The sequence below is a fragment of the Abramis brama genome (assembly GCF_963993115.1).
Source record: "Abramis brama genome assembly, chromosome: 21".
NCBI lineage: Eukaryota > Metazoa > Chordata > Actinopteri > Cypriniformes > Leuciscidae > Abramis > Abramis brama.
In genome coordinates, this window is record NC_139983.1 from 13,134,598 (window position 1) to 13,278,776 (window position 144,179).

A 144,179-nucleotide genomic window follows, 5' to 3' on the forward strand; every position below is an offset into this window, starting at 1 on the left:
CAAGGCATATTCGCCCACAGGACTGCCGCATACTGGATGTTTTTCCCTTTTCACACCATTCTTTGTAAACCCTAGAAATGGTTGTGCGTGAAAATCCCAGTAACTGAGCAGATTGTGAAATACTCGGCCCGTCTGGCACCAACAACCATGCCACGCTCAAAATTGCTTAAATCACCTTTCTTTCCCATTCTGACATTCAGTTCGGAGTTCAGGAGATTGTCTTGACCAGGACCACACCCCTAAATACATTAAAGCAACTGCCATGTGATTGGTTGATTAGATAATTGCATTAATGAGAAATTGAACAGGTGTTCCTAATAATCCTTTAGGTGAGTGTATATTTGTGGTATAGTTTTCCTGGTGTTTCTTTCTCTCTCTTGTTTACTCTCTAACTGTAATGAGTCACAGGTGGAGCTGCTAAAGAGTGACCTGATTAGTGACGGGAGTGATTGCCGCTGTACTTAAGCCTTCAGAACCATGGATCTACAGCTCCCTGCTCTCGTGGCTTCCTTGATGGACAGATGTGTTCATTGTTTACGCTGTACATAGTGATTGTTAAACAGATTTACACAGCAAGAAAATAGCTGTCTATGAAAGAGGACAACTAAAAGAAAAAGTCTTGCTATATCAGTGCAAGTAAAAGTTGTGAAGTTAGTTTATACAGTTGATAAAGGTATAGAGAGAATTGAACATTTAAGCTCACATGTAGTAATTTTTTAGCTTTATCTATTGATTCTAAAGCGTATTTATATTAACCTTTATATATTTTTTTCATTTAAACTGTGCATAATAATAATTGATAAACTAAAATTGTACATGTGTGATCGATTAACGGTATAATAATTACTTAATATCTAAATCATACAAAATTATTGTTCTAAATAAGTATTACTAAAAGCCAGACGATTTTGTCCTTAAAAATCATTTGCTATGTAGTGACCTTTAATGTGGAGTAGAAACATGTGGAGTGACTTCATCGCATCAGACGGTTTGCAACCTCTTACCTGGAACATGACCTGCCCCGGACCAGGTTAGTCGTGGAGCGTAAGTTACTATGGCGATGAACACTGCTAAAAGCCAAACCACTTTCATGGTACCTAAAACCCAGGGTTGGCACAAACTAAACTGAAACACACCTGGCTAGCCATCTAAACCGGCTTCATGGTATAGGCCCCAGAGATCTTGTTGATCGGATCCCTGTTAATTGTTATGGATGGTTTCATCCTCTTTGAGTAGAGATTTTACTTAATTTGTAACAGATGAATGAATGGATAGACTGAATAATGGATGGATTAATTGATTGATTGATTGATTGATTGATTGATTGATTGATTGATGAACAGCTGAACTGTCAGCATTAAGAAATAAACTTTTCATGATTGAAAACAATTCGGGAGTTCATGAGCATTCAACTCATAAATACAATATTTCTGACATAACTTGAACGTACCAATAGTCAATGTTTTTACTATGTACTGATACAGGAAATGGACACAAGAACATTTTACGGGCGGAAGGAACATGATCGAGCAGTTAGGGTCATTCCTTCTGACAGTTTGGACAGTGAGATTGAGGAGAGTGACAATGAGGACAGTGAGGTTGAAGAGAGTCAGGAAGACTGGATCCCTGAGAGGCAGTTTGGAGGTCAGGGGTCAGTCAGCAAAGTAACGTGTGTGCGTGCATGTGTATGTGTGATGTGTGCGTGTTTGTTTGCATGCATGTCATTGTATGATGAAGGGTATATGACACACACGCTTCCTGTTGTCTTTTTTAGGAGAATGCCTGTCTGTTGACAATGAGACGGAGTCTGAGGATGAAGATGAAGATGTAGAAGAGGTTGATGTTCCACGCTTACCCTGGTGGAGAACACCCCACAATGCACACTTCAATGCTTGAATGGCAGGACCTGCTTCCAACATCTGATGATAGCATTTTCCCCCTCCAGTACTTCAAGCTGTTTTTTTTTTAGGACATTCTGGAAGTTATTGTAGAGCAGTCAAATCTATATCCGATACAATGTGATGCAAACAAGTCGCTTTACCTCACCATAAAATAATTGGAGCAGTTCCTGGGGATTGTGGTGTACATGTCAGTGTTTGGTTTACCAGGCACCCGCATGTTTTGGAACAAAGTCTGCAGAGTGTCCCAAGTAGCTGACACCATGACACTGAATAGATGGGAGGCCATCAAAAAACACCTGCACTTCAATGACAATGAAGAGAGACAGGAGGATAATAATGATCCACTCCACAAGATCCGACCACTGGTTACTCATTTAACCTCAAAACTGACATCAATCCCAATGAGTGAGAAGCTGGCTGTTGATGAGCAGATGGTCCCATTCAAGGGAAGAAACAGACTGAAGCATCAAAACCAAAGAAATGGGGCTACAAGATTCTCGTCTTGGCTGGCTCTGATGGTGTCCCGTACAACTTGGAAATCTACACAGGCAGAGTTGTACAACCCCCTGAGCTAGCAGATGTGGGAGCAAGTGGCAATGTTGTCCTCCACCTGGCCCAGCCTATACCCAAGCAAAATAACTACAAGCTTTTCTTCGACAACTGGTTTATGAGTGTCCCTCTTGTGCTTACACTGGCTCAGCAGGGAATTCACTGCACTGGTACTGTTCATGGCAACAGACTACCAGGCGTCAACTTGATGTGCGATGCTGAGCTGAAAAGAGCGGGACGTGTATCTTTTGAACAGAAGATGGCCATGGTTGGAGAAACCACCTTGCATGCTGTAAAGTGGTACGATAATCGCTCAGTGACCCTTCTCAGTGATTACACTGGAGCCCACCCAGTCACAGAGGCTGACAGGTGGGATCGCAAGCAAAAGATGATCACCAAAGTCCCCTGCCCTGCTGTGGTGAAAGAATACAACAAGAATATGGGTGGGGTGGATCTGCTTGACTCGCTGCTTGCACTGTATCGGAATAAAATCTGATCAGATAAGTGGTACCACCGGCTGGTTCCCTTTCAAGGGAACTCGCGCTGCGTCAAGCGCTGCGGGAACGCCCTGCGTGATTGCGTCGTGAAGCACGTTTAATCAGTCCAATGGAAAGACGAGACGTCATAGGCGGGTGACATCATCGACTAGGAAACTATAAGGCAGCCCCGCTGACACAGATCGTGTTAGCTTCTGTGCCTTCAGCAAGCGATCTGTGTATTTGTCCTTGTCATATTTATTGTTGTCTGTCAAAGTTACAATATATATATATATATTATGGCAAAAGAGAGCAAGCAAGCGTTATGTTGTTCCCTGCCCACGTTATATCACGGGTGGGGACATACACTTCAGCTTTGTGTTGCTTGTTTGGGAGTGGAGCATGCCAACAGTCAGTTCTCGAGGGGGCTGACTGTGAGTATTGCGAGAAGCTGTCCGTGAGGACGCTCCGCTCCCGCCCGCCGTTCTTCGAGGAGGACGGTTCGGTGCGCGCGCCCGAGGCGCGGGTCCCGCTGCTGCCGAGGCACGGCGTCGACGCGCATCTTGGGGATCGCAAATGGTTTTAGCAAACACCTGTTAGATCCAGTGCTTTATCTCGGGGAGAAGCACGCTCTGCGGTTTCTCCTCCCCGGGATGAGGCACTCATGCTGTGATTTCCAGTTCCGAGGAATTGGTATTAGTGTTTGTTGTTTAAAAATAAATAAGGCAGATGTTTATGAGTTTTCAATAAATAAATAAGTCAGCTCATAACTCTGTTGAATAAAGAGGAGCTTATAAAAGGAGGTTTTATCTAGTGCTGTTGCTAAGTTAAATATTACTGGCCAGCCGAACATATGAGAGTGAAAATATAAGGAAAACTCTATATCTCAGCCTCCTCGTCGGGGAGTGCCGTGTTTTCCCTATCTCCACACTGAGGTGTCGAGATCGTGGAATAAACCGGTTTTCTATTTATGTGTTCTATCCCTAAACCTCTACTATAGTAATGTTATGGGTATTAAGTATCATGGTATGACAGTGCCTCGGGTTAAAGAGACGCTTGTGAGCTATCTCTCTCCTGGGTCGGCGTCATCATAACCCCGACGTTACCCACCAGCCATCATAAATAATAGATAAATATTATTAGGCAGCACTGGTAGGTAAAGTATATAAGGACATGGATGGATGTGAGGATGTAACAGCACTGACGCTATTCGAGAATTGCGTCGCGCAACAGATAAACTATACTGGGGAGGGACGGAAAACGAAATCGTTTCTCCTCGGCGTCTTCTGGGTGGCGACTCTCTGAGGAGGGTCGCAGCGCTGCCAGTTCGGTTGTTTCCTGCTGGTGGCCACGGAGTGATATATATATTTATATATATATATATATATCGTTTTTCTGATGTAAAGAAAAATTAAGATAAAATATGTCTGTTCTTCTGGACGCTCCGCTTTCAAAAAAACGAAGAAAAATAAACTCGTCAGCGGCGTTCCAGAGGTTTCTTCCTCACCGATCTAATGTTCCTGAGACTGCTGGGCGGGAGCAGTCTCAGCCTACTAAAGCTCCTCGCAGCATAAATAAAATGCAGCAATACAGAGCGTCGCCATTCGGGCTCATCCACAATCGAGGGGGACCTGGGTGGCGGTCGCAGTCTAGCCAGTTAGAGATATGCAAGATTTGAGGACTGTTTTTCTCTAAAATCGCTGGAAGAAGAAGCCCTGACGCCGAGGCTGCAGGCTTCTGAGGGCGGTCCCCTCCGGGGTAGGGACAGTTTTGAGTCGTTATCTCTAATAAAACTTAGACAAGAAGTCGTGACACTGATGCTATCAGGCTTCTGAAGGTTCCAGGGACGGTTTTGAGGAATCGTTTCTCCTCGGCACCCTCTGGGGTGCGACTCTCTGAGGAGGGTTGCATCGCTGCCAGTTAGGTTGTTCCCTGCCGGTTCTCCGTTCAGGGCACCGAGGTGTCAGCGTCCCCATACGATCCTCCGAGGAGGGGCGTAGAACGGTCAGTTTGGTTGTTCCCTGCCGGTTCGCCGTTTCAGGGCACCAAAGTGACTGTTCAACCAAATCCAGAGGCCAGTCTCGAGAGACTGGTTCCCCTAGTAGAATTTCTGGCAGCGTGGATACTACTGCCACATATTTCTCAGTGGGTCCTGCACACTATAGAAAAGGGTTTCAGAATTCAGTTCGGTTCTCATCCGCCCAGATTTCTAGGGGTCCTCCCCACAGTGGTGGACCCCGAGCAGGCTCTGATTATGGAGCAGGAAGTACTGACACTTCTGCAAAAGGAGGGAAGAGGGAACGAGACGCTGCGTCGCCTTGCCATACTCCCTGCATGCCTGTGATCGACTTGCTTCGGCTTTTCAGAAGCTAACGCGATCTGTGTCAGCGGGGCTGCCTTATAGTTTCCTAGTCGATGATGTCACCCGCCTATGACGTCTCGTCTTTCCATTGGACTGATTACACATGTGCTTCATGACGCAATCACGCAGGGCGTTCCCGCAGTGCTTGACGCAGCGTCTCGTTCCCTCTCAGGGAACCATGGTTACATATGTAACCTGAGACGTTTTCCACTTTCTGGATATGATCATCGTGACCACATGGCTGCTCTGCCGAAGAGATTGTGAAGGAACTGGCATGAGAAAGAATGAACATATGAAGCTGTATACCTTCAAATCCTACATTGCTGAAGCCCTATGCAAAAGTAGAAAGAGCCTGGAGCGCAAGAAAGGTCGCCCCTGTTCCACAATTGCATGAGGAAAAGAGGAGAAAGGGACCCGCTGCTCCAATTCCAGTCCCTGATGTGTGCCTGCATGCCACAGTCCACTGGATGATTATGGCTGAAAAGAAGGGGAGATGCAGGGTGCGCACCCAAGGTACCAGGGTGCGCAGGTACAGCAAAAGCCAAGTGCGGAAATGTGATGTTCACCTATATTTTACATCCACCAGAAACTGATTTCTGAGGCTTCACACAGAATAGGAAATCAGAGTATGCTTTGTCAAAAAGAGAAGCACTGATTCAAACAATAACCAATAAACCACACATGCACACACACACATACACACACAGTCATTCAGATGTTGGTTAATAAGTTTATATGAAATGTAAGTAGTTTTTACTTTTTGTTACATTTGGAAAGATTTGTAATTAGTAGTAGATTGTTTTGTTTTTTATTGGTTGGAACCATTTGTTATTGATGTTTGTCAAAATGAAACGTGTTCTAATGAATATATTACTTGTTTTCCTTATTCCACTTAAATAGAAAACATTGGTGTTTTAGTACCCTCATAGCACATTGTTGCCCTGAGGCAACAAACCAATATTTTGTTCAGGGGTGGAGTGGGGGAACACATTTTATGATGGATATATTATCAGGGATCCCCAAGCTCCCAAAAAATGGGGTAACATTTTTTCCTCCCCAAAATAAAAAGTCATGCCATAGAGGGATAAGGAGAATAAAGTGCATAAATAGAGTTCTTGACTCCTTATTTTCACATGGAGATGAAACCGGTATAAATGTCTGGTTTATGAACCATGGGAGGATGTTTGCAAAAACAGGAAAAAAGAAAATCAACAAGGGAAAAAAAAAGAAAGAAAGATGTTGACTGAACTCATTAGAAGATATGCTTTTTCTAAGGTGAAAGCTAATAGTTGGCGGTTTGGTCCTATTTGCGTTTGAGGATAAGTTTGTGCGTGTCTGAGCTTATGTGTGTGTTTATTTACTGGCATTGTGCTGGAATCTGGAGCTGATCACTGGATTAATCAGGCATTTATTCCAAGGAGAATAGCAAACGGATCTGTTCTGTAAACACTTTAGGCAAGTGTCAAAGAGGCAGGCTAAGCCATGCCTGACAGATTGGGCATGTCAAGGCCCCATCACACACATTCTTTACTAGCCTTGGCCTAATAATGAATGTGCCCATCACATTTCCTTTCCTGCCCATCCTTTCCACCGTGCCGAATTATCAGATGGTCTCCTTCTGCTATATGTTGGCTCAGCCATTTAAATAATCAACATGATCTCATTAATATTCATAGGTATTCGCACATAAAGTGTGGCTCTAGCACACATAAAAAAAAATAAAAATAAATTCACAACTAGATAGACACCGATTGGATTGGTGTACTAGATACATGTAGATAGCTGGATGGATGGATCGATGATTTTATTATAATAAATTAGTTTAATTCAATTTATTTAAACATTTTAGAGCTTTGATAACTGAATTAAAAAACAAAGAATGAAAATGTCTTTGATTTTAATAATCCCATTTGTATCAAGTAAATTTGCCATTATTTTGCCCTTCTCAGACAGTTTATCCATTTTATTGCCATGAGAGTCCATGTTACATGCCATGTTATTTTCAAAGGTGAAGGTTCCAGATCTGACCAGATTCAGATTAATAAACATTTGTACATCTCAACAGTTGTACATAGGGTTTACTTTTAATGTGCCCATACTGTACATTTTAGTGCCTTTCAGTGTGTGTGTGTACACATTATGTGCAAATACCTACAAATCAGGATGACACTACCCTGAAATACTGCTGCTACCTTTGAATGAGTCATTGCCAGTGTGCTTTAATGCTCATGATTTCCCTGTGTTTGGTATCTAAACGCTGCTACAAAGCTGAACTGACCTGCTGTGCTAGCTTATCCATGATATCGTTGCATCACAAAACCTCTTTACTATTACGCCCCCTACTAATGCTTTATTCCCCACTCCAGACCTCATACAGCACCAAGCCACAATCCCTCATCAGATCCGCCTCATGGAGATTCAGGAAGGTTACCTTCACAATTTAATCCTTGACTCCATTCTTCACAAAGGGGGGGGTTAGATGTTTAGCAAAGGGGAGAAAGGCCACACTTTGAGCTACTCTTCTCAGACCCCATCCGATTCAATGCGATAATGTCATTTTTCACTGAGGAAACTAAATGTTCTCTTTTCTGTTCCTATTTCCAGAGTGTAGCTGCAAGATCTGCTCCATAAGCTCTTAGAAACATTATCCTCCATTATCCATCGCAGAAGGATTACTAACCACTGAGGTCTATATAATACCTGGAGAAAGCTATTCGCTAGTATAGTATAATCTTAGCTGGCATGGAAGGTATGCGGTTTGACATTTGCCATTTTATGTTCCAGACTATTCGAAACTTGGAATTCTTCTACTTAATCACTGGAATGGCGGACATCCAACTTGACTGACATCAAATGACACTTCTCACTGAAGTTGGTGTTTTTTCCCCCCAATATACTGGCAATTAAAGTGACGTTTTGTTGTTTCTTTTCAATTGGATGTGGAAGAATTCAAAGTTCTGAGTTTAGCATGCAGCAGTAATTTTTTGAAGTCAGAAATGTGCAATTTCAACTAGTTGAAATGATCCTGGCGTTTGCCATTTACCAGCTATTTCTGAGTGAATCACTTGAGTTGTACATGACTGTAAAATTTTAGCCATAGTAGTAACCAAGCCAAACCTACTAACCATCAGCACTGTGTTTGAAACATGCATGGTGCGCTAGTCAAAGTAATTATTCTTTTTCGCTGGATGAACTGGGGCATTGGCTGGGGCTCTTGAAACAGCAATAAAACCGGTGTGGCTTTTTATAGTGAATGTGACAGGTTGATATATTGTTTTTGTTTATTCATATAAACAGAACAGCAGAAAGATGCAGTCGTGACCTTAAAAACCACCACAGATGCATCCTCTCCTGCAATGCTGTGCATCAATAGATTGCTGCCTGACTTATCTAGCGGCCTCAGTATACACGCTCATTGCCTTTGTTATATGGATGGTTTTAGAACCGAGGCTTACGTTTCTTAACCAAATGCCTATACATGCATTCTGTGATTCGAATCCAATATAAGATTTAGTTCTTAATAAGCTTTTGCAGGACAGTGACGCTAAAGGGAATTGGAAGTTTCTACAAAACTGTGTCAGCGTCAGTTATGATCAATCAGACACGCACTATGGGGCTGTAAAATTCTGTGCAACTGTACTCTCTTTAGAATTAAATCTGGGACTTTTGAAAATGTCATTATGTATTGAAACTCATGTTCATCTAGAATAAGGTCTAGTCTGCAATGCAGCTTATACTGTACATACAGTACACAGGAAGATACCATGTGACTGCCTAAGGGTATTTTTACACAAAACCATTTTCTACTAAATACAGAAAACTTTTTTATGCTCGTTATTGGGACTCGTTATTGTGACATATGGATTTTGGCCGTTCATTTACACAGTAACAGTGTTCTGGGGGCTTGAAAACACAAGCTTTTGACAACGGTTTCAAAGTACAAGGTTTTGAAAATGGTACCTTTACCGTCTCCATGTAAACAACAAAAACGTGAATTTGTGAAAATGGTGACATCATGCGCTGCATTCTAACGGCCTCGTCCTGCTTGAAACACATACTCTCAGTTTGGTCTTTTTGTAAGTGGTGTTTAGGGTGTGATTATCTGAAATAGATTCAGAATTGAATTGAAAATGCCCTTTAAATTCCAATTCGGTTCGGAATTTGAATTAGATTTGAATTGAGGTAGAAAATGGAAATTCCCATTGCAGTTTGAATGTAAGGAATTGAATTGAAGTTCACATAAATTAAACTGTAATTGTTAAAAAGTAAAGTTTGTCTAGACAAAATGTAAATGCTGGCATGATAAAACTTGTTTGAAATGCCATAGAAATGTGTATTTAGTTTATATATTTTACCATAGAAAAACAAAACAAAAAAAAACAAACAGGAAAAACCCTTTTACACCAGGATGGAAGAACACTTCCTTTCCCAGAATTCATTACATGTGTTAAATTTCTTTGAATTATAGTTCAGTAAATTTAAAGTAATTAGAAACTGAGTTAATTTCTCTTCTTGACAATCCAGTTCAACTTCATATTATACTTCCTGCCAATTCTGTATTTTTTTAACTAGAAAATGTTATTTATTTGATATATATTGATATATACATCTTTAATAAAATACCTTTTGTAGATTAGGATGGGGAAACACTTAATTTCCCAGACTGATTTTCTTGAATTACAATTCAGCAAAGTTCTCTTCCTGTGATTAAAATTCTGGTTCAACTTCCTGGCCTTCAATTTAAATATCATTGTATCAATCGGAAGGCTTGTGAATGTGTTTTGTTTCCAAACAGACTGATAAAAAAGCACTGTGCTGTTCCCTCAAATTGTGTAAAGCCAACCAATCAGATTAGAGCTTACTAAATTGAGAAATCGATTGCCAGATTTGTGAGCAGCATGTATCATACGGTTGTCGTGCTTGTCTGAGGCTGAGACTAATGTCCACCTATACCTCAAACAACATAAACAGTCCCAGAAGAACCTGTCCAGACAGTAGAGACACTATGTAAGTACATGATCCTTAAAACCCCAAGGGAATCATTCTACCACAACCAGATGTATGTCTCTTTATTTCTTAAGAACTACTGAGCTTGCTCTCTTTCCACAAATCCCTCCAGTATACCCCGCAAGGGAAGACCCGAGAAATACGAGTGCGAAAGAACATCTCATTTTTCTTTCCAAGCAGTAAATTCTTTTACATTTTTTCACAAAGCTCCTACAAAATAATGGTTGCAGGGGGAGAAAGTTACAGAGCAAGATCCAATTATAAAGGGGCGGTGAAAAACCCCAGACATGACACGCGGTGAACAGCAGATAGGGAGGAGAAGCAGGAATCTCAAGCAGGTGTTGAGACTCCGCTTTGACTGAGGGCGAACAGATTGCTGCCAGCACTTATCTGCATGGTAATTTCAGCTGCCCCCTGCTAACCAGACAAAATGATAAGACCTTCTGCCACAAGCAGTCCTGAGAAGTGTGTGAAGAAATGCAACACATGGTTCTGATGGTTGCTTATGGAAATACAGCGCTTATCGCTCAACAGGCATCTTAGTAACAACCCTGTGCAGCTTCTGATCTCCCGAATTGTTTGACAAGATTGTGCTGTTCCTATTAATGTGCATGTAAGTTCTAGAACAAACACACTTTCTAAAAAAAGGGATTGGCTGTTTTAACTTCAAGGCCCTGAATGAACTGGTGAGACGTAATTTTGAACAAAAACAGGCCCAAACGAAGTTTGTCAGGAGCTTGCCAAATGTTCACTCCGGCTGGTAAACACCTTCAAACTCCCATTGGTCCGTGACGATTATGTTATAGGTAGGTGTGCTCTGAGGCGTCACCTTATTTGGCATATAAATCTTCTCCAGTTCTTTTCTTCTGTTCAATTTGCAGAGGTCAGTACGCTAGTAAAGTATGAAGTACTATATAAATAAAAGTTACATTGCTTGATACGTTGAACATACAACCATTTAAACATCCAACTTTTTTACCCCTATGTGAAGAGTGAAAATAACTTTGTTGAGAATATTTTGGGGCCTTAAATGTTGTACTTCCATTCTTAAAGCTATACTGAGTGTTATGATTCGTGTGGGCCGTTCCCCTTACGTCTTTCATGTAGCATGTTTGCATCAACCCTGCAAACATGGACCTTGGTCAATGTGAACACAAAAGAAGCTGTGAGGGATAGAAGTACAGTTTGTTCAGTGAGTTATATTACTGTGGATTAGGTTGTCGATAAATTAGCTATTATTAAGTACATCTTGCTATTACCGGGTTGGACACCCTTTTACCTTCAGAAATGCTATAATTATTCATGGCTTAGATTCAGCAAGGTGCTGGAAACATTACTCAGAGATTTTGGTCCATATTGACATGATAACATCACGCAGTTACTGCATATTTGTCAGCTACATATCCATGATGTGAATCTCCCGTTCCACCACAACTAAAAAGGTGTTCTATTGGATTGAGATCTGGTGACTGTGGAGGCCATTTGAGCAAAGATAACTCATTGTCTACTTCAAGAAACTAGTTTGAGATGATTTCAGCTTTGTGACATGGTGCATTATCCTGCTGGAAGTAGCTATCAGAAGATGGGTACACTGTGGTCATCAAGGGGTGGACATGGTCAGCAACAATTATTATACTCAGGTATACTATGACATTTAAATGATTCTCAGTTGGTACCAAGGGGCACAAAATGTTCCAAGAAAATATCACTGACACCCTTACACCACCAGCAGCAGCCTGATCTTTTGATACAAGGCATGATGGATCTATGCTTTCATGTTGCTTATGCCAAATTCTGATCCTACCATCTGAATGTTGCAGCAGAAATCAAGACTCTTTAGACAAGGCAACATTTTTCCAATCTTCTATTGTCCAATTTTGGTAAGCCTGTGCCAATTGTAGCCTCAGTTTATTGTTCTTAGCTGACAGGATTGATACCCGGTGTGGGGACAATTTTCCTTTTATTTGCTGTTCATTCTTGAAGTGAAAGAATGTGTAATAGACTACTTTAACAAAATCACTTCACAGTCTGCTCCTTTTCCAATTAGTAATATTGCTCAAATGTGTGTGCATGTGTCATATTTGCTTACTCATCAGTATGCAAACACCTGCCATACTTTACCATTTGTGGCTACTATTAGGCTGAAGATGTTTTGGTCTACAGTATACAATCAACAAGATTAAGCGCTAAGTATAAATGAGACCGCTGCCAAAAAAATCAATCCTCAGGTTCTTACTCGTTTTATCTGTAATGTTTTTTTTTTTCTGCTTGTCTTGGACAGTGGCTGTGCCGGAGGGTTGAGGGGGAGATGATGTGACTCAGGGAGATTTCTGCCTGGTTGCTCTCTGCAGGCTGCGTGAAGGGAAAGGTAACCTGCAGGTGGGCTGAGGCTTGGAGGAATTTTCCTGCACATGGAGGAAATAGAACAAAATGGGTTCTGTGTCACAGTGAGCAAATAGCACCCTCAATCAGAAAGCACATGACCTGTCACACACGCTGAACTTGAACACACACATACACACGCCCAATGTGTCTGTACTTATGACATAAAACCCTTCTTAGCCCTGCGGCTGAAGCTACAATGATACCCTTGACATTTCATGCCCAGCAATGCCCTCACCCTTCCATAGCTTCCATAATTGCTCTCTGCCCACCAACCACCCCCCACCCCCCACCCCCACCCCCCACTTCTGTGTTTGAAATAACATGAGGTTGAAAAAGAAAATGACACAGGAAACCTTTAAATCATAGAGCAATATATCTACAGGACGAGCATCCGTAACACATAAAGAAAACCTCATCTCAGACTGTGTACCTTTCTGTTCTATTCATATCTGCATAAAATTACAGCTAGTTACACTCCATCAGAGTCATTAGCATCCTCTCTCTGTCTTTCTAAAAACAGAAGATTGTACTGTGCAGACTCATAGCATGATTACAAGAGAGGCGGTCTCAGGAGAACAGAATCTCAAATCAGCAGCATGAAAGTGTCCCTTAGGAGCTACACCAAAGGTGTTTCATTCCCTCTGATGATGTGACAAGGTATGGCACAATAGAGGGCAGGTCACGCATGTGTGAGCACAAGCACATGGGTATTGCGTATAGGGGATATCTCACATCTGTTTTTGTTTGAAGGGGGTAGAAAAAAAAGTTTTTTAATTAACATATTAGTCATTAAAAAGGAGACATGATCTCAAGGGGAATCAAAACAGTTACAAATTATTTCCCTTCTAGTAAAGGCAGCGTTCCACAACCTTTTTCTGCCCACTAGGACTATCTGCTGTCTAATTTGTATGTTACGTCAATTACTGTTGGTTGGGTCCTGACAACTGACAGATTTCCATCAGAAGACACCTGATAGATAGTATATGTGTCCTCTCCAGAGAGCTGATAATTAAATGAGAATAGTGCTTTCACCATTCTTGCAAAGGTGTTAGTAATTGACAGCATAGTAACCTACTACTACCATTTTAATCAGTCAGTAGCCTACTTGAGTGTTATTAAAGCTAAAACATTAGTCCATATCTGTATAGAAATTCATATATATTTAATGTCATGTTTAAAATGATTTGAAATTAAGTTTAACTTGCTCTTTTCTTATAATTTCAGGATTATACATTCTGTAAACATGGCCTTGCATTGGCAAACCAAAATCCTCATTATGACTTTTCAGAGTGAATTAAAGTAAGTGCTAATTCAGCTAAACAAGAGCTTGATTATGAGATGATCAGCAGGGGGGCTTTTTATTTTGCAGGGCAGATACTGATGGGCTGTTTAATGCTGAGTGGAAGTGTTTTCTTTGGAAGGAGAACACCCAAAATGAGAGGTAATAAAATAGTACAAATAAGGAGATTTCATGGCCATTTTGTAATTCACCCTTTAGAGAAAGCATATACTGTAACATGTTTTGCCGTGCAAATAAATGACTCTGCAGGAAGTCCTGGACTGAATAATCCATAGCAATATAGTGCTCAGTGCAACAGCTCCCCCATCTTAACAGACCTCTTGCATGCATGCTGTGCTTCGAAATAAATTGATCCAGCACATAAAACCATTTTAATGCTATGTTCTACTCGCATGTAGTTATACTGAGTGCAGCGAAACAACCGGTCGTGTCTTTATAGTCAAAGAATAGTGAATTGCCCAGACAATCAACCGAGTGAAAAAGTCAAATACCTGTCAAACATTTTTCAAGCATGTACAAATGGTTTTAATGAACACATAATTTACTGTGAATCATTTACGATTCACAGACCATTCCACAAGGACCTCAGTGTGAGATTACTTTTAACTGTGGCGTCAAAGGAAAAGTTCAAACACAACTGCAGACAACTCTTTGAGGGTGAAAGGGGGCAAACCTGAATTTACATCAGTGTCTAACACTTGGTATACCAGGACTCAAAAACTGATTTATTATACTGAAAATAATATTGGTCTAGAAAGGTATGTGTGTGTGTGTTCTTGTTTAACCTACATTGAGACGACCAAATGTCACCACAAAGATAGTAAAATGTGAGAATTTTGACATTGTTTGGCATAAGGAAAACAACTTATAAATAATGAAAATGCAGAAAGTTTTCTGTGAGGGTAGGTTTAGAGTTAGGGTTAGTAGGATGATATAATATACAGTTTATACAGAATACAGTTAACCATTACATCTATGGAAATTCAACGTAAAGATATACAGACAACTTTGTGTGTGTGTGGTTAAGGTATACCCTACATTATGTCCCCACTAAGATGGCAATATCCAAAATTATTGTCCTTGTGAGGATTTTTTGTGTGAAAAACGCCTAATAAATCATACTAAGTAATGTTTTTTGAAAATGTTGTTTTTCCTTTGATGGGTAGGTTTAGGGCTAGTTAGGGGGTATAATATACAGTTTGGACATTATAAAAATAATTATGTCTATGGAATGACCCCATAAAACATGAAAACCCAACGTGCATGTGTATGTGTGTGTGTGGTCTTAAAGATATTAACAAAAAAACCCGCAAAACTGCTGAAATCGCTGTCTGTGTCTGAATCACCATTCAGCAACCTTAAGTGGTTTGTGGGGAGTATTTATGTTTGTAGCAGCAGTTAGGCCTGTATACACAAATGTGCCCTTATGGAAACTGTTAATAGACATCTTTGTGAGTGTTTTAAATTACAGCATAGAACACAAGAGTTGCATCGATATTGACAGCTGAAATGTCAAGCTATATGTAGTGAGCAAACTCTTGACGCAGAGGTAAATGCAGCATTGACGCTTTTATTAGTATGATCGTAAGTAATCGATCTCCTGTTCCACACAACACGAGTGTGGAAGCGGTATTACAGCGGCAGCAACTCAAACCTTTATGGCTTAATCAACTGTTGCTCCATTCACTGATGTCAGTGCATTCACTGCATGAAACATTCCAGCACTCGGACCACGTAAGGCTCGTTCTTAATCCCGACCATCTGCTGGATTTCCGTGGACAGGGCTGAGGGTTTTACGTGGAACGGAAGTTAGATACAGACAGTATTATGTGCATTTATGGCAAGCTGTATTAGCATTTGTTCCTTTTCTAGTACTATTTAATTAGAAAACAGAAGGTAACTTTCTCATTCGTTTAGACTACTTGTTCCTTTGCTACTGGTCTATCCTAATAGTTACAACACTGTAATTTCATATTTTCTTCAAAATACTGTCAATATGTGACCGCATATCTGCTTTTTGCGGATGATGTTGTCGTGCTGGCCCCATCAGACCAGGACCTTCAGCATGCACTGGGACGGTTTGCGGCAGAGTGTGAAGCGGCTGGGATGAGAATCAGCACCTCCAAATCCGAGATGGCCATGATTCTCAGTCGGAAAAGGGTGGCTTGCCCACTTCAAGTTGGTGGAGAGTTCCTGCCTCAAGTGGAGGAGTAGTTGTTCTTTAGGCACTTTAAGTAACTGTCCCAACTCTTACTAGAATGTATTCTAGCTTTATTAGTGTGTATTCTACTACTGTAGTCACTATCCCAATAATTTAAGATTTTTGGTTGCACTTTATTCTACACTACTTGCACTTACGTATATTAGTGTACTTACCTTAGAATGTACTGGGTAGTATAAGGTAACTACGTGAGTTAAGCTTAGTTTTAGGGGTATGTTCAGGGTTAGTACCTAGTTATTATCCAGTTATTGCAATTATTCTAATATGTATATTACGTACATGGGGAAAAGTAGTAGCCTTTCTGATTAATCATTACAAATGTCAAGTAAAAAGCAATTTTTTACTAGTGAGATTACAATTACAATTGGAAAACACACTAGTGTCTCATTTTTTAACTGTTAGATTTCTTAATCACTTTGTTTTGATATTAAAGATGAAATCGACCAATCATGATTCTGAAAAATAACGTGCAGGAAGCTTACTGTTGCTAAAGTAATAAACACAAATTTCACATGCATCTCAGTAGCAGGTAAACAGTGTGCTCTTATTTAATTGTTGGAGTTGAATTTGTGGATATTTCAGCAACAAACAGTTTGCTATCTTCAAAATTCCTACATCTTGTTTTGACATCTTTCAGGGGGATCCAATTCGCACCCTGCCTAATAGTATCTAAAGAAAAGTTGGTTTTGAAATTGAAATGAATACGTCCAATTCATAACTTCTGAATGATTGTTAATATTTTCTTATTACTTGGGCTTCACTTTTGACATCTGTATATGACTTTCTTCTTTCAGCCAAACACAATCAGAGCCTATAGGCCTATTAAAACAAATATCCTGGCTCTTCGAAGCTTTATAATGGGATTGAATAGTAACTTCATCCACCCATCAGAAAATTAATCCATACGGCTCCAGGGGGTTAATAAAGGCCTTCTGAAGCGAAGCCCTATTTGTCTAAACTGCATATCTAGGATGGCTTGAGGGTGAGTAAATATAGATAATAGCAGATAATTTTAATTTTTGGGTGAACTTACCCATTAATAAACATGAGAATGTTTTGGTAGGCTACTACACTGTCTCTAGTCTGCTTGATCATTCTCCCAAAATCTCGCGCTGCTGCTGCCACACAGGGGTTTAGGCTCCTGTTTCCAACTGATGACTGCTAGCTTTGAGGCTGCAGACATAGTCAACCTTGACTTACTACAGTAGTTAAAAACAAACTTTAAGTAAGAACGAAGTTAATACCACTCTGTTCTAATGAATAAACGATAAAACAGCTTGCCATAGTACGTGATCTTCTTTACCTTTTCTGTCATCTTCGAACCCTAAATCAACAGCACTTCTCACTGAGGGGCGCAGAGTGTCACACGTATCAAGTATTGCGAACGTCAGTCTGAGCCAATCCGCGATGACGTCCTGCGTTCTCTCTCCCAATCCAAACAGCAGGGTAGAGAGAACAGCCGTTATACGGATGATCCCAAGCAGTGGCTGGTGCAAAACTAGTTTGTTTAAACAGCTCGACCGTTATTATGAGGAATTTGCTCCGTCTTCCCGCTTCATGTGCAATTAATTAGACCTCTCTTTACATTTTTTTTTTTTAGCATCCTATGTGTGTTATATCGACTTATCGGAGAAATTTCGAGTTATTAATCCATCTTTAGTCGCGTGTGGAGAGCGTACGCAGCCTGAGGAGAAGACACTTTTGATACCTTTTGGATGGAGGGCTGGCGCGAAAGGCAGTCGGTCAGTGACTGTGTGGATTAAGCTGGGGGGGAAGTACTTGTAAAGGTGCGGTGGTGTGAAGGTCTCCCTGCTGAGATTTGAGTTGACTTCCCGGGTTTAATGCGGACGAAAGCTCGCGCTCGAGCGAGGTGCGTCGACGGGCGGGAGGAGAATGGCACGAGCTTCCGCGCTTCTGAGGGGAAAACAAGTACTTAGCTTCCTTGAGGGGCGTTGGGCACGTTGCGCAGGAATTTGACTGTCCCTCAGTACGTTATTTGGTGATATCAATCCATTACTTCGAAAGGAAAAAAAAAATATCCCATTGGATTTTAGTGGTTTTGGATATGGGCTTTGGGGTGTTGGATGCCTTCATATCACGCGCACCTTTGAATTTAGTGTGAATCCAGTGGAGCACAACATGGGAAAATATGACAAGTGAGAAGATTCGGTTCCTCTGACCCTCGGTGCTTCAAGCAGGACTGGTGTTCCTTCTGGTAGGTAAACTTTTCAGTCTGAATATTGAATGGTTTGTCACATTGAACTGTCCCTTCTCGACCTTAAAGAATTGGTGCCGAGAGTCCGAATCTCTTTTCAGAGTGTCTAGATGTCTTTGGCAGATCGGGCTTTGGTTTTTAGACAAGGTCAATATATATCTTCAGGTATAATATTTTATTTTGCTCTCAAAAATGAGAAATAGCTACATTGAGATGGTTTATTATAGCATATTGTATCTGGTTCATGCATTAAATATATAGCCATGATTTGGTCTCTGAGTGCTTGTATAGTTCAGATAATGGGATGGATGGGTTTGTGTAGCTATGTGTGTGTGTGTGTGTGTGCGTGTGTTGGGCGGTGGAGGGGGTTATGTTGAAAGACTAGATCAAAATCAATTATTTTATATGCACCCACATCCGTAATCTGCTCTATTCTAAGTAGTGATGACATTAAGAGTGACATTCTCTGTCATTTTTATTTTATTTTATTATTATTTATTTATACATTTATTTATTTATTTATTTATTTTGTGAAATATTGACTATCAGAAGCAATGAAGTAATGTTCTTCAACATTGGCACAGATTCTGTCGATGATACTATAAAGGCGTATCCAGTCATGTGAACTTGGCTTAAAAGTGGTATTAAAAAAAAGTGTTTATAAAATATTGTAATTTTTGCAAAATATTGTAAATTTATAGATTGGAGTTGTCTTCCTAGTTCCATCTTTTAGCATATATATATATATATATATATATATATATATATATATATATATATATATATGAGAGGTAATATGAAGTGCTGTAAGAGAGATGAAATGAAGGAGCATTTCACAGTGGTATTTGGATATATTCAGATGTTTGAGTTGTATGCAGCTTTTTGATTATCCTAAACAAAAAAATAATGTTCTCACAAGAAAACAATTATCCTCACATGCTTCATTTGTGAAACTCTTTTCTTTTTTTTACTATTATTTAAATACTTTATATAAAGTTTCAATTATATATAATTTATGTTCTAAACAATATTTTAGATCTAAATGCAGAGTAATATGCAATCTATCTATCTATATTTTATTTTAAATTAAGTAAAATTCCATCAGTTACCTTGACATAAATGTGTAATTTTGTCTTGAATTACTTGAAAAGAAATGCAATTGCTAATATATATATTGTTGTTCCTAAGTTCACAAAATGCCAATATACCAGATACGTTGTTTGATATGAAGCTGCTGTATATTTTTTCACACAGAGTAGATGGGTAACTGAACTGCAGCACCTCTTCCACTGGCTGGTGGTGCTATAATTCAATTTATGGCTCACACAGCAGCTCTGAGGGCCGAGCGCACTGTCTTCCTGGATGGGGTGTGGGAAACTATGGTTATGTCATGCTGACAAGACTGTATATGAGGAAAGAGGGTTATATACTTTATATTAGCATATTCATATTACAGTACAGTAACAAACTGCATATTTAATGTGTTATTGTTTTATGGAGCTGCTTGCATATTGGCCTTGTGGTTGACAGTAACCAGACATTTTAACATTTACTATATAGCATTGATTTCCATTCATTGCGTAACATTGAAATTAGCACGTTTTCCAGAACCATGGACAGCTCCTAAATCTCCTGCGCTGTGTTGTTGAATGTGGTGCCAGAATGCCAGAAAGTCCTTCAGACTTGTTTAATTACTCTTGCTGAGCTTAGACCCATGATATGATGAGATGGAGCCAAGAAGCCAGCAAGAGCGCAATGATTCCCACAGCTTGCGTGATTGTTTGAGTAAGGAATTGGAAAAAATGTTAATGCTCTAAGATTATCACACTCATTGAGTTATTTTGCAGTGCAGAGTAAAACTGAGCTTTCGTTGAAATTAGGCAAGTTTTAGTTGATTTATAGTCATATGCATGTAAGCTGCTTGTTTGAGATAGGCGTTACATGTGTGACTTTGCACGTGAGGAATTAGGAGACATGTTAGCTGTGCTGAGATGGTGAAACCTAATATGCCTCTGTTTACAGCTGTCTGGAGAAGCAGCCATGTCTCTGGTTTGCTCCTGTGCAGTTTTTATTTTATTTATTTTTTTATTCAAATATAGAGATGAGAGGAACCTGAAATCTATGTATGTGTATGGTTGAGTAAAGGGTAATCCTATGGTTATTCTTTTAGTTTGTATGGCTTTGTTTGATGTCATGGACTAAAAGGTTACATCTCTCAGTCCATGTTGTTTTCTGTGGGAGATTTGTATAGTATATCTGCTCTGACTGGTATAGAGTATTTTCAGGCTTGGGTGGCCATCTGTTGCCTGACCTGTCTCTGAATTCAGTCAGCTAAAACAGATGAATTAAACACAATAGATCTGTGACTCAACTAGATTAATGTAAACATGTCAGTAAAGATTAGACACTGGATATGAGGTCAAATCCCAACCTTTAGTGCACGTGACCTCATATCTAACTTTTGAGACATGCCGCTCAAGATGTATGCCAATATTTTCCCTGTGCATGTTTTTTTTTTTTTTGTTATTGCAGGTCTGCACAGGTTAAAACAACCCAGCAGTGTTTCTGCAGATGCTGTGAGGAACCACCTGAATCTTCTGGAAGCTATTTTGAGTCGCAGAGGGCAGAGTCACTGGGATGTAAAAAGCTTTTGGGCAGGCATTCAGGAAATGTTTGGCGAGAGAAGTAAACTGAAACAATTCCAGTCAAAACAGCCAGATTTTGAAGCAGCATAAAATCACAACATAGCCACAGTGAGGTCATGATCAGCACTAAGCGTTCTGAATGGCGGATTCGGGAGTGCTGGCGTTCGGAGATGGGGAGAGTGTGCTTGTTGTCAGAGTGACGGGAGAAGGCGGTGAAGTAAAATGGCAGAGGTTTGAGTGGGAGTCACTTTAGGGGGTGTTTGTCTGTGATAATGAGCTGTCACTGAGGCACTGGTGCCTTGTTTTGATCTTGCCACCCTGCTGCTTTAAGCAAGAGAAAAGTGACAGCTGTGAATAGAAATAGAGTCTGTGTACAAAGGCCAATGAGGCTATAATGCCATTAGTTATGTGTATGTGTTGGAGAGTGGAGAATTTATTCTGTGTTCAGAGGAAATGCTCTGTGTGTGTGTGTGTGTGTGTGTGTGTGTGTGTGTGTGTGTCTTGTACTGGACAGTGGTAGATGTGGTCTACTGAGACTTGAACAGAGAAAAATGATCATGAATTAGAAGCCAGAAGGAAGAGGAAGTGACAAAAAAGAATGAATTATCTAATCTAATAATAGCATAATAGCATTATCAATACTCTAGTGGATTCCCTACCATTTGTAAGTGCTGCAGCTCAAATGAGACATATGGACTTTATCAAAGCATAATTTTAATGATGTTCAAGATGTCCCAATGTTTTTTTCTTGTTTTTTTCTTTTTGGTTATATATTTAATATTAATTAATTTACCATCTACCACATCTACATGTGTGAGGAAACTAGGTCATAGAACGATAGATAGATAGACAGACAGACTGAAATAAAAAAAAAATGTCATCATGTACTTATCACTTTACAAATGACTTTCTTCTGCATTTTGAAGAATGCTGGGCATTGACTTTAATTGTATGTAAAACCCCCCCCCCCCCCCCCCCCCCCCCCCCAAAAAAAACAAACATTGAGACATTTCTCAGACTTATCTATTCCACAGAAGAAAGCCATACAGGTTTGTAACTATATGAGGTTATTATGACAGAATTAACATTTTTAAAAACTAAAATTAAAACTATCCCTTTAAGATGTATTACACTGTGACATTTTTATTAACAGTTAGCATATTTTTCTTCAAATTTCTTTACTGTAACAAAAAATACAAAGCATCATTCTAAAAATAATGTTTAAATTTAGTTTTAAATCATTTTATTTAAACCACAATGAATTAAATTCATTACAAAGATACTATAACTTATTATTTTTTCACATTACATTAGTATTGTCACAAAACTGGAATGTCTAACTTCGATACGATACCTTGAAAAATATAGATATTCGATACCATTTTTGATACCACGGGGAAAAAACTGTTTACATGAATACTTGCCAGGACGGGCATTTTGACATAATTATGTGTGTATTTGACCATTTAAGCGCCATAAGCCAATTCGATACTCACGACTCTCAAGCTGTTTGAGAGACAGCTTTATGTGCATGCATTCTGGGTGAGCACGAAACTTGCGAGGATGAGTAACATTATGCCGAGTGAGTGAGAGGAGCCGGTTGTGTGTCAACTCGCTGTCGGAGAGAAGAGTGTGAGAAAGTGCAGCAGGTATCGGTCGATTCGATACTGTGGGAAATGAGTATGGGAATTGTTTCAGATATTTCAGTATCAATACATATTGAAAAATCTATATTTTTGACAACACTACATTACATTAATGATGAGTATGGTGCTTGGGTTTAGTTGATGTATCATATCATGTCAATGCAAATGGTCATAAAAAATCTCTAATGCAAAATAAAGTTAGTATTGTTTTTGTTTTATATATAGGTGAAATATAATCGTTGTGCATATTCTTGACAGATTTCATGATTTTCACCCGCATGTGTACTGAATTAACACTGAGTTCCAATAAATGTAGTGGAGTAGACTATAAAATGAGCTTTGTGATCCAAAGCACTAATGGAGTCAAAAGATTATAGAAGTGTTGATATGCAGTGTTTGTGCAGTTGTTTGTTGTTGTAGTGCCAATGAAAGCCTTTGGTGACTGAAGATTCATCAGGCCTCTCTGATCTAGAAATAAATCATCAGCGTGCATTAGCTGTCAACTGCATTAGCATATCGTCGCTACCTTCTGCTTTCCTCTGTATGAAGCAAAGCCTGTGTCATCCATAACAAGATTAATAGTTCTTAGCTTACCAAAGCTAGGCCTATCTCTTTAAAGTAGCCCATGCATCCACACTGCACTTATTTAAGCCTCATCATCCGAACAGAACTGGCTTGGAATATTTGTTTCTCTGATCTCTGTTATAGGGATTTTCTGCAATGCCAATCTCATGTCTAATCTAATCAAATATTAGTCTTGTATTCACAAGGTGAAAATGGGATAAATATTTGTGTTGTGTTCTGAGAAAGGAAGTGTTTTATTTTTGTGAGTGCATTTGAGCATTAGACCTGGGGTGCGTCTCATTCAGCTCCCTAGTTCAGTATTCAGGGCACTGATCAGGGAGTCGGCCATTTTAAGGGCTGTCTCAATCGCAGAATCCTTCCAGGGCACTGAAACGTTCGCTCCCTAAAAAACTCCCACAGTGCATCATGGAAATGAGGGAGCATCGATGCTCACTATGTTCCCTCAACGGAAGTTCAGAAGCACAAAATTTAAATCAAGTGAGCCAACTCACCACACAGAATGACATGCGATAGATGTTTTTAAAAATACAAATAATTATTTTATTATATTTAAGCATAAACATACATCGCTAGATGGGTAATGAACATACTCTAGCTAACATTTATAATTAGATGAAATGTTGCACGTATATGTAACAAGCAAAGTATTTATCATAATATACTTTAACATTGCAAGTAATGTCAGAAAGACATGCTCTGCTGTTGTTCATAATTACCAGTAGTGATGTTGCACTGAGTAGTGAGCCAGCGTCCTTTACTGTCCTTACCAGTGCCCGAATTCTTGAATACAATATACTGATTCACAAGCTAAGGAGTAGATTGAGACACACCCTGGTCTTTTCTGATGTGTTCAGATTACAGACATAGAGGAAGAGCCATTAACAGCATGGATGACCTTAATCTGATCCAGGTGTCACAATTAATCACACGTGTGTGTAAGTTCGCATGACTAGCAGCAGCATTAGCTCTACTGTCACATCCAAGATGTTTACTTTCTATGTTCTGCATACACTAAAACTAAATATATAAAGGTTATTTATTGGCATTACAATAAGAACCTTAAACATCCATGGAACCTTTGCACAAAAAGGTTCTTTATAGTGGAAAAGGGTTCTTAGATTATTAAATGTAAATTATTAAATTATTAAACTAAGAAAAAAAAAAAAAAGTTGATCTCCGAATGCATCGTAACAGGGAGGAGAGTAAAGATGGAAAGCTCCTAAAGTTTCCTTATAAATTCACAGATAATTTGTTGTTTTGTCGTTAGTGAAAATCAATATTGACCTTGTATTTGAAAAAGGCTCATATTAGAAGCAATACAAAAATTCAGAGTCAATTCATTCACATTCGGAGATCGACTATTTTTGACTGTCAAAATGCCGGCGGACACAGCTACAGTGGGTTGTTCAAAATCTTTATTTTTAGTAAACTCTAGTAAACAGTGTTCATGTGTAGAGCCCCTGGTGATACTTCGAGCAAAGTTTCATGTTGTGTCGAGCCTTCTTAGCGTTTTAAAAATAGCAATTTTTGATGCTATCATAGAAGTGCCCCTAGCACTTCCATTCAAAAGGCAATTAGACCGAAAACGGAAATACGGTCAAACTTAAAAGTGGCGTTTCCATTCTAATTATGCTTTTAAAACGAAAGTTTGCCTCGGGTAGATTAACAAAAAGACCCTAGCTTGCATTTTGGCGAGAGTTACCCTTTCAAGAAGAACCTTTCTGTTGTACAAAAGGTTCTCTATCAGGGGAGACTTACGTCCTACCGCTCTGGTTATTGTGCGGGACTTATATTTTGATGACACGTTTATTTCGACAGCGCTTGGAACACCAGCGTCTGAGCACACAACGCTCCCATTCTCCTGATCATTAGATTATGTTCTGTTTAACAGTCCTATCTAATACAAAGAACTGTTATACAAAGAAAGTAAGCGGTATACGAAAAAAAGTATTATAGAGTTTGCCGTGTGGTTGATGCCCAATGTCGCTAGCTAAGCAGAAATACATAATCATGTAATCATGTTTTGATCCCTTCAAATTCGTGTTGGATTTCCTCCTTAGCATAAAGGTTGAGAAGTGCCTGGACTTCGGCGTCAGGTCCATCTTTTGTTGTTTTCCATGTTCGTGGAGGTGTTCCTAACTTCCTATAACTGAAATCGTTCACAGTTCCTGCGGTGCGAACATGCCAAAAAGCGCATGTGGAACTATGAAACTATACAAAAGCACCTATAGAGGGAAAAGTTTTTTTAGGGACTGTTTACACGACTACGTTTTCAACTAAACACGTAAAACACGTTTTTTGAAGACGATGATGTCATGCACATGCGTATTACGTGTTCAATCTATAGTGTTTCATCGCCATCTAATGGCCTGGTAGCAGAATACACAGTTTTTAGACGTTATCGCGGATCCATGTGAATAGGGATCATTTTGACAATGGTGTCATCTATGCGCCGCGGAAAACTCAGAGGAAAAACATCTCCGTTTTAAGCATATCATTGTCATGTAAACGTACCCTTAGATTATTAAAATGTTCTTCACATTAAAAATAAATAAATTTTAGTACTAATCACTGAAGGAAACTTTTGAAACCTTTATTTTTAAGAGTGTAAGGTAAAGTGCAGAGGAGTGACTTTGTTGAGCTGATCTGAGTGAGTAAAGCACTGTAACACTGTCTGATACAGAGGGTGGCATCTGATACAGCTCCCCTGCTGCAAACATGGCTGGCCAGGTTTGGCTTGCAGTAAGTGGATCTTACTAAAGTAAGCAGATATAGTCATAAAAGAGGTCTGCTGCTACTTTAAAAGGAGACGGTATCACCTGGCATGCCTGATATACTCACTTAAGTGGTAAAGAGTACATTAAAGCTCTTTCTGTATTCTTGCACCATTTTCTGGTAATGAAAATGGCTGCTTATCTACAGGCGTACACAAGCACAAACTATATAGCTAGGCGATGTGTCCTACGCCAAGATACCCTAATTGCACTTCACTTGGCCCAGCTGATGAAGATAGAGATTCGGTAGGTGCGTTTATTGCATATATGATTACCTCCTCTGGCCTCTGTCTCCTGCGCATATTGACACTAAATGATGGACTATAATGGATGTATGCACATCTGTATTCAGGGTGAATGTCAGACTATAATGGCTTAATGCAGTCTCTCTCCCTCTCACTACGGCCATGAGAGGCTCAAAGCAGATATAAGTCTGCCAACAGCTGGGCGGAATACAAATGCACCACCACACCACTCTCTCATTAGCCTGTGATTTATCACACACCACAAACTATTTCTGGTCTGTGTTTATAGGGGCTTGTTGTGACCTATGGGGATCGGTTGTTTTTCATTTACTTATCTAAAAGAATACAAAAAGTACTTGCTGGGAAGCGCAAGTAACTCAGGGATGACATGAGATAACAACTAAATTACATATGCCACATATTCCAAATTACATGTTCCGCTAAATGTCTGGGGATAACCTATTAAAAAAAAAAAAAAAAACCTATACCAAAATCTATTTAAAATACATTTATTTCATACATACTTCAAATCCATTAACATATTTATTGACATATCACTTAAGACTTGCTGATAAAAAAATATAATTAAACTTTATTTGGAGTATTTCTTTATTGCACAATGCACATTTCTTAATATTAAGCCTAAAATGTGTTTTAATATCATTATTAATAAGGATTGTATGATCTCTGTATAATATCATTCTTTAAATGCAAGATATTTAAAGTGTACCTTAAGTATACTTGCAATAGTTCCACTTTAGCACAATCAGGTATACTCAAGTATATATTTAGTTGAACTTCAGTGCTACAAAAATTTAATATGTTAAAGTTTAATATGACAAAAGTACAATTGCAGGGTATTTCAGCCTTGGTGATTTTAAAGGATCCTTTACAAGAAAAAAAATCTTCTGAGGTGAGATGAATAAAAAATTTGATTAGTTATTTTCTCTGTCAAACTAAATGAATGTTAATTACTGCAAGGTAAAACTTTTTCATTGATAACTGGATGTAATTAAAGTCAGGTCATGTTCCATCTCTTGAGAGGAAAATGCATTTTCAAAACAAAGTTTTTTTGGTGATGTAATGGGTGATAAAATCAGCTAGAATCATAACTAGGAATGACATGATAGAATTTTTAGCGAATGCTACGACTTTTTTAGCGAAGAACTGACATTTCTGTTCATCTCATAAAGATACACTTTTTCAAACTTCCCATTCATTCAAGAAATGTATCCTTTTGCATTCCACAGAAGATAACCATTCTGGTTTGGAGCACAAGGGCGAGTAAATGATGACAGAACATAAATGTTTAAATATAAGAATATAAGTTTTCCCTTTCCACTTACAGAAAACAAAATTCGAGATGGGCATTTTTGACAATTTCTCATTTCAAGTACTGATAGGTCTCAAAAACAAGTACTCTGGGCGGGTCGTGTCCGGCATGGCGATAATTAATTTTTTTAAATGAAAACACTGTTATGAAAATTAATGTTGACAAATAAAAATATGTCATTATGTCAGAAAAATGTTGCTTGAGTATTAATAACGCATCAATGCTCTCAAAAAAAGAATCTAACATCTAAAAGGAATAGCTGCATGAGGTGAATCAGTGATTCTCAAACTTTTTACACCAAGTACCACCTCAGAAAATATGTGGCTCTCCGAGTACCACCATAATGACCAATATTAACCAGTAGTGTAGTAGGCCTAACTATTCAACTACATCTATGCACAGCTCAAAAACGAAGCAGTTTCATTTATACATTGATTTATATTTAACCTTTTCACACGTAAGTTTAAAATATTCTGGCTGACCCCCAAGCGTGAGTTTTTCAAGACAATCGTTATTTAGAACGTATCACTTTATTGTTTCCATGGTGACGTGTCATTGATTGTCACGTGATACACTGCAGTCACAATAGTGCTGAATGACTGATGATCTGCTTTTATTTCCTTTTTTATTCAAAATATTCCGAAATTTGTTAGCTATAGCATATAGCTATAGAAATATCTGATATTCAGATTGTCAAATATGTGCAAGTGGATGTTTTTTGTTGTTTAAACACCTTTATAATGATTGCGTTAGTTGAGCTATATGTGCGATGGGCGCCGCCATGTTAGTTTGTGCCGCAGTTTAGAGAACTGAATTCATCCACTTCTCCTGAAACACTTGAAAGTAAGTGGCCACTGACCTGGGAGTAAAGTAGTGTCAAATGTAAAGTTACTTACACAATGTGTATCTGGTATGAATAAAACGTGTCATCTAATTATAATGGAAAGGATTGTTATTGCTGCTTCCATAGATATCAGTGTGTATTTTACAAACTCTAAATGCATTGTTTTTTTAGTACTTATGTGAATTTAAATGTCTGAAACTGGCTCAGCGCCAGCCATAGACTGTAAAAAAATGAGGGGGTTGAATGCATCAACAAATGCTTGATAAATGCATTCACATCCTTGCAACTATGTTATTGAACTTTAATACATAGAGAAATACATCCATTCCATTCAACTTTTGGCCCGCAACAATAGAATAATGACACATAAAAAAAAATAGTTTAGCTTTTAACACCTTTTACATGACACTGTTTCTTTTCATGACCATTGGTTAAAATAAAATAAAAAAATCTGTTGCCATAAGAAACCCCACTATTTCAGTAAGAAAATAATTTCAGTCCTCCAGATGTTCTCTTGTATACTTTCCTTATCTGGGCTTTGAGGTCGCTAGCACCTTTATGACACGTTCGTGCCAGCTTTGCAGGTCATGCATTCTGCTTCACACGGATCCCGACCGAGACGAAAACACAGGAATTTTCTCTGTAAATCATCAGGAGCCATGTGCCACTGTTGACAAGCAAGCGCTGCTGTGTGTCTCTTGGCTGTTGCCGAGGTGCGGAGGGTAATGATTGAGATGCAGTTTGACCAATGTTTGCGTTACGTACATGACTGACCAACCAATGGTACTGTGCGAGAAGGCGGGACCTAAAGCAATGCAATAACGCACATAAACCCGATCACTTGTTTATCGTTCATGTAAACAGTACATTCAGATTCATCAATCTGAATGAATTCAGTCCGATTGAAACAAAAGGTGTGCATGTAAACATAATGAATGGTGACTGCTGAAAGCAAAAGCCGAATCCCGGACATTTTGTGCGATCTAATCCCGGCCGGACGCAGTTTTTAGGTCCAAAAAAAGGACATGTCCGGGAAAAAGAGGACGTATGGTCACCCTACTTTAAGGCTTAATATGATTTAAATGGATGAGTTATAAAATAATTCACCCCCCTCACAGTTGTCATAAAGGGCAAAATGAGCTATATAGACCAAAACCACTTTTTGCATCAGGCTGTGAACATATTTTATTCTGCTGTAAAGTTGAGCATTTTAACATGGGGGAGATACAGTTCTGCAGTTGAATTGCAGTTTAATTCACTTCCGTGTTGGTTTCAAGAGAGAGACAGGGAGGTTGCCGCTTGGCGCCAGCACATTTGAATTTAGCAGTTGATCACGTGATGCACTGACCATTCTAATCACACCTGTGTGATCGTACATCCGAAATTAAGTGATTCCTCTGCGTACCACTAGAGCGAGCCGTACCACACTTTGAGAATCAGTGTCCTAGATACACAACATAAACATAACATTACAACTTGTATCTGCACAAAAGGATGCAAATGTAACTAAACTTGAACAGTTACCTGCTAGCCAGAAAGTGTTACTCCCATTGGGATGCGCACTTCCAGTAGCAATTCGCTGAAACACAAAATTCACAACGGTGAGACATCCCTGTGTTTTCAAAGCATAAACATAGGCCTACTGTTGAAAAAATAAGATGAATAAATATAACTGCTGGATTATTAATATGGAATATGAGTGTCTCAAATAGCCCAATCATAGTCACACGTCCAAGTACATCCCTACTAAAAACGCTATATTATGCATGCTAGGCCAGTTGTTGGCGATGTCACTACACGCCTATAGACTGAACGCTTAATACGGATGCGCATGATGTTACCGTTTTCACAAATTCACTCTTTTATGTTTTTGTTGTAGTGTAGGCTAAACAAAAATACCTCATAGTGCTACCTAGCTTCCAACCAGTGTATACCGCAGCAGTGTGAAAATTACAACATTGTGTCTAATAATGCGTTGTTTGAAAAAGTATTTAGGTAAAGTTTTGCATGACATACTGCAGGACACTTGAAATATCATGTCAACTACTAATACAATAAAAATAAGTGTATAGTTTCCATTGTTTGACATTCTTTCTGCCTGTGCTGCAAAAAGAGAGATCCATTTAGTGAAAGACAGGAAACAGGAGTTTAGAAAGGCTTTGATGCTTTGTTGATTCTCATTAAGGAGCTGAAAGGTTGAATAGCTGTTTTAGAGGAGACACCTGGGAGGCCTGAATGGAGGCTGTCACCGTGAGTTTATGTCCCAGCGCAGGCAGACTCATGAGCTGAGCAAAGGCCGTCTGTCACTCCAGAGGTGCCGCTCACCGTCTCTAGAGATGCCACCGAGAACAATGAGCACCTGGGAGGATTTAGAGATCCTAAAATGTCTGTCAAAGCACCATGAGAGGTTAGACAAGTTCTGTTCGAGGATAAAATAACTATCACATGCTAACAAGCAGTGCTTCATTTGTAAACTAGGAGGTTGTGAAACAAAGACTGGTGATGTATCTGCCATTAAATCTAATTGACCTAGCAAGCGAGTGGCAGGAGACAAAACTACATCTCTTCTATTAAAATCAACACTTTCTACACTGCCACTATATTCACTCATGCATAAATAACAATATTTTTTTGGTTGTTGTTATTATTATTAAGTGCAACATATTACTCTTACTATTATTATTTATTTATTTAGACTATTGTTGAATCACGGAAGCTACACCAGTTACTTTGTCAAGAGATCTCTTATTTATTATTTGTATACATGTTTCAGACAGAGAGAAACAGGCATAGCAGAATAAGGATATAGGTGAGGAGGTCTTCATTCTAGATTTCACTGTTCCCCATTTCTCTATCCTCTCACCCCATCATGCCTTTATGTTTCTCTGGGGTGGTACAGTAAGGATTGAGCTTATATACACCACTCTAGGACTTACAACTTCCTTGTAAGGTAGAAAAACATGTTGCTTATGTTTAAAAATGGAACGTATACCTTGTGCTTACACATGGTACAATCCACTTTTCATATTAAGAAACTATCCTATGTGTATTCATTAGTGGTACATTTGCATCAGTTGAGACATGTCTTTCCTTGTAAAGAACATGCCAACTGAAGTATCATCATTAGTGGACCATCTCTCCTCAGTGAATGTTGCATTGCACACATACCTCTAAGCAAAATATAGCTCATCCCAGATCTCTGCTCAGCACACATGGACAACATACTCTGACTTCACAAAACGGCGCTCACATTATCCGTTTCACAGTTTAATGTCCTCTTCCTCACCCGAGTCTTCCTCGCTCCTGTCTCCCCCAAGAAGAATATCCTCATTCGCCTGGCGGTCATCGCCGACCAGTGGCGGTTCTACATTGAATTACACCCTGGGCGAGACCCCCTTCGAGCAGTTTTGTTGCAAAGCACAATATTATGGTGAAATTAGATCTCGTGTTTGAGTTAAAACCGAATTATTGTTAAGCATAGCAAGAATCATAGCAAAAAGGCTAACAAATAAGAGTTATACCCACCAATAATATTGCCCCTTCATTCATGACATGGATACCGTAATCATACAGAGAAAACATAGTTGCATACCTTTATCTTTCGCTCGTTTCTAAATTGGGCACCTGATGGCTTTGACCTTTCTCTTATTTGGCACTCGACATCGACAATCAACAGATTTCCCCTGATCCCCCCCACACCAACTGTCACTCACGACGAGTCAGTCACGACCAGAAGTCAAGACTAAACCAATTCACCTTGGTGGTGGTGACCAAGTAATCGTTTTGTATTACCTATTTTTATTAGCCATTCAGACAATTCAGAAAAACGAAAATGTGCAGGAAATATAGAGGCCTGTATTTATAATATTCTGAATGAAATGTGCGTTATTTGGAAGAAAGTCGAGGTATGACTGACTTAGATAACTATATGGATCCCCCGTCCCCCCTTGTTCCATTTGGGAGAGACCCAGAGGTGAACTGTCATTCGCGCCCACGCCTCCGCGCCCCCTCCCCTTTCCCCTTCTCAAACAAACAGCTTCTGTGCACGGCATCTTCTCAGCAAGCAGGGGCGCCTGCAGCTGAATACTGGGGGCGCACATTTGCCAATTCCCCACACAGTGAAATGATAGATAATAGAAAACTGCGATTGCCCGGTTCGCCCGTGCCAAAAACCGCTACTGTCGCCGACGCCTAGTAGGCTAACATTAACAGTAACGGTGCGTGTCCACTACAGCGGCAAAAATCCGCTCAGTGCACTGGCAACATTGTAACATCTCCGCTTTGGTTGCGAGTGTGTTTAATCAAAGTTTTTTTCAACACACACATCATCAGCGATGCACGCGATTACATTTAGAAATATACAAGATTTGTTTACAAATGCACCAAGCAAAGATCATTTCAATTTTATAAACTTTTATAAACCCAGCCAATATAATCACAATGAACACATCCCAAATAAAATCTTTAACACATATATAACAACTGCAAAACCACTCAACTGACATCTGTCCATTTTGGATTTAGATTCATTTTCTGTAGCCGTAAAAAAAAAAAAAAAAAAAATGACACATTTGCGTACTTGTTGTGGACCAACTCAACTCTGACAGATTGGGGAGGGAGGGGGGGAGTGATAGTGGTCATGTAATCTTTATTTATTTATAATTTATTATTATTATTATTATTGTTAAATTAGTGTTCATAAACGAGTTATGTATGGTCTTTCAAGAATTTCAAGTTAATAATATAACAATTTACGAAAAATATTTTTAAAGCTTGTGTCATGTGGTGCCCCCCTAGTGGTTGTGAATGGTTGGTGCCCCTGGGCACTGGCCCAAGTGCCCTTATGGATAATCCGGCTCTGCACACATCTATATCAGAAAAACAAATCTCTGAATATTTAATAAATGTTTTCGTGAGCTTCCGAGAGCCTCTCCTCTCGGAAGCTATAGACCTTTATAGACCTTTAAGTCACTGTTTGTTTTTATGTGACAGTTAGAAGCAAAAAAGTGGCTCGTTCAAATAATGACTCCACAAATGGTTGTACAATTGTCAAAAAGTTTAACTTTGTGGTTAGAACAGTAATAAGTATTTCTTTAAAAAAATATATTTTATCGACCTGGTACCTAAATTGCATAAAGCCAGCTAATTAGATCAGATATTGCTATTGTTTACACATCTTGCCATTTTTTGTGTGTGTGTGCAATATGCATTAGACGCAATGTAGGCAGTCCTGAAGCTGAGACTTAGTGATTAATCTTGGTCCAGTAACTGTGAAATAACAATTAAAAAGAAGTGAAAGGAATTCAAATCATCGTAATTACTTTCACGCATGAAGATCTGCAGTTTATTATGCACAAATCATACTAGAAACCATTGAGGTGTAGAGTTGTGAGTGGCAAATGTGTGTTGAGGTTTACTTCTCTCTCCCCCCAGAGCAGAAAACATTTCATTTGAAAAAAAAAATATATATATATATATATTTAGATGTCAAGACATTTCCAAATGTTTAGCTAAGCACATATGAAATGTGCAGTGTGGCAACCAGGTACTAACGTGTTTATTTTTGATGGCTATGTTTTCTGGCGGTATGTGACAGAGATCGCATGTGGCGGTTGCATCACTCCGAGCTGTTTATGAGCATTAGCATAGCTTTGATGTCGCGCTTCCCGTTGGAGGTGTGCCATAATGTATGCATTGTTTTAAGGCTCCAGGTTATTTTCTCGTCTTCTCTCTGGCTTTCCCTCTCTCTTATAATTTTACTCCCTCTGCATTTTCATTGTCTCTCTTTGATCCACTTTATCTTTAATGATTTCCACATTGCTCAGCTGATTAACTTATTTCTTGATTGCTTTATAACAGTGCTTGTATTGCTTCGTAACCTTATACAACTTTTTCTTTGTCTTCAGCTTCAGACATTTTGCATTCAGAGTCGCCACTTGGTTTTATAGCTAATTTAGTTAATATAGAGATAAAGATAGTAGACTGCAGTGTGAGAATAACATATTTTGTGAATAAAATCAAGGTGAGAATGATGCTGTCAAGCAGGGGCAAAAACAACTTTCATCTGTGCATTAGCAGTGTTAAGTTTAATTGAAATCCACTCAAGGCTTTGCTCTTCATGGCTACTGCCTTGGTTACTGTGGTAACTGTCTTGAAAATCTTGGAATGTCTGCCCACTTCAGATATTTCAGTAAAACACATGTACAATCACACATGCCTGTTTATATATAGACTTGTGTTGTTCTTAAATGTCCACAACTATTTGGACACCTATATGTCACCCTTAAATATGTCTGAAACTCATTCCGTTACATGGATTAAATGCTTTTGAACTCTAAATCTTTCGTTTTATCTTCAAATTATTATTATTTTTTTAATTCAGATTGAAAAGTATACTACTTTTCTTTAAACAAATAGCACTTTTTATTTTTTATATGCCAGTTTGACATTTTGTTATTCAGTTATTAAATATTATTTGATTACATTTTAAAGTGTCCAAATACATTTTGTCTATATTTTGAACATCTTCATTGTTTTATATTTAAAGATCTAACAAGCTATCTTTTGTAAAAAAATATATATTTTTCTTTAAAATAAATGCCACATTTTTCATATTTAGCTCCGTCACAATAATTACTTTTTGTTCGGCGATATATTGTCCCAGTAATAATTGCGATACATGATATTGCCATTTTTTAAGACCATTTTTCACTGATTATATAATGGTAATATAACAGCATAAGCATATAACATGCTTTCAAATAACAAAGAACATTTAAATTTTAAGAATATTTAGATACTGGAATTGAAATGTCTATATCCTAAATAAAATACAACTTGAATAAAAAACATTTGTTAACAAAAAGTTCTAAGTAACAACAAGCAGAACAATCAAACATGTTAATATAAAGTCAGTTTTTATCGCTGTACAATAGAACATTTTTTATATAGCAATCTTGTCCCCAAAAGTGTTCGTAGGTTAGAGATGTGTCATCTCTCCTTGCCCCAGGTGTTTTGTGCCGCACGAGTACGGACACAATCATCAGTATCATTAAATCCTAATGACCCCATAATTATCCCCTGCATTTATTGGATAAACCTAGAGTGCATTCATCTCCATTCACTCTCCATATTGTGCTTTCTTGGCTCGATCACCCCTAATTTGCTGCTTGTTGCCTTGACCTTCAGAGGAAGCAAATCATTAGGATGCTGCAGTGTATTGATGATTAAGGGTTTTCTTTGTGCTGTGCCCTCTGAAACCCTCCTTGTCCCGCATGTGTATGTATATATGCGTGATGATTCGAAACTATAGCGCTTGTGGCATATTCTGATGGAAAACATCACAGTGGGAGCGAATGCTTTTAGCTCTGTCTGACTGTTATGCACGACTTACCAGAGTGACAGAGCTTTTCTTCACATGGGACACCCACACAACACACACACACCTACACAGATACATATAATTACTGAGATGTTTCTGTGAGCCGTCAGCTATTACACAGAAAACACGAAGACTGTGATAATCAGGAGCCACAATGCACAAAACAAAAGGAGGAAGTCCCTTAAGGGGTGGTTATTTTGTCTTCTTGATAACACACCTCTGTGATTTGTTCCCTGTCTAATGGTTTCCACGTTGTCAGCATTTCCACACAGAGTGGCTGAAACCCACGTGAGCCAATTCTGCATGAAATACAGCACCAATACTGTCCACATGTAATAAGCATGCATAGTTTAATCCATGTTTTATAGGATTTACAAAGGGCAGATTGTTGTATTTCCTCGGACAGACATCCCAGTGTGTACTGCGTTTGGGAAAGGTAAAGCATCATTAAATTTTATGACTTTTCATACATATTCAGGGATGGTAAGCGAGCTGAACGTGGATCCTACATCATCATCTCAGACCAGGGGCTATTTAATACAATAAAAGTTTCAATATTTATCACAGGCAGCACTTCATAGCAGAGTGGCCTATTCAGAGTCAAAAATATGACCATAGAAAGGTTGAGAACAGTGCTTGGATAAATGCTCTACGTAAGATCAATACTGTGTTGTTTTTTCCCCCTGTGGTCACCATTTGAGATGGGTTTTGAGATGCTAGGATTAGTATTCATTGAAGCAACACATGAATGTAACAAATCTTCATTCGCATAGCAATGTAATAATATACTGTGTTTTCACTACAGTGTTCTAACTCTTCACTGGATGCATCCAGACCAGGGGTTTGCAAGGAGGTGGAGTGTTGGTGGAACATTTTAGAAAAGAAAAATGGACATATTTGCATTATTACTGTTTCATTCTGTTTTCAAAAACTAGTTGGAGGTTAACCCTTTCACACGTAAGTTTAAAATATTCTGGCTGACCCCCCAGCGTGAGTTTTTCAAGGCGACCGTTATTTAGAACGTGTCACTTTATGGTTTCCATGGTGACGCGTCATTGCTTGTCACTTGACACAACAGCGCTAAATGAATGATGATCTGCTTTTATGTCATGTTTCCTTTTTTTATTCAAAATATTCACAAATTTGTTAGCTATGGCATGAAATATCTGATATTCCGATTGTCAAATATATGCAAGTGGAAGTGTTTTGTTGTTTAAACACCTTTATAACGATCGCGTTATAAAGTTAGTTAGTTTGTGCCACAGTTCAGAGAATCGGATCTGTTGGATTTACAACACATGAATTTATCCACTTCTCCCGAAATACATGAACCGGTGGCCGGTGAACTGGGAGAAGAATTGAGTAAACTTTAAAGTTACATACACGATGTGTATCTGATATGAATAAAACGTGTCTAATTATAATGGAAAGGATTATTATTGCCTCTTCCATAGACATCATTGTGTATTTTACAAACTCTAAATGTATTGCTTTTTTAGTACTTATGTGAATTTATATGTCTGAAACCTAAAATAAACATTATGTGGTTGAAAACACTGAAAAGTTGTGATATACGACAGCGCTGAGTGCGCCTGTCTCTGGCTCAGCGCCAGCCAACGCCCGAAAGCACATTTGAATTTAGCAGTTGATCACGTGATGCACTGACCATTCTAATCACACCTGTGATCGTATGCTCCAGCCTAGACTGATCACACCGGTGTGATTGTACGTGCGAAAGGGTTAATAGTTGATTTAGAAACAAAAAACAACAAAACATTTTTAATTCTGCCTTCTAAAGACTTGTTGGATGTCATAAGATTAATTGTGATTATATATATATATATATATATATATATATATATATATATATATATATATATATATATATATATATATATAATTTTTTATAGGAGTAAGAATAATGCATACATAATATGAGTGTGTGTGAGTTTATATATGCATGTAATGTGCATTATATAATGGGTCTTTTACTATAAAAATGTAAATATGCATATATATATTGTAGACGATATAGGGGTAGACACGATTAACCGGTAGAAATTTGTCAACCGGTAGAGATCGCGGTTACGCTTATGTGACGTTGCTGTGCTACGTAGTCACGGAAGCTTATCGTTCGCATGAGTTTTTAAGCATTGTGGTTTAAAAACTGGTTATTTTAAACCATTGAAGCGCAGTAAGCAGCGAAAGACAACTCATTTCAGTATATCCACGCGCTCTCTAAGACTGTTTCTCAGCGCTCTCTGAGGGACGTGCGACATGAAGCCGCTGCTCATGGAGCGCGTGACAGCTGAACTGAGTGCTTTTTGCCACCTAATTGGGCTTGAACGGTTAAACACACATACCTATGTATCAAATTGACCATGCATTTGCAAGAAAACACTAAACAGAGTCAATTATGTATTAAGTGAACAACGTAAACAGTTAGAGAAGAAAATGCACAAGTACATTAGATCCATGAAGTCGGTCTTAAAGTGACAGCATCCAAATTTAGGCTACCTGCTGTCATTATAAATGCTAATCAAACAACAATGAAAAATAGATAAAATCTATTACTGATCTTGACTGAATAACTTTTATAACTTTAAATTAGAATGAATGTACATTTAATTAACACAGTAAAGACTGCATTGTTTTTAATACATGCGATTATACATTGTATGTAGTATGTCTAGTTCTAGTGCAAATTTTTCAGGTAGGTCTATTTCATTTGTGTCTTTGTTCTATTGTAGTTTGTTTTCTTTTCTCTTGCTTTATCAGTTTATCTGTCTTCAGTAAGCCTGAGAGTTTTTTAGGCTAGTATTAGTTTTTTTAATCATATTGAAAATGGTGATAAAAATTATGAAATTTCAATGGTATCAAAAATGTTGATATCATAAAAACTTTATTCAAAGCTAAAATAACTATTGTGAAAGATATCATTATCTTAAAATAAAATTACACATATCATGATAGAAGATTTTGGTCATATATATATATATATATATATATATATATATATATATTAGGGGTGTAACGGTACGTGTATTCGTACCGGACCGTTTCGGTACAGGGCTTTCGGTTCGGTGCACGTGTGTACCGAATGACTGAATGCAATATTTTGTGTGCGGAACATAGGTACATTTTCGTGTTTCCACACGAACATATTAAGTGGCGGAAGCCTTCGCGTTCAGCGCAAATCCCGCCCTGCAGCGGATTCTAAAGTTTTACCAGAGCCCGTCTGGTTTTAGTTTTACCCGTCGTCACTGTAACCTAAACCAATGAAATCGACAGCAAAAGCTTTTCCGCTCCGCCTCCGTGTGCGCCGCCGCACTCTCCGTTCCGTGTGTGTGTGTGTGTGTGTGTGTGTGTGTGTCTGCGCGCTGCGCTCTGCGCTCTCTGCTCAATGTTCGACTCCGTGTTTGCGCTGCGCGTTCTGCTCTGTCGTTAACGGCCCAAACACTCCAATCATGTACCGATCACGCACTGGAAAAGCAAAGTCCCTTCAAATAAGGTGAAATTTCTCAGTAGTAGACTTCTGTTTGCTGAGCTAGTATAGTCACGCTAGCAACAATGGTAAAATGACCTGCTCTGATCACATGCTCTGGTAATAATAGCTTTGTAGGAATATATTTTATTTTGATAATTAGTAAAAAAATGGGGAAAAAAATCTTAAATTGATTGTTGATTGATTATTGAAAAAGAATAATACATTGATATATATGTTTAATATTATTTTAATATAGGGCTATTTTCTGTTCCTTTTTTTCCCCGGTGTTTCATTTAATTAGGTGATTCTAAGTTTAATTATTGATGATTACAAGCTTGGAGGAATTGCAATTAATTACAGCAAATTGTGCAATTAAAGTTAATTTTTTTCCCAGTCTTAATTTTTAAATATGAGCAGGCCTACAAGCTGGGATTGGTAATGCTGCACTGTAATCATAGTTATTCATTTATATTTTTCATTAAATTTATTATGTGATATTGGTTTGAGACTGAGAGTATTTTATTAAGTGGAGAACTTTGCAGCAGTATTTTATTTCTTATTCTTTTTTTTATTTTATATATATTTTATTAAAAAGTGTTTAAAAAAAGTGTAAACAAATTGTTAAAAAAAGTTTATAGTAATAAACAACCTGCAGTTTAATGTTTGCATTTCTTTCCCTTACTGTACCGAAAATAAACCGAACCGTGACTTTAAAACCGAGGTACGTACCGAACCGTGATTTTTGTGTACCGTTACACCCCTAATATATATATTAGAAAAGGGTGTCCTTGGCATCAAGAATTTTGAAAACCCCTAATCCAGATGACAGTGAAGAGCAGAATAAAGCAGGTGGAGAGTCAGCACAAATTCTCGTTGTTGTTGTGGACTGATGCAGTTTTATTCTACCCTTCCTTTCAAGAAAGCTTGCCAGTTGTATTTGTAAGCAGAGATTCTCTCTGAATCTATTAGAGCTTTCAGACCGGACAAAACATCGGTGGTGAACACTCAGCCACTGAATTTGCTTTTGACAAGTGGCTCTAATGGGCCTTACAAGTGATCTGAATGCCTCCTTAGTCAGTGTGTGTAGGACAGTGGCTGGTGGGCTGTCACAACAGGACCACTGAGACAGACTTTGTGACATAATTGAGAGCGACATCACAGAAACCTGTCCTGGCTAGACCTCTCAATCTTCTGAGAGAACAAACGTAAGTGATGTAAGCTTGAAATCTTAAACAAACAGATTTTTGTCTCTCTTCATGTCCCAGATATGGGCAACTTGTTCTTTTTTTGTGTGAGCCAGTGGTATATAAACTGTGACCTACTTCACTGAATAATGGGACATGCATCATTTGGTTTGGATCGCGGGAGGGAGCACGACCTGAGCTGCACCACCGGCACAGTTGGCGGTGTGTGTGTGTTAGTACATGTATGTGTGAATGCCACAGGCAGGTTGAAAGTGAAATAGCGCACTCAAACCGTGCAGCATTGATCAGAAAAGGCCTCAACCTCATGCCTCGCAGCCAAACTTTGCTGATGAGGAACTAGAGGGGAATCGGTGGGGAATGTTTGAGATGCAAAAGCCAGACATAGCCACGGGCAGTGCGATTTAGATTCAAGTTGGAGAGTGGCAAGGATGAAACCCCACCGGGGAGAGGGGGGAGAAAGTCCATCTGCAGAGACCCCAGGTGCAGCCGACACAGGTGCTGGAGAACCCAGATGAGCTGAGGCAGCCGGCTCAACCAGACCTGAGAGAGAGAGAGAGAGAGAGAGAGAGAGAGAGAGAGAAAAACCCACAATGCACAAATGACAAGTGCAAAGCTGCATAGACAAAATTGTCAGCTTTAAAGTGCAGAGTGGATCATTTTTATGCTGCTCCCTAATTCATTTTATAATGCTCTCTTTTTAGTGAGAACTGAGCTAAACATTTACTAGATCCCATCTGGAATAGTTCACCCAGGAATAGATCACCAAAAATTTGCATTTTGTCATTATTTTCTTACCCTGATGTATTTCCCACTCCATTGTATTTACATTACTTCATGATAGAAACATTAAGGCTATATTCAGACTACCACCAAAAATCCAATATCTTGCATATCCAGATGGGGTTTTGAAAGTCTGGACAGCAAAAAAAACCAAAAAACATATGGGATCTGATTTTTTCAAATTTAATTCAAACCACATTTGGAGGTGGTTTGAAATGCGATTCCAGTCAGATTTTTACAGATTAGTCTCAGTCTGGAGACTCTGGCTGCTCAAATCAAATTTCAAATAGTCTTTTGCGTCACTCTTAACATTAACATCAAAACAGGTGATGAAAATGCAGGAATATTCATACTGTATTCAAACGGAGTTCCCACAGATTTTGGCCGTGACTACAGCATGGAACATAACAATATATGAGTCTTAGTTTTTCTTGTGTGAGAGAGGAGTTCTGAACCGTGACTCGACAGGGCACTTATTAAGAGAGCGAAATTATGCACCTCTAATTTTCCTGCATCTGTTTTGAAAGCCTTGTCACATACATGGGTACGTCTGCATCGTTACCAAAGCAATCCATGCAGATGCGTTGGTTATGTCTAGACACATAAATCTTATTTGATCACTTGCAATTAATAGTGCGGACAGTCTGTCTGAAAAGATCTGATTTGTGAAAAAATCCAATTTGCCTGCAGTCTGAACAAAGCCTAAAAGAGATCTTAGGCAGAATTACTGCTAGCTTCTATTTTTGTACAAGGAAAGTGAATGGTGGTTTACATTGTCAAGCTAAAAGGACAAAAAGTATTGTGAAGGTAGTGAACTTTTGTGCTAAATTCCTGGAAGACCTACAATTAAACACAACGTCAGTTCTGGCAGGTCACGTTAGTCAACTCGTATCAGCTGATCCACGTCTACCTATAGGAATACGACGTCTATCACTGTATAAGCTCCTCAGTATTATCAACAACTGTCGCGTTTCTCAGGAGCAAATTTCCAACCCCAGCTCCTCTCGTCAGTCAGGATTTGGCATTCTGATTCCACCTGAATCAGACTAAAATTCTCTAATTATGTTGTACATTAAAATTAATTAATGATCTCTGCAATACATTCATGTTGGTTCTGTTCTGTTTACCCTAAGGGGGTTATTGCTCCTCTTGCCCAGAACAGAACCATACCGCCAATCCTAACTGTATGCTAATTGTCAATCGTATTTGACGATAGTGGTCCTGACAGAAGTACAATAACTTTGTATGAGTTACTTACAAAATCTGTGCAAGTGGAGAACTTTCCCTTTTTAATAAATGGAAAAAAAGCCAACAAATAAAACAAACAAGTAAGAATGAACAACAACAGTAAAACATTACAATAATATCCCATTAGTTAATGCTTTAACATTATAATGATTAGGGATGCTCCGATTGATCGGCCGCAGATCGGTATCAGGTGTCACTAAAATAGGCCGATCTCACCAACCGATTGCAAATTGATGACATCAGACTTTAGCGCCGCATTCATCTCATCGCGGGTGTGGAGTTTTTACGCGGTCTCAAGAAACAATGCGTTTTTATGCCTTCTGATTTAAACACAAGTGATTTGAAGCAGTGAAACAGTGCTCATTTGATATGTGGGCGCGCTGTCTGAGAGATTGGTTCTGAGCGCAGTCAGGGCACACACCTGGAACACACGCACATAAAGCTGCGGCTCATACAGCACGTGAGTACTTAGCTTACTGGGTTTGAACAGTCAAATATACCAACGCATTCTCATCCTAGGGCGTCATATACTGACGCTTTTGACATTTCGTCTACATCCAACGCACATGGCACCCTTTAGCGTCAATATGACACGCACAGAGCTTTGTTCGGTTATGGGTAGGTTTAGGTCTGGGGTAGGGGTAGGGTTAGACTGCTAGGAGGCGCCTTATCTATCTGGCCCATATCTATCTGCGTCTCATATTGACGCTAAAGGGTGCCATGTGCGTTGCATGTAGACGAAATGTCAAAAGCGTCAGTATATGACGCCTTGGGATGAGATCGGGCTGAATATACACACGTGTGTATCTAAATGCCCATCTTTGTGAGTATTGGTGCATTCAGTTAAAGTGGAAGCAGGCTAATAAAGCTGCTGTCATCTTTGCCATTAATGTTAATCAAATGGTCTCTCATTGCTTTTAACTAAATCAAGATAATGCACTGTTTTTGTACATTTAATTACTTTATGCAATTTATGTTGTATTTCTATTTCTAGTTCTTGAAGTGCTGATGGTGAGCGACTGTTCAGTACAGCCGCATTTGTTTTGGAAGAAAAGAGGAATATACTATCTCCCCCCAAATGAAGAAAAGCTAGACTTTATAGAGAATCCTGCCTTACCTACTTAAGTAGGACATAGGAAGGAAGGACACAAATACTTAGCACTTGCTAAACAATATTCCTGATCATTTTTGTATCGGACTACTCATTTTGGTTATTTAGGAGTTGTAGTGTTTCTTTTTGATTTTGTCCTCAGTCACATATTGGACAATGTTTAATTACACCTTATGGGGTTGTAATTATGTTCAGTTTGACATTAAGTCTTGTAGGTTCTTTAATAAGCCAGAGTATCCTAATATGGATAGTGTTTTGCATAAACCCTGTTTTTAAAGGCCTATTCAAATGTTGATTGTAAAATTAATATTTGTTGTGCTTATTTATTTGATTCTAAATATAAAAACAGCAATCTATAGCATTGCTGTAAATAACGTCTGGTTTTACTTGTCTGATAAAAAAAAAAAAAAAAAAAAAACTGACATTCAACAGAGAGCTGAATTATTACTTATATAAACATGAATTATCAGGATCGTGATTACAAAACAAACTGGTAATCAGTATCGGCTGCAAAAATACCATTGGTAAAAAAGAAATAATAATAATAATAATATAGTTCATGTTAGCTCATTTCCATTAAATAATATTAACACATACAATGTTTGATTTTAATAATGTGTTAGTAAATGTTGAAATGAACTAAGATTAAGAAATGCTTTAGAAGTATTTTTCAATGTTAGTTCATGTTATCTAATGTAGTAACAAATGGAAACATATTGTTAATTTGTTACACAACAACTTAACATGTATCTGTTCACCGCACATATAAAATATAGTGCACTTATCACATTGACTACTTTTAATTAAAAGTGATTTTTGGGGCTTTTTACTTTTTGTCATATGGAATACAGAAGCTCAGGCATTCTTTGTAAGATCTCATTTTGCGTTATGTGGTAGAAAGTAAATTTGTTTTAGAGATGACAGAACCAGTGCTGTTATTGTTAAACTATTAAAAATGTTCAGTTTTTGGTAATTTAAATAAAATAAAATATACATATTAGACTTAAGCTTAAAAAAAAACCATAGAAATGTTGACATTAAGTTGAAGCACTAACATTTGTAAAACTATAAAAACTGATAAAAATGACAAAAGCACAACAAAGCTACTGAAATGTAATTCAGATGAAAATGATGTGCTTGAGGAGCATCTTGAAACTTCAGCTCTTAAGTGATAAAGACAAGCCAATGATTTGCCAAAAACAACAGCAAGCACTGCTGCAAAACAAATTGATTATAGATCTCGATGGTCCTTTCCTCATGATGCCGAGAAGACTGAGAGGGAGGTGGGGTGCTATTCCGACTGATTGTCCATTAGACTCGGCATTAATCCTTAAATGCAAAATCAATACCGAGAGGCAAATGAGATCAGAGCCCTGCTGGAGAGAAGGATAGGATGGAACAGGCCCTGAAAAAAACACACGCTGGTGCCAGTCATGCCCCATGAGATATTTGTTCATCTTCTCCCCCACGTTCTGTTCTAGCCTCTTCAGAGAAAACAAGAAGACATCTAAAGATGTCTTTTGAGACGTTCATAGACCCTGCTTGAGAGCCTTTTTATACTGTCGTAAATACAAATGAGCATTGCTCAGAGTATAGCACAATATAATGCTTTGTAGTGTTCTGTGATTTTCAATTGCAGGACAAGTCACCCAGGCGTATCAAAAAGTAATGAGCTCGCAGAAAGATGTCGGTGTTGTCATACATTGCGTGCCGCATTATGCGCTTATTTACGCTCATTTCTCCGAACCGGGAGTTTGTGTGTGTACTTGTCCTCTGTTTGATAGAGCTGTGGCGTGTCCATCTGTTGCAGGTTTTAATGTCTCTGTGGATAGCCGAAGGGCGTAAATCAAACCACACCAACTCTCACACAGATGGTAATGATCAACTCTACGGAGACATTTAGGGTTAAGCTGTCCTCATACCCTTTGAGGAACCATGTGACCCCCCTGTACCATGTGACTAAATGCTTATTCGTGAGACAAGAGGATTTAGAGATCTAAAAAAAAATAAAAAAAATAAAATGCACCATGGGTCAAATGTTAATCTAATAACGTTTAGTTGTCCTCATCTGTGCCTTACTAGAACCAGATCAATTCTATGTGACATGGCTGTATATTATTGCATGTACATGAACCTGTTTTTGCGGATTGATGCATTGTTGCATGCACAGCAATGCAATTTATTTATACTCAAAGAAACATGAAATCACAACAACTACCACTCTCAGTTGTGGTTGCTGTTTGGATTTGAATAATTTATTTATTTTCTTGTTGCTCCGCACTGAGTGTTTGGTTGAGCTCATTACCATGTGGTGTGTTTATATAAGGCTGTTTGTTCTCTGAGGTCTGGCACACCTTGACAGAGTTCTTTTAGGTCTGGATTTGGGTTTGGATTATGATTAGGTTCTTCCTTATTCACATTTCCAGGGGTGGAGGTCAGGAGAATCAGTTAGAGTCCAGAGCTGCTTAATCCAGCCCATTGAAGGGGCAACTGCGGTCCTGGAGAGTTTAGCTCCAACCCGGATAAAATCTCACCTGCCTATAGCTTTCTAGTTGAAGACCTTTTCCTAAAGACCTTGGTTATCTTGTTCATGTGTGTTTGATTGGGGTTTGGAGATAAGCTCTGCAGGACAAAGTCCCTCCAGGACTGAAGTTGACCATCCCTGGTCTAGCCAAAACAAGACTTTTGACTTCTGCCATGAAGTCTGCTCCACAATGTAGCTTATTTGGGTCAATATCCACCCATGTACACACAGCTGATTGCTGTAAAATGATCAACCACTGTTTGCTTTGACATTTGGGGACGAGTAAATCTAAGATCAATGATGCCGTTAATAATAGATACCTTCAAATAATGGTACATCAGTCTAGTGGAAAATGTGTGTAGACTTTGTGGTCAGATTGAAACAAAACTCTTGAGTATATTAATAAGATTTTTTCCTCTGAAGCACTTATTATACAATACAAAATATATATTGCAGTATATATGCATTTTTAACTTGTTTTCCAGTAAATTGAATTATTAATTAAGATATTAAGAAATCTGAAAACAAGACTTAATATCTTATGTTAAAAAAATATCTTAGATTGTTATGCAAAGCGGTCATAGGACACAAAATGTAGTGAGAATATATCTGTGCTAAACTTATTCTAGCTTCTAACTCAATATTTATCGACTAACAATTTATACCAGTGGCTAACGATAGACATTATGATATTTAATCACATGTGCAAGTGATTTAACCGCAATGTAGAGGGGTTGATGTAAATCAAGTTTTTTTTTATTTTTCACTAGAATACCAGACAAAAAGTGTAGCAGCCAAGTCACTTACATTTATCTTTTGACAGACACTTCTATTAGGGCTGGGTATTGACACAAATTTCACAATTCAATTCAGTTTTGATTCACAAGCTTGCAATTCGATTCGATTTCAATTTCGATTTGATTCGATTCGATATTGATTATTTTGGATATCAGGTACAATACATGGCAAATTTTCTCAAGGAAATCAAATCTCTTAACTAATGCTGTAAACTATGGGAGTCAGTTGTAGCCTATAGGCTTCATTAGCCTACTATAATATTGAAGGTAACAATTAACTGATTCGTATACAAACACTTAAATTACACTTTTATTTATTTTTATAATAATAAAGTTATATTAAATATAAACATTTAAATGGTGGCTGTCATAAAAACTTGCCAGATTTATTCAAACATGCATTAAATATTGAAGAACATTAAAAATCATAATGAATAGGTAATATGGTGCATATATTTAGCAAAATGCTCCTCTCTAGAGTTAATTTGACTAACGAGTTTATGGTCACTGGATATGATTTTTCTGAGGTAAATGTGACGTTACATGACATTGTTTACAAGCTGTTTTACTGACGTCTTTCCACGGTTGAAACACTGATTGAGCGATTCCATGTGACATGATACGGATTTTGATAAGTTGTACTCTATCTTTTAACACACTTTCAGGTGCTCATTCATGTTTATTTCGCGCTGTAACTGGTATTATCAAGGCGGAAGAGAAGATCTGCTGCTTCTCTTGAGCTGAGCTGCGCCCTGCCAGAGCGATGTCACGCCACAGCGCCAAAACGGTATTTATGTTTTTGAATTATTGTAAGAAAATGGACGTAATTTGAAATCTGAGACTTTGTTTCATATCAATAGTAACAAAGCACAAAGATTATTGCGATTTATTGGATGGGATGCGTGCTACAATGTTCCATTCATTCATCAACTGAAAACAGGATGTCTAATCGATTCTTGGGATTTAAGAATCGATATCGGTTTGTGAAAAAGAGAATCGATTAAAATCGAGAAATCAATATTTTTTACCCAGCCCTAACTTCTATCATTCAAAATATACAGTTTAGTAAATGTATTGTTTCAAAGTTGTGTAGCAGCCAGCCAATTGATTTTTTCCGTAACCTTTTGCTATTTCTGTGCGCACTTTGCATCTTACAGCATCTGTGGGCAGTCCGTAGGCTTATCGTGTCTGAGCTACTAGACCATATTGGTACTTTTTTTGTAATATCACATAGCGAGAGCTACCTTTTCACCTGTTCACCATTACCATTACCTTTTATATCCCTCTTCAAACAAACCTCTTTAAGCATTTATATCCTGGATCTTAAGCTTTTGCAAAGGCTTGGTAGATTTAACATATTCTATAATGGATTGGACCAAGTTATAATATTTACAAATATTTGCAGGGACACTCATAACGGCATTAGCTCAAATGCCAATGCTGACATAAGACGATTGCTTCATCTTTAACCTCTCCTTTGAGGTGCACAGACAGTTATCCTGTACTCATCCTCCTGTTTTCCATGGCTTTTTTCTTGTAATCCCATAAACCTTTGCTTGGCTGAAAGGGTGATGTGAACTTCATGCATGAGGTAATCACCTCAGTGAGTGTGTTTTCTTTTCCTTCACTTTGAGACAGAGAAAAGCCAAAGAGAGAGAGCGAGAAAGGGAGAGGACTATTGATCTTCATAAAGCCTAGCTTTCCCAGCTGTGAACGCCAGCTCTCAGCTCAGAGATAAGATGCTTGCTCCACTTTACATACTTAGAGACACTTTAGTGGCAAGTACATTCAAGTGAAACACCAAACAAGCACACCCACCCCATACACAGCACAAAGTTTGTGTGGATGTAGAAAGACCTAGAAGTGTGATGCGTTATGTATCGTTGTGACATTTAATTCTTTTTGATGAATGAATCAGATGGGGTCTACAATTCTAAGACAAATTAGTTTTGATAAAGACCTTTAATATATCCCTGACAATTATGACTTTTAACATTAAAAGCATCTTGGTTCATTGGCAGCGTGCCTGGTTTGGTTCTTACTTGTTAGCAGATTATTGTATCTATTAAGGATTTGAAATACATCTGCTTGAAAGATTTAGCAGAGGTTATGATGACACAACGCATTTTCAATAGCAATTTCTGCGAACGCTCTTGGTGTATTAGTCATTTATATAACATTAGCAGAAACGCTTACATAAAATCACTGATGTGACACAATCAGTACTGATATGAAAATTTAAGCCATTGTGCATTATACCATTAAACAGACTTGGACTAGAGCAGAGTCTGCAGCACTGGGTGGCTTAAAGCTCCCAAAACAGTCTTGTCTATAAAAAAATATATAATGTATAAACCCTAAATCTGGATCAATTACTTTTTGAGTTCTGGGAAAGAGAGATATCCACACTGTTAAGCCCTGGTGCCATGGATCTAGCGGTCAGATCAGGTGGAAAGAATGAAGGCCTCACCCTTTATTAACACTGAATGGCAGAGAAAAGTATTCAGCCTTGGGCATATGTTCGAAAGCACACATCACAAATGCTTTTCATCTCATCTACCATTGCTATTTTGCCTTTGATGATGGCGAGGGCTGCCGTATATCCGATTGTACTGCGTATGAGTGCTGGAGATCCAGTTATTATGGCCATTTTGTCTGTAAATGTATCACAATAACACTAAACGATTATCATTAATGTAGTGAAGTGTTTATGTAATTTCACTCTCTTTGTTCAGTGTTGGTTGAAAGAGAGAATGGTATCGTCTGCAAATATCCAACTGTCTCATTTTTAAAAAAATGAATGGTGTGATATGTGTTACGATCTGCTCCGAGACAAGTAGGTTTAGATCCAAACGCAGCTTTATTTGAGGGCAATCCAGAGGCGTAATCCAATTTACAGGCAAGGGTCATACACAGACAGGCAGTCAAAACAAAGAAACAAAGAAACAAAGAAACAAACAAAACAGGCAGGGACCAGAGGCAAGAGAGTAATCCAGGGACCAGAGGCAAGAGAGTAATCCAGGGAACTGGGCAAGATATCCAAAAACCAAGAGACAAGAGACAAGAAAACCAGGAGAATGCTCAGAAATGTAGTGTAACGCGGTGAGTGAATGAATGAACATGGTATAAATAGACTGAGACTAACAGGATGATGAGACACAGGTGAATGCAATCAGTGAATGAGGTACAGGTGAATGTGATCAGTGATAAGTGATGATGAGTCCGGGCAGTGAGTTATGGGAAATGTAGTTTGTGAGTGATAATAGTCTTAAGGCGGGTATACACTGTGCGATTTTCGTCCGATTTTGAGCCGAATTCTGACTCGTGCGACTCTTTTTCGGGTCGGGCCGATTTTCAGCTTTGTCGTGCGTCGTTTGTCGTGCAGTGTTCGTACAGTGTACAGGGGGAAAAGAGAGGCGATTAACCTCTCACGACCGGCAATCGTATGGTCGGATGAATTTCTGGCATGTTAGAAATTTTGGTCGCTCCTCGTGACTATATCGCACAGTTGAAGCAGTGATAAGAACCGATTGCTCTAAACTCTGTGTTTTTTCCCTCACTGCGCCTGCGCGAAAACATTTCATTGCAGCAAAAAAAAAAAAAAAAAAAAAAAAAAAACGAAAAAAACGAAAAAAGGGAGATCTTTAAGTTCTGTAGTTCAAAGCTACAAATTACTGTTGCTTACCTCCAGTTCGTGTTGCAAAATGGATTAACCATTACCCACTTCTTCCAAGCCACTTGCCTCTTTTATTGTTAAAAAATGTTTTTGAAATAAAGCTGTTTTTAATTTTCATTGATGAATTATTGCAGTGTTCGGACATATTATAGACTGTTAATAAATTATATGTATATAATTAATTGTAATCGACCTAAATGTTTTAGACAATTTTTAATGAGGAGAAGTAAGCTTCTAGCCTATGTAATATTTTATTATCCTCACAGCGCGTTGGTTATGCGGTGATGCGCTATGAAATTGTTGCGTGGCAATTTAATTATAGCCTATCACTTTAATAGCCTAGGCCTTCCCTAATAATAATAATAATAATAATAATAATAATAATAATACAATACTAGCCTACTAATAATTTAATATATAAATTGGAAATGCTAAATCTTCTTGATATTGATAGCTGATGCTTGTTTCGACAATATCTCTGGATAGGCTACATATGATATCATCCATAGGCACAACCCGGCACGAGGATTTATCGCGCTGATTCGCGCATATTTCACACGCATAGTGTGAGCAGTCAAGTCGCAGCTCGACGTTCGGACCGTACAGTGTGAGCACATAAATCCTGAGCTTTGGCTTTACATCGCATGCGATCTACTCGTTCAGTGTGAGTAGGTTCCTTGCTGAAATCGCACAGACATCGCACAGTGTATGCCCGCCTTTATGTGGAGTGCCCTCTGGTGGCTCTCAAGGGCACTCCAGCTGGTGACCGTTACAATATGAAGCGCTTGATCCTTAAAAATAACGTTTTGAATAAATGCCCCATTTTGAAGCATTATACTTCTTAAACCTCAGGTTGAATTCATTAAACAGTGCCTCTTAAGGACATGTTATTTAAGTGCAAAAACCCATTTTATTCATATAAATGTTCTCAAGTAGCACAGTGACACAAAAACATGCTCTTACTGTGTACATTAGGCACATTACAGATAGATAATTGTTCATTTAAAATGTCATTTAACAAAAAGATACAGGGTTTGTTTTATGTCTTATTTCATTTTATTATAAATATACATCCAGCGAAGATAATCAGAGTATATATGCACATATTACCACATATTAATATGTTTCATATTTTTAAAAAGAAAACGAAAAGAGGCAGGGATATGTTTTATATTTTGTTTTGTTATGAATATACATGTGCACATGTTGCGTGAACCACATTTTGGTGGCTATTAATTTGTTTGAGTTTGTAAAAAACAAAAACGAAAAGAGGCAGGGTGGTGTTTTATATCATGTTTCGTTTTATTGTTAATCTACAGTGAGGATAACCAGAGTAGCCAAGGCAAGATGGGTGACGTTATCAAGGAATTGCCAACTTTCGTACTCAAGAGTCGAACTTGTTCCTAAGCTTTAAAAGATTTGCCCATATTCACAGAAGTTATAGCCTAAGCCAGCCAATCAGAAATTAGCTTGAAATTTTGCCATTTATTTGTACAATATGCATCAGGTGGTCAGTGAACAGTCTGTGGGCGGTCAGTGTGGCAGAGACTAGTGTCACCATAATAAGGTGAAGAGGGATTTCAACCTATAACTCTCTGGTTACCAATCTTTTCTGCACTCATTTCCCAGCGGAGGTGCTACAGATGCTCTGTTACAGATCAAAGAGTTCTGGGTCTTCTGCTTCAAAAGCTGCGGGGTCGTGGTGGCAGTCCAGCATAAGTATCTGAAGGCCTTTCTCTCCGTCCACACACCCGCCCATCTTCTCTCCCCTCTCCCAGCTTGAGCCGATGGCTTTCTCCTATGGTTGTGATCAGCGGCCAAGGTGGGCGGAAGACCAGCGGGAGGTGAAGGATCTTCTAATGAGCTATGAGAGGCAGGCTATGGGGGGGCCGCGAGAGTCACCAGAAAAAGGCTCGGGTTGCATGTGTGTGTTTGTGTGTGTGCTGGGTCAAACACTGACAGCCAGACAGAACAGAACAGGTCCCGCTGAGCTTCAGTCATCAGACACATGATCCCACACAGAGACCTTATTAACATATGCTAGCATGCACGCGCTTGTCGTCATGTCATGATGAGTCTCAGGTTGCTTGTTGGCATACAGCATTGGCTCAGTTCTTGTATGCTTCTAAGTGGTTAGGTGCACTTTCCAATAGGGTTGTGCCGATAGACGATAGTATCGTGTATCGACGATAGACAGAGATATCGCCGATGGCAGATGCCTTTGACGATATCAATACGATAATTGGCTCGTTTTTCCATTAATGTATTAAATCATTATTATTATTATGAAGCTAGTATAGTTATTAAATTAATTAGGAACTACAATTATATTTGCCTTGCCTAAATTCATAACGACATCACCACATAACCACACTTGCGCCATATCACGCGCGTATGAGGACTCCTCAAAGAAAATGTTTTTAAAACAGACAAAACAAAAACTACATCCCACAACGAAATTTCATTGCAAGGTGATCCATTCACAAATTGTCAAGAGTGCTTTAACAGACGCATAATTTTTATACAGAGCCTAGATGAAGACGCGGCATCGTTGTTCGTCAGTATTTTGTTTCCATAGCACATTAACAAAATATTTAATGACACGAATAACACTAAAAACAATACAATTACAAAATATTAATTATAATAATAATATCAATAAAATGATATAGGCCGCCTAAGCCTAATAAAAGTCTTTAGTTCACGAAGCATCTGTGAAACTCTGCCATCTGTGAAAATCACAAGCAACTTCAAACTTGTTAACAAGAAATATTCTTCTAATTTTTTCGCTGTCAATAATGTAAGTCCACAAGAGAAATATTCAGCCAGTAAATTAAGATAGTTGCTGTAGCCTACCGTTATCCACTGTCGTCTCTGAGAGAACGTGCTGTTAATGCAGCGAAAGCTCAGTCCGTTTCTGCTTTCGTTTTCAGGGATTGAGCGCGTTTACATGCACGTTATTAACTCGATTATGCTGAATAAACTGACAATGCATGTGGTCATGTAAACGGATTAACCCGTTTTCCTTTATTAGAGTCAAGTCATAAGTTTAAGTCGGCGTATAACCGATCGACTTTTAGATTTTTGCCTCTGATTTCTCCTGGCATTTAAAACACCTGCGTTATTGAAGTGCGGTGCGCATGTGAAGTGCATCCAGACAGAGAGAGCACTGGTAGGAGGACATATATCGCAGACTCCGACTCTTTCTTGAATCAAGAAATTAAAACGTGTTCACATCTCGTCAAACAGTCAAAATGCTGCAGATCTGTAACGGCATGAGAGGATAATGTGTGTCCGTAAATTTCCCGCTGACATGTTGAAATACTCCGAGTCAGATACAAGAATGATTAGGATCTTTTTTTTACCTCACTATACCAGGAAATAACCTGATTTAGCCTATTAATAAACACTCCACCTTTGCTAGCAAAATAGAAAAAAGATTCTCATTTAAAACGAAGTAATAAAACAAGCAAATTGATGAGTAAATAAGCAAGTTAATAATCAAATAAGTAAGCCCCGCCCCCTCACGATAATATCGTGTATCGCCGATCTCACAGGCTGACGATAGGACGATATGAAAATGGAGCATATCGCGCAACCCTACTTTCCAATTTAAATCACCTGAGAATAGAATGTAATTGCACAGAGGTCGCTCTGTCAAGGCATAGGAGATTTTAAGGTTCTCTGTTATGTTTAATTTAGATGTTAACTTCGTCTCTTCTAAAATTTCCTAGGAGACACAAACAGATAATTATCGACAAACAGTAATAGTACAGAACTATAAAACTAATAGAAAAATGTGATGAGAAATATGAGGTCTCATTGACTTTTCTTTTCTTATTTCTGACATTCATTTTATTTCTTATTCTTATTGATTTTAGATTGTAAACTTTGACAAATTGGCAGATCTGAGCACAATCTTTTCTTCTTTTTTTAAACTTAGAAGAGACATCACTCGAGAAGTCAAATAACCTCTCGGCTCCGAAATGAAAGACAACGAGTGCGTGCGTCCGCTTCCTGTTTATACCCGCAGGGCAGGGTGCGTGACGCGATTCAAGCACGCCAATGTTCATTGGCTCGTTCTGTAGACACTCGAAGATGATAGGGCTCCCTGAAGTGATTCCAATTACGTCGTCACTTCTACGTAACGTGAGCGACTGATAGGGAACCACTTTATTATAGTTCTGGTTCTAAAACTGCATTGTATAAGTCATTTTTAAAGCTTTTTTCATTAGCTGATATGCGTATGCACACCTGTGACTGCACATCAGTTGAATTCTATAGTAATGAGCCAAATGTTACTGTGTGCTGCTTAGCAACTATAAAGTTTGGTTAATTAACTGGATTATTATTTCACAGTAATGTAAAATTAGGAACAGAATTTATCATCTGTGAGTCATTGTTGAGCTGTTTTTGTAGCATTTTGTCATGGAACATTAGTGTTATTATGTTGCTGTGGTGGTTTTATAGCAGTTAAAGTTTTGTTGGTACTAACAGTACACCTTAAGAGGCTTCAGACAGACTAAACCATTCTTGGTCTTACTGTCTGATGGTATTGACACCTACATACAGTATAGGGGTGTAACCAGGGATGTAGTGGAGGCTAAACGCACCTCCCAAAATTCGGAAATAGCGTTTACCCACCTCCAAAGTGCGTTTATCCACCTCTAAATTGCGTTTATCCACCTCTAAATAGCCTATCGTTCCTAAGCCATTTTAAATTAAGCTTATGTCGTTTTAGTTTCATATTGTTCATTATTAGTTTCATAGGTCATATTGCGCTGCATTACTGTCAGTGCGATATCATTAGTTTGTAAAGCTGTCAATCATCTCACGTGAACCACGTGACCATAAGGCTGTCCTTCTGCAATGACGCTGTCTGTGTAAGTTATACTTCCTCATTCTGAGCTGCGAGACAAACAAAACTAAACACATCTCTTTATCTGATTCAGGAAGCTAATAAATGCAGGATTCAAGTATATCTGGTTTGTGTGTGTCATTTCTGTTCGATTTTGGTTATTTTATAGGAACAAAGAATGTTTACAGTATGCATGCTAGTAAAGATAGCCCATAGCTTATAAAATGCTAACGTTAAATATAACATATTTCAAAATCTTTTTTTGACTTGAAACCATTTTAAAACGCGACCAGAATATGATACAAATACTCGATGGTGTTTAAAGTGTTTTAAAGTGTGAATTATATTGTGTCATGTAGCTTGAGGCTACCTGTTGAGCTAATGCACCTGCTGCAGGAGCTTCCTATGTTACATACAATATATTTTTTTTAAAGAATTTTTAAGAACAGTTATTTTTTTGTTGGTTTTCTAACAAGACTTAAGATAATAGATGGATTACTCTTGTATAGTGGAATGACAGAGATTTTGAATGGTCAATCAAAGAATACAGGAATACAGGCTATAATGGGTGAATTCAAACAAAAGAATAAGGATAAAAGAATAATGAAGAATAAGTCTCTCTCTTGCAAATGTGTTAAATGTTCGTCGATTTACATGAATGGGCCATTTCTCCGCACCAGAAATTAGTCAAAGACTGTAAATGAGTGTTTACAGGGCAATAAAATATCTGAAAGCATCTTATCAGCCTTTTCTAAAACTTCTCCAAAGCCTCACATAATATGGTCTTACAATAGGCTTCATAAAATGCATAATTTTAGAGATATCATCCTCAGATTTGAAATGAAGCATGACCACACTTGTAGCTACACTTTAGTTGTGGTTATAAGTTGACATTCAAAAAAATATTTTATACATTTAATAAATATATTCTTAATATTTGTTGTTTTTGTTTTGCTATAGCATTCAGACTGGATACCTAAACATTGAATGCATACTAAGTGATTCATTTTAATGGTTTGTCTGAAAGGGTTAGTCATAGGCCTTATAACCAGCTACTTGACAGGATGTGGTGTGCTAAGCTGTCTTTTCTCCATTTTAACTTCATTTTACAGAGGTGAGACAGACAATTATGCAGAGAGCACAGAGAGAGGAGATATAGAGAGGAGAGAGAGATAGAGAGATGAGACGAGGAAAGAGGAGGAAAACAGGTAAGCAAGAACTTAGATTAATGTATGAATTGAATAGTGATTGTGTGACCTATGATGAGGGAACAACCAGTGATACCCTTGGTAGTACCATCAAATGATAGCCTGTAGCGATGTCATCAGGATACACATACACCGGTAGGCAGTGGCCCACCTTACCGGGTGACCACGTCGTGGTCCACCAGAATTTATAGTTTACCCACCTCTTTTTTTACCACTACACCTCTGGGTGTAACGATACCCTAATTTCACGATTCGATACACATCACGATACTGAACTCACGATACGATATTATTATTGTGATACTCCAAGACATATAATAAAAGGTTAAGAAAAAATGTACTGTTGATTAAATGCTAAATTTGATATAACATTGTGGGTGTAAATGAATAGGCTTGGACAATGGTGACTAGAATAAATATATTCATGATTCTGAACCTGAAAATACAGAATTATTTTAGACGAATATGCTTGCACTCTGTCACTGGCTAGTCATATTTAACATAATGTAGGCCACTTTTTACTGGTAACATAAGACTTATAACATAAGCATTATCAGGACCCACTAATCTTCCCCCATTATTATACATTATATTCAATATAATATATTGTAGTTTAATGTAGTACTGACTCTGAAAAATTAAAAATTTTCTCACAGGGTAATTTTTATTTTGGGTGAACTATCCACGATACATATTGTCACTATCCACGATACATATTGTTGCATTTTTGTATTGCGATATATTGTGACACGTTATATTGTTACACCCCTACCTACATATAATAACCAGCTAGAGTGGCATTAAGAGGGTCAGTGGGCATAGATGCATCTGCTTATGCTCAGACTCAGAGACCAAAAGAGAAATGAGATTCCCCTGATAGGATCTGTCCTGTGTCACAAGCTTCATGTGCTTTATTAAAATTCATCCCATCGTATGAAACGCCGAATTCATTTTCTCATCCAATTAAGTGACCCAGCTCTCTTTCTGCCGAGCTGTTGTTCCTGTCTCCGACACGCACACACAGTCACACGGTTTCTTCCCTACTCAGGTTTGATCAGGGCTGAACAATTGGTTATCTTTCCAGAGCACAGATTTACTCTGATTGCTGCACTCTGGTTTTCTAAAGCGTAACTCCAGAAAATTGGGTAAAGTTGGGCAGAGCAGGAAGAGGTGTAAAATATTGCTTTATTTTGACATCTTTTCGTACAATGGCAGGGAACAGAAGAGATACAAAGGAAAAAAATGTTAAATCACTCAAAGGAAAATTTTGTTACTTAGAGGACGCTCTTTTGTAACTCAGACATAATCTAGTTCCCAGTTGTAGAGTTCATTAAAGTATCAACTTTTTTTCAGATGTTTCTTATATAATTCTTAGAAGGAATAAAAACTAGAAGACAAATTAATTTATTTGGATATTGTAACTCAGATTATTTAATGAGATATGTTTAAGTTCATATTTAAATCCCTGACTTTTGAGTAAATATGAGCACAATTTATTAAATTAGAAAGATCCTTTTTTCCATGTTAGATTACTGGGGTCTTTAAATATCTGAGAAGCTACTAAATTGTTGTTTAATATTAAGCTTTTTAATAGCTATATAGTTTATTCCAGATTACAAATTATAAAAAACAGATTATAAATGAATTTTACAATTTAGATATTAAAAAAGTTTGTGATTTGAGTGGGATTGTAGATATCATTTCCAAAATTATTGTGGCGTCTTGACATGGAGATTACATTCTTATTGTCATCTAGAATAAACAATTCAGATATTAAAGGGAAAGTTCACACAAAAATGAAAATTCCGTCACCATTTACTCACTCTCAAGTTGTTCCAAACCTGTATGAGTTTATTTTGTCTGCTGAACACAAAAGAAGATATTTAGAAGAAAATGGGTAACCAAACAGTTGATGCTGACTTCCATAGTATGAAGAAGAAGAAAAGAAAAAAAAAACTACAATGGGGCCCATCAACTGTTTGGTTACCCATATTCTTCAAAATATCTCATACAAAGGAATTCATATGGGTTTGCAACAATAAAATGAAGACAGAATATTAATTTTTGGGTACTGAAAAGAATATTAGAATATTATATAATATTCAGCTATCCCTTTAAAAAAATCACATTTATAATTTCTCTTTCCTATTGAATTATTGAGATATATTCTGACTCTAGTAATCTCTCCAAACTATAGAGTCTTTATGTAAAAGAAAAGTTCTGTCAGCAAAAGCCTTTATTTTATGTCTAGAAGAAATAGCTGAGATAATCAAAAGATCTCATTTGTGTTTTTTTGTTTTCCTGTGGGGGACGAAGCAGAAAGTTGGGGCAGGCAATATATGAGCTTAGGGGAAAATGCTAGACAGAAGGAAATGATAGAAAAGGATGGAGAGAATGTAGTAAGGAGAGATGTTTAGTATGGATTCTGTCTTATTGTGTTCCTGTGCGTGTGTGTCAGTGGGAGTGATGCTGAGGCTGGTCATTGCCCCAGGCAGCTACTGCGGATGTGTTGATGTTTCTTTTTTTCCCCTTTCTGTATTTCAATCCATCTCTCTCAGTCTGTACCCCTCTCTCTTTTATGGAGATTTTAGCACTCTGTTTTTGCCATTAGGTACTGATTAATCTTGAATAAGCAGCCTGAAAAATGCTGCTGCCATCACTTAGCACGAGGAAAAAAAGCAGCTCCATTTCTCTTCCTGCTGAAGTGTGGATCTACATCCTCCAGAACAAGTCAGCCTCCCTCCCAGCTGTTGGAGCAAAAGTCTCCACATTTTTCTTCAAAAACATCTTTAGTCTGACATCTGCAGTGCATCACTGTTCGCAGTGCAAATGGGCCAGAAATGGGATTTCACATTGTGCCACATTTTGCTTAGTGGTTTTGGAAATACAGTAACTGTCCAAATGAATCTGTTTATCTCTGAGAATTTTTAAGATTATCTTCCTGTGCAAACTCAAAGCCTGTAAATATAGCTGGAATTTATCATAAAGAGATCAGAGATGAGAGGTTATATCATTTAATTCATACATAAGCGAAAGTGGGAGAGTGTACGGAAGATCTGTGCGCCACAGATTGAACTTTTAACAGATTGACAAAACCTTTATTTTGGCATTTTGCATTTTCTTATTTGATAAAAATAATTAAATTAAGAAAAGACAATTTTAAAGTCATTGCAAATATATTGTATATTGTCATTTATTAGCCCATCTGTACTCATACTGTAACTTTGGATTTAACCAAGGAGGTCTAATGTACTTTGTACTAATGCAGACATTATAGAACTCCTTAATTTGAGAAAAAAAGTTGGACACTGATGAAATGTTCTGAAATCTGTACTGAGTGTACTGAACATGCTTCTTGTCTGTAGTTATGTCATACGTATACCAATAGGGTTAACTGTCAAATATAACTAGCCAAAACATGACCCCCTCATGACAACAAATGTAAATCTTGTGATTTTCACAGAATGAGTTTTGAATCTTTCTCCTTTTCTCTCTTTATGCCTGTATCCTGCTTCACATCTCTGCTGTGTTGACACATCTTAAATATTTATAATATTTTCAGTGAGGAAAACATGCTTAAAAATTCATGTGTGCATTGTGTGTAAAATTATTGTGAATTATTATGTTTTTACCATGTGAATGATGAATGATAATCATGTCTTTCTCATTCTCTCTGTCACTCGCAGGTCAACAATCAGTTGCTACACACACAAATACACATGCATGTGTAAACAAAAAAAGTTTTTTTTTTTTGTTCCAAACATCCCAAATTTATGTTAGATTTTGTTTTCGGTCAGCTAATAAATCGGAAATGGCTGCATACAAGAATAACGATCCACATCTTTGTCGCTGAATGGAAATATGCTGGTCTTGCTTAATTGTGCAACACTGGTGAAGATAAACGTATATTGTATATCAGAATAATAGCAGATTTAATGTGCATAATGTGCAATAAACAGTACTGTGCTGTAATATTATACAGTTGGCCCCACAGAAAAAAAAAAGCTATTTAACATGCAGCAATTATCTTTTTTTTTTTTTTTTTTTTTTTTTTTTTTTCTTGAAACATTGTTTATGAAGTTTCCCATCTCGGGACTGAGCTATTGTTTAACCGAACACCTCACTTCATTAAGGACTGTGGTGGGTGAAACATCCATACTCGCTCAGACATGCTTGATTAGCGAGTGTTTGTCTTGGGGCTGCTCTTCACAGTGAAGTACACGGCAATTGCTTCCTGTCAAAGTGACTGACAGCCCTCTAAAGCTTCCTCATTACACTAGCTATCATTGGGCTTTTCATGAGAGTCTGCTGTGCATGCATCATCTACTTGATATTCAGTAGGGTCACTTGTCATTTAGAATACTTTAATACAAAGAGGTCTTTTGTTTGGTATGGTTTAATCTGACTAGATAGGTTTTTAATAGAATCAGTGATTATTTTACATCAGTTTTTTTTTTTTATTTTTTTTTTTTTATAGTTCTAGTATTTGGGTCAGTAGTTTGCTGTAAATTTTCGATGAGCTTGCTGATGTCATGTTTAGATTGAAGCTTATGTGCTGTGGTTCCCTTTGCATGCTTTATTTAGCCAAACAGGTCTTCAAATAATGACTGATAAATCTGGCACATTGGCTGTTTAGATTGGAATATTACCATACTACTTAAATTCCGCTTAATGTACACTGCCTACTATTTAAATAGTAAGTGAAATATTAGATGTTATTCCATAAAAAAGTTTCAAACAGTAGAATTCCACGTTGTTAGCTCTATCTTTCATGTTATATTCATCTTATGAATAATAAAGTGAATTTGCATTTTGATTTTGGTGTAAAGAAGGCATTTGGCAGTCTGATTTGAGTCAAGAAAGAGATGCATCACATTTGATATTACCACTGAGTCATCCATTACACTGGTGCATTGTGGGATGTAATGGGTCATCTGGGTATTCTATGCATACAGAAAATGTGCACACTGTGTAGTATGTGCACTATAGTGTATACTGCAGCAGTAGTATGGTAGCATTACTATTATAGCCAGATGCTAAGCCTGATAACAGTTTCAAAATATAAATCTTCCAAAATCATCCAAAATACAGGATCATCCAAAATACAAAATCATCCAAAATACAGGATTGAAAATAAAAATATAAATAAAACAAGAAATGTGGTTCTAGCACTGCAGACCAGCCTGCTTGCTGCTGTCATGTGGTGAAGTAAAAACGAAGTAAATCATTTATCACATAAAAACTTGATTTCAACATACGAGACATATTAATTTTGTATTGAATGCTATTTATTCCATATCTAAATCCAGATTATATGAAACATTATTATTCTAATGTAAAGACAACCAATATACTTTAGTGTATAAGAATAGCTTGTGTCTGGACAGTGTTGTGTGAGAAAAAAAAAAAAAAACACAGGACAGGTTAATTACTTTTGGAGGCTGGCTCCATTTATCATCAATACAAAAATAAATTACAGATTATGTGGGTGAGGGTGAGGGTGATCCTCGCTCCGATGCGGGACAACAGGTCATTAAACTGGGCGCGAGACAGGCGGAAGCACCGCTGATAGCGGCCGTCATCCAGGCGCAGCTCCTGGAGAAAATGAAAAGTGAAACTCGCCAAACTGGGTTCGCCTCCGAAGGGTCCGGTGGACCCAAATACGGCGACGATGATCCCTATGCCGCTGTTTTGCTCTCCAGTGCAAATACAGAGCGGTGACTCTCTCGATAAATGATCGATCAACATCAGACATCTTGTAAAAAGATGGCCGCCAACGGGTTTCGAAACTTTTCGCGCTATTCGCGTCCGGTGTGAATGCACAGTAAGGGCACTCCGGCCCTTAGAAAGGAGAGGTTCGACCACGGGGTGAAGGTCTGACGGCAAGCCCGAGTGACTGGTACCCGGGGCATGTCCTGTTGCCATGCCCATCTCGGGACTCAATCGCAAAGCCAGTGCTGAAGCGGTATCATATGAAGCAGTCCGAGCGTCGTGACTGCCGATGCCATATGCCCCAGGAGCCTCTGAAATAACTTCAGTGGGACCGCACTCTTGCCTTCGAATTGGCAATTCAGCAGTGACTGCGTGCACTCGCTTGTAAGCTGCGCGTACATGGCGACCGAGTCCATTTCCATACCGAGAAAAGAGATCCTCTGCATGGGGGACAGTTTGCTCTTTCCCCAGTTGACCCGAAGGCCCAGACAGGCGAGGTGCTGGAGCACCAGTTCCCTGTGTTCGCAAACCTGTTCTTGAGAGTTTGCTAGAATCAGCCAGTCGTTGAAATAGTTCAGTGTTGCCTGAGTGGCACAAGGGCTGCCTCTACGACCTTCGTGAAGACGCGAGGAGACAGGGCTAACCCGAATGGGAGTACCGCAAACTGATATGCCTGCCCCTCGAAAGCAAACTGCAGAAATGGTCTGTGTCGAGGAACAATGGAGACATGAAAGTATGCGTCCTTCAGGTCGACCCCAGCAAACCAATCCGACGGACGAACGTATTCGAAAATGCGTTTGGCTGTCAACATCTTGAATGGAAGCCTGTGCAGGATTCGGTTCAAGATGTGCAGGTCCAGGATTGGTCGTAACCCACCGCTCTTCTTGGGTACAATGAAGTAGGGGCTGTAGAAGCCGGACTTCATCTCGTAGGGACAGCCTCGATCGCACCCTTTGCCAGTAGGGCAGCGACCTCCGCACGCATGACAAGGGCATTGCCACCCACCATGGTATAGCGGACTCCCCGGAAGCAGGGAGGAGACCGTGCGAACTGAATCGCATAGCCGAGTCTGATCGTTCACTCTAGCCAGGCTCCCAAGAACTGAACCAGACCGCAAACCCGCTGAAACGTGCTGTCACACCAACACTGATTGATGAGAGAGACGCTTGTTGCTCTTGAAGAAGGCAAAGAGAAGCACATAAACACATAGGCTCCGAAGCAGAAACATAATGCGAGATTGCACTCGTGGCTGCTTTTATACCCACGCAGTGGGGCAGAGTTTGCGATGCAAATTACACAGACCCATGGTATTTTCATACCATTGGCCCATTTTTTAATACTCGAAGGTGATGGGGCTCTCTAGCGAAACCCCCATTTCGTCAGTCACTGACGTAACTCGTAGTGACTGACTGAAAGCGAACAAAGTATAAATGTAGTTTTGTTATTTTAATTTTTTATAGGACTGGTAGTGTGTTCTGTCAAAAATATTTATTTATTTTTATCACTTAGAGGCCCTTAATGAAGGATGAAATGCAGATTAATTAGGCCTATTGTTCGTTGGTTTGATCCTATCTTAGTTTGTAACAGAATTGGGAAATGTGAATGTGCTAATTCTAGGATCTGCAGGCATGATAAATAATAATAATAAATAATGAAAAAGAAGGCTGATGAAAGAGGAGATTTCAGGACGTTGGAAGCTTGAAACCTTAGAAACATAAATTAACTTGGGCTGCCAACATTAATGCGTTAACGCATGCGATTAATTCAAAATCCTTAATGGGTTAAAATAATTTAACGCAAATAAATTACTGAAGCACACAAAATTGCGTCATTAAGGTAATTTACGTCACACAGTTAGATGATCTTCAAAGTCGGGAGCATCTACAATGGCACAAGCACCTGTAACCCTGGTTGCGATCAGATCATTTTACATTTTACAGTTTTGTGAGAATCACCCTTCAATCTAATGGTTTACTTTGCTGGATATAGCAAATGATGACAAAATGAACGTTAAACAAGATAAATAGTGTATGCTTAATTTCACGATAAGTGTGCAATTAATCATAATTTAAAAAATATATATATCTTCTGACAGCCTTAAAATTAACACATTTAGCTTGTCTGTGGTGTATTTAGGGATATAGCACAGCTATTAGTTACAACTTAACAGGTTTAATCAACATCCGTGCTAAGATTGTCACTCTTATGCTGGGTACACACCAAAAGATTTTATACATCTTATAAGATTTTCAAAATGTGATAGACCACAAACATGAGGACAAAAAATCCTAGATTTAAGCGTTTTGCTCCTATAGTGTGTGGTGTGCCATGATGTGACAAAGACAGCACACCACACACGAACAGATTTTCAACCAGAGTCTCGACTGTGAACACAGGAAATCTCGCAAAATCTCGCGAGACTTCAGAATAAGCATGGCGGATGATATGCAGGAAGAAATTGCGATGATAGTGTTTGGAATGATTTTCACAGAAAATTCACATGAAAAAAAACACTGTACCCACCATTATATATAACCTTTTATACAGAAATATATTCATTCTTTATTGTCTTTATTTATTCTTTATTGGATTTAGTGTCTCTTTAGAAAAAAGTTATTTAATCCCTCTATAGAACCTCACTGAACCCTTAACACTCAGCTTCCTGCAAGTGTGTGTGTGTGTGAGAATGACCGTGTCTTCCATCATCTCACTTTCTGATTGGATATTGTTGTGTTTCACGTGATAATCTCCAGAGCGTGCGCGCGTTTGTCCTCGGAGTTCCCCCCACACATCAGGATTTCTGAACGTAAATATTAAACATGTTGAATATTTACGATTTGCGATCGGGGTGGCTCCAACGTTTTTCCGAGCAGGTTCGGACACTCTTAACATACCTCACACCAAGGGAAAATCTGATAAGATAATCTGTTCAAGATTATCTTAAACCATCAAGATAATCGGGACATAGCTAGGATTGTCGAAAGGGGGGAAATCGCCCCAAAATCAGCCGAATTATCTTTTGGTGTGTACCCAGCATTACTGGTAATGCAGGGAAAGCTGGCAGAATTGTCACCTATACTGAAGTTAACAGCTGCTTTGATAATTGTTGTTACAATTACGGGGAATTGTCTGTGCAAGCCCCTCCCAAACTATACCCTACTTCAACTTTTTAGACGGTATGACAATAATTGGATTGTGTCCTACTCATACAGTAGTAAAAATATATACAATTCGTTTTTGTACTGATAGATTTGTATAAGCTGTCTCAATCATGTGGTAGGGCCAATGTGCAAGTTAGAAGGAAGCAGGACCCACTCGATCAGTGGCACCGCCCTAAGGACCGCCCTGCCGATGGGCCTTTGTGTATCCGTGTGGCTTGGGCACATTATTCAGTTAATCTTGAGGCAAAACATACTGCACATCTGCCTGTTTTGCTTTACTGCACTGGTGAAGAGCCAGTGCTCGTGAATCAGATCCACTGGCATGAATCATACACTACACATACTATTCCCTATTGTTCATATGCATAACACATCAGTCTCCATTACAGCATCACATTTCTCTGTATCTCTCTTGCTCTTTCCTACTTCCCTCCCTTTATCTCTCGTTCACTCAAATCTCGCTGCTCCGTCCACAGTTTGGAATGAAAAACAATAGTGAAGATTTGCAGTGTTGGAAAGAACATGATCTTTGCATTTGCTGTGTGACTGGGCAACAACCAGATGACCAGATGAGTCATTCACGTAAGAGGGAGTATTTTATCTTGTCCAGACATGTTCAAAAGTCATCTTTCCGTCATCATTTTCACTCAAAGAAATACCCATAAATAAAATGTACTCACCCTAATGTTGTTTCATACCTGTATGATTGTCTTTCTTACGTGAAAAACAAAAGAAGATGCAGGTTGTTGACACCAGTGTTGTTACTGTTAACTATATAAATAATTTTATATATTTATATATATTAATAATGATTTGAAATAAAGCTGAAATTATTATGGGTGATAATGTTTTTTGTGAGTTGTAATTCTGTTTCCTGGGTTTGTTTGTTTCTATGGTTTTTCATTGACGTGATTATGATTTGCACCTGTTGTTTATTTTGTTGATTAGTTTGCTTTGGTATTTAAGCCCTGTATTTTGTTCAGTTCATTTGTCTGTTCTCGTCGCTTTCATTTGGTCCGTCTGCTCATGGTTTTCTAGTCTGAGTATTCGTAGTATTTTGTTTTGAGTTCCAGTTTAATAAAAGTCTGCTGCAAATAGATTGTGATGGGTTTTTTTTTTCATCTTTGTTGCAACCGAAGCTGACAGAAGTAAATTAAATATAAATATTGATTAAAACTTAAACTTAAAAATAAGAAATGTTTCCTTGGTAACTAACTGAAATAAAATAAGTTGAAGTAATACAATTGCTGAAACTGAAATAAAAACAAGTTAAAGATATATATAGTGTATATAAATCACTATAACTTTAAATGAAAATGACAACTGAATATAAAAAAATAAAAGCTAATTCAAAATAAATACTATAATAGTGTATAAATAATATTAAAAACTTGTTGACACTGTGCTTTTCCCCCATATAATGAAAGAGAACTGTTGTTTTGTCATTTTTGGAGTTTACCAGCCCCTCATCACTATTCACATTCATTGTATGGAAACCAGCTGCGTGCATATTCTATTAACCTCCTTCAGTTGAGTTCTGCAGAGAACAATATCAGGTTTGAAATGACATAAGGGTAAATAAATGATGACAACTTGTCATATTTGAGAGAGCATTATCATCAACAAGATGACATAATCAGTCTGCAATCATGCTTTTTCGGGTAATTTCAGGTCTAATGCTCAGACAGTGTCCTCATAATTTCATAGTCTGATGTCAGCTGCTGTAGCCATTTGATGATAGCTGTTTTTAATGCAGCACTCTCTATGAGTGCATAGTTGTTAGACCCCGTATTGTGTCATTACATACTCAACTTTGCGTAATTATATAATTAAATATAATACAGTTGCCCCCACTGGGTCAGGGTCTTGCAAAAGCGTTCCCTGTTCACACACACGGTCATTATGAAACAGCTCTTCTGCACACCCACACAATTCTAATGGAGAGTGAAGGACACTACAGTTGGAAAGAATGAGTCACACCTTCGAGAGAAGTGTGAAAAAGTAAGACAGGAAGATATTGTTATAACGCTTGAAATCAAAGATGAAAATAACATATTGGTTTAGAATGAATTAATGTAGCTAATAAACAGAAGTGTTGAAATAGTTCCTGTAGTGTGCATGACGTTTATTAGCCATGTGTTTTGCCTGAAATAAACCCACACTCCTTTAGAGACTGCAAAGATCTATTTTCAGCAGTGTTGCCATGAGCACTTATTATAAGCTTTTTTTCATAAAGTCGCTCATAAATATGGGCTGGTGGCTGTGTTTTATTGTTTTGGGGCGTATTTACAGTCATGTATTTGGACTAGCTAGCGATTAGCTGCCATATCACAATAAAAATTGACCACTAATCAAATCTCCACACCTGCTGTTGAAAATACTGCACTTTATATCTGAGAGCTGAAAGCTGCAAGAAAATATGCATATACAGTAGTTTTCTAAATAAAAGATATATTTCTAAATCTCTCCTTCCTTGCATGCGCATTTGTTCAAGAATAGTTTGTGTTTGTGTCCTAGGATACAACACATAAAGTGTTCCTTTATAAAATAAAATGTTGGGTAGAAATAATACTGTTAACTTAAAGTATTTTACAGGTAATCATGTATTCATTCGTTTTGGGTTTGGCACAATGACACATAAGCCCATAATTACATTTTTGGTAACCACATATTAACCTTTCTAATATCACACAGTATAAATGGTTCTTTATACTTGAAAATGTTTAGGCCTAGTTGCTTTTAAATCCAGCTAAAAATGCTAGATACACTGTCTGAAAATCAAGAATGTATATTTAGGCCTGCTTATTTTATATTATATGTATATTTTCCCTTATTTTGGATTATTTATTTTTTTATCAGATCAGGTTACTTGTTTTTTTGTTTTTTTAGATCTGGCAACACTGATTTTGAGGTTGGGAATGTTAATACTGTGTTACAAAACTGCTGGTTTCTTACATCTGACATGGGGTTTTGTTTGTGCAAGATGAACTGTTTATCACACTTCCTGAAATAACTGCAGGATAACCAATGGCCTGCTGTTATCTCATGCATTATGACTGCGCTAAGCACTGGTGTTTGATAAACATCTACAAATGCAATTATGCTCCAAGTGAATAAAGGCCTGCTTTGCTTGAAATTGTAGTTCAAAGGCACAGTAGCATATTATTCACACCCTTTGTCTTTTTTTCTCTTTTTCCCCTAGGTGTAAAAACCTGATTTACAATGGAAAAACTGCTTGTCTGCTTGTTGGTTATCGGAATGGCAGTGAAGGCCCAGATCTGTCCGAAGCGCTGCGTCTGTCAAGTTCTATCCCCCAACCTCGCAACACTCTGTGCCAAAAAAGGGCTACTCTTTGTTCCGCCCAACATCGACAGGCATACCGTGGAGCTCCGACTAGCTGATAACTTTGTCACAAGTGTAAAACGGAAAGACTTGGCCAACATGACCAAGCTGGTGGATCTTACTTTGTCGAGGAATACAATAAGCTACATCACTCCACATGCGTTCTCAGACCTGGAGAACCTACGAGCCTTGCATTTAGACCACAACCGCTTGACGCGGATATCCAACGAGACCTTCAGTGGTATGTCTAAGCTTCATCACCTGATTCTGAACAACAACCAACTGACCCTCATCCACATGGGAGCCTTTAATGACCTACTAGCCCTCGAAGAACTGGACTTATCCTACAACAACCTGGAGACCATCCCCTGGGAGGCCATTCAAAAGATGATCAGCCTACACACACTTAGTCTGGACCACAACATGATCGAATACATTCCTGAGGGGACTTTCTCCCTCCTACAGAAGCTCAATCGCTTGGACGTGACCTCCAACAAGCTCCAGAAGCTTCCACCAGACCCGCTTTTCCAGCGGGCGCAGGTTCTGGCCACATCCGGCATTCTCAATTCCTTCTCTTTTGCTCTGAGCTTTGGAGGAAATCCTTTACACTGCAACTGCGAGCTGCTGTGGCTTAGGCGGCTCAATCGCGAGGACGACTTGGAGACCTGCGCAACACCCTTGCATCTCTCTGGACGCTATTTCTGGTCCATCCCGGAGGAGGAGTTCCTCTGCGAGCCGCCCCTCATCACACGCCACTCTCACGAGATGAGGGTCCTGGAGGGCCAGCGGGTAGCATTGAAGTGCAAAGCCAGGGGAGATCCCGAACCTGCCATCCACTGGATATCTCCCGATGGGAAGTTAGTCTCAAACACGTCACGCACGCTGGTTTACAACAACGGCACGCTGGACATCCTGATAAGCACAGTAAAGGACACAGGCTCTTTCACGTGCATTTCCTCAAATCCTGCCGGGGAGGCCCACCAGACCGTGGAGCTGGTTATCATCAAGCTTCCGCATATTAGCAACAGCACCAATAACATCCAGGAGCCTGACCCAGGCTCTTCTGACATCTCCACTTCAACAAGGGCTGGAGCAAACGGCAGCAACCACACCGGCGAGGCCAAGACCAGTCCAGATAAGAGGGTGGTTATGGCAGAAGCCACCTCATCTACTGCACTCATCAAATTTAACTTCCAGAGGAATATACCTGGAATACGCATGTTTCAGATTCAGTATAATGGAACCTATGATGACTCTCTTGTTTACAGGTGAGAAATACTTTTCATTCTGTCATTTTTGCTTGTTGGGTGAATCCACATTAAATGTTTATCCATTTCTTGAAGTGGATTTCAAACAGTAATTGTTAGTCATTGTTTTTTATTTCTTTGTTCTTTTTGCTTGTTTGACTTCACAGACTGAAACTCCACAACCATCATTTAGAAAAAAGCCAATAAGGACCATTAGATTAACTAAGACAACGTATTTCCATTGTGAAACAACCAAGAAGTAAAACTGAAGTTGAATTAGAATTGTGCTTACTATACAGTGAATTTAGTTTTACATTGTTTTAGATCTATAAACAAAATGGCCTAAACTATTGAAACTTATGGACCACTTTCTTGAATGCCCTCATTTCAGATTTCCACTTTAGTAGATAATAGAATAGCAATGAGAAGAAAACATGAAAATACCTTCAGTTTTTCTCTAAATGTGTAAAAGTTTGGACATCATCATTTTTATCATGTGAATAATAAAGCACAAACATTTGGAAATTAGCCAGATACATTAGTATGTGATTTGAAATAATGAGTTTGTAGATTGAAATTTAGGAAGCCAATTTAATATAGGCTACACTAGACATTAGACACAACAATAGGCCAGCAAGGAGAGGAACAAACTGACTTTGGCCCTTTGAGACAGCAGCAATGTGTTAAAGAGGCCAGTTGTGAAAAGGGATCTAATATTCAGTACATTAGCACAAAAATCCATCACCAGTTTGTGTTGTTCTAATGGATGGATGGATCGATGCTTTTTGTTCATGTGAAATGCTAGAATAGAAATCCATTTCTAATTTTCTCTTAAATTACTGGTGTATGTGTGTGATTTGTTTTTGTATGCTGGCTTTTAGACTGTGCCGTGTTTTTTGTCTTTTGTGGTTGTGATCTGTCATAGTGTACCCTAGCCTATTACTTTATTTTAAACTTTGTCCTTTAAAATGGTTTAAATATATTTTCTTTCCCTAGCTTAATGTGCCCCTATTATGCTATTTTGAAGATTTTGTTTTGGAGGTCTCCTATAACAGGTTTACATGCATCAAAGGTCCAAAAAAAAATTTTTTCTCATAAAATAAATTACACATCACAACATTTTTCAATGATTCTACGACCGTCCGATGATTCAGTCTCTCTAAATATTTCCGGATGCCTACTCTGCTCTGATTGGTCAGACGGCCCAGTCTGTTGTGTTTGGTTGTTACAGCGCATGTCGAAACAAAATGGCCATTACCATAACTGAATTTCAACTCCGGAGGCTTCCTAAAACTCAGCTATTGTAAACACTGTAAAGACAGTAACGATGGCATCGATTTTACCATATCAATCCGAGCTCGAGTCCGATTATGAAACATTTGAAGAACTAGTTACATAATGAGATGTTGCAATTGTAATTCCGCATTAACAAGACTATGTCCATCAACAAACCAATGTGTATATTTATAATTTATTATAGTGCACATGTTAACTTTACCATTAACTGTATCAATAACAGCGCATATGTTAGCCGAGCACTAACGTAAATGACTGATGTAATTTTAAAGTTTGTAAATCCTTTATCATTACTCATAATAGTAACAACAATAGACAAGCTGCATTAACTGACAGTTTTAGGTAATAGTAGCTCACAGCTGTTCGGCAGAACTATTTCAGTAAGACAGTAATAACGTGAGTTAGCCTGAGACCTGCACAATTTAAAACACAAAACTACGTATTTTGAACACCCGGTAGAAAAAATATACATCAATAATCAATCATACATGCAGGTTGTGATTCTGAGGAGCAAGTTGGTCCAAATAAAGTGGGTACTGTCCTATCTTTAATGGATAAGTGTTTTGTAAATCCCATTTAGACCTCCCAGAGATTTAAGAAACAATAATCATAAAGTTATACTGCTGTTGTAATTTGTCCTCTGCATTTAACCCATCCAAGTTAGTGCTAAGTTCATTCCTGCTGGTATTGAGAATCAAACCTGCAACCTTTAGGTTACCAGTCTGAATCTCTAACCATTAGGCCACAACTTCCCCCAGCTTTTCTTTTTATGTTTTAAAGAGGTTGTGGGCACTTGGGAGACTGGTCACAGAATAAAATCTATGGACCTCTTTGATTAGGATTAGCAAGTGTGTCTACCTAGAGCATATTAAAGTGTAAAACTGAATAATCATTATAATTTATGACTGATAATATTCAGAAACCATTGTGTTAGCCAATCTGTTTCAGTGCTATCTCGAACAGTATTTCCTTTCACGTATGCTGTACTCATTAATACGTTCTCGTAATTACGTTCTTTGCAGACTCGCTTGGGGGAATCAAAAAGAGATTCATTTTTGGCTTACTTTATCTCAATGGGCTGCTGTAAATGAGCCACAGTCGGCTAATTACAATAACACACACTGGCCATGAGCGTTCCCTGTTCAATGAGACACACTGCAGAAGCAAAGCCATTACCTCGTCATTTGTGTACAGAGCACATTGTGTGGGAAGCTCTTTTTCACAAACGATGAGAATGAAGCCCACAGAAAGACAACAGATACATCTCAACCTATTTTTTTTACTAGAGATCTGGCATCTGGCTGATACCCCATGCTGTTATCAAGTGCTCCCTTCTCAGTTAACACATTTGGCAACAGACCGGCCGCAGTGAAACATAGACTATAATCGAATTTTCGCCACACATACATGGCCAGTGGAATTTGTTCCTGCGATAAAGCTGCAGAAAAGTGCCATGAACTTATAACACAGACAATCCCCTGTCAAACCTGGGGTTAAGTGTCTGGCCACAATGATGTCTGCTATCTTGATTCTTGCCATTCTGAAACCTTCCGACTATCACTCCTACGCTTCAAGTCAATATAAAATGTAATTCATCATTCAATCTATCATACAATGTATTTCTGAGTTATACAGAATATTCAATAAGAAACTGATTAGATCTTGCAATGCAGGCATTAAGTATTCTGGTGGTTTGTGATTGCTGTCGAAAAGGAACGTCATTTCAGAGGTGAAACATTAAGATAAAAGTTTATAAAGATTAATAGTTTTTTTCTTTGGAATAAGGTGCAATGATGATGAATTATGCACACTAACACCAGGAATATGTGTTAAGGAAATAAATAGTTCATTTTCACCACCCATATTTGTAAGAAAGAAAGAAAAGCATTATATATATTATATATTATTATTATTATTATTATTATTTAGTCTGTATTCATTGTTCAGAAGTGTAAGATTATTGTGTAATTGTGCTTAATTATTTTGGGGAATTTTTACTCTACTCAAGTGCTGTTGAAACTAAATTACATTTAAGTAGAGAAGAAAATAACACTTTTTATTCCTTGTAATTTTATTTAGACCTTCAAAGTACATGTTTTACCATTCATCATGACACATATATATCCTGTTAATAAAAATAAGCTATATTTTTGTCTGCCTTACTGAGCTAGCAAGTCTCATGTCCTTGAATTTTATTCAACTTTAACCTAAAGAATAAAATAAAAATCTGTGTGAAATGTGATTGGCCACTATGGTCATTCATCCTTGAGAGAGGAGTTGATCTAAAACAGTTCTTGTTATAACCCTAATCGAAGGCGAATCTGGCTTGAGATAGTCAGTGATAAGTCTATAAACAACAATGGTGAAAAAAGATTGTTCTACACAGTTTAAGTATTAAAGTTACTTTAATGAGAAACCCCCTGCTGATCCCATCAGTCTTTTTCAAAAGCCAAGTAAGTAGTACTTTTTACTATTAAATATTAAGTATTTTACTTTCACCTAAGTAGCCTATGCATTGAGCTGAATTCTTTGACGTTTAACTGGTATAATTTTGACATAGTATCCATACTTTCACTTAAATCTCTTTTTTTTTTTTACTTTTTATACCCCGTTTTTTTTTTTTTTTTTTTCATTGCTAAGGATTGCAAACGTCTTCACATTAACAGCGCCAACTGCCTGCTAGTATCAAGAAACTCCTCCACAAAGAGAAAACGCATGCTACCCAGATTTAGTAACACTAACAGAGTCTAGGCAGTGTGCTAATTAGATGTTACATTTAACAATAAAGTATCTACAAATGGGAGGATATATTCCAGTGTCACTGCATAAAACTAGTACTTACTCAATGACACTGTAGAACGATGCAAATATTTTCAGCCATTTTGTGAAACATGACCCTAGCAGCTAGTTTCTTGACACCATTAAACACACACTGAGTTACTTAGAACAACCCTGCAATTAAAATCCATTTGTATGTATGACGGCGGACGCTCTCACCCAGCATACTGAAACACTCTGACCGGCTGGGGCGCGAGGCCGCTTCTACTGAGAACCTTTGTGCTCCAAATCCAGTCGGTTTGCATGGGAAATCACAGAGCGCTTCTTTCAGCGGGCTGAATGAGCTGAATGTTTGCCAGGCTGCAGAGGAGACAGGTGGGGCGTGTGGGGAAGGATGATAAGAGATGCCATTGTTCAGGTCTGAAGTGAACGGTTCAGAGAGTGATAGCAGACCCCAGGCTCCTGCAAGTACAGCAGGACTTCCTGTAGATACAGCACCAAAGCAGATTTACCGTTGCTTCAGACTTACGCTCTCTAGATTATGTGATTAAACATGTCTGCAGCAGAGTAAACACGGGACAGATAAGAGATAAAGTCCCGATATCACAGTTTGCTTTACGTGTTTATTGTAACATGCTCAGAATAGTATAATAGGTTCTCCACATGTGTCTTGCTTAAATCTGCTGCACAAATGAAAATGCAACTTGAGCATTACCATATTTATCAATAGCTTAGGACTAGTGTGTTCCTGTGCAGAGCCCTCCGATGTGAAATCCACTTCTCTATTGTGCTGTTCTTGTTAGCTTATGAAAATTGTATATTCATGTGGGTTTTGATTCAGAACACAAAACTGAAAAAAATCATGAACATGAAAAGAATCATAACAATTGGCCCCTTGAAGTAATGCCATATTTTTTTTCCAAATTATGTATTGCTTCATTTGTTATATTTTTATTATGTGATTCATTAATTTACTTAGAATTATTTAATTTTTTTAAAATTGACAACATTTTTTAGAAAATTTAACCCATTTAGAGGATTTTGCATTGCATCGCGATCCTGATCAGCCTTTCAGGATTTTCTTTTTTTTTTTATTTTTAAGAAATGAATACTATAGATAATTCAGCAAGCATGCATTATGTTTCCTGGGTGCACTTATAATGTTAGTATTATTTTTACATCAACAATTGTCATAATTTATAAATAAAAGGCATTTTTCCTAACCTGATTTTATCCCTCTAATTTGAACGCTCTGTTTAAAGGGGTGTGTCTGCTGTGAGACTTCAGTGTAAACGCCCACTGCTGTGATTGGCTAACATCTTTGCATATGAAATATTACATGTGGAACTCACTCAGAAACTTCTTTTAGCACGTTTTTACTATTACAGCTCTCAACGTTAACAAATCGTGAAAAATGTTGATTATAGCATTGAGCATTAGAGCATTGTAGTCCGATCACAGACACGTTGAGCGCATGAATGCAGGGATCTTGTAACTCGATTTATGCACTCTAACGAAAACTTTCATCATAACTAACAGTGCAAACACGATATAAATAAGAGATTTATTGATTATAACGGGAGTTTTGGTGAGAGGGAGCATTCTTTGATCACTTTCTAATTTAATTACAATTTAAATAACAGAATATTTTCATCCTATTTAAGTTGACCTTTTAGTCACTGGTTTGATTAACTGACACAAATGGGAATAACCAATTTTGAGAAAAAGAACATCTGACTGTACATTAATCATTACATATCAAAAATCACTGGTAACTGCCATTTTGTTTAGACATGCACATATAATCAGTACAAATCAAACAATCTGTAACAAAGCAATAGTGACACAGTAAAAACTTATTGATTCTGCAAATCCAGCATCAGAAGGACGGTTATGCATCCAGTGTTAGCATCACGCATGTTATTTACCTATTACTTGTCACGTGCGAATCAGTGGGCGGGGCTACAGGGATAATGATGTATAAGTAGGCGTAATCTTACACCTATCATATAGGCACATTCCAAACCGAGTCGTTCTCTGGGCTTGGTTTCAGTAAAAGCTGTTTTTGGACTAACAAGGAAGTTTTCAGTTCTAGTAGTATAGTATGAAGGAAAATTTTATTTCTCTATTCATGACCCCTTTAAATTGATCAAAAGTGACAGTAAATGCATTTAGAATGTTAAAAAAGGATTTCTATTTCAAATGTTGTAACAATATTTCACAATATTACTGTTTTTTACTGTATTTTTGAATTAAAAAATTGTAGTCTGTGGAAAAAAAATTCTGACCTCACACTTTGAATGATGGTGAATGCGTATAATATTACAACAAAAGGGACTCAACATACAAAGAATGTAATTATGAGTAATGGACAAGCAATAACATGCCATGATCAATTAAAAAAAAAGTATACATACATGCTGTTTTTATGAAACTTTTTATCAGTTGAATAAGCATTTGTCTATGCAGGTCTGCAAAAAAAAGCCAAATGATGTAAAAATGTTGAAAAAGTCACAGTACATAAAACTTTCTTTTTTCCTTATCCATATATGAGATTACTCTCTCAGGGCTACTGCTGCGCTGAAAAATTATGTAAATTAAAATTTTGCATGAACTGATACCACTCTTGAGGTTGTTCAGAAGATGTAAAGCAGTTTAATAAATGATTGATGAATGAAACCTATAATGTTTTATTCCAACACTCTTCTTTTCTTCACCCAACAGAATGATTCCCCCAACGAGCAAAAACTTCCTGGTGAATAACCTGGCTGCCGGGACGCAGTATGACCTGTGCGTCCTTGCAATTTATGACGACGGCATGACCTCTCTGACAGCCACGCGGGTTGTAGGCTGCGTGCAGTTCACCACCGAGTCTGAGTATCTACGCTGCCACTTCATGCAGTCCCAGTTCTTGGGTGGCACTATGATCATCATCATCGGGGGCATAATCGTGGCCTCCGTCCTCGTCTTCATCATCATCCTCATGATCCGCTACAAAGTGTGCAACAGCGGCAACTCCGCCAAGGGGACCTCGGTCACCGACGTGCACTCTCAAACCAACGGGGCGCAGTCCCAGGGCTGTACCGTCACGCCGTCTGCATCCAAACAAGGTGCATTGAGCATGGAGGCAGGCGAGGGATGCCAAAAGAGCTCCGCCGCGCCTCTTCCTCCACCTCCAGATTCCCAAACCCAAACCTCAGAGACATCCATTCCAGACTGCTCCACCTCCACTTGCCAAAGCTGGTCAACACCCGGCTCTTCAGGGTCACTAAAGCCAAAGCGCAAACCAGCGCCAAAGCCCGTCCCCACGGCCGGCACCGCCGAGCCCAAAGTGGAGGCGCTACCCAACGCAGAGACGCAAAACACCAACCGAAACAACTCCACTGCCCTTCAGCAGATGGTCCCAACCCCTCCGCCCCCATCCCGCTTTAATGACACTCCGATTTTGAGGAGGGCTCGTCCGACTTCGTCCAAGTATATGACACTGCCCGTTGAAGGAGTGCGGGCTAAACGCAGGTACTCTTTGAACGAGAACCTGTCGAAACACCACTGCTACATTGGCTCGCAGAAGCTGGGGAACGTGTTTTGCAAGCGGAGTATGTCTGTAAACGGGATGCTAGTCCAAATGGCAAACTCGAATCTAGACAGCGAGAAAACTGCGTTTTCCAGTTCAGAGTGGATTTTAGAGAGCACCGTGTGAATGTACGACTGCTGGAGACTAGATGGAGTGCCTGCATCTCATTGTGTACGTGTGTGTGTGTGTGTGTGTGTGTGTGTGTGTGTATAGGCTCTCACAGTATATAAATGTGTGTGATCGTATGAATGTGCACGTTTTGCACCATTTCTTTAGTTTCCATCTGCAAATCATATTTTCTGCCGTCTTTTTATTAATGTTTTCTGGAAACCCATGGATTACTGTGGATATTTGCTTTGAGGGAGGTGCTAGCCGCTCATAGCCGGATCCATTACCCAAGAGAGACACGCCTCCATCTTCACTGAACACGGTGAGCTTCACGGTAAGAGGAAAGCATCGGTGCCTTCCCGTGTCCTCTTACCAGAGGGCTCCTACTGGATACGAGCTTTGTGTCAGTTACACAGATAGAAGAAAACATAAGAGATTTCACAAAAAAGCCTTTCTATTCAAGGAAATGACATTTCCTGCATATTATAGAGAAACTCTTATAAGAAAAAGGAAAAAAACTATATAAGGACTTGATACTGGGACCTGTTATTAAATTGATATTTTTTAAGAAATCAAAGCTTTTTCTTTTCAGTGACATTTTGCCTTTGTTTGAAGGCACAAAAAAATCCATGTACAGAAAGACAACATCAGCTGTGTTCTTATGTTGTGTAAAATAAAATAAAAAAATGAAACCTTTCCGTTTGTGTCATTCTGAACGCAAAACAAATGTTCATGATACTGCTTCAATTCGTGTAATACACAAAAAATAGAGATGTTTCAGGTATTATGGGATGGCATCGTAGGAGCTGTATATTTGTACATTTCATAGCCATATTCATTATTAATATATAATCTACTTGAACTACAAAAATCTTTTAAATGCTTTGACAAATGGTAAAGCAGTTCATAAAATTGGCCTTTCCATGAACCACAAATCAACAGAGTAAAATAATTCAATAAACATTAACTAAACAAATATACAGTAACATAAAGCATTATTTAAATAAAAGATTTTACAATGAGACTTCTGAGAGAATGTCATATTCCGGTACAATCATAATCATTTCAATATTTTACTGTAAAAGTACACTTATCTAAAAATATAGGGTTTTTTTTTTTTGAAAGAGTTGTATTAAAATGTGCATGTTAAATGTAAAAAAAAAAGAAAAAAAAAAAGAAGTATTTTCTGTTATGTCCAGTGTAATTTGTCATACTATATATATATATATATATATATATATGACATTATAAATGTGTATAGGGAGTTGACTCTTTTTCACAAGTTAACAGTCTTTTCACAGGCAATCCTCTTAAGCTGAGGATTGCCAAAGTGGACTGACAGCTGTATCTGATTCAAGACTTCCTGAGCTGTTATAGAAAAATACGATAGGCACAGATGTCCTGGTAGGTTTGTTTGCAGTAAGACCCTTTAAAAACGTCCCCATCAATGTTCAAACGAAACCTACACCAACATGTGAATGGTTACAGTTCCTTGCAAAGGGTCAGGTGACTCAGAGTGGCAGAAGCTCACATAAAAATGACCCCTTTAAGCCCTCTTAATGGTAAGTAGCTTTAGGAAGATCTCTTTGACCACATATGGTTTCCGGTTGGCGGGCTTCAAAGGCCTTACGTCCCTCTTCAGCTTTATTGTCTCATAGAGAGACTCACAAGTCAAAGTACCCATGTGAATCTACCATAAAGATTTAGCCGAAGGCACTGACATTTTAACAACCCTCACTCCAATTTTTCTGTCACAAATCTTTAATCGGAATGTGTCAGCTCATTAGAGGGGAGAGGAAGGGTGAACACACACAGAGAACTGCAACTCTTTAGTGGGAAATTAAAGCGTAATCGTTATTTCCAGAGATGTCTACTAAACCTTGGTACAATGAGACATTTCACAATTTTAAAATGGAATAAAATGTAAATACATGACCTTTTCTACTACTCATAATAATGATACACTTTATGGATATAAAAACATAATTTACATATTCGTATACATTGCAAATTGTTTATAAATCGCTATATACTGTATGCACATAAACACAAGTGAAAAAAGAAAAATAGAGTAGCACATCATCTGCATACCAATGACAAATGGCATGTCAGTTAATTACACTGTCAAGTGAAAGCCTTCTCTCTTCAGCTCCGTCTGTCAAAGACGACAATGGATGTGACCGCTGGATAGTCATCATTTACAGCAGCGACCACTGTGGTTGAATTGTCTGATTTGTGAGTGGTAGTCTTTAGCGCAGTTTGCACACACATAGGTTGATGATGTTGTTGCGTTGGTTCTGTCGTAACCTTTCTTTTCAATCATTTATCTTACTCGGTTTTCCTCTGCTATGGCTAAACCCTTGCATACATTCTCTTACAAAGCAGTAAATTAAATAAGAAAAATACATAATGGGCCCAGAATTGAGCCATATACAATATTATGATTCAGCTTCCAGATACTCTGTTTGTGTAAAGTGTCGCATAAATATTTCTTCTTTTTTTTATCATAAAGAAGATTCATGTTGGTAAAACCTGATCCCTTTTTGTATAAATTTGACATCAGACTAAACTCATTTTTGAAAAGCAAGAAGCAGAAAATAAATAAATAAAAGAAGTAAACAGAGCACATCACACAGCCTTTCAGCCCACGTCAACATATATACTCTCGACAACAAAATAACAAAAATATCACTGATGTTAGGTTGGAGATTCTGTCAAGGTTTGTGCCAGATGCATTTTACACAGTATATCTGACATGAGCCAACCTTGACTGCAATTTATTTTTATCACAACTACACTAACACCCAATAATCTCTGCTAGCTGGTGGTGAAAAATTCACTCAAATTAGATAGTCACTGGATCAAAACCTAAAGAAATCAGCCCTTTTCCATCTCCCTCTGTCTGTAAGACAGCCTTCTAATATACCTAAAACAAGAAAATGACAAATAGGCAGATATATGCTTGAAGACACATATATTCCATGCCAAGCTGAAATAATTGTTTAATTACATGTCGAGGAAGATGCCAGTTTTCTTTGTTTCTTAAATAATGTAGCATCTTTTCATTAACTTTTAATTTATCCAGGGAGGGACAATAGATAGATTTGGCTTATGATAAATTATTGACAAATGCGTGACATTGAAATCATCTAAATCTATCTGTCCTATATTGCTGGACAGAAGATGAAAACCGCTTGCCTGCCATCTGGAACCTCTGTTTAAAAGAACTACATTCAATATGCACCCACGTGCCTGGTGGCTTAAAACCCACGTATATATTATCTCTGAGCTTTGTACAACTGTGCACAGGAGAATAATGAAATGTATGCATGCAAGTGTACATACACACATTAATATGGGTATTGTAAGGTACATATTTTCCCTTCATGCATTTGTCTTTCATGTTTTAGCAACATTACAAGTTGCATTGACATCCTTTTCGTGACAATGAAGACACAAAAAGGTTCTCTTTAATTGATTTTGGGGTGAAATGTGACCTGTTTTCATGAGATTCGCCCATACAGAATAAAGATGTGTGAAGGTCAGCCAAAGTGGCAAAAAATAAAAAATAAATCTTTTAATTGTAATATCAAGCAAAATAAATATTAATATTCTTAATAAATTAATTTCTGAGCTGATTTAGTGTTCTTAATGACATTTCTATTAGATCTGGATGAATGCATTTCTAACTTTAAAAGAAAAAAATCACAAAAACACGATCTTTCAATTAAGGTGTCTTTCGTGATTTCTTATACCCAGCATTTATTTATTTTTTTCACTTATGCATACGCACTGGAAACAAACACCGCAGAATTTGTGTTAAAAAGACATTTTTCTGATTTAAATTATTGGGTAAAAAATGTATTAATGAATTTTTGGAAAGCCCAAACCAAACTCCCAGTGCAACTTATCAAATCTACCAAGGATATTTACATGTCTGAACAATAGATCTTAATCTCTGATTAAATACAAACTTCTTTTTGGAAATCAATTTTTTTTTTTTTTTTTTTTTTTGGACAAAGCACAAATGTTTTCCATTTAGCCATCATTCAATTAGTGTAGTTGAACCCCAGAAGCTGCTATTCGATGATTTTCCCCAAAGCCTTGGCTGAGAGTTCTAAAAGCTCCCACTTGCACACTTCAGGAAAGTAGTTTAGTTTCTGTGTCATGTCCAGAGAACTGGGGAGACTAATGAGAATAGACGCAAGTAGGCGGTCTGATTCCTCTCAATTAGCATTGATTTGCACTTTAAGGAGAGTGTAATTTAACCACATTCTTCTCCACAATAGTCTCTCTTGCGTGGAAGGAATGGGGGATGCAAATATAAAGGAAGGATCAAAGCCGTGAGAGCTCTGTGCTTCAAAGAGGCCTTCAGCGTGAACACACAGGATCCACGTTAAGTCTGCGAGACATCTAAGGTGTTGCGCTGTCAGTAACTCAACACAGGAATGCAGTCGTGGCCAAAAAGTTTGTAAGTTCAAAAAGTAAAGGGAAATATTAGAATTGTCAAATCAAGTCAGAGGCAAAGTTTCTGTTCTCAGTCCATCAACATCAAATGTGACTTTGCTTGCTTAATTATGTTCCTGGGGCCTCATTTATAAAATGTTCTAGATTTGGTCTAAGATCATTTCTCAAATGTGCATATGTGTGATTCAGAGAAAACAAACGTACGCACACAAAAAACGTGCGTATGCCTCTCTTCCAGATGTGAATTCTGCATTATAGGCCATTTATAGCCTATAGATTGGCCAAAATAATTTACATTATTGATTGTGGAATCCAAGTATGCCGGACTGCCAACTTTTGAGTTCAGCTTGGAGTGAGAACTTTCTAAAAAAAAAAGAATGCGGGCAATGATAATGATGATAAATGAAGATCATTTACATCTTTGGGTAAATGTTTTAAATGTAGCTTTTCAAAATCTTTCCAAACATCTTTACATGATAAATTCAGCAGTTATAGAAAAATCTGAAAGGCATAGATGACTTGTTTGCAGGAAGACCCCTTAAAACATTCCAATGTCAATGTTCAAATGAAAGGTTACGGTTCCTTACAAAGGGTCAGGTGACTAAGTAAAAATGTCCATGCTGTGGCCCTGGACTAATGGTAAAACTAACGCTGAAATGAAAGAAATGGTAAGCCCTAATGGTAATGGATTTGGTTGTTATAAATTAGAACAATGATATTGATATCCCTGTATTTTTATGTTGTAATATTAGTGAGATGTCAGTTTTATTGAGGTGTAGGGAGCCGAGGTCTTTCACTTGAAGAGCCACGAGCCATAGACTCCAGCTTGAAATGGTTTTTAGATGCAGCAAACTAATATTCCTGCACGTGACATTATCACATGTGCATCATCTCAATGGTGAGCGGACTATATCAGCATGCCGTTGCCCTTTATACACAATGCATGTGCACGTCTCACAGAAGGGAAGCGTTTCAGTGCATCTGGATTACTGTCAATTTTGAATGACATCGTCAGTAATCCTGACATAAACCTGACGCTCAGTGATTGGCATTAACACTAGTGGTGAGGAATCTGGATGCTAAATCTCCTGACACACATACAGCTGAGGCCGTAAAGGTCGTATAGTGCTGCAGCTGTTCTGTTCTTGTTATTAATTTATGACTACTATAGGAGTCCGATATCTATATGGGAACTAAATTTGCGATTAATAGTTTGCAGATTAGAATACACCACTGAGAACTTGTTAGCTTAACATGACTTTAAGATGCCTTTCCACGAAGTGATCAATCAAGTTACAAGGATGTTCCCAGTAAAGATACTGAAGAGACAGATTTAGTCTCAAGCAATGCGGATTTTCTGTCAGTGACAGTGTAGAAATATAAACAAGCAAATTATTATGTATGTAATCACTTTCAAAGATGGTTAGATTTTATGTTGTTCCTGATTGGGATGAAGTCAAGTTTTTAAACTTCAGCAATTCATAAAATTAAATAAAAAAAAATATATATATATATTTCATATTTTTTATAATATATTATTTAAAAAATCTATATGAATGTCACAGATGGTTAGGACAGATTTATATGCATTATCCCTGGTCACTTTCATGTTGTAGCTGGTTATGTAGTGTAGGTTTTAAAAAATAAAATAAAAATAAAAAATAGAATACAATACAATAACTAAAACAAAATAAAATACAAGTATTAGACATACAGTAGGCCAGATTTCTTTGTTCATTTCACAGCAGTTTGCTCAAAATGTATTGACATGAATGTTCTGAACTGCTGTAGAAAGACAAAGAGGCCATGACTGAAAGGGATTCATCCCTGCCCTCACATACAACATGAATGAATGTCAAACTCTCTTTCAACCCTCACAGCGGATCAAAGCTCGCTTGCAGAAGATTTCTCCACATTACCTCAGCGCCAGATATGAACCACCAGCTAGAGCCGAAGAAAAGCAATGCAAGTCATTAGAGTGGCTAAAAAAGCAAATGCTCTCCATCAATGTCACTGCAACTTCCCCAGATGCAGCTCAAACACGCAGCCAGGCAGCGCTGATTTCCCACTTCTGCTATCGATCACAAACCACCTGCCTTTTTCTAGTCAGACAATTGACACTCAACGGGGTAGAGATGCATTTATTGAGGGTCAGGGTTATCTGTGAACTTTTGATGAAGAGGAACGGGCCATCGTGGACACACTACGTCTTTTAGGAACATGCCATCTCAAGAGAAAAGCAAAAGATGCTAAATCTATTAAAATACAGAGATCAGTTCAAGACCATTACTCTTAAGAAAGATGTTCCTTTGTTCTTACTGTTAGTCAAGTCAGCCAAATGAAAACCCAGGCCCTCTGCAGAAAATCAATAAAAGCATAATGTAGTATTTTCTGAGATTATTTAGCCAGCAGCATTTACAAACATTTGGCAATGCTTTGTTACTTTTTTTTTTTTTTTTTGTGTGCTCCCTAGAAATCAAACTCATGAAAAAAAAAAAAAAAAAAAAAAAAAAAAGGCTGCAGAAGGAAACACGATGCATTAAGAGCCGGGGGGTGAAAACTTTTTGAAGATCAAGGTAAATTGTACTTAATTTGTCTTCCCGTATCTTCGGTTGCTCCCGAAGGGCAGTACTAAATAATAATAATAAAAAAAAAAAGATATTTAAACAAAATAAGAAAAAATAGGACATCTTCATGCTGTTCAAAAGTTTTCACCCCATAGCTCTTAATACTTCTGGAGCATCAGTGAATGTTTGAACCTTTTTCAATAGTTGTGTTTGAGTTCCTCAATCGTCCTCAGTGTGAAAATAAGTTTTGAGCATGACTGTATCATTTTATATCGCAATATAGTATATGCTATGTTGTTTTTCTGTTTTGTAGGAATAAAGGGCTCAGATAATTCTGGGTCGAGATCAAGCCCAATGATGTGCTGGACCGGATGAGGACCACTGCCAGCTGTGTTTCCAATTGTGGAGATTAAGTGCTGAGGCTTGAGGTTTGGGTAGGACTTTGGGTTAGTCTCAGCACAATCTGTCCCAAGCTCAAGCAGCTCAGAGAGGACAGACAACTCTCTGGCAGGCCATTCCACCTCTTTAATCTGCTCAAGGGTTCAACCTCGCTTCGATACTTTGAATTAATACCCACCACTGCAAAAACAAGGTTTGGTTGACTTGTGTGAAAATAACAAATCAGTGCAATATTTTTATGCCCTTTCCATAGCACTTCTAACTATGACAGTCTCACTTTAAAAAGGATGACTTGGGTGGACAGACATTTCCTGATGACTATCCTCTTTATATCGCCTGCTGTGTCATGACACAATGATGCTGTTTTTTAAGAATGATTATTTTGAAAAGTCCTGCCAAAATAAAATTTAAAAGCATGCAAATGCATACAGTCATACCAGCAAACTCCAAACCGCCGAAAAAGCAGTTGAAATCATTTTGGAAAACTCTGATATTAGAATATAATACTGTTGTTTAGGTAGCAACGTTCTTTTGAAACAACAACAATCTCTATGGTGACATCCTAAACTGTAAAATGACTATTAAAAATAATGATTTAAACAAGTTTACCTTTCAAATAATACGTTTTGACAAAAAAAAAATAAAGTTTTATAAAATGATAAACATCACATTTCAGCCTATTGATTATGTATATAATTTGTCTGAACAAAAATTGGACTTCGGACAAAAATGTGTAAAGTTGGGTTTCCAATGCAGTCTTTGATTAATATGCACATTTTAGCATCTCTAATTTGTGTGCCAAAGCTTGAAAGGCATACACTGTAAAATCCAACAGTGATTCTAACTAACACTTTTTAGTTAACTTTACTTAATGTCTTACCTTAATTGTAAAAATCTAGTAATCTGTACTATTCACATACTATGCTTTGTTTACAAAACCCAAGTTAAGATTAATTGATTGGTTTGAGTGTGTGTTTTTTTTGAGGTGGGGGACAATCTTAATAGACTTTTCACTTATTTCCTCCACTTCTGCAGTTATTTGTCTCTGTTTGCATTCACTCATTTCCCAAAGTCATCTTGAATGTTGAAAATTTAATACAACTGAAAAATTTGAGAGAACATCACATAAGCTGACTTCATAAATTGATGTTGATTTTCCTAAAATGTTTTTAGTCACCATTATGGCGATTAGTGATCCCTTTGGTTGGGCACTTGTAACTTCATTTATACTATTGTAATTCTCTTTCCTTTGATGCAGCGATTGCAACATATTGCAGCGATATATATATATGAATGAATGAATGATGTATAACATAACTATATTTCATGTCAATTAATGATATTTTATAATTTTGTTGCTAACACTTATGTCCTAAACACCCTGTGAAATTTTTTATTGGGTTTATATAACCCCTCTATATTTGTGACAATCTTGCAATTGATCATACTTGAGTCACACAGACTTCAACATTCAGCCTGCAAAACACAACAATGGTAACAATTATATTTTATTTAAAGTAAATTATCAAGTACTCTCTACAGTTCTTTTTTAGTTACTAGAACTCTTGTGTAAGTGAACTATACTAACTAAGAATTTGTCAGTACCACATACTATTCCTATTTCACTTTACTTGTTTTTTTTATGGCAATCAGTTTGCATGCTTTTTTTTAAGTAAGCCCAACTAATTAGATTTTACAGTGTAGATAGGCTACAGTGATTGCACAAACCCAGAGCCCATGGAGGACCGAGGCGTACACGAAGGGAAGGAGGAGCCCGCTGCAGCCGCAGGGTTGGAGGAACGGAGCGTAGCCGAAGATCCACAAGTCAGTGGCGGAGGTGGTGTGACGACTGACCAAGAGGGAGCCGGTGGGACGAGGGAATCCGGTAGAGTCGAAAGCCCAGGGGTGTCTGGTGGAGTCAAAGGTGGGAGGAGTCAAGGCGCAGGTGTAGATCAGCATCTCATCGAGATGATCTGAGGCCGGAGGCGGAGCCACTGCTATCCGCTCAGGCGCTGATGGTGGTTGAAGGACCTGAGGCTCAACGTGACTGCTTGGCATTACAGATGGTGAAGCGCTGCAAATCTCCAGCAGAGGTGGAGCTGGAGGACTGGCTGAGCAGGGTGATGACGGAGGCAAATGGAGATTTGACAGGGTCGAAGGTAACAATCCATTGTTCATACAGGTGTCTGTGCTGTCCAGAAACAGCGATGAAGGTTCCGATAAAACAGTAAACAATAAACATAATAATTAAAAAAACAACATAGCAAAATATGCCACACCATGTGTTGGTGTAGTATAGTGATGACAAAAGAATGAATCTGATCCATTAATTTGATCCAGTACTTTGAAACAAATGAACAGTTCACGTAAATGAATTGGACTTCATCACTAATCAAGAAGCATGGCAAGAAGCAAGATCACACTGGACAAATAACACCTAACTCGCTAAGCAATAACAGGATTCAGTGCGTAAAAATAAATTGAATTGGCTTATTTCATTAAGCTTCTACTAGAAAGTATCCATCATATTTCTAAAAAAGCTTTTAAAAAGACAGTAAGAATGATATTTTTGCCTTTAATCGACTGTATGGAGGGACATCTCATTATGATAGATCTGTCTCTTTCTATCACAGTCTTTGAGATACAATCCTTTTGAGTAGCCTGAAAATCATTTATTCTGTGTTTCTCAGAACTTCAAGGACAGTGGAGTGTCTTGTGTAGTGAACACCATCATCATGTGATGTGACAGGAACCCAAAACTCCCATTCACAGTTAGAGCGTTGCTGTGAAAGAGCCTTATTAATAAATAATTGGGTGCAATCACATAGCTTTGAGAAAAACTTTCATGTAAAGTTATCTGGAAAGCCAATTTTCATTTAAAGTTGAGTTTTTTGGGGTAGTAAGCACTTTGAAACACATTAAAAAAGATCTGCAGGTGTGCATTATGCAAATGACTTTCGAAGCTTTCGAAGCTCTGTCTATACTGTTTCAGCCAGTGAAATGGCTTTCAAAGGAAGCCCAAAGGTCCATTGTACAGAATATAATAGTCCATTCTTCCTGCTTCCTTGCTTTAAAACCAACCTAAATGTGACTTTTTACAATCAAAATTGAATTTGATTGACAGGCGATCTGACCAATCATAATCCGCCATCCGCCATTTTTGTCTGACAAAGCAGTCAGGAGAGTTAGCCTAGTGTTAGAGTTTAGTCGATTAACGTTGGAGGATTTGAACTTGAAAAACGGTGTGTATTGACGTCTTTCCGCGATTAAAACAACATTCCTTCTTGTGTTCATTCATGTTTATTTGATGCTATAAATTAACTAGAAGTAAGAGATCGTCGTTGGTTCACGAGCAGCTTTAACTGAGGCTCTACAGCGATCTGTCAGACACATTAAAGAGCCACAAAACGGTATTTATTGTTTAAATTTCTTTAAAAAATGACCAAATTTGAAAGGTGAGACTTATCAAAAGTAACCTGGTCTGTCCTGTCTGTCAGCGCGTTGTCAGTGCCCTCTCTGCTCCGTGCTCCGCAATGTATTTTTAACTGCGTGAGAATATGGTGTGGCCTGAGAGCGGCGTGGCTTGTCGGACATAACAACAGTAACTAAAGGCGGCAGATCTTTGCGAACGGTCAGTTGCTTTAATAGGCTGTGAATAAGTCTAAAAGTGGAAATGTTGAAATAAAAGCATAAAGGTAGGCTTTTTATTGTACTCAGTAGTTGTGCATTTGCCTATTTCGTATAAGCATCCAATTAAATGAGAATATCTCTACATGGGTGTTTTAGTGTTAGCACATGCACCAGGGCCGTGCACAGGGGGGTGGCCCGGTGGCTAGAGCCACTGCCCTTCTGCCCTCATCAGCTGAGGTGCCCCTCTCGCCCCCCTCCCTAACCCTCCAGAAGATTCCCATAAAAACGTTCTGTTATCGCTCCGCTAAAGATCCACTGATTCCGCTAATCCGCTCCGTGTTTTCCTGCTTGCTCCGCAGCGTCACTCGTAGACAAGCATGTGCCCGCTCTCCGACGACAGTTTCAGAATAGAATTTCGTCCCATTCACAGGTCGATTACAAATTACAATCCACATTACAGACAGTAGTCGATCCACAAAATTAGTATTTTGGTAATATGTTTTTGTATTTCTGTCGCAAAATGTTTTGCTCCTGGTCTTCAAATAGTGCTAACAAGTTACAACTCGTGCAACATCCATGTTCTTGGAAGAAAAGCAAATGTGTTTTGTGCCGTTAGCCACCTTGTAACCTACTATACTAAAGTACTATTCATTTAGATTAGAAAAACTGTCTGCTAAATATTCTATAATGATTTACCCTCTGGCTTTCTAGAACTTTGATTCAATTTTTTGCAATGTTGAATAGGCTTTGTCTTTGCTCTTTCTCACTCTGTTCTTCTAATTTTGTGAAGGCATTGTTTTTTTGTCTACAAAATCTGCAAACAACAGAAAATGTTATTTATTTATTCATGATTTATTTATTAGTGTTATTTATATTAGATTAGATCAGGTTAAATAATTTGATTGAACAAGAATTCTAATTTTCACTACTCCCAGTGTATGATTGCAGAACAATATATGTTTGAAAATTTATGGAACAACAGATTTTGTGTGAAAATAAATCAGAAAGGTGGTTTGTTTAAAAATCTTATTAATGTATGAGGTGGCAAGGAGGTAGGCTACACACGGGGTAAAACCAGCATGGTAAAACACACAGTATTGATAAAAATACTTAAGCTAAATTAATATGCTTTTAATAATGTCTAAGTTGATACTTGTTCAAACCAATCACTTTAGTAAAGTTTATAACAATTTTGGAGTTATTTTGATCAATTAAATAATAAATGTTTGTTCAATAAATATAGGCTATCTGTCATAATTTTCATTTTAAAAATACAGAAACAAGATTCTTGAGATCTTTGTATTTAAATTGCTACATAAGTCTAAAACATTAAAAAAAATATACATAAAATAGTAGATTAAATTAGCACAGAATCAACTTTGATCAAGTCAACGATCAGCCAAATTTCATCAAAAGCGTTTATGAAAAAAAGTGCTGAGCAGAATTTGTGCCATTGAGTGGTATAAAAGAGAATTAAGTCAAATGCGCATTTTACCCCGGTGTGACTTTATAACTGTTGTAACCTGTATATCATTTCAATTTATACTTTAAGTGTATAATATTAAATTAAATGTCTATACTTCCATAGGATGAGGCAGCTCAGAGAGTGAGAGCCCACTGAGCATCAGACAGTTAAACTGGCATTGACATTGAATTATTTATTTGGAAGAGTAATTATAACAACATAACTTGATTTTGCACTAAATCCTAATTGTAATCTTATTGCTCATATAAAAGAGTTGTTTTTAATTTTCTGTATTAAGATGATACTACCTCATTCAAACTCCTTATAGTGCCCCCTTTTTTGGTTTAAGCCACTGCCCCTCAAAATGTCTGTGCACGGCCCTGACATGCACCCACATCTCACCCAAATGTGCTCATTGTGGCACTTAACAGAAGATAGAAGACAGTGAAATTCGCCCATTAGTTGAACACCATTTCAGTAAAACACAACATTTGGCTGAAATAAACATGTAGCCTACACATGACAGGTAAAAAGACATGCACTAGAAAGTTTGGGGTCAATAATTTTTTTTTAAAAGAAATTATTTATTTTTTGTTCTGCAAGAATGCATTAACTTGATCAAAAGGGACAGTACAGATTTTTAATGTTACAAAAGGTTTCTATTTCGAATAAATCCTGTTCTTTTGAACATTTTATTAGAGTAGAGTAGAACACCAGATCTGGGGACAAGATATTTTGTTGTATGCTGTTGTTTTGGAATCACAACTTGCGCGAGCTATGTCTGTTGCATAGAGTGTTTGCTATTTTGGGTTTGGAGAAATGGAGGGGTGTGTTTGTTTGGATGTCGATTTCAAATATCAACAGTGTTTCTCAGAAATCACTTACGGCATCTTTAATTCATGGGTTTAAGTATAATAAATTTAAATAATTTATATTTGGCCAAATAATTTAAATATAAATAATATGTAAACATAATTTTTTTGTTTTTTTATATACAAACATCCCTCCTACTCTGCATTACTCAAAAGTCTGTGTTTGGTGACCAATTGAACAAATTTTGTCAAGTGAAGTGAACTTCTACAGATACCATATAAGGAGCAGCGAACATAGCATAGAGACCCTAACGGAACGCCATTTAGGAAAACCGCAGAGCTCCATGGCCATGTTTGCATTTGGTGTGGATTGCAGCAGTATCCCAGCTGTGTAGTATCTGAAATTAAATCACTCATGTTTGCCACACCATTGAAACAAATTTTCCTCTCTCATTAAATGCTACTGCTTGTGATAAAAGCACCTGAAGCGAAGTGTTGGCAAGCTAATATTTGATGGTTTCTGTTCTGACACCAAACAAAACTCAACAATGAGGGCCCATTCACTTTTCGAGAGGAGTGAAAATGAAGAATCCGACAATGTATTTAATAGCTATCCTAGAATACAGAATAAACGTGCAGTGAATTATAATGCTCTGCTCTTACCAGCCAAAGCTTTCAATTTAAATGATATATTCTTTTCAGGATACAAATTCAAAAAAACAATGTCATAAAAATGGTGAAATGCTAGACAACCTTCAGTCTTCCCTATGGAACACGTTTATATGCAGCCTATTAATTGATTGATGGACATAGAAATGGTGATACAGTTGATTAAAAGCAGACAATAGCTAGCCTATGTTAACCTCAGAATTTGAGGTGTAATAAAAACACCTGTTACTGGATAAGTCATATTGGTGCTTTTCTGGTGGTTTGGCCTTTTTTGGAGCTTTACTATGTGACTGTTGTACTATGGAAAAAGAGCATAAATATTCTTCAAAATTGCACACAAAAAATAACACCACACGGTATTGGTGGGTGAAATAAACTCAGAAATTTGATATCCAGTAGGCCTACACATTTTCAAGTATCTCTGGCGCTGGAATGCACAGCAATACGGCATAAGAAATCATATTTTACCCCAAATTGTAAAAGTAGGTTTGTCATCTAAATGGAATGTGTGTCAGGGTTAACTGGTTATGTTTATTTCAGTTCTCACCACATGGACTCTGTTTGTGATTTCCCCTCTGGGTACGTTTACACGACAACGATATGCTTAAAACTGAGAAGTTTTTCCTTCGAGTTTTCCACGTACAGACGCGATTCACACGGATCTGCAAAAACGATTAAAAATGCTGTATTCTGGTGCCAGGCCATTAGATGGCGATGAAGCACTATAGATTGAACGTGTAATACGCATGTGCGTGACGTCATCATCTTCAGAGATTTGCGTTTTAAAAAAAAAACTTGCACTTTGAAACCCGTTTTCAAAAGTTTGCATTTCAGGCACCCAAAACGCCATTGTCGTGTAAATGAACGGCCAAAACGCATTAAAAAGATTTACGTTCTTAGTTGAAAACGGTGTTGTGTAAGCAGCCCCTTAGTTAGTTTGTCCTCATGGTTGTTAATTTGATTAATTACTCACTTCAAGTGTGTGTCATTGTGTTCAACATGTCAAGATGTTCAATCATAAAAGTAATCCATACGACTCCAGTGGGTTAATAAATGTCCTCTGAAGCAAATCGATGTGTTTTTGTAAGAAAAATATCCATATTTAAATTTTATAAACTATAATCACTGACTTCTGGCAATGGCCGTATATGATTTCTAGAGAGAGTCGAGTTGCGGCGGAAGGGTGAACTCTGACCCGACGTAGCTCCTCTTCTCTTATATCGAAATCCTCTGACATTTTTCTTTAAAACTTCTCGTTTTAGACTTCTAATTAATGACCAGCTTTATTTAATTTCTTGTGTTTTACTGTAAAACTTGTACAGTATGTACATCTATATATAATCTTAATGAATTATTCATGTGATAACCAATATAATGTATAATATCACCTCGATCAAAAATTCAAAACCGACATTTATTAACTAATGATGGTCTGCACCTTCTTTTTTTTTTTGAGATGGAGAAAAAATACATGGCAAAGAGCTTAAATGAATTGCAATTATCTTTATCCAAGCTGTTTTAAAAATCTTAAATGAATGCATGAAAACAAGAGATGCCTGTAAAACAGAATAAAAAGGCAATATTTATCAAAATTATGTTATTAAGGCCAGTTTATGAATTGATGTGTATATCATTGTCCTACAGGAAAGGACAGGCAAGAAAGGAGCTCATCACTCATTAATATGGCACATCAGTGAAGGGTGAGTATATTTTACCTTTCTCCATTAATTATTGAAACTCTTCCTTATTACGCCATGCTGACAGGTGTCTTTCGCCACTGCAATAACCCGGGTTTGAATTGCAGGGTCTTGCTCTAAAAATATCAACCTGAGTTTTGCATATATTAGTATTAATGGAGCTTATGAATATAAATGCTCTATATTACAGGAGACTGTATCTCCTGCTAGACTAAATGTGGTTAGTGACCCTTGAGTCGGTAGAGTATCTTTGGTGCCTCAGCAGGCCTCTGCATCTTCCAAAGCATCTCTAACAATAGAAATGTTAAAGGAACTTGTATACTGTAATGGTTGGCCTTTAGATGAAACATCTCATTGATATCCAGCGTTGCTTCTCAGTACTGCAATGACATTTTACAGAGCACCTCTGTGATTAATGCTTCCAAGAAGAGTCTCGGGAATATGTCAGTGTGCATATTAAAACTTTAAAAACAAGCACTATTGCAAAGCAAATATTGCTCATAGCATTGCTAAGTTTCTTTTCTTGTAAGTTGCACCTTGTTGGCTCAATGTACAGTACACAGACTTTAATGAATTGTTTTTTTAGATAATAACATTGATCTGTGATATATAATCTTGTTTGTGTCTTGAGGCATAATCCATCACATTCAGTCTGAAAATACAGTCAGTATGTAGATGATTTATTAACAACACTAATGTAGCAATGATCATCACTCAGAATGTGTCATTCTGCCCTATGCAGAAGTGTTTTATGATGAATGGAAACAGCAGCTTTTTTGGTGGTTTTTTTGGTTTATAACAGTTTTATTGCTATTGTTTTATTGGCAAGTAGATATTCTGAATGTCTAATTATTATAGTCGGGGGGGAGGAGGTCAGTGGTCAGTGATTGGCACATATACAGCAGTCCTTTGAAATTCGTGCAATGTGAACTCGACATTAATCACGCTCAGTGTGAAAGGCCCTTTAGGTTAATGTTGAGTTGGATAATAGTTCTATCATATCTAAAAGATCACATGACAAAATGGACTTGTGCCTCTAGTGTTTTAAAAAAAAAATCACTGGACACCAGAGTGGACTTTTTTTGTATACATTTCGAACTGTAAAAAACAGTTCATTGCACACAGTTAAAACAGTCTACACATCAATGAGCCCTGAAATTCTTTGTCACACAGCTCAGCTCATTTGAGTCAATTAAAATCTGAATATAATCTCCAGTCTTCATTCTAACGATCCTGTGTTGGTTTTATTGAAATAATCAGATTTTAACAGAGGAAGAACAAAAACCCTGCACATCCACTCTCATACACCTACTAACAGACTCACTTCACAACACACTCATTATACAATGCCCAATTATTATTGTATTCACTGTAAAAAAACAAAAAAAAACAATAAAAAAAAAACATTAAGTGACACAAAAAGGGAGCTGCCATTGCCTAATTATAGGTGACTGCAGTTTAGTTGTCGTATAAGCAGCTTCTTGCTCTGCAGCACAGGTTGTTTATGCAAATTATTAGCAATTTGTCATTTACATGATAGACTGCAGTATAGTATCAAGAACACTTCTGCTGCTTTCCTGGTGGATCTTAGTGTCATTTATCCCACGTTCAAGATATTCTTTATAATATCACCCCTCCTTTTTTTTATCATAATGGCCTAAAATATGTAATGCCTAAAAGCAGGACATAGGCGAAGGTCACCACACACTGGTATCTCTGCTCAGGTATGGCATTGTCACGGAGTCACCAGATCAGCATGCTCCGCCCACTCGTTCACTCTCCCCGTAGTTCTAATTCACCGCACCTGCACATCATCAACCACGCTCACTATAAAGAGACACTTCCCCTTCACTTCTTTGTCTGGTCTCGTCTTTACGTGAATACACAGACTCTACTCAACTACTTACCTGTGCTACTTACCTCGAAGATACCTCCTTGTACTTCATCGCCGATCACCCGCATCCTGTCTTCCGTCATCTGTCTTCTGTCTCCAGCCATCTGCCCGCTATATCCAACGGCCCTCTTCTACATCCAGTACCAATTCTTCTACATCAATACTTACCAGTCATCTCTACTATTCCACTCTGTGCCTCTGTTCAATAAAACCCTGTTTTTGTATAACTCACCAGTCTGCTTCTCTCTATACCGTGACAGAAGACCAGACCACATGCAGAGTCCCACGGAGACTGCAACGAATCGCCCTGCCGATCCGTTTGCAGATCTGGTTCATGCAGTCCGTTTATCCCTGCAACCATCTACATCGGATAAACCACCTTCCATTCCCGCCGATGTCGTTCATGCTGCACGCCAGTCACTCCTACACTCTTCACACACTACTTCATCCGCTGCCTCTGCTAGTCCCATGGCCCGACCAGCGACATTCACCGGTGAGGTGGAGGACTGCAGCGGATTCCTGCTACAGTGTTCTCTATATTTTTAGATGCAGTCTCACCAGTTCACCAACGATCGTGCCACAGTGGCCTTTGTCATCTCACTGTTATCCGGAGGCACGCTACAGTGGGCTCAGTCACTGTGTGAAATCCAACGCTCTAGTCGTCTCCTCACTGTCAGACTTCCTCAGCCACTTCAAGGAAGTTTTTGGTCAAACCGCATCAGATTTATCAGTTCATGACCAGTTATTCAATCTTCGTCAAGCCAAAATTCTGTCAGCACTTACGCTCTCCAGTTTCGCACTGTTGCGGCCCCTAGCGGCTGGAATGAAACTGCACTTCTCACTGCCTTCCGTCAAGGACTCAACGCAGATATCCATCAGCTAATGGTCATGTATGACGACAGCATGGGAATTGAAAACTTCATCCAAAGGACCATCCGAGTTTCTCAACGTCTTACCGCCTTCTCTCTTCCAAATTTCGCTGCATATCCTCCGCCCTCGGCACCATCAGTCGCACTTCCAGCACCTGAACCCATGCAAGTGGACTCCTATCATCTAACCCATGCGGAGTGTCAACGAAGAATTCTGAACCAACTGTGCTTGTACTGTGGGAGAGAAGGTCACGTCATCACAGCCTGTCCCGTTCGACCACCACGCCCGGCGGTGAGTACTATTAAACTCCCACCTCAAATAAATTCTCTGTCCCATACTACGGTGCATATCCTAACCCCCCACGTTTGTGTCTCAGCGCAAGCCCTCATCGACTCAGATTCCCGGGGAACTTCATCTCAACCCAACTTCTCCAAAAGCTGAACGTTCACAAGAAATGCTGCTCTCAGGATTTGACAATCCACACCATCCAAGGAAAACCGCTGGGCCGGGGTCGAATCCGACACTTCTCTCCCACTCCGCATCGGATGCCTGCATACTGAAGAAATCACATTCATGGTGCAGGAAGGATCCTCCGCTGATCTTATCCTGGGACGCCCGTGTTGTCACAACACCAACCTCGCATCAACTGGAACACCAGAGAAATCCTGCAATGGAGTGACGCCTGCTTCCAATCCTGTCTCTCATCCATCCAGAAACCCTCAAAGTCTCATTCTCTCTCTTCCATGACTCCTGAACGTTCTACACTTTCCATCAACTCCACCTCCGTTGAGAGTCTGGAGGTAGATCACAAGATAGAGATCCCTCCAGAATACCGGGCATTCCAGGATGTCTTCAGTAAGCGGTTGGCAACCCAAATTACACCACATCGGCCATGGGACTGTGCAATCGACCTACTACCAAGGGCAGAGTGTATCCACTGTCCATCCCTGAACAGAAGGCCATGGAGGAGTACATCCAGGAGGCACTCCAACAACAATTCATTCGTCCTTCTACGTCCCCTGCCGCTTCAAGCATCTTTTTTGTTTCCAAAAAGGACGGAGGCTTGAGGCCGTGCATTGACTACCGTCACCTCAACTCCCAAACAGTCAAGTTCAGCTATCCACTTCCTCTGGTCCCTGCAGCTCTGGAACAGCTAAGGGGAGCTCACATTTGGAAGATTGCCTTCATTACCCCTTCAGGTCACTATGAATACCGAGTCATGCCGTACGGCCTGTCCAACTCACCTGCAGTGTTCCAAGGGTATATGAATGAGGTGTTCTGGGAGTTCCTTCACCGATTCGTCATGGTTTACATAGATGATGTCCTCATCTACTCCCGGAACCTGGCCGAACATTGCCTCCACGTGACGCAGGTCCTTGAAAAGCTCCGCCATCATCACCTCTACCTCAAGCTTGAGAAATGCGAGTTCCACACAACCTCCGTCCACTTCCTAGGGTACATCATCGACCAACATGGCATCCAGATGGACCAGAGGAAGTGGATACCATCCAGAACTGGCCACAACCCACTACCATAAACAAACTCCAACATTTTCTCGGGTTTGCCAACTTCTACCGATGATTCATCCACAACTACAGCCTCCTCAGTTCTCCTCTGACCTCCGCTCTAAAAGGCCAGCCCAAGTCTCTGTCCTTAACCCCTGCAGCATCTGAATCCTTCCAACAGCTCAAACAAGCCTTCCAAACCGCTCCGATCATGGTCCACCCTAACCCAGATCTTCTGTTCATCGTCGAAGTGGATGCCTCATCTACCGGGTTTGGAGCGGTCCTCTCCCAGCGGCAGGGTGATCCTCCTAGACTCCATCCATGTGTCTTCTACTCTAAGAAGCTTTCCCCGGCAGAGCAGAACTACGACATTGGTAATCGAGAGTTGCTCGCCATCAAGCTGGCTCTTGAAGAGTGGAGACATTGGCTGGAGGGAGCGCATCACAAGTTTGAAGTTATCACAGACCATCGTAACCTTGAATACCTACGAGAAGCTAAAAGATTGAACCCACGCCAAGCCCGGTGGGCTTTATTCTTCACCAGGTTCAACTTCAACGTCTCGTATCGACCTGGGGATACAAACTGTAAGGCAGATGCCTTATCACGTCTTCACCAACCTGTTCCTGATGACTCTACTCCTGAACCCATTCTCCCTCCAACCATGATCGTCAGCCCCATAAGATGGGCCATCGATGAACAAATCTACCAAGCCAATCGCTCCAACCCTGCTCCGCCGGGAGGTCCAGAAGGGCTCCTCTACGTTACACCCACCCACCGTTTGGCCCTTCTGGACTCAGCTCATACATCTCTGGGCTCTGGACACCCAGGTAGCCGACGTACCCTCACGCTCCTACGTCAACGCTACTGGTGGCTCACCAAGCCTCAGGATATCTCCCGGTACGTCAAGGGTTGCTCAGTCTGTGCCATTACCAACACTCCTCGAAGACTCCCAGAAGGTAAACTGGTCCCTCTTCCCATTCCTCGTTGGCCATGGTCGCATCTGGGTATTGACTTCATGACAGATCTACCAGCTTCAAACAACCACATTTGTGTCTTCGTCATCGTGGATCGCTTCTCAAAGGCCTGCAAGCTGATTCCCCTAAAAGGATTGCCAACAGCCTTCGAAGCGGCCAAGGCATTATTTCTAGAATGTCTTCCATCACTTCGGCATCCCCGAAGACATTGTATTGGACCGAGGTCCCCAATTCATCTCAAGAGTCTGGCAAGCATTCTTCAAACTCCTCGGAGTATCCGTAAGCCTCTCCTCCGGTTACCATCCTCAAACTAATGGCCAGACTGAGCGGAAGATCCAGGAGATTGGGAGATACCTGAGGTCCTACTGCCACCAGAACCAGGACAGCTGGAGCCAATTCCTCCTGTGGAATTGTATGTATGAGTATGCCCAAAACTCCCTTCGTCAATCCATCACAGGGCTCACCCCGTTCCAATGCATCCTGGGGTACCAGCCTCCTCTGTTCCCCTGGTCGGGTGAGTCCTCAGAGGTTCCAGCTGTCAACCACTGGTTCGAGCAGAGGGAGAGGGTATGGGACTCAGCTCATGTGCATCTCCAACAGGCAGTGCGGAGACACAAGAGACAGGTGGATAACCGTAGAACACCTACCCCTCGCTACCAACCAGGCCAGAAAGTATGGCTCTTGACATCCGTCTCCGCCTGCCCTGCCGTAAGCTGAGTCCCCGGTACATAGGTCCATTCACAGTGCAGAGGCAGCTCAACGAAGTCACCTACAGGCTAAACCTTCCACCACACTACAGAATTTCACCATCCTTCCACTTATCACTTCTCAAACCTCACTCTGAACCTGTATTCTCTCCTCCCACAGAATCTGGTGACGACTAGGGATGTCCCGATACCACATTTTCACTTCCGATACGATACTGATGCCGCAGCTTTGGCTATTTGCCGATACCGATATCAATCCGATATTTTTATTTTATTCTTGAACTAATACTACTAATAATAAAATATATGGAAGCACTTTGCTCAATTAGCCACATAAAAACATCTCACTCAAATGGAGAACAAATACTTCTCCAGTATATAGTCCACAACAACAGTTGATAATGAAAGACTGCCACCCTTTATTCAAAAGACCTTGAGATATGTTTGGTAATTGTACCTGAATGAATTTAAAATTAATTTGCTATATTTCAGATCAATAATTTGTTTCCTTAAAATTTTAATTAACTTTAAAGTTATTCTCATCTGAATTATACATTTATTTCTGTATAAAATAATACTACCATTAAAAACACATTTGATTTTCTTTTTTAATCAATGTAGAATGTGTAACTTCAAAATAAACAGATTAGTGCTCTGTTTTAGGACAAGAAATGAAAACCAATGCAATATGATGAATGTCCAAAAGATGAGATAATTTTTGCTTTTAAACAGCGTGTGTGTGTGATTTTGGTTGGGTGACAGTTGTAGGTTAGAGCGTTGGAGCGTTAGGTTTCCCTAAAGAACCCGCATATGTCTATGCGCGTATCTAACAGTAGTTCCGCATTACATTAATTAATGTGCACGCGAGTTTTATTTATTTTTTTACCGTGTATTCTCCGTGTAAATCCATGCACCGAACCGTGACGCACGTACCGAACGTACATTCACCGTTCCACCCCTAATAGGTATCAGATCATAGGTATCGGATCATATTTTTTTTCTCCTCTCCGATATCCGATCTAGTGTTCTGGGCCAGTATCGTGGATTGGCTCAGGACATCCCTAGTGACGACGAAGTACTTCCTCCTCCCAACATCGGTGAAGAGGAGTCTATCTAACGGGTTCGAGCTATCCTGGACTCATGACGACGGGGCCCCAGACTGAAATACCTCATCGACTGGGAGGATTGCGGTCCCGAGGAACATTCCTGGGTCACACCTCATGATATCCTCGACCCTACACTCCTCACACAATATCACTCAGAACACCCAGATCGACCAGCTCCCAGGGGTCGAGGTAGACCTCGTCTTCATCGTCCCATCCAGCCGCCAGGAGCCGCCCGTGGAGGAGGGGGTACTGTCACAGAGTCTCCAGATCAGCATGCTCCGCCGACTCGTTCACTCTCCCCGGAGTTCTAATTCACCGCACCTGCACATCATCAACCACGCTCACTATAAAGAGACACTTCCCCTTCACTTCTTTGTCTGGTCTCATCTTTACGTGAATACACAGACTCTACTCAACTACTTGCCTGTGCTACTTACCTCAAAGATACCTCCTTGTACTTAATCGCTGATCACCCGCATCTTGTCTTCCGTCATCTGTCTTCTGTCTCCAGCCATCTGCCCGCTATATCCACGGTCCTCTTCTACAAACAAGAAACCAAGATTAGCAGCCAGCTAAGTTCTACATCCAGTACCAATTCTTCTACATCAATACTCACCAGTCATCTCTGCTGTTCCCACTCCGTGCCTCTGTTCTGTTTTTGTATAACTCACCAGTCTGCTTCTCTCTATACCGTGACAGGCATATTACCAGCTTCTAGTAAATAAACGAATAAACATTTCATCTGCCAAGTAATATAGTTCTTTATCCAGACTGTAGGCTGTTTGCGACAACCAAGCAACAAATCTCAACAACATGACAAATGAACACCAATCATTCAGAATTTAACATTAAAAAGAAAAAAGCCTATTTCTGTATATACATTGTCAATCAACAAGACATCACATTTTATAATTGATAAGTTTGAGTTTGAGTCACAGATTCTCTCAAATGTAAGCAAATAAGCACCAACTGGCCTTTCAAATAGAATACAGCCTCTTCCAATTCACTGTTACATATGTGCCCAGATATGAATAATGACCTTTATTTTCTTAAACATTAGATGTACAACTGCTGAAAAAAGTAGAAAACTCCTTTGACTGTCTCACTAATTAAAGCATCAAAATATTACAACTTTGAAAAAATTATATCTATAATAATGACAGTAAATAATTATGCTATGCAATAGCAATATAGTTCATTATCTTAACTCTAGGCTCTTTATAGAATAAAATTTATATGTATACTATTTTGGTTCATTCATGTCATGTGATTCCCATTTCCCCTCATGTGATCTGGTCATGTGTTTCATGTGTCGTGTTCTTATTGGTTGTCATAGTCATGTGTTCCCCTGAATCATGGATTTAAGCCTTGTTTGCCTTGTCTAGTTTTCCTGTATTGAAGTAAGTTGCTGTTCTATGTGCAAGGTCCGATTAACGCCAAGTTCTTGTTTATAGTTTATTGTTTTTTTTCACTGTAAATTAACTGCACTTAGGTTTGCTACACTATCATCTTAGAAGAATTAGAAGAAGCTGTACTGTATTTTAATGAAATTATGGGCTCCATTAAAATGACTCTTGCAATAATCTCCTTTCAGTATTCATATTGCAGTTTGTATATCAGTATGGTGTCTCTAATGCTAAGTGTTACGTAATTGCTCTTTACACAGCATAATCTGGAAATGTTTTAAAAGCTTTTTAAGAAAGGCACTGTATGTTTAATGCATGAAGTTTGCACATTTGCACTCAGTCTAATCATGCTTTCACCATGGCCCACATGTAAACATTGTAGCTTTGAAGTCTCCAATGTATGATCATAAATTTCACTTTACCTTAATGTTTATGAATACATAATATATATATTGTTCTTTACCTTTTTTTTTTTCTTTTTTTTTTAAACAGTTATAATATACCATGGTCTGTCTGAATACTCGATTCTTGGCTGGAAAGTAATAACCATTTAATGCATAGATAGCAGCATTATAATAGTTGTATAGATTTTTTTTAATGATCAATATTACAAAGTTGTTTGTTTGATGAGGTTTGGGATGATACTGCTTGCACCTGTGAATTACATGATGCGACATGCGCAGCTATGATTACATTTCAGCCGACGGATAAACCCTCCCATATTAAGTTGGCTCCATATTTTAAAGTCCCTAACTCCCATACGGAGCGTGACAAATAACACTGGGCTGAGGATATCCCCCGAGGAGCGGGCTGTAAAATAGACCACTCTAATATTCATTCCAGCTCATCTTCCCTTCCAACACAGACGCTATTAAAACGCAAACAATTTAAACACTTTGCTGCCTACCATTAAAACAAAATGATATGCACAGAATAAAGTGGCCACTGTCCTTGAGTGTGCCTTTCCAGGATCATATTCTCTGTGATTTATCTAGTGCATTCTGCTCACAGCCCTTTAGCAGACATGATTTAATCTCTAAAGATCCTGCTGTAATCTGGGCCATGTTAGACGCAGAGGTATTGTGTTCAGTTTGTTCGTGTTGTGCCATTGAAGAGTCGTGTTTCCAACAGCGTCGTATTCCTGCTCACTTAAAGCCTTAGTACCACAACCATGGTCAGATATGTGATCGCAAGGCCAGGAAAGGCTGGAGTCGATCAATCAATGACTTCCGTCAAAGGTCTCTTAGCTGCCAATTGAATCTTCTCATTCTTTGTCAATAGTATTTTCTTTCTATAGCTCATATTGTGTGCTGCATTGCTTTATGTGCTCTGTGAATGCAGGGACAATGCTGGGGTTAACATACACTTCTTGATTGAGGCTCTTTAACCAAAAACACATTGGTACACCATAAGTGGGAGATGGAAAGGAATCAGCAGAAAATGTGATCGTTGACCATTGTGAAGCTAAAGAGATCAATAAATGACATAAAGGAAAGGTCAGTCATTTAGAGGAGTCTAGAGTGCATTACATAACTCTGCTGATAGCCGCCTAATAGAATGCCAAACAGCATATAATTAACATATTGATCTGGAACACATTAAATAATTTCCTTATTTCCCTAGATGTTCCGACTAACACTAAGAAATTAAATATAATCAATACAGCTGATTTGGTTTACTTGCTTTCACTTAAATGCTTTATAAACAGATTGCTTTTTGTCTGTGTAGATGTACAAACTACATTTCCAGGTCCAAGTCATCAAAATCTTTAATTGCACACATGAAAACCTTAATGTGTTAATGAAACAGTTGCACTCAGCACAAAAAACTTCTTGTCTTGTTTACTAACCTCCTGTAATTTAAATTTATCAGGCACTAAAGGCCCCGAAATAGTGCTGCTCTATATTTAAGTCACAGTCATTCTTTAGTGTGAAGGCCTCAGATGTAAATTAGGCTCATTATAAAATGTGCCTTACTCAGAAAGCTCATCGCTTTTGTCCAGGTGCGATTATTGTCATGCTGTTTAAGCACATGGAAAGCAGGCCGTAAACATGATTTTAGTTCAAATGGATGCATTTGCTAGTGATCATGGCGGGAGTCATTTATCAAGTGATGATCAAATGATGGAGAAGACAACATGACCGGGCACATGTCCAGATGTGTGCTGTGCTCAAATGCATTTTCTGCATTGCAGAGATGCTGGCGTCATTCTGGCATTCTCGGCATAATGCAGAACTCCTGTGAGATTGGCAAATCACATTCAGCTACAAATTTTGGGGAGTGTCTGTGCCCCCAGCTAACAAAAAATATGTTTTGAAAACATTTTGCTAGTGTTCCCATTAAGTTACGAAAATGAATGTTCTCTGAACGTTCAAAATGTTCAGTTATTTAAATGTTGTAAAAAAAGTTAAGGGGACATTCCATTCCATTATTTTTTTTTTCCCCGTCCCCCTGCGATGAAATGAGCCATCCAATTAGATCTTAGCTTACCTGAGCCGCTGCTGTTGCACAAAAGTGTGGCGCTGTTTTGAAAAACTCTGTGAACAAGGTAAAAACATTCCATAACAATGTATAAATAACATTTTCAGAACATTACAGACCAGATTGCTTTAAACAAACATTCTATGGACTACAGTACATGCACTGAGCTTCGTGACGCACTTCTGTTTTGAAATAGTACAACTCTTTTATTTCCGGTTAGGTTGTGTCATATGCTATAGATGTTCACAAGGCAGCTCGTGTTTGAGTCTCAGCCGGAGGTTCAGGCTTATTTGTTCATTAATGACGTCATCAGCGACTAGTCGACGTAGACTCGATTTTAACCACGTAAATGTTGACTTAAATCTGAAGTCGTTCAACCCCTAGGAATCTGCATTCTTATGAGTAACTGTCTCTATGTAGGTGCACTAAACTCTGTTACTGGAAACTCCCGAGTAGTAATAAGAAGAACGTGGAGGTAGTTGTGCTACTAGTCCATTAATCTTACTGGAAGAAAGTTTGTTCATAACTTTGAGAGAACCTTGTCAGAACATTCTGAGAACCCTTACCTGATTCCAGTGAATGAGATTTGAGACGAGACGTCTGTGAATGTTAACTTTACAACAAACGTCTGCAAAATGTTGTGCTCCCACATCCAAGCTTAATCTTCTATTCACATGAGTACTAGTGAACTAAAAGTCTAAGAAAGAAAAGGCAATTCTTATCTTCTGAAGGGCACAGACTTGTTTCAAATAAAAACATCTGATTCCAGACTGTTATTCGGCTGCACTGAAGCACAGAGATGAGAGTGTCGACTCTGTACATAATCACCAGCCTTCAGACTGAGTGCAGGCCTTCATAGAAATCGCCTTTCTTTCTCTCATCTTGGCCTGAGATTGCTTTTCTGAATGGATGTGCATATGAAAGTAGGTTAATGAACTGTGAAAGAAAGTCCTACTAGCAAGTGAGTGTATTTTGGAAAGAGATGCTTTCTTATGTGGTTTATACCTCAAATCACCCTTAAATATTGAACTTTATGAGTAGCCTGTGTCCTGTCTTACAAAAAAAATAGGTCATTGATAAACAGTGTGTACAATGTCGAGAATACAAGGGCAGCCATTTTCAAAATACTTTAAAATATTACTAGCTATTGTAGTCATCAGGGACGGGACATTATATAGCCCTGAGTTCCTCGGGATCCTACAAGAATGAATAACTATATTATACAGTGAATTACTATGGAGTATTATTTCACATTTTAAATTCTGTACCTGAAAATTGTAAGTTAGAATTGTGATATTTCACTGGTACCTAACATAACATGAACCACTGACCCAACTGGACCAGTAGAAAAAATCCTTAGCATTGAGCCCCAAATTTAAATATGCGCTGTGCTATTAAATAAAAGATAAAATATGATAGAGCAGTATAATGAACTGTCAAAGCAACAGAGGCTTGTACAACACATATTAACAGGCATAATTAAGTATGAAAATAACTGAAAGAAATTTGTATTTGCTAAACAAATTAAATCAATGAATATGATTAATATTCTTTAGATTTCTCTATCTAATATAGTTAAAAATGACAAATGCAGTGAAAATAACGGTATCTGTATCGGCAAGTACCAAAAATGAAAGTATCGGTATCGGCCTTGTTCTGCAAAAAGTATTCTCGTCGCTTCATAACACACTATCTTAACAATGTCTTTACTACCTTTCTGGGTCTTGAAAGTGGTAATAACTTTGCAGTCTATGGAGGGGTCAGAAAGCTCTCAGATTTCATCAAAAATATCCTAATTTGTGTTCCGAAGATGAATGAAGGTCTTACGGGTTTGGAACGACATGAGGGTGAGTAATTATTGACTATTGGGTGAACTAACCCTTTAACACATAAATCACTGGTCAGGAAATTAGCAAAAATTGCTGTAGATAAACTAACGTAGCACAGAATAGCCTTCACCAACTTGCAGACAGCTTTTTACAGGAAGAAGAGTCAGTGTTCTACTCAATGTTGATGGCTTCAAACAGTTCATGAGCAGATGAAAAATGTCTCCCAGTTAGTTTGAGTTTAATATGAAGCCAGATATTCATTAGGGTTGAAATCTGGACTCTGACCGGGCCAAAACATGAGCCTGATGGACTGATGTCTCTGCAGTTTGGGCAGGAGCATTGGCTTGTTGAAAAATAACATCTGATCATTCCTCTTTAGAACAACTTTACATTTGTGGGAAGCAAGCTATTCTGCAATATTCTCCGGTAGTCCAAAGCATGAAATGACTTTTCACAGTGAAGTAGCTCACCGATAGCAGCATCTAAAAAGGCTCCCCACAAAATTACACTCTTCCTCCATGCTTTACGGTAGTAGAAATGCATTTATTATTATATTTCTCACTAGATTTTCGAAGGCACCGCTCTGTAACATCACCATGCAACTCGTGTTTCATTGATTCATCACTCCACACACAACTTCCCATATTCTGCCAGAACCTTCATTCTGTCTTTGATGTTTTTCTGAGAGAGCAATGGCTTTTCAAGTAATGCATTTTCTTACATTTTGCTAATTTCCTGACCAATAATTAAAATCTTAGTGTTTAGCCATTTTGCCCAGGAGTGTGTGTATATATATATATCCAGTTCACCTCTCAGATGTTGGCTTTCACTAAATGATTCACTCCATAACACCAGAGCTATTTTCGCTGGATCACAGTGTCACATTTGGCATTTACATTTTCCACATGCCAAAACTAAATGCTTTGAATGAGATTGTCATCTGTTATATGCACATATTTGCCAATTTGTTCAGTAATGTATGCAGATCTGTCCCTATGATAACTATAGTGCCTTGATTTTGTCATAAAAATAGATTTTTCTGCAGCATATAATGTTAGCTGCTGTAATATGGCCCACTGCTGCATGTGGATGACGGGAAGATCTGCAGAGGTGTCAAGCTACAGGCCTGACCTTGACAGAAGACAGAGAATGAGACAGAAAGAGACAGCAATGGTCTGGTCAGCAAGCATATATCTGTAATACTATCACATCAGGGTGCCATTGAATCCAGGCAGGTATTTTACGTGAAGGGCCAGTGCTGGAGACTTAATCGGCTTTGTATTAATATAAGAATCAGCTCCCCGGTGACTGAAAGCAGGCAGGTTAAAACCCTCTGACATCCGAAAGCCCTTCCATTAGCTTTACATTGTCTGTGTGCAAAAGAATGGATGGATGAAAAAGTTAAGGACATAATAATAAATAAAAAAAATTAAGAACATTTTATTTGTACATTTCATACACTGTAAAAAAATATATAAAATAAATAAATAAATAAAAAATCTGTAACATTTGCGGTAAAAAACTGGCAGCTGTGGTTGCCAGAAATCTACCGTAAAAAATACGGTAGCAACATTTTAGGTTTTACAGACTTAACTTAAATTTACAGTAAAAAAAACAAACATATTTCATTATCTGATATATTAATTTACCAACCTATTGAAGTACTAATATCTGTTTTGTACCATTGTAATACACTGACAACCACCAATCACAGTGTTGATGAGAGACACATGAATCAAAGCTCATCACAAGCAGCTTTTCCACAAGAAAGTTTGTAGTAATATATAGAAGCTGCACAGTGTCATTCACACAAACACCATCATGATAACACACATGAAATGTTACAAATGCAATAAACATTAATTTAACAACATTACATGTAACATAAAACCCTAATGTACATAACTGATTAAAAAAAAAGAAGAAAAAATGAAGAAACAGTAATTTCAACAAAATACATAAAATGTGAAGTGTCACGCAGGGAATTGTGGGATTTATACAATGACTTGTTCTTTTTCAATTCCAAAAACTGTAAATTTAACGGTATTTTACTGTAAAATAACATTAAATGTACGTTTAGATCCATCACTGTTATTCCCAATATATAGTACAGAAACATTCTGTTAACCAATTAACAGTTTTAACACTGTAGCATTTTTTACGGTCTTTTACCGTTAAAATCACGATCATTTTGTACAGTGTAGATATTATTCAGCTCAATGTGCAAGACAGGTAAACAAAAACATTTTTGCTAAATAAATAACTAAAGCTAGCTAACTAACTAAATAAAAACATGCATACATATATACATATTCATAGAAACAATAATATATATTTAAAATAAGAAAGCTTACAAGTATTTTTTTCATCGTAAATACCCATTATTAAAAAATTACCTTTCATAGATAAGATTCAGCTCAAACTGCATCTGTCAGGTTTGCACACACGAAGCAGACAAGATGGTAGGTTTGATATTTTAATAGCAGAATGGATTGGACACAGCATGAAAGGTGAGTAAACAGGAAGTAGATAATCAGATGAAGCTTAACTGAATGATAACCAAGTCTATCTCTCTTTTGCAGATGAAGATGATGAAGTTTCTCTGAAGACGGAATGAAGACAGGCTGAAGAAGATCGGGATCGACGGTGAGTATGCAGATAGGTAATGTAGAAGGTCTGAGTGTCATGAATCAACGAGACCAGACAATGACTGAAGGGTGAGTGCTGAAAATAAAGGGTGAGACTGATGAGGGAGTGCAGGTGATGCTGATGATTGATGATGAGAGAGTGAGTGCAGGTGTGCGCCACGGAGGATTCTGGGGAGTGTAGTGCACACACACAGGTGAAGGCAGATGAACGTGACAGCATCACAGATAAACATAGAAACATTTTTAAATACATACAAAATAATTAGATAGATGGAAATAAGGAGTCCCCTACACAGATGCCTGATCCATGGGCCGAACAAGAGGAAAAGAAGCGTAGCTTTCAGAGGAATAATCCTCGAACCAATGATCACTCATTCAGCAACTCTGCACAAACCCACAGACACACAGCTATATTTAGCTCGAGATCACTGCACCTCCTGCTGAAGATTAATGGCCTGTAATGGCAGGAGAAACTGCAGGTGAAGACATGGTGGGGATGGATGATGAACAATTGGCACTCGACGGCGCAAACAAACACGGTTCCTCATTAGAGGCTTGATCCAGTTCCCGTTCACATTGCTAACTTTGATAAAGACACACTCAAACAAGTAGGTCTTGTTCTATGTTCTGATTAAAGAGACTATTTGTCAGGTAATGCATGTAACACCTGGGAAGTAATTAGAAAATGCACTTAGGAGAATAAATATTATAATATGAACTACTTTTTTTATTTTTTTATTTATCTCTGTGCACCGTTTTTACCATTGCATTTGTCAAAGTAAGTTTAAAATTATATAAATTAAAAAAATGTAATAAACTGTAGGCCTATATAATCTTTATAATTGTTATGGATCTATACTTATACAAGATCCATACAATATTTTTTATATATTTAAGAAGTCTCTTATGCTCACCAAGGCTACATTTATTTGATTACATTTTTTTTTTTTTTTTTTTTTATCAATAAAAACAGGAATATCATGAAATAACATTACACTTGAAAACTGGTTTTCTATTTCAATATATTTTAAGATGTAATTTTTTCCTGTGATGGCAAAGCTGAATTTTCAGCATTATTACTCCTGTCTTAAGTGTCACATGATCCTTCTAAAATAAAAGCATCATTGGTAAATAAAAGTACTGATTACTTACCCAATTAAAAAAAAAAAAAAAAAAAAAAAAATCTTACTGAGCTCAAATAGGTAAATGGTTATAAAAAAAATACCCTCATAATTTCTCGAGATTTAAAGCTGATTTATTTCACCTTGCAAGTAATTATCAATAGTTCCTGCCAGTTCTTTCAATGAGTGGCATTGCTAATCCACGGTTAATTAACCAGCTGCTTTAGATGTCAGTACAACTCCATCAAAGCAACACTTAAACAAGCTGCATTCGCTACAAACTAAGCATAGATGGAAAAACTCACTGACAAAAAGATATGGATTTGTAACAGAAATCACCCTTCCTCCCAAAATGCATGCTGCTGTCAGTGCATTTACTCTGCTGTCTGCCTCACTGCCAGAGAAAATCACAGTAATTAGTGATTCACAGAGCATAACATTAATTACAGTGTAGAAGAGAAAACAAACAAACTATGTTTTAAATGCTCATCATAGATTTTATCTTTTAAGCAGCATGACTATTAAAATTGCATTTGTATTCTGTATAACAGTATGGTTGTATAAATACACTATGTAATTGTATAGATAGATAGATAGATAGATAGATAGATAGATAGATCTCACTGCAATAGGAAACACATCAAACATGCTGGAGGAAATATCATACTGTTACTTTTACATTAAGTCACAGCAGATCAAAAAGAAGCAGCTAGGGGTTAATACAATTTTAATCATATTACTCTGTGACAGTAGATTTACAATGACAAGGCCTCTTATAGTTAAGAGCAGACATGCAAACAACATCCTCTGTCGTTTCCTTGTACATGATCACATGATTTTACAGTACAGTATGTCAAATTATCCTGAAAGGACCTTTAACTGGATAAAAGCAATGCAACACGCAAAGGCTTCTTCAGCAACTTTTTAATTCCATGTCTATAGAAGACTTAAAGGAAGGTTAAAACGGACTCCTTGCACTATGACAAAGCCCCTGTGGAAAGGTTTATGCCTGCAGTTTAAATAACAAAAGTCTGTAAAACCCCATGACTTCCAAATGAATAAGTTCATAACTTAAGTTCTGAGTTAGCAAAGCAGTGTTAGAAATAATTCATACCCTGATGGGGCTAGTTTACACTTAAACAGCACAATTATTATGTTTCACTGCTTTATATTGAAAGAAAGACTTACCTGTTTTAGTATGATGAGAGTAGTGACATATAAGGGAGCGAATTACATTGTTAACTTCTCCAAGGCCAATGCCATTCAATAAATGAATCATGAAATACAAGTTTTATTATTTATTTGGATAAGTTAGTTAACTTCCTGTTAGGAATTGCATGAAAAACACTATATGTAAGGTCTAAAAACAAAGTGTTGTGATGCAAAAGAATGGAGTCAGCGTTTAGCTCAAGTGTGCCTAATTAATGTGCATGGACCAACGAGATGGATTGGTGAGGGAATTTTCCATCACCCGGACAAATCTGCATTCTTATAAAGCGAAATAAGAGCACTCTCGAGTCACACCGCATGATCTTTAAAGCTGGTTTTTGTATTGATATGAAATTAATGCAATAGCTGAACTGTGCTTAATGACTTGAAATGATAGTCCAATTAATATGCCTCATGAACACAGTGCAGGTTTTCACATCATCTTAACCACAATAAAGCCTTCTTTGGGTGCACTTTTCAACCTAATTAAAACTCAGATTTTTATTTTTATTTTATGAATGTAATTTAATGTTTGTTCTAAAGTTCAGAACGCTGTTATCAAATTTCATTAAACTATTGTTCCTTTACATTCCTTCATCATATTTTATTATTAAGTTTTGACTTGTCAATTTGACTGTTGTTCATTGCATTTCTGTATCATAACTAAAAAATCAACTAATAAAGGCAAGGCTATAAAAAGCTCATCACAGGCATCTTTGTATACCCAGAATCCCTGCTGTCAGCTAGCTGCTATTATCCACCAGCGCTCCAGACCACTTTGATTCAAAACGTTTATTATTGTTATTATGAGTTTTACCATACATTTACTGAGCCATTTGAGACATCTAAGGGAGATGATGCACTTTAGTGGATCTTGCTTGTGATTTGTTGTAGCCAGTGGTGCTCTGGAAAATGTGAAATTTTTATACTGTATTCAGAAAATAATGTTACTCTTCACTCAAGAAAATCGTACAGGATTTGACTGTTGACAGCTACAAATACACAACATCAATGGTCAGTGTCAGAGATCTGTAGTATGTTTTCCTGTCTGTCACAAACTAAGTTAAGGCAGGTGTCACATATACATATATATATATATATATAATTCATTTATTATAGGGAACTTACAAGTGTATGTATATTTAAATTTGTATTAAGTTGGTATATTTTGAAGTGCAGTATGTAATAATTAAAATTTTTCATTTCTTTAATAATCTTTAAAAATCTTTAATAATTTAACTCTTTACCCACCAGCGTTTTAAAAAAAGTTAACAGCAATGTAGCATTTTTGATCATTTTCACAAAAATGTCAAGGTCCCCATATAGTTTGTTGTATAAATATCTGAACATGAAATACATCAGAAGAAAAAAACAGAGCCTCTGCTGCTGCTTCTTTTTTTTTTCTTTTTTACATTTTATTCTTTATAGATACTTAAAAACAACAACAAAAAAACAAACACTTGAATGTGGGTATGTTTCATAAATAAATAAATACAATTTTAACAAAAAGTTGAGAAAATTGCGTTCTTGTCAAAGACTACAATGTGCATACAATGCTACAATTTATCGCTTGTTTCTGCTTCTTTTTTTCCTGTGTTTTGCTCCGGAGATTCAGTACTCTTTCAGAAGATGTGTAACAGCGCCCCCTACCGCATAAGTAATGTGAAAACAGTGAAAACATGGAAAGCCAGAAAAATCGGTCAATGGCGGGGAATGGTTTTGATGGTTGGGTTAATTTGACAGTACTGAACTTAGTTAAGTAAGTAAATAAATAAATAAAATAAGTCTAATAAGAAAACTTGTTTTTATATATATCAGGATAGTCACAATTAATCAAAATGAATGATTATTTAGTTGGACTAATACAATTACTCTGTTTTACTTCTCCAAGCCAGTTCAAACTCACACTCACTTAAATTTGCTTCAAAATGTGGTTCCGATGCAAATGTGTCTATATTTCATTGTCTATATATTATTATATTATATTATATTATATTATATTATATTATATTATATATTTATGCTGGAATGCTCACACCATCTCTTGTGCCCATTATAACTGCAATCGGAGGGATTCCTGGAATAAATCTTAGACTCATCTGTCACAGATATGTTGCTGATGCTTATTTCCTTTGAGCTCAACCTCAAACTCCCACAATCCCTCATTGGACCCCAGTCTGGCGGCTTTGTCTGCTTCGATTTCCATGACAACCTCCAGCAGAATGAGGAATAACAAAGGGGAAGATAAATGATTGTGCTTTGAAAAGAAACACAGAATAGCAAACAGTGTTCATTATGATAAACTATGGGGGCAGCCATGTGATTTGACACCAACCTGGCAAACTTTGGTAAATCCAGTGAACAGTTCTTCCTTAAAATGTGTGACCCTGATAAACATAACATTGTTTCCTTGAAAAAAAAAAAAAAAAAACCTTGCCAGTTTTGTGTGCAATATATGATATGATAATAGTCAGACAGCCTGTGGACGGTCTAAAGACATGAGTTTGAGAGTATGAGCCTGAGAGTATGAGCCAGATCACATTATTATTTTAACATTTATCTAACAAAACAATGCAATGGACAGTATGTGTAACTTCGTAAATGACAGATGTCCCAATTCTGTGGAAGTTTCTGAGTGGGCTTAAAGAGTCATTCTGGATTAAAAACAGAGCTCACAAACAAGGGCTGTATTTTGAAATGATGAGAACAGCTTTTGGGTTTGAACCAAGTGCATTATCAGTGAGATTTATTGCCGAAAAAGTGCTGCCCTTGCGCATTGCTGTTTTTAACCTAAATAATATTCGGTGGTATGATAAATGGAACTATTTTAACAATCTATTTAAATTCACTTACAGGACCATCTTCGAATAGCGCACCTCTGCAGTTCTTCATAGAGTTCCATAATCTACCTTCAACATAGACATTTATACTTAGTTGAAGCAAAATCATTTTGGACTGCTTTCAAGCAATACTCCATTAGAGGAAACTCTCAAAGGAATGAGAACAGTCTGGCAAATGAAGATAAGGCCTTTTTTTTTTTATTTTTTTTTTTTATACTTTTTACTTTGCATTTTAACCCTGTTGTTCTGTATGTAAAATGTATTAATAGTATCTCTTACTTCCAGTATGTTGTCAGGATAGTGTGGCATGTGTACTGTACAATCATGTACAGTATATTTTTACCTTGCTTAAACGTTTGAAGGTTAAGTCCTTGTGTCATTACACACACACACACACATATATATATATATATACACACACATATATATACACACACATATAGAAAACGGCAAATGAGCTATAGTTCTGCTTAGCAAGTGAGCTGGAAATGTTTCATTCACACCATTTCCCTGTAGTCGTCTATTCCTTACAGCATCATCAACAAGACCTCGTATTAAGACCCCAAATTAGCAAAACATGACTCTTCTTCCCATGAGCAAGCGCTTAAGTGTTATGCCAGTGGGCTATTTTGGTCTCTATGTGAGGATATTGTGTCCCCGATGAGCATATAACTTTACAAAGGCAACATGGGAGGATATTATGTGTGTGTGTGGGGGGGCAGCGCTGCCAAGCTATCTGTGCCAAGAAAAGTGTCTAGGCTAGCACTTCCTGTATGAGATGGTGTCAGGAAGTTATAAGATGACTGAACTCCATCTAAACAGGTCATATCACACGGACATCACATCTTTTAAGGTAAAAAAAAAAGTTCATTGTACCATGAAGAAGTAACTTTGAGGTCGGAAAAGGTTATCTTATAAATATAAAATATAAATTCTGCCTGTTTTTGACACAACCGAAACCACTTACATTTTAAAGTAAGTAAATAAATACAATTAATATAGAAATGTAATATAATTGCATTCTTGTTGCATTTACTTCCTAAAATGTAAAGAACATGCTTATTGAAAGCTGTGCGTTTCTCACTCAGGCTATTTTAGGTAGTGATATTACACCTCGCACATGATACAAACAGACAATTAAATGTCACAGAGAGGGACGATGTCCCATCGAGTCCAGAGGGCAGAAGCATCGGGGCTAATATACTCGTGACATTTAAATTAGTGAGTCACAGCCTTGTTTCTTTAGACCGCCAAATCCTAATTTGCCCCATTCTCTGATTGAAAATAGTTCCCCCCTCAACTACATATAGGTCTTGAAGAAAATTAAAGGGGTACTTGGTCAAAATTCAAGTGTCTAGTGGTGCATTTTGTGAAATGCTCATTTATCTTGCTCTGATTGACAACTGTGAGTTCAGCTGGTGCATGGTAAATCAGTTAACACATCTGCTTTTATGGCAAAACACAACAAATTTGAGTAATATGATGTATATTTTGATGCCCTCGGCATACCCCGTGGCTTTAAATGTAATATTTACCACCATGCATTTAACTTTCTTCATGTGACAATTGAAGCTCAGTTATGACTTGCTTTTTCCAAGCAGTGTAGACGTCTTTGTTCATGGGCAATAGAGCATCATGGATATTAATGAGAGGGGAGATATTGGAAGCATAATGCATTAGTGCATTTAAAATTTCATATGCCTCGGGCAGGTAAGTCTGGAGGAAATCTACTTTTAATACAGTACCATTAAAAATTAAACAAGATTGACATGGGCGAATTTTGTTTTTTATTTAAGTTATGAAAAAAAATGCTGTATTTAATTGAGCATGAATCTGGTAGGAAGCTTTGCCCTATTTGTCCTTTGTGCCACAATTAACTGATCTGCATAGAGACTTGTGTGAAATGAGGAGTTTGAGCTACCGTTAAATCCTTCAATTCAATTACGTGAAAAAAAGAAGCTATTTATGTGTAATCCAGTGGATATTAAGCTCCATAAAAGCATTATGGCTTTCTCTGTGCCATGCCAGTGGTGGTAATCTGCTAACTGTAACTTATACAACTGTTCATCAATTATTTACAGAGAGGACTAGGGCAAGTTTTCTAATAGCATACACTAAATAATAAATAGAAGCCCTTCTATGACTTTTTTTTTCTTTTTCTCAGAAGCAATGTCTGGACAGCTAGAATCAAAGATGCAGAGTGTTGTCCAAGAGTGCCGAAAGGGTGAAAGCAAGATTTTTGACTTGTATGCTGTCAAATACTGATGGTTCTGTGTGACAGTCTACAGCATGACCCATATTTTATATTAGACAACTGCTTTGGGTGTAACGCATTACAAGTAATGCAAGTTATGTAATCAGATTACTTTTTTCAAGTAATCTGACACCTGACTGACACCTCTCCTGTGGTCATGTTGAGAGAAATCGAGAGTAAAGGCAGATACGTTGTTCACTGTGTAAACATGATGGTTATTGTAGTTCTAGTCAAGTCATCTTCATTTATATAGCGCTTTTAACAATGTAGACTGTTTCAAAGCAGCTTTACAGAGATAAACGTATAATTTAAGGTAAGATTGTTTTGGCTTTATAGTGGTTCTTAAAGGGGTCATATAATGTCATTTTTGTACAAGCTAATATGATTCTTTAGGGTCTAAATTAAAAGTTTGTAATATACTTTAATTAAAAATTCTCATTAGTATTGTAAGAAAACACTCATTTTACCTGGTCAAAAACAGCTCTGTTTTCAGCACGCCGTTTCAGTGCATGTGTCTTTAAATGATAATGAGCTTTGCTCACCCCGCCCCTCTGTTCTGTGCGTACACCGTTTGTAACACAATAACACAATAACCAGAGCCCGTCTACGGACATTCTCTGACAATAACCATAACGCGTCGTTCATTATAAACGTGGGATTATGAATTATATTGATAACGTCGTACATAGAAAACATGCCATAATGTACCCTGAGTGTAAAAATAGCCACATTCATCGTGAAGCGTGCAAGCTATTTGCAAAGATTAATATAAAGATTAATATAAAGGTCAATAAAACGTTACACTCACTTGTTCTTCTGGAGGTTCAGCAGGAACACGAATAGTTGGTACTGATCCTTTTTTCAGGAGCAGCTTCTTAGCAAAAACAGCTTTATACTGACCCTCGTTTGTAAAGCAGTCTGGTGAAATGATTCGCGCAAACAGCATTGACGTTGATCGTGGGGAATATTCCCTTCGAAAACAAACTCAGCCACTGCGTCTTCAGCTGTACGGATTTAGAAACATCATCAATATGACTGCTGTGTTCATTATTACACCCAAGAACAGAACACCACAATCGTTAGACGCCATTCTACTCAGCACTCCAGCTATCATAATAATAATAATAATAATAATTTGTTACATTTATATAGCGCTTTTTCTGAGACCTCAAAGCGCTTTACATTGAAGGGGGGAATCTCCTCAACCACCACCAATGTGCAGCATCCACCTGGATGATGCGACGGCAGCCATATTGCGCCAGAACGCCCACCACACACCAGCTTACTGGTGGAGAGGAGACAGAGCGATGAAGCCAATCAGTATATGGGGATGATTAGGAAGCCATGATGGACAGAGGCCAAGGGCCAAATTTGGCCAGGATGCCGGGGTTACCCTACTCTTTTACGAAGGACATCCTGGGATTTTTAATGACCACAGAGAGTCAGGACCTCGGTTTAACGTCTCATCCGAAGGACGGGCCGGTTGGCGCGTGCTATGATTGACAGCACGCTCACGAGGGCGGGTCTGTGTTTGAAACGCTGCTGTCAATCAGCCATCGTGGGAGGGGCGTCGATTTTGTGACGTCACAATATCGAACAGCTTGATTTGAGACAGGAGGAAACATATAAGATGATTTAAAAAAAAACACTGGATGGATTTTTATCATTTTATGATGGTTGTGTACAGGCACTGCCAACACACATTTCAGTACAATCAACTTGTAAAAGTGCATGTACCATTATATGACCCCTTTAAAGTTATTTTCCAGCTAAAGTTACAGTAGTTTTGATTGATTCGCTTCCGTCGCAATGATCATTTGTTATTAAAGCTGCATTATGCAGCTTTACCGACTTCTTCGTTGTTTTCTCGCGGGTTTCTCTATAGAGCTCCCCCTACAGCTTCGGAATAGATATTTGACAACACTGTCGTCAAAACTCGTTGGCTCGTCCCATCTTCTCCCGCTGGTCATGTGCATTTGTTTTCAAAGAACCCGGCGAACGCACGGAGCCATGTCCACTGAGGTATGTATAATACACAGAAGGCTAGCATATAAATGTTTAGATAGTATATGTGTGCAGTGCCGTAAAGCAGTTTGTTACATCGCGAGACCTGATATCACGCGATAGTTTCTGACGCTGCGGCCAGCGGCCCGCCGGCCCAAAGTTGCAAGGGTGGTTTTTCGTCTCACAGGCGCTCGAGGGGTGCGAGAAGACCACCATTCAACCCGAAAACAGTCATATAACCATTCCAATGACTCCGAAGCTGTTCGGTTAAGATAAAAAAAGTTACTTAGTTCACCTTTAAATTATATATAATTTTTTATATATATAATTATTATAATTTTTGATACAGAATTTTATTTTATTTTATCAATTCGGGGTAGGTACGCGAATTGAGTTTTCCCGACGACGCTTTATCTCTAGAGTGGTAAAGGGATCCTCCATAGGGAGAGACTAGTTGGCATTTCAACACTGCGTTGACATCGGGTTCAGGCGAAGGTCCTTCGTCAGATCTGGATACGGCCTGGATGCGGCATGCTGCGGGAAAACCTCGGGATAAACAAAGACACTAAAATTAGCGTAGATGCCATTCTTCTTATGATGTAACGAGTACATCAGGATTTATGGGAAGTGTTCCCGGTTCCAGCTGACCTAATCTATGCAGCCTAACATTGAATTATAGAAGTCTATAATGTTCTATGTGAATGCTAGGTCAAAGAGATGTGTCTTTAATCTAGCTTTGAACTGACAGAGTGTGTCTGCTTCCCGGACAATAGTAGGAAGACTGTTCCAAAGTTTTGGTGCTAAATAGGAAAAGGATCTACCGCCAGCAGTTGATTTTGATATTTTAGGTATTATCAACTGGCCGGAATTTTGAGATCGCAATAGACGTGAAGGACTAAAATACGTTAAGAGCTCGCTCAAGTACTGTGGAGCTAAACCATTTAGTGCTTTGTAAGTAATCAGCAATATTTTAAAATTGATGCGATGTTTAATAGGGAGCCAGTGCAGTTTTGACAGAACTGGGCTAATATGGTCATACTTCCTGGTTCTGGTAAGAACTCGAGCTGCTGCGTTTTGAACTAGCTGTAGTTTGTTTATTAAGCGTACAGGGCAACCACCCAGTAGAGCATTACAATAATCTAGCCTTGAGGTCATGAACGCATTAACTAATTGTTCCGCATTTGTCAATGAGAGCATATGGCGTAATTTAGATATATTTTTAAGATGGAAAAATGCGGTTTTACAGATACTAGACACGTGACTTTCAAATGAAAGATTGGTATCAAAGAACACACCCAGGTTCCTAACCGACAACGAAGACTTGACAGAGCAGCCATCAAGTGTTAGACAGTATTCTAGATTATTACGTGAGGACGTTTTTTGTCCAATAATTAGAATCTCTGTTTTTTCAGAATTTAGAAGTAGGAAATTACGAGTCATCCAATTTTTTATATCAGCTATGCATTCCGTTAATTTTGTGAATTGGTAAGTTTCATTAGGTTTTGAAGAAATATAGAGCTGAGTATCGTCGGCATAACAATGAAAGCTAATTCCATGTTTCCTAATGATATCTCCTAATGGTAGCATGTACAGAGTGAACAGCAGCGGTCCTAGTACTGAGCCTTGAGGTATGCCATACTGAACTTGTGATCGATAAGACATCTCTTCATTTACTGCTACAAACTGATAACGGTCAGATAAGTATGATTTAAACGATGCTAGTGCAATTCCACTAATGCCAACATAGTTTTCTAGTCTATTTAAAAGAATGTTGTGGTCAATGGTGTCAAATGCAGCACTAAGATCGAGTAACACTAATAGAGAGATACAACCCAGATACTAGACACGTGACTTTCAAATGAAAGATTGGTATCAAAGAGCACACCCAGGTTCCTAACTGACAACGAAGACTTGACAGAGCAGCCATCAAGTGTTAGACAGTATTCTAGATTATTACGTGAGGACGTTTTTTGTCCAATAATTAGAATCTCTGTTTTTTCAGAATTTAGAAGTAGGAAATTACGAGTCATCCAATTTTTTATATCAGCTATGCATTCCGTTAATTTTGTGAATTGGTAAGTTTCATTAGGTTTTGAAGAAATATAGAGCTGAGTATCGTCGGCATAACAATGAAAGCTAATTCCATGTTTCCTAATGATATCTCCTAATGGTAGCATGTACAGAGTGAACAGCAGCGGTCCTAGTACTGAGCCTTGAGGTATGCCATACTGAACTTGTGATCGATAAGACATCTCTTCATTTACTGCTACAAACTGATAACGGTCAGATAAGTATGATTTAAACGATGCTAGTGCAATTCCACTAATGCCAACATAGTTTTCTAGTCTATTTAAAAGAATGTTGTGGTCAATGGTGTCAAATGCAGCACTAAGATCGAGTAACACTAATAGAGAGATACAACCACGATCGGATGATAAGAGCAAATCATTTGTGACTCTAATGAGAGCAGTCTCGGTACTATGGTACGGTCTAAACCCGGACTGGAAATCCTCGCAGATACCATTTCTTTCAATAAAGGAACACAGTTGTGAAGATACTGCTTTTTCTAATATCTTTGACAGAAAAGGTAGATTCGAGATTGGCCTGTAATTGACTAATTCTGTAGGATCAAGTTGCGTTTTTTTAACAAGCGGTTTAATCATAGCCAGCTTAAAGTTTTTTGGTACGTATCCTAGAGACAAAGATGAATTAATGATATTAAGAAGAGGATCTATGACCTCTGGAAGCATCTCTTTCAGTAGCTTAGTCGGTATAGGGTCTAACATACATGTTGTAGATTTAGATGATTTAACGAGTTTAGTAAATTCTTCCTCTCCTATAGCAACGAATGAATCAAATTTTTCCTCAGGGAGACTACAATGCACTGCCTGATGCGATACTGTAGTAGACGGTTGCATAGTTATAATTTTGTCCCTGATATTATCAATCTTATAAGTGAAGAAGTTCATAAAGTCATGTGACATGAAGTGCAGGTGACAATAACAGGACAAGACATTACTCACCGTGTTTGTTGACTGATTCTTACTCACCTGAGCTTTTTATGAACTCAAAGGCGCGGGAGAAATAAATAAATAAATAAATAAAAAGTAGCTGAGCGCACGGGTGGCGCGTTAACAGGCTAGCGAATTACTAGCGTGTTGTGCTAGTAGTAACGGAAGCTAGCGATGTCAGGTTAATCTGAGATGTCGGGTATTTAGTAGTAGTATAAACAACTAGAAATGATAGTAAATGATGGTTCAAAACAAAGAAATACGAGGCTAAGACGGAGCTTACAGCACCGAAGCAAACACACTCACAGCAGGCAGCGAGGCAGACAGGAGCAATCGATCAGCGATCAGCGATCAAACAGAGGGTAGGTCAACGTAGATTTATTATCTAGAATAAATGCGAGTAGCCTATGCATTTACTCATCTCACTTGCACAAAAAAATATTCAGTATTCCTCAAAAGGAATTAAAAACAAGCAATCAAGCCCAGTCCAGGTGAGAAAAAGTAACACAAGTATACGTAACACATTACTTTGCATAAAGAGTAGCAAAGTAGCCTAACAAATTTATTTTAGGGAGCAACGCCAAGTTGTAAGTAATTTCCCCAACACTGTTAGAAAAATGTATGGGAAGCATCTTCACCTTTTTAAAAGTTGATAAGTGTATTTATTTTGCTATGATACATTTATCTATGATAATCAGATCAAAGAAACTTGGTGTACGGAATTCGAATGCGCATGCGTCGCGTCTGAACGCGTTGTTGTCTTTGGAGCTCTATCGATTTGATTTATAATTCTTGATTTTTCCCTTTAAACTCACTTACAACCCGAACATTTTTTACTTTTCCTCACTGAGAAGCACTACTGCTCAAACCTCATAGTTAGCCTACAACGCGGACTGTTGAGCAGACGCGTCTCAAGCCTATTAGTGATCCAACGCTGGATACTCTTATAGGTTACGTCCGTGGATCACGGCTGAACGCGTCTTCTCCACACTCACTTACAAACAAACATGGCGAATTTATCAGATGTAAGTAGTCTACCTCTTGGTGCAGGTGAAGATACATTTGAGCTGCACGCGTTGCAGTCTGAGCTGGAAGCTGTTGAGAAACAGATCCACGACCTTTTAGTGAGACAGGCCGAGCTGATAGACCGGCGGTTAGCTCTTGAAACAACACGCGCCGATGCACACAAATCAGTGATTAACGTTACTAACCCGCTGACTCCTACCTCGTCTACTCCGTGCGTTACTCAGCATCGGTCCCGAGCGCCGAGGTCGCGATCGCGATCAGCCATGGTCTCGTTCACTCCGGCTCCAACACGCCACCACGAAGCCTGGATGGTTCCGCAGCGGAAGACGCGAGTCAGGTCTAGACCAAGACTCTCTCCGCCCCTCCCGGTTTTCAAGTTATCCACACAAAACCGCTTCTCCCCTCTACGCGAAACCGAACGCGATGCTGTGATCATCGGCGATTCCATCGTTCGGCACGTACACGCTACATTAGGTAAAAGTAAGGTGCACAGTCACTGCTTTCCTGGTGCTCGTGTTTCTGAAATTGCTGCTCGCGTTCCCGAGATTCTGAACGATGACGAGCGCATCGGAACTGTGGTCCTGCACGCGGGAGTGAACGACATCAGGCTGCGCCAGACAGAGGTTCTGAAGAAAGACTTCAGGAATCTGATCGATACGGTACGCAGCACATCGCCTGAAACAACGATCATAGTGTCAGGACCGCTTCCCACGTACCGACTAGGACATGAAAAGTTTAGTAGACTATTTGCTCTAAATGAATGGTTAATGTCATGGTGCAATGAGCAGAAATTGCTCTTTGTAAATAATTGGAATCTATTTTGGGAGCGTCCTAGGCTTTTCCGTGCCGATGGCTTACACCCAAACAGATTCGGAGTGGATCTTCTATCGGATAACATCTCCAAAATGTTAAATACCATTAAATGACTAGTAACCAATAGTCCAAATCATAGTCTCTCCTGCACCAATTTAAATGATATAAATACTAGTGTAGAACATTGCATAGAAACTGTGTCTATTCCTCGTTTAGTGAGATCAAATAATAATTCTACTGCAGGATCTAGGAAAAATCTAATTGTTATTAAAACAGAAAATGTTGCTATTAGTAAACAAAAACAATTTTTAAAGCTAGGTCTTCTAAACATTAGATCACTCACACCTAAGGCAGTTATTGTAAATGAAATAGTCACAGATAATAGCTTCGATGTACTTTGCCTTACTGAAACCTGGCTTAAACCAAATGATTATTTCGGTCTAAATGAGTCTACTCCATCTGGATACTCCTATAAACATGAACCCCGTCTGATTGGTCGTGGTGGCGGTGTTGCAACAATCTATAGAGATATTCTCAATGTTACTCAGAAAACGGGTTATACGTTTATTTTGTTTGAAGTACTTGTACTAAATGTTACGCTCTTAGATGTTAGAAAAAAATCCATATTATCTTTAGCCTTGGCTACCGTATATAGACCGCCTGGGCCTTACGCTAATTTCCTAAAAGAGTTTGCAGATTTTCTCTCAGATCTATTGGTCAATGTAGATAAAGCATTAATTGTTGGAGATTTTAACATACACGTAGATAATTCAAATGATGCGTTAGGGGCTGCGTTTATAGATTTATTAAATTCCTTTGGGGTCAAGCAAAACGTCACCGGACCGTTATCGACCAGGCAGAACAATCCTTCCATCCACCATAGATAATTTCTCAAATTGCTTATCTAATCTGTCTCAGCTGCTGCCTGAACCCAAACAAACAGATGAACTAGAAGAACTAACTAGCACTATGAGCACCATTCTCTCTAGAACATTGGATGTTGTTGCACCCATTAAATTAAAAAAGGTCAGAGAGAAAATTAAAGCACCATGGTACAATAATACTACGCATGTTCTAAAGAGAGAAACCCGTAATTTAGAGCATAAATGGAAACAAACTAATTTAGAGGTCTTTAGAATCGCGTGGAAAGACAGTATGTCACGTTATAAAAAGGCCCTAAAAGCAGCCAGGGCTGAGCACCTCCGCAAACTAATAGAAAATAACCAAAACAATCCTAGGTTTTTATTTAACACCGTGGCTAGACTAACAAATAAACAGACGTCATCCCAACAAAATATCCCGTTACAGTTTAGTAGTAATGATTTCATGAACTTCTTCACTGAGAAAATAGAAAACATCAGAACCACAATTGTAAACGTTCAATCCTCAATCGCGCCTTATAATTCAACCTCAATTATCACCCCGCAAGAACAATTACAGTGCTTTACAACTATAGAACAAAAAGAGTTAAATAAACTTATCACTTCATCTAAAACAACAACATGTTTATTAGATCCTATACCAACTAAACTACTGAAAGAAGTGTTACCTGTAGTGGAAGAGCCTCTCCTCAATATTATTAACTCATCTTTATCTTTAGGTCATGTTCCAAGAACATTTAAACTGGCAGTTATAAAACCTCTCATTAAGAAACCACAATTAGATCATAATAATCTAGCAAATTATAGACCCATTTCAAATCTTCCATTTATGTCTAAAATACTAGAAAAAGTTGTGTCCGCTCAACTGGGCTCTTTCTTGCAAGAAAATTATATCTATGAAAATTTTCAGTCTGGATTCAGACTGCACCATAGCACTGAAACTGCGCTCGTTAAAATCACAAATGATTTACTTTTAGCTTCTGACCAAGGCTGTATCTCAATACTAGTTTTACTTGATCTAAGTGCTGCGTTCGATACTATAGATCACACAATACTTTTAGATCGACTACAAAATTATACTGGTGTTCAAGGACAAGCATTAAGCTGGTTTAGATCATACTTATCTGACAGCTACCATTTTGTCTATTTAAATGGAGAAAAATCGATCATAACTCCAGTAAACTATGGAGTGCCGCAGGGATCTGTGTTAGGTAGGGGTGTGACGAGATTAAAACGCGACGAGATTTCTCGTCGAGGTGAAACTTTGTCTCGTGAGTTGTTGTGATGTCAGCGTGATGGAGCCTGAGGGTGAAATTAGTATTGAAGATGCCCCTGCCACTTTTAAATCATTTGTGTGCCGGGCCAATCACACACACACTCTGCGCGCGCGCACACACACACACGCTCACTCGCGCGCGCACACACGCACACTCACTGTTGCTCGCACTCTCACTCACTCGCGCACACTCACTCTCGCTCACACTCAACCCGTCGTGGAGGACCGTTAAAATTAAACATGCTAGTCTTTCTGTCGTGATGTCCTGAAGCATCGCAGACGCGTAGGTTGTCGCCCACTATGACACACTATACGAAATGAAACGATCGAATCTTGCGTCCCGACGCCCGTTGTCCTTTACGAATCTCCACGAAACGGATTGTGCCAAAATCGCGCTAAAATAGTGTAATCTGAACCAGGCAGGTAATAAACATTTGACCTATCGCGCAAAGAACCTATTAAAGCACTAAGACATGAGAACAGTATAGCTAACATTCACATATCACAAGTCATATCGACATCGCAATATTAAACAATGTTATCGCACATCGCAGCTTTTCCTCATATCGTGCAGCCCTAGTTACTGCCCAAAGGTCTCAACTGCTGCCAGAAATCGTCGACATGCTTATATTCTTGAAAAAGAACATGACCATAATCTTAGTCTGTTCTGTGTAGTTAATTTATCTCTTTTTCATGCTTGAAGAAATTTATTTTTTCTGTTTGAACTTGTAGTTTTGAGAGAGCAGTAGGCTACTTTGATTATGGACACACACTTACTGTTTGCATTTAAAGTGTTATTTCAGTTATTTATATTAATTTTATTTATACTGTTTTATTTTTTTTTATGTTCGATTTGTGGAAAGGAGTTAGATTTCTCATGTGAAATCGTACAGGGGAGAAGCCAGACGGTAGAGTTTATAGCAAAACATTTTGCAGTGTTTGCATGTCCTTTACTGCATAGAATTCATTAAAATAGAAGTAAAATAACATTCATTACAAGTTGATTTCAAAATGCACCTAAATTGTTTTGCATTTTGTGATTTTCAGTTGAATAAAAGACTATTTTCCATTCATACATTTCATCATTGAGGATTTCTTTAAAATTGTGTAAAAATCTCGTCTTGTCTCGTTCTCGTGAACCCAATCTCGTGTCTCGTCTCGTCTCGTGGAGTAAGCGTCTCGTCACACCCCTAGTGTTAGGCCCTCTATTATTCTCAATATATATGATGCCACTTGGAAATATTATAAGGAAACATGGAATTAGTTTCCATTGTTATGCTGATGACACTCAAATATATATTTCATCACGGCCGGATGAAAACACTAAATTATCCAAATTGACAGAGTGTGTTAAAGATATAAAAGATTGGATGACGCGTAATTTTCTTTTATTAAATCCAGACAAGACAGAGGTAATACTTATCGGTTCAAAAAACCGCCCACAGAACCTCTCACAATACAACTTTGACATCGTAGGATGTCCTGTTACTTTATCCTCTACAGTAAAAGACCTGGGTGTTATACTCGATTGTAACCTGTCTTTTGAAAATCATATTTCGTATGTTACAAAAACTGCCTTTTTCCACCTTAGAAACATTGCTAAGCTACGTAATATGCTATCAGTTTCTGATGCAGAAAAGTTAGTTCATGCATTCATGACCTCGAGACTAGATTACTGTAATGCTTTATTAGCCGGTTGTCCTGCATCCTCAATAAACAAGCTACAGTTAGTTCAAAATGCAGCTGCTAGAGTTCTTACTAGATCAAGAAAATATGATCATATAACACCGATTTTATCATCACTACATTGGCTACCTATAAAGTTCCGTATTAATTATAAGTTATTGCTACTGACTTATAAAGCCCTAAACGGCTTAGCTCCAGTCTATTTAACGGATCTTCTATCGCCCTATAATCCATCGCGCTCTTTAAGATCAATAAATTCGAGGCTTTTGGTCATACCTAGGATATCCAGATCAGATACTGTTCGTTGCTCGGACTCGCTCTCCCAGTTTAAAACTAGATTAAAGACGCATCTTTTCGGCCAGGCATTCATATAATATTGTTAATCTTACAGTTCAAACTACAATCCGGCCTCTAGTTCATAAATGCCAGAGGAGAACTGGCCCCCGACTGAGCCTGGGTTCTCCCAAGGTTTTTTTTTTTCTCCATTAGGTCACCTGATGGAGTTTTAGGACACCATTAGGTCACTTGATGGAGTTTTTTAGGTTTCTTGCCACTGTTGCCTTTGGCTTGCTCAGTTGGGGATATTTTGGGGATATTTAATTTTATTCTATCAATCAATAAATTCCACTAGAAACAAACCTTGTTGTATTATTTTATTTTAATTTAATACTGTGAAGCTGCTTTGATACAATCTGTATTGTGAAAAGCGCTATACAAATATACTTGATTTGATTTAATTTGACATTTAAGAAAAACCACATACTTTTTTTCATGCTGGGAACACAATATTTTTGTGTGTGTAACAGTGCAACCATTCAAGAACCACTGATTGACTTTTCAGTAGAAGATTTGTTTTTAAAACTGCACTATATCACTATACAAAAATAAATAAATAATAATAATAATAAAAAATAATAATAATAATTAGTTATTGTACTTAGTATGCGATTCTGGTTTGGAATGATCTATGTTGCTCTAAATAGACAAACAAACAAGCTGGGAAAATATCAGGTCGTTGATTACAAATTCAGTCTTACTTAATCAAAGGCCAGTGGAGGTTGGAAATAATTTCCTCTTTGTCAACACCTCATGAACAGCGTTTCACTATTATAAATGTGCCGTCACCTGTGAAATGCCGTTATCGGTTTGGCTTCCGTCCTTGACTGTGTTTCACAACAAATTCATTATCTTAATTAAACAAACAAATGAAGGAAGATGCTGTAATAAGATATGGGGAAACGTGAGTGAGTTATATAAGAGATGTAGCAAACTAGGAGGATTGGTGCATGGTGGATTGATTCGTTCACCTCATGTGGAGAGTGAGCGTGATGTTTCTGTCCCAGGGGATTTTTACTACAACACTGCTACATCACCAGGCCAAAGAAACAGCAAGAAAGACTATTGTGTGAGTGTTCATAGTGACCCCTAGAGCACTTCCGATTCCTTTCTACTGTTTACTGTGTTTTCAGGCCATCTAAGGACATTCAGATGCACACAAAAGCTCACTTCTCTCTAACCCTTTTACTCAGTCCAAACGACACTTCTCACTGTTGTACAGCTGTTTGTAGTTGTACATTCACTGTTGATTCACACTGACCAAAAGTTTCAATTAAGAGAAGAGAAAAAAGGAGGGTTTTTTAACCTGAAAAAAAGTATGGCAATATAACAGTTTATAATGAAATCATTCCAATATGCTGATTTTACAATAAGGTCTCATTTGTTAACATTAGTTAAAGGGTAACTCTCGCCAAAATGCAACCTAGGGTCTTTTGTTAATCTACCCGAGGCAAACTTTTGTTTAAAAGCATAATTTGAATAGAAACGCCACTTTTAAATTTGACCGTATTTTCGTTTTCGGTCAAATTGCCTTTTGAATGGGAGTGCTTGGGGCACTTCTATGATAGCATCAAAAATCTCTATTTTTAAAACACTAAGAAGACTCAACACAACATGAAACTTTGCTCGAAGTATCACCAAGGGCTCTACACATGAACTCAAGCATTGAGAACATTGCTTGTGTACGCAGAGTTTACTAAAAATAAATATTTTGAACAACTCACTGAAGCTGTGTCCGCCGGCATTTTGACAGTCAAAAATAGTCGATCTCCGAATGGGAATGAACTAACTCTGAATTTTAGTACTGCTTCTTATATGAGCTTCCTTTTACAAATACAAGGTCAATATTGATTTTCACTAACGACAAAACAACAAATTATCCGTGAATTAATATGGAACTAAGCTTTAGGAGCTTTACTCTCCTCCCTGTTACGTTGCATTCGGAGATCGACTATTTTTGACTGTCAAAATGCCGGCGGACACAACTACGTTGAGTTGTTCAAAACCTTTCTTTTTAGTAAACTCTGTGTACACAAACAATGTTCTCAATGCTCAAGTTCATGTGAAGAACCCCTGGTGATACTTCAAGCAAAGTTTCATGTTGTGTCGAGCCTTGTGTATTATCAATGTATACTTTTTCTACCAAGTGTTCAAAATACATCATTTTTTATAGGGTCTTCACCCAGTGCAGCTGTAGGTCTCTGTTAACCAGCTAACTCACATTACTGTCTTGAAATAGTTCTGCTAATCAGCTGTGGACTCAGTATCACCTAAAACTGTGTTGATTAATGCAGATTGTCTGTCTTTCTTACTACCTAAAGTAATGATAAGGGATGGAGAAAAAATTTGGTTCACAAACTGTAATGTTACATCAGTTATTTACGTTAGCACTAACGTGTGTACAGTTATTGTAACAGACTGGGCCATCTGACCAATCAGAGCAGTGCAGACTTGCAGAAAGGAAGGGTTCAGAGAGACTGAGGGCCCTATCTTGCACCCAGCGCAATTGACTTTGTACACAGACGCATGCATCATTCCTATTTTGCACCCGACGCACAGCGGACTTTTCCTTCCACAGACGCACGTCGGTTAACTAGGGAATGAACTTGCGCTCCTCTGGGCGGTTCAGCGCAAAGAGGAGGCGTGTTCCGGCGCAAACGTTCCCTCATGGTATTTTGCAGGTTTAGAAAACGTCTCGGGTTACGACTGTAACCCTTGTTCCCTGAGAAAGGGAACGAGAACTGCGTCGAATGACACTTTGGGGGAACGCCCCTCAGCGTAGCGCCTCTGAAGTATGAATGAAACTAAACCAATCCTGATTGGTGTTGCGTCATGACGTAATCAGTGTTGTGCAAGTTACTTCCAAACTGTAATACATTATACATTACTTGTTACTGTTATTTAAAAGTAATTCTTTACCTTACAATATTACTGTCTCAGAATTGTAATGTGTTACATTACTCCTGTATTACTTTTGAGTTAGCCTACTTTCACCAAAATAACTACAGAAGTAGAACTTAACATTCTAAAATGACTAGGGCTGTAAAGATATGTGATATGAAACCGCGACACTCAGATCCACGAACCTGTGTCACGGTGCGCGGTGTGAGAAGGCTGAACTTCCCCTTCCAGTTCCCAGAGTTATCCTTCCCGTCCAGATCCAAAGCTACCACATCTTTAAATTACTATTAGTATTATTTGAAATTAACATTATAAAATACGGACCTACACCACAAAACTAGTTGAGAACAAATTCTTTAAAATTGAGCAATTCCAGCGTGGACCTGACATTTGCTGTAAAAACGTGAAATATAATTCTCAGAAAATGCATTTAATACCAATATACTGAAACGACTGTTTATATATCCATAGGCTACTCCCTTAATAAAGGAGACCAGATATTAGAAAAATATCAATCTACACACATGCATTTTATATTTAATATGAGGGAAATAGACATGCGTGCATGCGTGACACAAAAAAATCTTTAACTTTTAGGTAGCAAAATATTTTTTAGTAATTCTGTGAATTACGCTAAGCAAACCAAAATTAATACTACCCACCGGATAAAGAAGGGTTGGCTCTCCACAGAACATAATATATTCATTTTATTTTATTTTATTTTATTTTATTTTATTTTATTTTATTTTTCGTGTTCGCATTTATGAGGAAAAAACAATGGTTGTGTCAGTTCTCAGTTACGGACGTGAGCGCTCTGAAAGCGGCACTAAAAGACTGCTTTAAAACTTTCACAGAGACCTCAAACAGAAAGCACAAAGCCTTTCTTTAAAGTGAATTTCGTTTTGTATTAATTGTATCTTAATTTTAATCAATGTTTCATCAACCAATTGCTTGGATTTAATAAATAATAAATATAGTAGACGAGATAATCAGGGCACGGAGGCGCCCGCACGTGAATTGAAGCGCGTCTCATAAATGAACCGAAACTCAGAGTCTACTTGCCTCACAGTCAGACATGTCTACTTTTAAACAGAACAATTCAAAAACGAAAGAAAACATACTGCTCTCTGGTTAGAAATAAAACACAGAACAAACAGAGTAATGCGCATACGTCCATCCCGCGAATGTACAGTCTTCTTCTACCATATTCTCATTATTAGCCGCTTTTCCACTGGCACTCCTGCTAAACCTGTCCTACACATGCTTTTACTGGACTATGTCACACAATACAAAGGTACACCAGCAAGAGGGAGATGAATGAAATAAATCGCCATACAAATATATCAGAAGCTGTCATTTAGTCATTATTTACAAACTTGGACACCACACGTGGCTATTGACTGACCACGAACATGTAATAACTTAGGCATTTTTCATTCGTTAATGTCTCGCGGTCTGGCTGTTCCCCCTTTTTTTTTTTTTTTTTTGAACAATTACATTTTGGGCTAAAAGTGTGTTGTAACGCAAGTGTTACTGAACATGTACCGAGTAAAATATTACTGAAAATTGATTAGTAATGCCTTACACTACTGCGTTACAACAAAAAGTAATAAGTTACTGTAATACATTACTTTTGTAACGCGTTACTCCCAACACTGGACGTAATGTGTGACGGCATATGCGGAAGCTACAAAAGGACGCCGGCACACAACAGAGATAGCTTCTGTGATGAAGCAAGCGCTCCCAGGCAGGGGGAGGCGTGGCGAAGGGATGCAGTTCTTGTTCCCTTTCTCAGGGAACAAGGGTTACAGTCGTAACCCGAGACGTTCCCTTTCGAGGGAACTCGAACTGCGTCGAATGACACTTTGGGGGAACGAGTACCCACTATGCCACAACGAGCCCTGCCTGTCCTAGTGTGAAGCTGCGCACAGGCACACTTAGGACGAGAGCACAAGGGTGCCAGGTGTCGATGTAATGTCCAGGCTGTAAAATCTAATAAAAGTGTGAGAGGTGGCCCATCCTGCTGCATCGCAGACTTCTTGGATCGGGGCCCCTGAGAGGAGAGCTCTAGAGGACACCATGCCTCTGGTAGAGTGAGCCCTCACTGCCAGAGGTGAAGGCAAATTGCGCACCTGGTAGGCCATAGATATAGCATGGACAATCCAGTTGCTAATGGTCTGTTTAGAAGCAGGAAGCCCTTTCTTGGGCGACCCGAAACACACTAACAACTGGTCTGACTTCCGCCATGAGGAGGACCTCTGGATATATATTCTGAGTGCTCTGACAGGGCAGATCAGGTGAAGTCTCTCCTCATCCGCCGTCACGTGAGGTGGAGGATGAAAAGCCTGCAGAACCGTAGGCCGTGCCACATTAGATGGCACCTTGGGCAAATAGCCCGGCCTAGGATGTAGGATGGCCTTGATGTTACCCGTTAGATATAGAGAGCGCCTGGAGATCTCCTACCCTCCTCAGAGAAGTAATGGCCAACAAAAAAAACACCTTTAGGGAAAGGTTCTTGGCCTCAGCCGATTCCAGTGGTTCGAAGGGGGCCTCAACCAACCCTTCGAGAACCACTGCCAGGTCCCAAGTGGGAACCCTGGTACGAGCCACAGGTCTCATCCTCCAAGCCCCACGGAGGAAACGTACGACCAGCTGCTGTCTCCCCAGAGGCCCATCACTCAGAGGAGCGTGGAAAGCCGAAATGGCAGCCACGTACACCTTGAGAGTGGATGGGGTAAGACCAGCCGAGAAGCGATCTTGGAGGAACTCCAGCACTGAAGCCACTGGGCAGTTAACCCTCTGGGGACCACAAACGCGCCCGCGCGTTTTGCTCGTTTTTTTTTTTTTAGCAATGAAAATAAACACTAAATGCTCTGTTAATTTTGATCTTTCATTTTCGTGTAATACATCAATCGATCCTGTTCAGTTTCTATTTTTTTTCTGTATACTCACAATAAAAATAAAGTGTTTTGCTTTTTGACAAATAAAGAAAAATTAACATGATGCGATTTCTGCCTTCTCTCTGTCAGTAAACTCCCATTTGAAACGCGTTCGAAAATGATCTATAACTCCGCGAAAATTCAGTCAAACAGGCAAACAGACCCACGGGCATAAAGCTTGAGATCGCATCTTTTAAATGAAGTCATTTATATAAAAAACAAATATTCTCAGCTTCTGTAATCTGTGTAAAAAGAGAGCGACTCCTGTCGAGCTCATTACGAGCTCATTCACAGTAATGTGACCACTCCCCGGAGAGCGCGTGCTATTCAAACGCAAATTCTGAGAACTATTTCAGAGCTGTGAAACGCCCACATCAGCTGTAAACAAAGCGCGTCGCGACTCCTCGCGAGTGAGACATTATAGCCTACCTTATGGAGAAAAGATTCCTCAGAACAGTGCTGATGAGGAGCAATATCTCCTGAAATGAGGAGCAGATTCCGCTGAGGAGTGAGGTAGGCTGTTTTCTTTTCTCACGTGTGGAATAACGTTATGGAATAACGTTAGTGTAGGCCTATGTAAACCGCAAAAAGATGAATCGCATTTCTATAATATGACTCGCCTTTCTGTGAGATGAATGAAGGGGACATATTTGTAAAGACTGTTTAGCCTAAATATGAATCGCGCGTCTGTGTGTGAAAGAATAAACTGCTTTGCTATAGCCTACTGAGATGAGTAAAAATCGACTGGAATATGTTGAAATAAAATGTATTTGTATAAGCAACGTATTAAACTGCAAAAAAAAATACTATTTTTGTCAAAAATAAATTCATAGACTAAGATGTTAGATGTTCCAATGTTGGCTATATTCAAACTAATGAATACATATGATAAAATGTAGGCCTATAATCTTTTTTTTTTTTTTTTTTACAAAGAAAGAGTACACTTGAAATGTCAATGTCAATGTCAATGTCACTTTTATTTGTATAGCACCATTCAAACAACACATGTTGACCAATGTGCTTTACACCATCTCAATAAAACAATATTTAAACAAGCTGATTAAAAAAAAAGAAATATATATAGTAATAATCATTATCATCAAATAGATGAATAGGCCATTTCAAACAGGTGTGTCTTAAGTTGTACTTTAAAAACATGTACAGAATCAGCGTCCCTAACATGTGATGGTAAGCTATTCCAAAGTTTTGGAGCAACTACCCCAAAGGCACGATCCCCTTTCTGGCTTAACTTGGTCCTCGGAACTTTTAACAAGTTTTGAGTTGATGATCTCAAGGTTCTACCTGTCTTGTACCCTATTAACAAATCTGATAAATAAGTCGGTGCAAGGCCGTGAAGAGATTTATACACTAATAAAAGGAGTTTAAAATCAATTCTGTATTGTACAGGGAGCCAATGTAAACGGACCAAGGACGGTGTGATGTGTTCACGTTTTTTAGTGTTAGTTAATAATCTCGCTGCAGCATTTTGTACCTTTTGCAGCCGCTGAATAGATGCTTGACTAATACCCTTATATAAAGAATTGCAATAGTCAAGTCTCGAGGATATAAGAGCATGTATTGCAATTTCAAGGCTCTTATGTGTCAAACATGATTTCATTTTAGCCAAATTTCTCAAGTGAAAAAAACTTGACTTGACCACATAATTTACCTGTGCATTCAATTTCAGTGCACTATCAATATAAACACCCAAGTTTTTAACACGATCTTTCACATATAATGACAGTGATCCGAAATTTAACTCCGCTGCGCCTTTGGTTCCTCTAGGGCCAAACACTACAACTTCTGTCTTTTTTTCATTGAGGTATAAAAAATTACAAGCAAGCCATGATTTAAGATCGGACAGGCAAGACATTAGAGATTGCACATTATTTCCATTTTGTAATGGTAAATATATTTGCAAGTCATCTGCATAACAATGAAATGTGATGTCGTACTTCTTAAAAATGTCTCCTAATGGGAGCATATAAAGAGAAAAAAGCGTAGGGGCCAGGATAGAGCCTTGTGGCACACCACATTTAAGTGATGTCGATCTCGATGTATACGGGCCCAGTCTCACTGCCATGGTTCTGGCAGTCAAGTAAGACTTAAACCAATCTAGGGCCCTCCCCTGAATTCCCACATATTCCTCTAGCCGTGAAAGCATTACTGTGTGATCTATAGTGTCAAAAGCCGCAGTTAAGTCTAATAAAACTAACACTGCTGAATCACCAGCATCCACTGTCATCAGCAAATCATTAAACACTTTTACAAGGGCAGTCTCTGTGGAATGATGCTTCTTAAAACCAGACTGGTAAACTTCACCAATATTACTCTGTTCTAAATATACATGTAATTGATTAAACACTACTTTTTCTAAAATTTTAGACATGAATGAAAGATGGGAGACCGGTCTAAAATGGGTCAGGTCAGTTTGATCTAAGTTAGGTTTTTTTAATATAGGTTGCACCAGGGCCTGCTTCAGCATGCTTGGAAAGGTACCTGTGTTCAAGCTTTTATTTACAATCTGTAGAATACTAGGTAGAAATATTGTTGAAATTGTAATTATTGTTGTAATTGTAACATTTTTAATAAAATAGCAAAACATATTTACAAGAGAGATGTAAGCGAAATCTTAAATGGTCAATATAAGTCTTCTTCTAAATACATCTTTTGTCCTTGCATTGTGGCTCAGTCAGTTTCACACCTGAGTGAATGGCTCATCATTATGCAGAGTGGGTGGGACATTCATAATCTAAGGTGTAAACTACTCCTCCCCCTCGCATATTGGCTTTCCAAGCAAAACCTGTTTTACACCATTTAAATCAATGTATTTTTTTTTGTGAACGATAAAGCAAGACTATTTTTACATCATTTTGAAGCTAGAACTCAAAGGGACAACATCCATTAGTCAAAAGTCTTGTGGACACATATTTAATATGTGTTTTGTGGTCTTAATTCAGCAACTTTCATTTAAATTTTTTCCAATAACCACGCATAAACATTATTCTCTTAAAAATACAAACATCTACATACACGTTGCTCGCATATTATGGTAGCCCTGTTTGTGCTATATAGAGTGAATTTACACCTTTGCCATTAACATGTTTATAAATAACTGAAAAAAGCACAAATGTCAAGGCATGTCAGAACATCTCAAGGACCCCAAAAACAGCTTGGTCCCCAGAGGGTTAACTGGGTCCACCTCACGCTCTCTGCACCATACGGTGAAAACATTCCATTTTAGGCCGTACAATTTCCTCGTGGAGGGAGCTCTAGAGCTGAGTATGGTCTCCACTACTCCTGCTGACAGGCCGGCCTCTCGGTACTGTGCCCCCTCAGGGGCCAGACCCACAGTTTCCATAGTTCGGGCCGAGGGTGAAATATTGAGCCCTCTGCCTGAGTCAGCAGGTCCCTCCTGATGGGAAGCTCCCATGGAGGGCCGTCCAGGAGTAATATTATGTCTGAGAACCATACTCGGGCCGGCCACAACGGGGCTACCAATAATAGACTGATCCCGTCGCGACGAACCCTCTCTAGAACTCCCGGGAGCAGAGCGATCGGGGGAAATGCATACAGACGCAGCCTCGGCCACGTCTGTACCATGGCATCCAACCCCAGCGGGGCTGGATGCGTGAGGGAGAACCACAGTGGACAGTGAGTCGTCTCTCGAGACGCGAATAGATCGACCTCCACTGGGCCGAACCTCTGACATATTGACTCCACCACCTCGGGATGGAGCCTCCATTCCCCGGGCCTCAGCCCCTGCCAGGATGTCTGCTCCCTGATTCTGATTCCCTGGGATGTATGTTGCTTTGAGAGACAACAATTTCCCTTGGGACCACAGGAGGATCTGATGCGCCAGTCTGCATAGAGGGCGAGACCTCAGACCCCCTTGATGGTTTATATAGGCCACCACCGACATATTGTCCATCCTCACAAGGACGTGATGACCCTTGAGGTCCGGCAGGAAGCCCCTCAGAGCTCGGAACACCGCCAACATTTCCAGGCAGTTTATATGCCAGGAGGAATGATGGTCCTGCCATAGACCTCTCATAAAGCGGCCGTCCATGACCGCGCCCCAGCCCATGAGGGAGGCGTCTGTCGAGACGGCTTTCCGGCGACATGACGCTCCCAGCACGGGACCTTGGGACAGAAACCAAGCTTTCTTCCACATAGATAGGGAACGAAGGCATCTGCGCGCAACCCTGATCATGCGAAATGGGTTTCCCCTCGGGGAGAACCCCTTGGTTTTCAACCACCACTGCAGGGGCCTCATGTGCAGGAGACCGAATGGAATGATGCTGGATGCTGCTGCCATGAGACCTAACACTCTCTGAAAATGTTTTACAGTGATGGCCTGGCCTAGCTTTATCCTGGTCACCGTGGCCAGGATGGATTCGATCCGTGCAGGAGACAATTGTGCCCGCATCGTGACCGAATCCCACACATCCCAAGAACGTGGTTCTCTGGGCTGGTGCCAACACACTCTTTATCGTGTTGAGTCTCAACCCCAGGCTCTGGATGTGGGCAAGGACGACATCTCGATGCCAAACTGCCAGCTCTTGTGACTGGGCCAGGATCAGCCGATATCGTCGATATATATATATATATATATATATATATATATATATATATCGTCGATATAATTGAGGACCCTGATACCCTGAAGCCTCAGCGGTGCTAGAGCTACGTCCATACATTTTGTAAATGTGTGAGGGGAGAGAGCTAGGCCGAACGGAAGAACCCGATATTGGTACGCTTCGCCCCCGAAAGCGAACCTCAGGAACCTCCTGTGAGATGGAAGGATGGAAATGTGGAAGTATGCATCCTTCAGATCTATCGTGACAAACCAATCCTCGGATTGAATTTGGCTCACGATAATGGGAATAGTGAGCATCTTGAACCTGAATCTCCTCAGAGACCGATTCAAATGCCTGAGATCTATTATCGGACGCAACCCCCCATCCTTCTTGGGAACTATGAAGTAGCGGCTGTAAAACCCGGACTCCCTGTCTGGAGGAGGAATACGTTCTATAGCCTCCTTTACCAGCAGGGAGTTTACTTCTTGTTCCAATACCCGACTCTGCTCTGGGTCGACTACAGTCCAGACCACCCCGTTGAACTTTGGTGGACGGGAACCGAACTGTAGTCTGTACCCCTTTTGAATGGTGCGCAGAGCCCAAGGAGAAATATTCGTGAGATTTTTCCATGCATCGAAATACTCTACTAAGGGAACCAGCCTCTCGAGGCTGGCTTCGGGTATTAATCGGGATTCGTTCTTGGCCCCCTGAAGCAGATCTCTGGCAGGGTTCGACCGAAAACGATTCTCGATGTGCGGACGCGAATGCTGCCTGGCCGCAAGCCTGTGGGGCGGACAGTGCAGGGCGCGTTCGCTGGAAACCGATGCGTCCCGAAGTGCACTTGACGGTGGGAAGTTGACATCGATTTCCTGCGGGCTCTGCGGAGGAGGCGACCTCGATCGCTCCCCCACGGGTGGGGCCGCCCGCAGAGGACCTAGGCTGGCTAGGACCTCTTTGTCGAAGCCTTTTTCGCCTGCAGGACGGCCCTCAGGTCGCCCTGCTTAGGCTGAGGCTTCGGCTGAGAGCGTCGTCTATGCCCCCAGGCTGTTTGAGGGGGGGCTCTAGAAGCGACGCTCTCTTTTTGTGCCTGTCTGTAGGCGGAGGAGCTGGCGGATGGCTGCGGCTGCCCACTGGGGGCAGGCTTCTTAGGCTTGGAGCGGCGAGGGAGATATTGCCTGAAGGCTGCAGATTGTTTCTTCGCAGATGCCCGACAGATTTAACCATAGGTGCCTCTCCGAGACCACCATTGCCGCCATGGAACGGCCGATAGCACGGGCCGTCTCCTTGGTGACTCGGAGAGACAAATCTGCAGCCTTCCTCAACTCCGCAATATCTTCCGGAGTTGGACCCTCGCCCTCATCAATATCCTTAAGAAGGTCGGCCTGGTACGCTTGTAGTACTGCCATTGTATGCAGACTAGCACCAGCCCTGCCCACTAACGATGATGTTTCACGACATGGTTTAGTGGGCAGCACCGGGGTTTTCAGGGATGATGCAGACTCGGGGGCTAAATAGGTGGCAAGCGGCTGTTCCACCCGAGGCATCATCCCATAACCGTTCTCTCGCCCCCCCAAAATATGACTATAATTTAAAACAGGGGGGTTGGACACGCGAGATGAGTGTGGCTTGTTCCACGATTTACATAACTCGTTGTGTAAATCGGGAAAGAACGGCAAACCCCGATGATGAGGTTGCTCTCTGTGCTGCAGGAAACGCTCGTCCAACTTGCTTTTAATAAGCGTTTCCTGCCTCTCATGTGGCCAACTGATATTAAGACGGGCCACTGCACGAGAGACAACCTCCACCAGCTCCTCATATGCAGGGATATGGGGTGGCGAGTCATCCCCAAAATCCCCGCCTTCGATGCTGAGCACGTCTACTTCCTCAGAAGCAGACAGCTCAAGCATCGGGCTCTCCACTCGCGGATGAATCACGAGAGCGTGCCTCGGCAGTCTCGGGATCCCCTGCCAGATCCATTTGCGAGCCCCATGAAGAGCGTTGCCGCGCCGCCTCAGCGAACGCGGGTCCCGCACCACGAGGCTCGCGAGCCTGGCCATCATCATCGAAGATGGCCAGACGGGAGCGCAGCACACAGATTGTTAATTTTTCACAATCCTCGCAAGCAGCCCCCTCGAGAGCTGCCCGCGCGTGTGTCATTCGACGCAGTTCGAGTTCCCTCGAAAGGGAACAATTCCGCCACTGACCGAAAAAAACTAGTCTAAAGTCAGTGGCGCGTTGTGCATGTTATTCATATGCTATTTTAAGGGCGCATGCTTGGCCATAATCAATGTAGCGTGTGCACAACGCATATACACTTTGATTCTCTCATCTACACAGAAGCAGCAGTTTTCATTTTTGCAAATCATACATTATTACGATAGATAGATAGATAGAGAGATAGATAGATAGATAGATAGATAGATAGATAGACAGACAGACAGACAGACAGACAGATAGATAGATAGATAGATAGATAGATAGAAAGACAATTTATTATAAAAGCATACATCTAGCTTACACATTTACCCAAATTATCATACGCCTGTTTAACCGAAGCTAATTTGGGTGTGTTTCTCCATCCCCAATGTCACTTCTCTGTGTTTTACGGCCCTGACGAGAACGTCGGTCTCCTCGGCTGTGAACCGCTCTTGGCGCGCGCCTGGCAAATCCACCGTTACAATACTGGCAAATCCGCCGTTACAATACCAATCCGCAATGGAAAAAACGCATCTGCTCTTAAAGGGAATGTGAGATGTCGCTCTGATTGGTTTATTTCACGTTACGCCCAAACCACACCTATGAATAATGAAGCTACATCAGACCAACCCATTTTAGATTTGCGTCGGGCGCAAGAGGCATTTATCCCGCCGGTATAATAGCAACAGCGCCCAAGACCCGCCCACAAAGTTACTTGCGTTTTGTGCTTGATACTTGCGTTTCAGATCGTTAAAATAGGGCCCTGAATCTTCAAATGATCCGTTTCAGACTATGAAAATAATTAAAGTGTTTCTTTTTTACGTTGGATGCATGTGTGTGTGTCTATATATATATATATATATATATATATATATATATATATACATATATACAGCGGGGAAAATAAGTATTGAACACGTCATCATTTTTCTCAGTAAATATATTTCCAAAGGTGCTATTGACATGAAATTGTCACCAGATGTTGGTAACAACCCAAGTAAGCCATACATACAAAGAAACAAACAAAAATAAGTTCAGAAATTAAGTTATGTGTAATAATGTGAAATGACACAGGGAAAAAGTATTGAACACATGAAGAAAGGGAGGCGCAAAAAGGCATGGAAAGCCAAGACAACTGCTGAAAACTTACAGTAATTAAAAAGCAATCCAGCCCCCTGTCAGTGGAAATTAATAACAGCTGGTTCAGTCCCAAATGATGGCCTACAAAAAGGTCTCATTGCCAAGGTGTCACACAAGACACATCTCATGATGGGTAAAAGCGAAGAGCTGTCTCAAGACCTTCGCAACCTAATTGTTGCAAAACATAATGATGGCATTGGTTATAGGCGCCATTCTAAGCTTCTGAATGGTCCAGTGAGCACTTTTGGGGCCATAATACGGAAGTGGAAAGACAATAATTTCACCATAAATTTGCCTCGACCAGTGCTCCTCGCAAGATTTCTGATAGAGGAGTGAAAAGAATAATCAGTAGAGTTGTCCAAGAGCCAAGGATCACTTGTGGAGAGCTTCAAAAAGACCTGCAGATAGCAGGTACTGTTATTATTTATTATGTTATTATTACTGTATATTATTTCTGTTCTGTGTTGTCCGCAGAACACTTTAAATGAGCTTATACTCTGTTGCAGAATCTCCAAAATGATTGAAGCTAAAGGCAGATGAGATAATGATACTGTTTAAGAAATGTTAGTTATTGTTTCTTAATCTGTTTATTTGATCTGGTTTCCCTTTTATGCTGCATATGATGCACAGACCCTTCTGAGTGATCAAGACTGTTATATAGTTACTGTTATATGTATACTGTTACATAAGGATCTGTTTATGGGCAAAACAGCAGACAGTTGGTCTATACTTGGTCATCTCAAGTAATTATACTGTCATCATGCATATTTGTATCCTTCGCCATCACCTCCCTTTACTCTAATTACGTCTTTTTAATTGTGTGGAGGAGGAAGTGTTTTCCCTGCAGCCTCCGGTGGCCCTCGGTAGGTAGGCGTACGGCTGGAGACACAGATGCAAACCTTTGAACTTCAAGGAGACAAACAAGCAGCTCTGTGCGTGCAAAAGCAGAGAGACCTTGCTGTGTGAACCAGTGTGAAGGCAGAGTACATTCTCAGTTCATAGTATATCGTGCCAAGGGCTCTGCTGCTTAAAACCTCCCCCTCATTATATCTCAGCATATGCCACATTAAAGTCAGTACTTTTCAGATTCACTTATAAAAATTTAAGAAGACTGGATAGTAACAGAGCATGCATAATTTTCCATAGGAAAACAGAGGCAAACTATACTTCAAGGTCTCTTAACCCCCCATATTTGCCAGGGAAAGGCTGATTACAGCAGACTGTGTCAAGATGTGTCAAGTTTTCCTGTGTATACACAGGACTTTCTTTCAGACATTGAGTCACACGGAATGATCTTCATTCACACGGATCTACAGTACGTAATCTAAAACCTATGCATGCCAGTAGTTGGCGATGCCACTTTAGAAACTAGGGCTGGAACGACACGTCAATGTAATCAATTATGTTGATTAAACACTGTTTATGTTCATCCCTAATCCCCTGTCATGATTCACACAAAACAAAACTCCAGAGCAGATGCTAATGGCAGCGCGCTTAGGTTACGTTGGTCTACATTAATCCAGATACATTTGAAAACGTAAAGTTTCTCATCCACACAGAAAAGTTGGAAAACGCTAAATTCACCTTACTGTGCATGCATAAAACCTAATAAAAGCTCACGTAGATGATACAGATAGAACAGACATCATAAAGTTATCATGCTTTTCTTCTGGCAGGATCATTTTTATTTAGCAAAATATCTCACCATTCACTGATGCGTTCCAGGTCGCACTCATTCACCATTATATGTTTGGTCTAAAACGCAACTGCTTTGTTTTGCCGCGGGACAGCAACTGCAAGTCAATTTTCTGTCACCTTCGCAGGACTGTGATTTGAAGAGTGTACAAAGTAACATAGGAACACTGTGAAAATGAATAGCACAATAGCGGTATAAACATACGTATCTATTGGTTCCAATGTGTCACATGACTAAAAATGTATCATCGTTTTCAAATACCAACATTTTCACAGTCCACACTACAAATATATTCACTTGGTAATGCATTTTCAAAAGGCTCTGTTTTCGCAGTACAAAAACGCCGTCTCAGTGTGGCCAAAACGGAAAGAAAAAGATGCGTTTTCAAACAAAAACGTAGTAGTGTGGACAAGGCCTTAATGAGCCTGCACATTTTCAGGCACATTGCACTCGCCACATCCACTCTTTCTGAAAAGCAGCTTTTTTGAGGTTTTCAGCACACTTGTTTCACACCGCACTTCTCTGTGGTGTTTAATGTAGTTCTTGGAAGTGCCACACTGTACACTTAAGTGCACATATACTGTAGTATTGTTTTTTTTTTTTTTTGTATGTTTGTGGTAGTTTGTATTTTAGCACTATTGTAAAATGACTGCTGAAGAGAAAGATATTTCAGTGAGATACAGTCACCACTGCGAAGGTAAATTCAGCGACAGTATCAAAAATGGATGTTTTATCACAATTGACAGCATGTTATTAAATAAACTAGTCTAATCGAGGCGTGAGTTCATCCTTCAGATATTTTAAACAACCAGTGAGGACTTTAAATGCTTAGTAAACGAGTGCAGAGAGTATGTTTGAGCCGCGTGCCTTGAGTAAACTAAACCCGTCATGAATATACAGCTCTCACATTATATGACATGGCAGACAACTAGTTGTCCAGTGCGGGTCCGTTCATTTAGCAGCATTTAGTTTGCCGATAATGCAGTTGTGAGCTGTATAAATGCAACCATATTAAAGGCACAGTTGGAAAATGAAATAAAACTTGAGCGTTTGAGCAACCGAACACACATTTCCAACCCATATTGCTCCGTGACGTGTCAACGGCTGCTTTGGCCAGGCAGTATTTATAGCATAGGGGGGCGGGGCACTTTAGATTCTAGAGA

The 144,179-nt window shown here is 38.8% G+C and overlaps 1 protein-coding gene across 2 annotated transcripts; it reads left to right on the forward strand.

Moving 5' to 3' along the window:
- Positions 1-17,638: 17,638 nt before the first annotated feature.
- On the forward strand, positions 17,639-78,677 carry lrfn5a (leucine rich repeat and fibronectin type III domain containing 5a). 2 transcript variants are annotated; one of them, XM_084097006.1, is made up of 4 exons: positions 17,677-18,416; positions 56,668-56,763; positions 68,839-70,246; positions 77,024-78,677. In XM_084097006.1, exons 3-4 carry the CDS (start codon positions 68,859-68,861, stop codon positions 77,997-77,999), a joined length of 2,364 nt encoding a protein of 787 aa, XP_083953132.1. In that variant the 5' UTR covers positions 17,677-18,416; positions 56,668-56,763; positions 68,839-68,858; the 3' UTR covers positions 78,000-78,677. The 2 variants fall into 2 exon arrangements, with proteins under 2 accessions (XP_083953133.1, XP_083953132.1); XM_084097007.1 differs by lacking the exon at positions 56,668-56,763 and having other exon boundaries at positions 17,639-18,416.
- The last annotated feature ends 65,502 nt before the right edge of the window (positions 78,678-144,179 follow it).

Coding starts and splice junctions, on each gene's coding strand:
- lrfn5a (XM_084097007.1), top strand. CDS start 68,859: ATGGAAAAACTGCTTGTCTGCTTGTTGGTTATCGGAATGGCAGTGAAG. Junction 70,247..77,023: donor GATGACTCTCTTGTTTACAG/GTGAGAAATACT, acceptor TTCACCCAACAG/AATGATTCCCCCAACGAGCA.